The following is a 126,638-nucleotide window of genomic DNA, read 5'->3' on the forward strand; positions in this document are numbered from 1 at the left end:
CTACCAATATGATTTCATCAAATTCACTGTGATTCGAAAGCCATTTTCTGTGGACTCCGTGATTAAATTAGAAGTTACCAAAGAACTTGTATGGTTTCAGCCGCTTCATCAAATGTGTATGTCTTTTTTTTTTTGAAGGGTGGTCCAATATGTCTTTATCACCAATACATTACTCATGGGTTTTCCATATTGGCTAAACTAAGGCTATGTTTGATAAAAATAACGGATAGCTGATAAGCTAGCTGAAAGTTTTTAGCTGATAAGCTAGCTGATAGCTTTTAGCTGATAAGCTAGTTGAAATGTTTGGTAAAATTAGCAGTTTAACTAGCTGATAAATGTAAAATGACATAAAAGGGTATTATTAATTCAAAATATAAAGTTTATATAACTTGATATTTAAATATCCAGGAATTCTTAATTCAATTTTGTTTTTTAAAAAGTAATTGAAATTTATAAATTTAATATATCTTTTATATTGTAAATTAAATTTTATTCACTAAAAAATTTATTTAAGTATAACGAGGTATATATACTTTTTTGTCAACGGAGGTATACATATTTTTTGTTAACAACATAAGGCAAGAGAGATAAATGGAGGTATTTTGTCACAAAAAAGAAGAAGAAGATAAATGGAGGTATATATTGTCAGCAACATAAGGCAAAAGATAAATGGAGGTATATATATTGTCAGCAACATAAGGCAAGTGAGATAAATAATAACGAGGGATGTATTTGTCAAAAAAAAAAAATAACGAGGGATGTATATTTATTAGGGGAAAAAACGAGGGATGTATATTAGGGAATTGTAGGTTTGAATTAAATTATAATAAAAGGGTAAAAATGGATTTTAGATAAAACAATAGGGGTAAAAGTGGAAGAAAATATGAGAAGCTATAAGCTATAAGCTCAAACGCTACTTGGAATAGCTTCTGAAAAATAACTTATAAGCTCGTGAAATAAGCTATAAGCTCATGGTCAAAAAGTGTTACCAAACAGAACTTTTTTTGTCAAATAAGCTTATAAGCTATAAGCTAAGAGCTAAAAGCTCTTTTTTGGTGTTTACCAAACAGACCCTAAGAAAATTTCTTCCCCAACAATGGAATGTCAATGTGCTCCATGCTATCAACGAAGTATCAAAATTCATTTCTCTGTGTTCTCATGTTAAAAATACATGCACATTTTCTTTCTTGTATTGTATCACACCACTCACCGAACAAATTTTATAAATGGGCCGGTTTGTATGCTCAAGGTGGGCTTTGTTTGCATTTTGAACTGTGCTACTATTTACACCCCTGTAGTTAGCACATTCATTCTTCATTTGAGTGGGATTATGGGAATAGATTTGACCATCGAAGACAAACAAACAACAAATTTTGTTTTATAAAAAAAAACATTGTTTAAAAAAAAACAAACTTGGTTAAAAATAACAAACTTTAATTTTCCAAATAGATAGCATTAATTAGTTTTATTAAAAAAATAAAAGAGTACTTGAGAAAGGATATAAGTGAGAAATCATACCCTTGAAATACCAAAACGACAATTAAATAGAAATTTTAAATCCGCGGTCGAACAACACTTTAAAAAAACGGAGGGGGTATTTGTTATATTTTTTTGGAAGATATTATATTTGTTATATTGTTGATACCATTGAAAAAGATAAGTATAATTTGTTACACTATAGAAGTGCAGAATATATATTATCTATACCTATAATTTTAATTAAATTTTTATAAAAAATATTGTTCCTAATTTATACTTTTTTTTTTGGTGATTGGCCGGGATTTGAACCCCGTACCTTGCATATTTTATGCATTGTCCAAACCAACTGAGCTAAGCTCATGAGGACCCTAATTTATACTCTAGCACAATAAAAATAGCATACAGAGCACTCCCCGTGTCTGTCTTTTTTTTTTTTAAAGAAGGCACTCCGTATCCGTATAAACGCTAGTATTGTATAAAGGGAATAAGATATTTTATTGGATTGTATTTTTTATTACTCCAATTATATCATTTAAAAAATTTACCTATAAAAATACTATTTTATTGGTGTTATCGAAATATACTCTCTCCGTCCCATAATAATTGAGCCATTTGCAAAAAAAAAAAAAAATCCTAAAATAACTGAGTCATTTCACTTTTCAATACAATATTAATTACTTTTTTCCCTTTATAACTCTAATTAATACTATTTTCATCACTCCCAATTCAATATATTTCACTTTGCATTGATGATAGTGGAGAATACACCAATACTTAACAAGAGCACTTAAAACCATTTTTTTCTCTCATTTATTTTTATACATTTTTCTTAATACGTGGGAAATGAGCAAATGATTAGTTAATCTGAGACGGAGGGAGTATCAGAAATTTATTATTATTTTTGTTATATTGTTTGTAAAAGATAAACATCATTTTTAAAGGAAAAGATAAACATAGTATTTTTAGAGTAAAAACAACCTAATTTGTTACTATTTTCTAGGAGATAACTATTTAGAGGAAAAACAACCTATTTTTTTTAGAGGAAAAACATACTATTGTTCCCCTCTCTCTATACACTTTTATCATAGCCACGGTTTTTCAGTTTTTCGATCACTTGTTTTCCTTTCACTCGTTCTCTTCTCAGTATTTTTTTTTTTTTTTCAAGCGATTTAACTATGGCTCTAACACCTGTGTTCATCAAGGTGCATGACCTACGCCCTGAGATGGAAGACGTCTACTTGACTGTGAAAGTGATCAATGTCAAGGATGTGTCTCGTAAGGGTAAGATACCAGTGACTGAGTCTCTCGTAGGCGACGAAACTGGCATCATCATATTCAGAGCGATTGGCCGTGATAAAATCAATCGAGTCAAAGAGGGATCAACCATTATAGTGCGCAAGGCAAGGATACTTATGTATAAAGGTTCGATGAGACTCGGTGTTCGCAAAGCGGAAGACATTGAAGAAGCTGCAGAGCCTGCTGCCTTCATAGTCAAAGAAGATTGCAACTGGTCGCTCATCGAATTCGAGCGAGTTCAAGTTCGTTGTTAGTTGTTTTTGCTAATACCGCTCCCTTTTTTCCTTAACTAGGTTTTAAGATGATAGAATGATGTTATAGTAGTTTAATTATGAACTTTTTGTACTTTTCATATAAGCTAGTATTAGTATCATAATTCTTTTTGTGCTTTTGAATTCATTTATTGTTTATGAACTTGGTAATTTTTTTGCTTATATAACGGCTTACTCGTCTTGATTCATTTAGATTATATGTGAAAATTTTGCACCTTTCCTTGTTCAGTCATATTTATGCCAGCTGCCACCAAGTCTGTATCTTTTGTGCACCCTAAATGCAAATTTTGTACTTGATATTCACTTGATGATACTGTTATATATTTGGGTACCTCTAAATAGCAAGTGTTGCATCTTTTGTGCTTAATGAATACTCAATATTTTAGAGTAGACCAGGTAATATTTCTTTCCACTTGGGGTTAGATAAATAAGCTCAAAATTTGTTTGTTTCCACTTATCCATGTTCTGTGTTAGAAATGCTTGGAACATGAACAATTTACAGGAATAGTTGATTGTGGACTGATGAAGTCTACTGTTAAATTGTTGATTTAGTTTGTTAGTTCTGTTATGCTCTCTGGTAGCTTACCAGTGGTAGGTAGTTAAATTGGTTTTTCTGTTTTAGACTTTTTTCCAGCTTTTTATGATGATGTCAAGTCAATTTTCTTTTTACTCAATTACTATAACGAGAAATTCTGATATAGTCACAAGGGATTGCGTTAGCAGGACCCATTGAGACTATTTCTCATCCCATATTTATGATAAGAAGTACTACCTCGTATTCTCAGTAATTTTTTGGTAAAGATCTAAACTGAATCTCAGTAATTTTTTGGTAAAGGTCTAAACTGAATTTTTGAAAATTTTGTTGATATTCTTCGTAACTTGCCTTATGTCCTTAGGTCCACAAATAAGATTTGACTTGGAAGAAAATTATGTAACTATTAGGGGTGGGTCGGCATGGTTTGGTTCAGGATGAAAACTAAATCGAACCAACTTGAACTATTTGCTAAATTTAAAATAATTGAATTGAACTAAACTGTTTATATTTCGAACTGAATCGAACTGTTTCAACCTGAACTGTTATGAACGGAACTGAACTGTTATTGTTAGTACCGTTGAAAAATAAAATAAAAAAACCAAACAAAATCATATTTTAGTTACCGAACTGAACCGAACTGTTTTGAATTGAATTGAACTATTTTGAACTGAACCGAACAGTTTCAGTTCAGTTTCAGACCTAATGGTTCAATTTTTTTTTTTTTTGATTCAGTTCGGTTCAGTTTTTTGGTTTTTTTCCCAACTCCTACTTATACTTATATCATTAGTGCATATCATTGTCACTATGTGCATGTCCACTTCAAATTTGTCAATTTTTCAAAATGATGAAAGACTGTGCAACCCCTAATCCCGATAATATCAACATCGCCACAATAATATTTGAAGTGGATACTACAAACAAGGGATATCTTTAATGGAGATTCTTCACATTGATTTTGAATTTGATTCACAAAGTGTGTTTCTGGAGACAAAAATTTAAAATTTGTTGATGGACACGTGTTCAAGTCTTTCCCTTCCTGTAGATGCATTTTTTTTTTCCTTCTAATACCCATCCAAGACTTAAAACTTTTTTGCTAAAACTTTTGCAGCTTGCTCCACGTAAGGTCTTACAACTCGAAAGTTTATCTATATAAACTCGACTTGTAAACTTACATGAGTTTGTCTAAAATTAAAATTATATAAAAATTATATATATATGACATGTGTAAGCTAACATATATAATATTGAAAATAGGTCAATTTTTTTTTTGAATCAGCAAATATTATTAAACGCCATCCCCGCAAGATGCGAGGTATGGACGAAACAAGATACAAATGGTGCCGCATATAAACGGTACACCTTAACCACCAAACAAAACCCTGAAGATAAACCCACCTAAACACATTACCACCTAAGACGAACACCTTCACAGAAACAAAACACTGTAAACACAGTATCCACAACCACCCATCGTCACTACTCACCCCCAAAGAAACACCCATCAAAATAAAACTACCAAATTTCAACACCCAAGCAGAGCCACGTTCGAAAAGCTCCTAACCGAATGAACATGCAGGTTCCACAACCTCTCAACCTCCGATCCACCGAAAGAGCACAAAACAAAAGTGCAAAAACCAACTTAAGCCAAAGAGCTGACTCCCGATCTCGAATCAAAAGTGATTGGCCCACTAGACTTTAGAACCAAATCAGCAGGTCACCCCTCGCCCCCGGAACACCAGAGAACACCATATCAAGTCAAAACAGGATTGCAGCTAGACACCAACTTCCGATCTAGAAGCAAAAATAACCGGCCCATCGGACACCAGCGCGCAAAATGTAAGACAATAGACATGATATGTGATAGGTGCAAACAACAAGCAAATCAAAAGGAAAAGGCTCATCGCAACAGACATGCACCCTCCAAACACCCTAAACACCTTAACAATCCAAAAATGCAAACAAGAGCTAGCGACGCCGACCATGGACCCGTGTAACAGAGACTGCCTCCAAAAGAAATCACCCCAACAAACACCTGGCTCCTCACCTAAATAACACCAACCACCCCAAAATGTAGCTCCCGTCTGGCAACCGTTCAGATACCAAATTCGAGTCCAACAAACCACGACTGAACCCCCACTCAAATCTACCACCTTCACCTCAACTGAAACACCACCACAACACCAACCCACAACAGAAAACAACATCGAAAAACACTAAAAATAACGGACACACAGTGACCCCGGAGGGGGTCTGCCACCAAATCAAGCAAAATCTGAATCTACACGACCACCAACGCTAACAACCACAATCACCACGATCCTTACGACGACAAACGATCCGGAAGTTCATTGAAGGAGGATTAATCGTGGATGACAGAGATACTGCCACACTTGCTGCCGTTGGAAACGGACCACACAGACCAGTAACACACATCACCCCTCCACACCGCACGTCCGTCACCACCTACATCACCACCGAAGTGCCCTCCACGCATCACCACCACGAAGTCGCAAGCTCGGCCTCTCCCCTAACAGTCACGACACTAGAATCCAAAAATAGCACCATCAAACAACACCAGCAGCTATAGCACTACCGCCTCACAAAGAAACTTCCATTTGATCCGTGACAGATCCACCACGCCTAAGTGTTTTCAAGCAAAACCACATCCCTGTAGAGAGAGCAGTTCACGTGACCACAAACCAGGAAAATACCTTCAGCCAGTTGAAGACAATCACAACACTAGAAACAGATTGCAGTAGCTTAGAAAAACAAGTGGTTAGCCAGCCAGGTTTGAAACACGGTGAACCCAAGCCTCACACCACTTTATCTGCAACCCATCACCTCCAAAACCACCAAAAAAGTGACCTGCTAAACATCTTCGCCTAGATCTGTAACAGATCGCGACTTAAACCGGAAAAAACGAAAAAATTGGACGCGGAACAAACTGGATAGGAACATGGAAAAAACGGACGCGAAACAGGGCAAACAAGGGGATGAGAACGGTGGTGCGGAGACGAGGTCTCGTCGCACCACCACCGCCAGGGATCTACATTGATAACGTCCGGATTTGGATACAAGGGGGAGGAAGTTTGTTTGGTCTAGAGAGAAGTCAGAGAAATTTTAGAGATAGAAAAAAATAATTGAAAATAGGTCAATAACGCAAAATATAACATAATTGTAAAGTCAAAGTATACATAACCACCATAATAAAGAGTTATGTTCAACTGAGCATAAGAATAAAAATTTAACTTGCAAAATCATAAGTTTCATAAGACTCTAAATAATCCAAAAAAGCAAGTTTCACATCTAAAGTTGTTAATAAAACTATCCTAAAACTAAACTAGTTAATTTCTTCAAAAGTTCAACCCTTCTAAAATTTCATAACATCATTATCATCGGTGTCTTCATCTCCAACTTCAGCATTCTTTTCCAGATGATAAAAGGTTTTCAATATTAGAACTACATATATGACTTGAACTCACTTCAACATTAATATAAGCACTTTGAGCTTGAAAAAAGAATTAGGTTTTGAATGTTTTTTAAACGTAAACTCAGTCGAGTTCATATCGAGTTTAACACGTGTTAACTTGATCAAACTCGTCAAACATTTCGATTTTAGCAAAAATCGAGTTTACCTCCGAGTTAACGAGTTTACACTCGATTTGTAGAACACCGCTCCACATTCCAATCTTTACGTTTTAGATTCTATTTTTTTCGAATTTGTTGTATTTTAGATTTTAAAATTTGAGGTTATTTAACGAACTAAACCATTTTTTTTTCTTTTTCAAAAAGTGATTTTTACATGTAGTTGTATTCAAACAAATTAAGGCCCCGTTTGTTATGGATTAAGGGCTCGTTTGTTATAGCTTTTTTAAGGAAAAAATCACTTATTTTACAAAAATAATCACTTTTAAGAGTTTTGCATCCGTTTGTTACAACTTTTTAAAAAAATCAGAATCTAAAAAAAATCTAAAAACAGCTTCAAATGAGAAGCTGTTAAGAGCAGCTTCTCAAAAAATAGATTTTTTTAGAGGAGAGAGAAAATATATTGTTTAAAAGATTGAACTAATTTTGTAACAAAAAATCTCTTTTATATAGTTGTATCCAAACAAACTAGATTACTCCATCCGTTTCAAAATGAGTGTCGCTTTAGCAAAAAAAATTTGTTTCAAAATGAATGTCACTTTCGGTTTTCAATGCAATAATAACTTTTTCTTTTCAATTGCACCCTTCAATTAATACTATGTTACACTACTTCCAAAGTATTATTTTTTCTTTAATGAAAACAAACCAATAGTTGATTAGGATAATTTGGTAAAATTGCTATGTCATTTGACTACTTTATTCAATTCCTAAATCTGTGTGCAATTGGCTAAAGCGACACTCATTTCGAAACGGAGGGAGTATTTATTTAAAAAAAGTAATTTTTATTACGGTAAACAAACGCAAAATAGATTCTGATTTTTCATAAAATCTCTAAAATATAATCTCTAAATTATTTTATGTCAAAATCACTTCTATTTTAATCACTTTTATTTTATGAAAAATCATAATCTATTTTGCGTTTATTTACCGTAATAAAAATCATTTTAAAAAAAATAAAATTTATACCCTGCTTGTTATAGTTTTTTTAAGAAAAAAATCACTTTTTTTTTCTAAAAATAATCTTTTAAGAGTATTGCATCTGTACAATTAAAAAAAAAATTAAAATCTATAATAAATCTAAAACAACTTCAAATTAAAATATGTTAAGATCAGTTTCTTAAAAAGAAAATATAATTCAAAAGATTGAACTAATCTGTAACAAACACTTGTTAAATGTCAAAATCATTTTTTTTTTAATAAGTAACAAACATACCCTTTATTCGGTCAAAAAAAAAAAAACAAACACACCCTTTATAGAAAAGCACACGATATTTTTGAATGTAAAACCAACTGTCCCCAGCATCCCTCTTCCTTAAATTTGAACCCAACTGAAAACCGTTCTGCTTGTTTAGCTGCCTCTAACCTCTTTCAGCAATGGAGCCATGGGAGGATAGAATAAGCAATTTACCAGATGATATCCTGTGCCACATTCTCTCTTTCAACCCTACCAAAAACGCGGTTACCACTTCCATTCTTTCCAAGAGATGGACTCAACTATGGCGCTTTGTTCCTCTCCTCGGCTTCTCCGATATCAAATTGAGAGACCGTGAATCCATTCTCCTCTTCAATCAGTTTGTCGACTATGTTATGCTCTCGTGAGAAGCCAATGGTAATCATTCCATCGACAGTTTTATCTTCGACATTGAATATGCAGCTGACCGTAATCATGTCAAATCTCTTAGCATTCCCAAGCTCACAAAATGGGTTAACCTTGTTGTTCAACGCAAAGTTAAGCATCTTCATCTCCTTCTCAATTTGCTCAATGATCCGATTCCCCCCGGTTTTCTACTCCCCAAATTGCCCGATACTATCTTTAGTTGTAAAACATTAGTAACCCTAAGGCTTAGTTGGTTCGATGTAAATGGTTTTTCGTTTTCTTCAGTTGGATTTGGATTTCCATCGCTAAAAACCCTTCATTTGGACCGTGTTATGTTTGTTGATGAACGAGAGATTTTGTTGCTTCTTGATGGATGTCCCGTTCTTCAGGATTTCAAGGCATGCGATGTATATACGAGCAATGTGGTGACTGAAGAAAGTATCAATCAAGTGTTTCATAACTTAAGCTTAAGCAAGTTGATTAGAGCAGATATTATTGACGTTAATTGTGATATTCCAATGAAAGCACTTTTTAATTCAGAGTTTCTAAGAATACAACTATGGGAGGTTCGTTTGATTGTTAATATGATATATGATTCATTTGTATTTTGTTTTAATGAATTTCCTACTGATTTTTTATTTTGTCTTTCTTCATAATTTAGGCATATACTCCGTATGATTTGCCTACCTTCAATAATTTGACTCACTTGGTGATCAACTATTATTTGGATATGTTTATAGAAGTGCTTCACCACTGCCCTAAACTTCAAATTCTTGAACTTTACCAGGTTTGTTAAGATTAAGAATTGTAACTTATTATAACTTTATGTGTTAGAACTTTTATGTTTAATTTTGTTTTATGAATTATTATTAACAGAAGACACAAGCTGATTGGGATGAGAACAATGAAGGAGGAAAAGAACAAGAAAGTTGGGTGGATCCAAAATCCACTCCACAATTTCTTTCATTATATCTTAGAACTTGCACTATTCGGGACTTCGCTTTTGTAGACCTACAACATGACCTTATGTTAGCAAGATATATTCTAAACAATGCAGGAGTTTTGCAAACTATGACAATATGGAGTGACAAAGAACAACCTCAAATAGAAAAGGAACTATCCTTAACTCCAAGGGCATCCAAAACTTGTCAACTGTCAGTTTATTGATAACATATAAGACCATGTACAATGGTAAAATACATTCAACAACCTTCAACACCCACTTTTTCAATTCTCAACATTCCACATCATTTTCTCTCTCTTAATTCAACACTCATTCAATTTTTACATCTCCAATGGTTTTTTTCATTCAACACTCTACCCCACCACCTTTCATTTCTTATTCTTATTTAATTTTATATTTTTGTTTTTATAATTACATAAAATTACAATTATCAATTATAATTAAATTAAAATAAAGAAACACTTAACAATTTTTTTTTTGTTTTTGTTGGGATCTAAAACTTCAAAAGAAAAGCTAATAATAAGATTAAAAGAGTGAAAAACTTGGTTTTTTTTTTGTGTCCAAATCAAATGATCCAAGTCTCTATTTATAGAGAAAAAAAAAATCATGAATTTTGATAAAAAAAATAAAAAATAAAAAAATTATTTGCAATGAAATAATTGAGTCCAAATTATTAAGAAGATAAAAATCCAAGCAGCCAATCATAACAAGCCATGTGGCGTTTGCGGGCCAGCTTTCAACTTGTTGAATCCTTTCAGCACCCTCTTTCATCCACATCATCTTCAATAGTCTTCCTCCAATGATTCAACAAGTTGAATGGCACATTCAATAGGCCATTGGAGATGGTAAGTGGATCCTTCTTTAGGGGGCCAAAAGTTACACAATGCTAGTTTGGACTCCACTTATCAGCATCCTTCTATCCTCATGCCAGTTTACACCATTAGAGACTGAGAAATTGGCATAATCTCTATCAAAATCAACTAATCAAAAAAGGGCCAGAAGTTAGGGGGTCAAAATATCTATTTTTTTATAAGGGGGCCAAAATCGCAACTTTTTGAAACATAGGGGTGAAAAGTGCATTTAAGCCTTTAATTTATTGTCGAATTCGATGGCTTGAGTTAATCAAATAAGCTTCGTCTTCATATTTTAGAAAGTTTTATTTTTAATAGATAAGGCTTATAAGAATTTTATTTTATATGACAAAGATATCATTGATCAAATTGGTGTGTACTCTTCTTATAAATATATATACCTTATTTGCTAAGGGATTAACTTTGTTTTATTAGTTTTGAGAATGATCCTGTATATTTGTGTATGTAGTATGCATTGTTATTTGACTGAAATGACATGAATATGATCCATCCTTATGTTTCCAAGCATGTTAGTATATCTCTATCTGTAGGTGTGGAACTAGTTAAAGTTAGTTTTTGCATATTAATACTTGTATTATCCCATGTCGTTGCATTCTAGCTATATGCATCTCACTAATTTAACTTTTGTCATTAGAGAGTTAATATATGCATTGTTTAAGTGAATTTAAATTAAGGTATTATAGTTTATACAATTTTTCAAAATGCATTGGCACATGATATTCTTGAGAAATTCTTGAAATATATATGATTGTATTTGAGAGTGAAGTGAAACTCTAATTAAATCATTTTGTGTTTGATTGGACTTTTCTTCATTCTTATATTTCATTTGTGAAGTCTTTAGTTTATTTGACTATCTATTCTGCCAAGACTTTTTTAAAAGGATAAAGTGACATCTAAATTGATGTGAATGTAATAATAGGATCAAATATGGTTCTTATACTTGATAGAAGAAAATTGAAGAGATATTTTATTGATAAATTTATGAAAAATATGTATAGTAGAGTCATGAAATATTTGAGAGATACTATAAAATATTATATAGGTATATTATGGATTATCCATTGCATTAAAATATTAATACAATGATGTTTGATGAAAATTGTTTATGAGAAAATATATATTTATGGGATTTATTTTTCATTGTGAAATTGTTGTCACTTGAAAATTATTCAAGTAGACCTGTAAAATAAATCTATACATAAATTATATTTTCTCAATGTTGAGGTTTGTCGCTTAAAATTTATCTAAGTAGATATGATGACGTATATCAAAAAAGTTTGTTTGACAATGTATGAAATAGAGAAATGCCAGAGACACACTCCTTAACACACTCTTTTGACACACTCCAATCATATTTTGCCACCTCATCCCATTTTTTCTTCTCTATACCTAGTAACCGGTTGTACCTGTTGAAAAAAAAACATATTGTTTTTGTCTTTTTTAAATAAAATAAAAATATTAACTGCAACTCTATTTTATCTCCACAAACTCCATCGTTCCTTCTGGATCTATCCATGGCTTCTTCCAGTTTGGCAAAAGTTTATACATGGTGTTATAAAAAATAATTAATTGCAACACTGTCGTAAGATTTGGCAAAGAAAGCAACAATTTTTTTCCTTCTGACGGTGATTTGGGTGAACATTTTCTTCCATTTCTCTCCATTCTCGTTCTCAATTTCAATTCCCTTCTCCTCCCGTTCTAATTCAATTTCATTTTCAACTTCAATTTCTAACAACCATCCCTCTTCTCAATTGGTGTAATTGCAAAATGAAAGAAAAAGAATAAGAGAATCATGTTGAATCTGGTGATGGTGAGCATGGAATCGTGGGTGCCGAATTGGGGATGATGACATTTTACCATTGGTATTCAATGAAGGTTTCCATGGTTGTCTCTTTCTCTGCATTCTCTGCAAAATAAAAGACACTGGTGGAAGACGGTGGACAAATGTAATGCTTTTTTTTTTTGGTACAAAAAAATAAGGCTTTTTATTTAAATAAACTTGTGGTACCGGTGGCAGGTTAAATTCATAAAAAGAAGTGGTGATTTGGCTAATTTTTATTGGAGTGTTTTAAAGAGTGTGTTAGGGAGTGTGTGTCCCTGCCATTTCTCTATGAAATATTGTTTAGGATTGATGAACCATTGCATCAAAATAATGCAATGATGTTAATTGAAATTAAATTTCAATAAGAATAAATCAAAATGTAGAATTATTTTATGGGATGTTGTTGCTTGAAGTCATTCAATCAACCTGGTCTTCAATATGAACCAAACTTCATTTTATTTGAGTAAAATCTACCTCCAAAGTCATAATGGATTAGGTTATAGTCTCTACACACTTAAATGAAGCTCATATAGATACAGATGTATTCATGAATTAAGTTTAGGGAACCAAATTTAAATTTAAAAGTACTCTCTCTGTTTTACATTAGGCGTCTCATTTGAGTTCTGCTTCCAAATTTAAAAGTACTTCATCCGTCTCACGATTATTATAGAAATGGAAAAATATGTATCATTTACTAAAACATCCTTGTTAATTATAGTTGCTGAAGTAGCTAAATATGATTGAAATGCAATAAATAAGAGTATGTTTGTGAAAAAAAATGTTTTATTGGTATTGTGACACGCCATAAGTGTACATCTATACATTAGTTTTAGTATAAGAGGTTGTCGAATCCACATCGTTTCTTTGTTTATCTAAGACTAGTTTCAAAAGTATTTGTTTCGTGTTTGAAAATAAAATACTGAATTTAATTCAATAATAATGAGAGACCGGAATATACTTCTCGTCGACCGTTGATACTCACAAAACATTACTTTTATAATTAAAACAAGATAATTTTCTTCGTGAAAAATAATTAAATTAAAGATTCCGCTTACTCTAACGTACATGTGCCAGAAGTCAAATCTTGTAATTGTCCGCTTTCGCATGATACGAATTACAACTTGAAAGTCCTGCTTTTGAAAAATAATTAATTCAACTCAATTAAAGGTACAGTTGGTTTTCGCACTCTCCTTGTCGGATTTTTAACTTATAACCAACAGCTTTCACGAGCATGATTATATTTCTAAAATCTCTTTTTCCTTTTTTTAATAAAATTTCCTGAGTTTGACGGTAGATGATAGGAGTGTCTTCGGAGTGCCAACCGAGTTGGGATGTTGAATACCATTCTGCCCATTCTCCTGGCTTAACAAAAAAAAAACTGAATTTTCTAAATTATTTTAAAAAACACTTTCGCTGTGTTTAAAACTTAATTTCTTAATTTTCTAAGTCCAATACCGTTGCCGCTCTTTCGAGCGTAAACAATATATCTATGTTCCTACTTTCGCAGCGAAGCTTTCAGTTTGAATAAAGAGAATTTTCGAACTAAAAATATACTTCTCGTTTCAATTATATAACATACAATTTATTAGAGTACAATTTGGAGTGACGATCCTAACATTCTGAACTCAAAGTAAACTACTGAGACATGATAAAATAATATTCAACTTCAACCCCACCATCACCAAACCCATACCCTTCATATTCAACTTCTTACTACCCAGAAATTTATGGATACATTTTTTTTTTTGAAGGAAGAAATTTATGGATACATAAACACCATTTCACCTATTTCATCACAAAACCCATACCCATACCCATACCCATGCCCATGCAACAACATTCAACAACAACCTCCACCACCAAATCCATACTCTACTAACACAAACACTATTTCAGCTTTACCACCACCAAACCAAAATCCTTCATATTCAACTTCTTTCCACTCACAAATTTATGGATACCCTAACACCATATCAACTCCACCACCACATAACTCATCTTCCTATTCAACTCCCTACAACCTACACATTTATGGCTACCCAACACACAACAAACTCATCACTGTTATTCACATTCTGTTGAATCATTTCCAAAAGAAAAGGTTGTTCATAACTCCATGAATGATCTTTTAGAAGCTTCAGAAAAAGCTACAAATGACTTCAAAGCTATAGATCAAGCTTCAAGTCAATTTCTGAAAGCAATATCTCAAAAGCTCTCTGATTCATTTAAATCATTGAGAGAGAATTTGCAAAAGATATTCATTGATGAAGATTCAAAAGAACCGAAAGATGAAGATGAATCAAATGCAAAAATACTGGAAAATGCTTCCGAAAATGTAGCTGCAGACACAAATCTTCAAACCATGGTGGAAGAAATGAAGCTCGCTGCTCCATGTCTGAGGCCACCAATCCACCATCCACCAACCCATTCCTGCAGCCGCCGGCGAGACCGCCGGATCTTCCCAAAACTGAAGCTTCACAACCAATAACGCAGTCTCCAGGTCCGGCGCTTTCTCCACCGGCAAAACCACCGGACGTAGGCTTACCTCTGTTCACTACATTGTACAACGTTCTAGCTCCACCACCGACATCTCAACCACCGCCTAAGCCGCCGGATCTACAAACACCACCGGAAACAGTCTTTTCTCCACCGTCATTCAACCCTTTTTTGCGGCCGCCGGCGAAACCACCTAATTCCGTCAAAGCTTAGTCTCAATCTCCGGTACCACCTCTCACAAGCTCACCACCGCTACCAGTAATAATATGACCAACCCTGAGCCGTTGGATCACTTGGCTGTTAGTTTGGTGAAATCTGAACCATGTGCAAGAAGCACAATCCGTGTGACACAAATTCCTCCAATAGAAGCTTGCCATGTGGTAGCGGTCATATTATATCTTTGTTTTTTGTGTTTTTTGGAATATTTATTTTTATGGGGAATTAGTCACTTTAGTCCCTGAATCGGAAAGGAATCGTCATTTTAGTCCCTGAATGCAGATAAATTGTAAAATAGTCCCTGAATGTAGACTCTGTTAGTCAATTTAGTCCCTGAATGCAGACTTCGTTAGTCAATTTAGTCCCTGAATGTAGACTCCGTTAGTCACTTTAGTCCCTGAAATTGACTAACAGAGTCTACATACAGGGACTGTTATGCAATTTCTTTGCATTCAGGGACTAAAGTGAAGACTCATTTCCCATTCAAGGACTAAAGTGACTAATTCCCCATTTATTTTAAATTTGTATTTTTATTTGTATTTTTTTCTTTTGGTAATATAAATCGTGCATTTCTTTAGTAACCAATAATATCTTGGGAGTCAAGAAAACAGTGTAAGCAAAAAAAGGACTCTATAGTCAAAGAAAAATAACCGTTTTTGCCTTATGCTCTCATATAACCGTTTCCCAACTGATTTTTTTTATTGCAGAACACTTGTTATAAATACAGCTCGTCCTTCCATATAGTATCTAGTCTTGCAAAACAACTAAAAAATCACAACAACCACAAATATTTTCTCTCATGGCGGAAAGTAACTCCATTGATATGAATGCAACTACCGGTGATGAACGTGATATTGAGATTCATTCAAGTTTCACTAATTTCCTTCAGAATGAAGACCCTTTCTTCTGTTCATGGGGTAGAGATTCAAATGCTAACAAGACCGAGACTGTAGAAAAGGAGGAGGATGGTTCTTTGGAGAAAAGTGAATTGACTCATCATGTTCCTAATCCTCTTACCAGTGATAAGGTAATCTTTACTTTCTGTAATTTTTAAATGTGACTTATGGTTCTTTATTTTTGATATATGAATGCCTTACATTAATTCATTCCCATGCAAAAATGCCTATATATTCAATGAAGTTTCTTGGTAATTTTGGTCTTAGATTATCGGTTTCAAAGCGGAGAAGGACAATTCTCCAGAAACTGTTAAGCAGTGTGGTGGACAATCTACAGGGGATTCAAATGCTTGCAAGAATGTGATTGGTTCTAACAAAGAAAATGAGGATGCTTCTTTGCATAAAACTGAATTGACTCATCATGTTCCTGATCCTATTACCACTGATAAGGTACTTAATCTTACTTTTTGTAATTTTTAAATGCCACTTATGGTTCTTTATTTTTGATATCTGAATGCCCTACATAAATTCATTCCCATGCATGCAAAAATACCCTATATTCAATATACGTGAATTGTTGAAGTTTCTTGGTAATTTTGGTCTTAGATTATTGGTTGCAAAGAGAAGGACAATGCTCCAGAAACTGTTAAGCTGTGTGGAGCATCTACAGGGCCAGGGGATTCAAGTGCTTACAAGAATGTGACTGGTTCTAATAAAGAAAAGGAGGATGCTTCTTTGCAGAAAACTGAATTGACTCATCATGTTCCTAATCCTATTACCACTGATAAGGTAATCTTTACTTTCTGTAATTTTTAAATGTGACATATGGTTTTTTATTTTTGATGTATGAATGCCCTACATTAATTTATTCCCATGCAAAAATTCCTATATTCAATATATGTTAATTGTTGAAGTTTCTTGGTAATTTTGGTCTTAGATTATTGGTTGCAAAGAGAAGGACATTGCTCCAGAAAATGTTAAGCCGTGTGGACAATCTACAATGGATTCAAATGCTTGCAAGAATGTGACTGGTTGTAACAAAGAAAAGGAGGATGCTTCTTTGCAGAAAACTGAATTGACTCATCATGTTCCTAATCCTATTACCACTGATAAGGTAATCTTTACTTTCTGTAATTTTTAAATGTAACTTATGGTTCTTTATTTTTGATATATGAATGCCCTACATTAATTCATTCCCATGCAAAAATGCCCTATATTCAATATATGTTAATTGTTGAAGTTTCTTGGTAATTTTGGTCTTAGATTATTGGTTGCAAAGAGAAGGACATTGCTCCGGAAACTGTTAAGCTGTGTGGACCATCTACAGGGGATTCAAGTGCTTGCAAGAATGTGACTGGTTCTAACGAAGAAAAGGACAAGAATGTGACTGGTTGTAACAAAGACAAGGAGGATGCTTCTTTGCAGAAAACTGAATTGACTCATCATGTTCCTAATCCTATTACCACTGATAAGGTACTTAATCTTACTTTTTGTAATTTTTAAATGCCAATTGCTGTTCCTATCAGTGATAAGGTAATTTTTGTTGTTTAGATGACTTATAGTTTTATATTTGATATACCAATGCCTTGCATTATTCAATATGAATGAACTGTTAATTTTGGTTTTAGAATTTTGATTGCAAAGTGGAGAAGGTCAATGCTCCAGTCAATGCTAAGGAGTGTGGACCATCATTACTTATATGATGTATAATAATATACGTATTCATAAATTAATAAATGTATAATAATGCTAGAGAAATTGCTAATGTTCCCTTCTATACTTTTCAGTTTTCTTATTGAACTTGAAATTTTTTCAAATTAGTATCTTGTTTCTTTCTCTAATTTTTCCTTTTAATTGTTCTTTTTTTTTCCTTGTTTCTTTCTCTTTCTCTTTGCATGTGCATGTAATGGTGAAATTTATTCCTTTTCTCTCTTCTTTTTTTATCTGTTGTTACTTAGGAAACCAAGCTTGATCAAGGACTGATATCATTTATTAAGAAAGTTAATTCAATTTTCACACGTTGGAGTTGGGACCACAATCCTTCCAAGAATGAGCTTGGTTCTACTTCTACCAAAGAAGGAGAGAATCTTTCTTTTCCTTCTCTAATGTCCAGATTTGTGGTTTCCTTGAAAACCCTTGGACTGTGGTTGCTATTCTTGCCCATTCTGCTACCCCTTGGACTGTGGTTACTCTTCTTCTCGCCCTTTCTGGTATACATCTTGTTAAAATATATTCTGGTCATGAGTGTGTTTTGTACAATGCATGCATGTGATCAATTGTAAACAAGATTTTTTAAGTTCTTTGATTGTTTTTTTCAGATTATTGATCGGAACAATGCTCAGGATAAAAGGTGCTGCATGTCTGCAAAGAAACGTCGAAACCGTAAAACTAAGTAAGATTAGATTGAAACTTATTTCTTGTCCTATATAATTAGGCTTTGAATCATATATTTGGTAAAGTTAGAGATTATTTGGATTAGACACAGCATAGCTATAAGAGTTGAATGGCAATTGTATTTCATTCTGTATTGCTGCTACATGTATTTAAGTACAACGATATGCCTTAGCATTAAGAGATAACTACCTAGCTTATTTTATGGTAACAGCTTTATCTACAAACAGCTGTGCAATTAGCTGTGCAATTCAAATTTGAAATAATAACAAGAGATATGTATGACAGATCACTATCCTTAACATTAGGATTATTTTGTTGGTCTAACACGCCCCCGCAAGATTGGTGTTCCGTCAGTAACACCAATCTTGTTTCGTAACTGTTGATGACGAGACTTCGAAAGCGGTTTGGTGAGACAATCGGCAGGCTGATCAACTGTACAAACATGTTGAACTTTCAGTTTTCCTTGTTGTACCAAGTCTCAAACAAAGTGGATATCTATTGAGATGTGCTTCATTCGACTGTGGTAAACTGGATTATGGGTAAGGTAGGTTGCACTGAGGTTATCACAAAGAAGTAAAGGAGATTGTGAAATAGGGACGCCTAACTCAGTCAGTAGAGAATGAATCCAAGTAACTTCTGCTGCAAAATTCGCAAGAGCTCTATATTCAGCTTCATTTGATGATCGAGCAACAGCCCGTTGCTTGGAGGATTTCCATGATATTAAATTAGAACCATAGTATACAAGATGAGCAGAAGTTGAAGTGAAATCATCTTTGTTGCCAGCCCAATCAGCATCGCTATATGCAGTGAGTGAAGAGGACATGGGTTTTTGCAGCAGTAAGCCATGAAATATGGTACCTTTAAGGTATCAAAGAAGTCTTTTCAATGCTGTAAGATGTGTCGCAGTGGGCCTCTGCATGAATTGAGCAAGCTTGTTGACGGTGAAAGCAATGTCAGGCCGAGTTAGAGACAAATATTGAAGGCTGCCTATTGTGCTTCTGTAGAAGGTGGTGTCAGTGCTCGGAGAACCATCATCCTTACACATGGGTGCGCTAGTAGACATTGGAGTGAGGACAGGTTTGGCGTCTTGCATCTTGGTTCTTTCAACACCCAGAAAGTAATGTAAGTTGCCCAAATCTTTAATTGAGAAAGTGTGTGCAAGAGCTGCTATACATTCATTGACTTTGATGGAGGAATTACCCGTGATGATAATATCGTCTACATATACTAGTGTGTATAGAACAATGCCTGCAGTTCTGAAAATAAACAATGAAGAGTCAGATTTGGAATTCACAAAGCCATAGTCACATAGAAATTTTTGTAAGGTTTGAAACCAAGCTCGTGGTGCTTGCTTGAGACCGTAGATTGATTTTCTTAGGCGGCAAACATGATGTGGTTTTTCTGGATGAATGAAGCCAGGAGGTTGTTGCATATAAACCTCTTCACTCAAGGAGCCATGGAGAAATGCATTAACATCTAGTTGACGGAGTGGCCAGTTATATTGCAGTGCTAAAGAAAGAACTAGTCTTATCGTTGTTGGCTTGACAACAAGGCTGAATGTTTGTGTGTAATCTAGTCCCGGTCTTTGATGAAAGCCTTTGGCCACGAGTCTAGCCTTGTACCTGTCAATATCACCATTGGGTTTTCTTTTGATTCTGTAAATCCATTTGCAACCTATAAGATTTGTAGCTTGAGGTTGAGGTACCAACTCCCATGTGCCTTGTTGGATTAAAGCATCAAATTCTTTACTCATAGCATTGCGCCATTCACTGGATTTGAGGGCTTGAGAAACACATGTTGGTTCTATTGAGGAGGCTAATGGGTGCTTTGTAGTGAGGAGATATTTTGGATTAGGCTTGTGTATTTGGTTCATGGACCTTGTAACTATGCAAGTAGATTCCTGCGACGGGTGCGATGTTGATGATGCAGTTCCAGTAAAAGATCTCGTGGAAGAGTTAGTGGGAACTTGAGAAATTTGAGGAGATGAAGTTGGAGTATGTGGAGTGGGGGAGATAAGAGGTGTAAGTGATGAGTTTGAATTTTGAGGAGAAGGTGGAGGAATAATAGGATGGTTAAGGTGTTGAATAATAAGAGGATGATGAGAAGGAAAGTGCTTGTTAGTGTTTGAATTTGAATTCAAAATAGAAGACGTGGATGAGGCATAAAGATTCAATAAATATGGAAAGAGTGACTCATGAAAGGTGACATGTCTTGAGAGATACAACTTTTGAGTGGGTGGGTGATAACATTGGTAGGCATGATGTTGTGTAGAATAGCCAAGGAAAACACATGGCATGCTTCGATTGGATAACTTATTTTGAGAGTATGGTCGAAGCCATGGGTAGCACAAGCATCCAAAGACTCGAAGAGTAAGATAATTAGGAGTGGAACCAAACAGAATTTCATGAGGACATTTGTTTTTAAGATGTGTTGTTGGCATGCGATTTATTAAATACACCGCCGTTTGGAAGGCATAACACCAGAATTTTTGTGGAACATGAGAGAGAGAGACACGAGGGTGAGCGCTGTTTCTACTATATGACGATGTTTGCGTTCTGCAATACCAATATGTTCGGGAGTGTATGGTGGGCTGATATAGTGAGATATACCGTGAGAGTTAAGATATGGCTTGAGTTTTATGTATTCAGTGCCACCATCAGTGTAAAGGGATTTAACTTTGTACGAAAACATAGTTTCAACTTTTGAATGAAAATTTGGAAATATAGTAACAACATCAGTTTTACTTTTTAACGGATAAATCCAAGAATATCGAGTGAAATGATCAACAAACACTAGATAATATTTGTAACCATTAACTGAAGGTGAAGGTCCCCAAACATCAGAAAATAACAGTTCAAGAGGAGCTGCGGTTTTGATAGAAGAAACAGAAAAAGGAAGCTTATGACTTTTATTAATATGACAAGAATTACAATGAAAATTTTTATTTTCTAAATTCCTAAAATTGCCACAACTGGACATCATTTGTGCAAGAACTCTGAAAGAGGGATGACCGAAACGAGCATGCCATAAAGAAGGAGAGGCGGAGCAGGTGGAAGCAAGAGCAGTGGGTTGATATTGAGACATAGGATGAAAGGTGTAGAGATCACCGTTACTTGAACTGCGCATCAACGTCGCCCCCGTGACCTGATCCTTCACACAGAAAAAGGTAGGATGAAATTCAAGATATGTATTGTTAGACTTGCAGAATTTCTTAACAGATATGAGGTTATGTTTAGCATTTGGGACACAAAGCACATTATTTAATTTGAAAGTAGTATTGGGGGTAGGGAGGGTAATAAAGCCAACATGTGAAATTTTCAAACCTGTGCCATCACCAATCTGAACTTCTTCTGGACCATCATATTCGGACTGAAGATGCATATTGTTCAGATATGATGTTATATGATGACTGGCTCCAGTGTCGAACACCCAGTTAGGAGCAGCTGAATGTGAAGCAGAAGCAAAATTTGCCATTGGCTGATTGTTGCATTGCAGCAGCTGAGGACAGTACTTAGCAATATGGCCAGGGAAAGAGCAAAGTTGGCATCTCGGTGGAGGTCTATTTCCACGTGAGTTGAAACCTCGACCTCTGCCACGTTGATTAGAACCACGCGTGTTGAATCCATGATGTTGAGATTGTCTGTAACCATTGTTACCACGTCCGTTTGATGGAGTTGGAAGAAGACCGTCATTTTTAGAGTTGCGTTGATTTGCAAGAGAGGTATGATTAGCAAAATTCGCTGTAGGCACTTGAATGTCAACCTGGGCAGCTTCTCGGTGTAGGTAGTCATCGTGAGCGAGAAGATGGCTATGAAGCTCCTCAAAAGTGAAAGGGTGTTCGCGTGTGCGAATGGAGGCAGCAATGTCATGATATTCAGATCCAAGTCCGTTGAGAACATAGAGAGTAATATCATCATCAGAAAGAGGTTTGTCAATAACTGCTAGTTCATCGGCAAGACTTTTAACCGAGAACAAATAATCAGTTATGGACTTATCACCCTTTGTACAGGGCTGAATTTGATTTTTGACGGACATAACATGAGAACGAGATGTGTTAGCAAACTGTGATTCAATAGCATCCCATAAGGTCCGAGCAGTCTCGTACGATGCAAAGGAGATGCTGTCAGCCTCTGTCATGGATGACAGAAGGAGGTTGATGATCAGCTGGTCGAGTGTAAACCAATTTGTATATTGAGGATTGGGAGCAGAGACACCATTGTTATCAATGGTTGCATTTTGGGTTGGTGTGGTTCCATCGATATGACCAATGACTTGAATACCAGAGAGGAGAGTGGTGACTTGACGTTTCCAAGCACGGAAATTGGGACGAGACAGTTTGAAGGTGATTGAGGCATTTAGAAGAAGGGATGGTTTTGAGTTAGAGGTATTGGTGGCCATATTCTAAGAATTGGATCGATTATTGCTGTTAAGGTTGAGGAAAACCTGATACCATATAAGAGTTGAATGGCAATTGTATTTCATTCTGTATTGCTGCTACATGTACTTAAGTACAACGATATGCCTTAGCATTAAGAGATAACTACCTAGCTTATTTTATGGCAACAGCTTTATCTACAAACAGCTGTGCAATTCAAATTTGAAATAATAACAAGAGATATGTATGACAGATCACTATCCTTAACATTAGGATTATTTTGTTGGTCTAACAATAGCTCTCACAAGGACATGTGCTATGAGGTCTAAAGTATACAAGTCAAACTATAGTGGATATTTTGTGATGTTAGTCTATGGTCTGTTGAACACTAACTAAAAAAATGCTTTCATGAGTTATAATGATCTACTAATTAATGGTTTTCAGTACATTAGCTTGATAGTTGATATCATTTCCTTGTTTTCACATGATTAGGACAATTTAATGGAGTTTGGCATAATCATATTGCATATTTGGATTTGAATGGAGTTTGGCATAATCATATTGTCTGTCACCATACCATGATTTCGTCAAACTTATTGTGATTCCTCTTAGTCTTTGGTCTGTTGAACACTAACTAAACAAATGCTTTGGTTTGTTGCATATTTTTGGAATTGTCTCAGGAGGGATTTGACATCATTGGCACCTGTGTTCACCAAGGTGCAGGATCTACACCCTGAGATGGAAAATATCAACCTAATTCTCAAAGTGGTCAAAGTGAAAATCGTATCTCGTAAGGGTCAGATGCCGGTGACAGAGTCTTTCGTAGGCGATGATTCTGGCATCATCATATTCAGAGCAGTTGGTGCTGATAAAATCAACAAAGTTAAAGCAGGATCAACAATTATTCTACGCAAGGCAAAGATATTCATGTATAGAGGTTCGATGAGACTTGGCGGTTGCAGAGCTGAAGACATCGAAGAAGCCCCGCCTGCTGCCTTCACAGTCAAAGAAGACTGTAACTTGTCTGTTCCATATTAGTTTCTTCAGGATATGCTTTCTTTGTTTCTTTGTGACAGCTTTTTATAGCTTATCTTTAGTTCTTATATGCTGAAGCCGATCTATTGTATGCTATTGTCTAGGCTCAGCTAGCTATAAATAACTGTGTAACAAAATAATCCACTATTTTTACTCTTCATAATAGCTATGTCATACGCTGATTTTTAACCTAACTTGGATAAGGTTTTTTCAGGATAGTTTATGAAAACAGATTATAATTTATATGAAAAACCCAGTTTGACTATATTTTCTTTGAGTATAGAAATAGCGCTTATACATAAGCACTTAATTTTGGTGTTCATCTAAATGGGCCTAATTTGAAGTAGTTGTTCTTGATGTTGTGGAGATTCATGGTTTAATACAATCAATGTTGCCTCAATTGCAATCTGGTTGTGGTTGCAGATAAATAGAAAGCTTAGAAGTCGTGTTTGAACAATTTTTTGAACACTTGGCTATAGTTGCTTGATATGATCAGTGGCATTAATTTCTTATTTTTCATACTGTGCTAATTTGTTCAATTTATGATTTTTGTGGGTTAAAAATGCTTTAGAGATGGGAAGTGTTTGGATTTACTTATGGATAACGGATTCGGGCTTATCTGTTTGCTTAAGCAATTGACACAGTGATCTGTAGAAACTTATGGACACAATACATATGAGAAGTGCTTATAAGAGTGGGAAATGCTAGCTATTTCTGATGCCTTATTCAGACTTTTAATTGTGTTGCTCTAGCATGTGGCGTTTGATACTAGGTTCATAGACCGCCAATCTGCTATAGGTCAGAATCTTGCCGCCATTGAAGCATCTATTTGGCATGTTTTGCATGCGAGTAGTCTTGGAGCCAATCCGGTTCGTGTAGTTTTTTCTTATTCATACTGGTGGTCAATCGAAGCACCATGGCTGTTTAGGAATTCACGAAGTTTTTCCTTATTGTGAAAATTGTTACCATCTTTAATACTCTGTCATGTTATTAACTGACACAGATAGATGACTGACGTGACATAGCAGAAAAACAGCAATGTGCTGTTGCTGCTTCAAATATCATTAGGAACTTCTCTTTCATGCCAGATAATGAAGTTATAATGGCCCAAAATCGTCATTGTATGGAAACAGCCTTCCAATGCATTGAAGATCATATAGTAGGTGAGAACTTTTGTTGGTCAAATCTAACATTTTTTGTTTTAAGTATTGCACAAATGATTGATGGTTATATATTATAATGGTAACAATACCTACATGGTATACACTATAATCTGTTATGCTTTACAGTCTCCAACGAACTCAATTTGGTTTTGGTCCCCTACCATTGAGTATTGTTTTCTGTTTTAGTCCTTACTTTTTTACTTAATTGAGTTTTTGTCCATGTCATTGAGTTAGTACTTTTATTCTTTTGTTATTTGGGAATCTCCATAGTTTTTATTCATCAGAAGTAAGGCTCTTAATTCTTTTGTCATTGAGTAAAATTTTGCATCTTATCTTATAATAATATTGATGATCATATATGTATATATGTAAAGCTCTTAATTTTTCTGATATCTTATAATTTCTGTGTGCATGAATGCAGGGAGAATTTCACATAATTTTTCTGATATTTATATGTATATATCTTAAGTTGTCAACACATCTTTTGATAATGTCTACTATTTGGTCGCAATAGAATGGTATTTATTGTTTTGTTTTCTCTGAAGTTAGCTTTTTTGAGTTTACTTTGTTTGATTACTCCAAACAAGTTATAGGAAATAGTTTTCTAGTGGCTACTTTGATTTATTCATGTTAAGGATATGAGTGAAAGATAAAAGTTTGAGCTAGATAGAAAGGAGGATCCTTTAGATTGGAGGTTTGTGAGTTCCAACCTTGTAAATTTCTATGAATCTCAGTGGCAGGAGATGTGATGGGTTCTATTTCATGCTCTAATTCAATGGTGGATTCATATGGTTTAATGTTGGATCTGTTATGTATTGCCTTCGGTGAATGCTGTGATTAATGGAGATCTGGCAATCTTGCTTTGTCCTTATTTTTCTTTTTTTTCTTTTTATTATGTATTGTCTACAAAAATTATAATATTTAAAGGGATTGTTTACTTTTAAGCCCTCTATAATTCTTTCAAGTGGTCTTAACATGGAAATTATTCTCAGCAATAGGGAATTCTTGTTTTAATAATCTGTAACCTCTTCCATTTAATTTTTATACCTATGATTATTCTTTGCTTGATGACAACTAGTTTTGTTGATAGATAGATAGATAGATGGAACTGAATGGTGCACATCATTGGGGAGTTTACTAATTGATCATTTTACTTTAATGCTTACAGTTGGTATCTTTAGATAGTTGTGGTCACCTTTTTGTTGCTTATTGGCAAGTCCGAGGATACTATACGACACCTGCAATATAATTTAGGTGCAAAGATCCAAGCGGATGAGGGAGGACTATCCCATGCTCAGGCTATCGTGGGATCTGATCAAATTCAGATACACCTTCTAAATTAGAAGGTAATAAACTGATAATATCCGTCTAAGAAATGAAAATGCTATGGTTAGTCATCACACCGTAGTAGTAGCCGATTTTTTTTAACCAATGTTTCATGTTTAATGTGTGCTTTTGGTCGAAAATCATATTCTTCTATTTTTTACCATATTGTTTGTTGGCTAGCTGTTGTTATTGTTCTGTTTCGTGTTGTGGCTCTTTGTTGTTTGGCTTCATAAAAGATTTGGAGAAGTAGCCCAATTTTGGTTTAATTGGGTTTCGTTGCTTCTGGCTTTTGTGGAGGTTTTGGTGATAACCTGCCTTGAGTCTATCCAGTTTATGTTGAGTCTCTTTTATTTTGTTGCATTTTTCTGGTTTCCCTTAATTTTCTGCAATTTTATGGTGCTTTTTGTAATTAGTTTTTTGTTGTTGTATGCTTCTGGTTTGGTCATTTCAAGTCTGTTTTGAGACAATTTTTTCTACTTAGGTTTTGTTTCTGTATTAGTATTCAGCTGTATTTTGTGACCCCGAGGTTTCCTGATTGTTTACTGCAGTTGGTCTGCCCTTCACCGCTTTTGTTTGGTGTCTTGTATCATGTGAGATATGCTTCTGTAACAGCAGATTTTGACTTAGTGTGTATCCTATTTGTGTCCTCTGTTCAAGCTGGTATATATAGGTATGCTTCTTGGTGGCTTCTTTGTGAGGGATGTCATGAACTGATCTTCTGACTATGCAAAGTGTGTTTTCGTATGTAACTTAGTATAAAGTATTGATATTTAGCATTTCATATTATGGTTATAGTGTAAGCTGTTGCGTATTTATTTTAACTGTTGTGTATTTGTCCATATAAGCATATATAGGTGAAGTAGTTACACATATAAAATAAGGGGTGAGGCCGCTACCTCTATCTCTTCTTCAATTATAACTAAACTACTCACATGCTCAGCACATACACAATGTCTGTTGAGAAATTTATGAAAGGGAAGTGACTAAACTAAGTGAAGAACAGTTCGAGGCTAGAGAGATGATACAAATTTGGTACTCAAGAGCAGAACCATGGTGTTGTAGCTGACCTAAAGGAAGCAAAATAACAGGTACAACTATGTTAACTGTGTTGTGTTTAATTTTATCAAAGATTTACCTGAGTTATTAATTCTTTGCTGCTGAGTGTTCCTAGTTAGGAGACGAACATATCTTTATTGCCTTATTCTGTATTAGGTCCCAAATTTTAATTTTCTGGTGTATCTTAAGCTATAGTATAGTATTTTTGAAGGACATGTTAATGAATTAATTACAATTAATGTCTAACAGAGTGTTGACTGTTGAATTGTTGCAGAAACTAAGTGGCACGTTTTTATTCAATGTCCAACTAGTGTCGACTGCTGGATTGTTACAGGGTTATTGTCCCTTTTGCAGAGCTGTTGTGCACATACTTTCTTGTAGTGTCTGCAGTTATTCCAAATGGCGGTTTTGTTACTGGCCAATATCCATCATCTATGTTAATGAACATGAATGGTTTCAATAACCATCCATCTTCATTGATGAACATGCTGGCAAGGCATGCTATGCAGCAACAGTCTCAGATGATGTATTACAGGTCACCTTTTGTTCCTCCTAATACTGGCTATTATTACAATTATAATAACTACATTCCTGCAAATTACTCCTATGCAAATCCCATTTTCTAAGTTAGTATAGTAGTTTGACTGTAATTTGGTGGGACAGGTTTGTGAATTTTATAGAGCTTTTGCTTGCATAAGCTTTAAGGTTTGATATTATGTTTTTGATGTGTTGTGATGTTAATTAGGATTATGGATGCTCCATAGACATTGTGAAATCCCCATTTCTTGTACAAGAATGGAAAGTGTCACGTAACGATGAAGTTCCTCAAAGAGAAACTCTTAAGCTTGATATGATTCAAGCTTCCAAGCATCAGTATTATGATGCTGATATAATCATTTTCAACACAGGACACTGGTGGAATCATGAAAAGACAAAAAATGGGTAAAAAACAATTCTCCTAAGACACTATATTCTTTTATTATTAATAAGTAGTTCAAAGGCTACCTACTATCATTTTTCATTCTTGCAGTGGAAACTACTTTCAGGAAGGTAATCATGTCTATGACAGATTAGAAGTTTCTGAAGCATTACAACAAGCACTGAATACAATCAAGTCCAATACTTTGATTTCCGCCTTTGGCTCAAGTTTAATTTTGATCAAGTTTTATTTGTTTAACAATTAACCCAATACACGTGTTAACAAATTAAATATAAAAATATCATATTGAAGTGGTGTATTCAACATCTTTGAAAGTTTCAAACTATTTTTAAAGTTTAAAAATTGTTTTTTAACACAACTTTTTTTAGATGTTTTTTGTTAATTTCTTAGCAAGTGTTTTTAGAAGATATGTTAACAAGACATAGATATAATAACCTATTTAGGTTGATCTGATCATGTTGATTTGAAATCTTGAAGTATGCTCCTCTTCAAACTCTTAGGTAATGATAATCCCATTATATTTATTTGGCTCTAAAAGAATAAAAGCTCCCAAAATTGAGACTTGATAGTGTTAATTTTCTTTAGACTAGTTTTCAGTCTTGTTTTTAGTCTTACGGTGAACAAAGTTGTAATTGATTGTGCACAAAATAGCGTGATTGTTTTCTTAATTAAACATAAGGTGGGGCTATGGAAGATTCGTTACATACTTTTTTGAAGGGAGATTCGTTACATACTTGTAGTTGCTAAACTTTAAATATTCCAGAAATGTGTAAAAAAGAATTCTAGCATGCAAGCATGGCTTTCACTTTCTAATTGTCAAAAAAGAGAGTATTGAAACTGTAAAAGCCAAAGTTTTGCTGTCACGGCCATGAGTTTTTTAGAAGTATGAAATAATACTAATTTTTTTTTTTTTTTTACTCAAGTAGATTAAATAAAAGGGAAAATATTTTAATTTTTTTATCAAGCTGAGAAAGTGATGAAGTTTCAGCATAAATTTATTTTAAATTAAGATAAAAGATTCAAACATAAAAATTGGTTTAAATGTACTTTTCATCATCATATATTTTTTTTTTATGAACATTGTATATTTATTGTTACAAAGTAAAAATAGTTCAAAATCAAGTTTACCTATAGAAAATTGCTTTTTTGACATTGAATACTTCCTATTGACACTAGTAAATGACTAAATTACCCCCAGCGGTAGTTAATTGCCTCTGGCGTATGCGCCGGCAGTTAACTGCCGCTGGCTCCTCCAGAGGCAGTTAACTGCCTCTGGCTTTGCTGCTTTTTATTGTGATTTTACGCGTTTCGGTCGAAAAATCAAAATAAATCGAAACTTATTCCGAATTCTACGAAACTTTACAGACACCTCTATAAAAATACATATAGATGATGTGAAAAGTTTCATAACATTCCGAATAAGTCTCGATTTTTTTTTATTTTTTCGACCGAACGCGCAAAATTGCAATTGAAAAAATTAAAAAAATCGACACTTATTCGGAATGTTACGAAACTTTGCACATCATCTATATGTATTTTTATAGAGGTGTCTATAAAGTTTCGTAGCATTTCGACTAAGTCTCGATTTATTTTGATTTTTCGACCGAACCATGCAAAATCGCAATTTTTTTCAAGTGCGAGTCCGAAAAAGTGTCCTAGAGGTTGAACTTTTTCACGCTTTTTTTCACTCATGTTTAGAACAAAAAAATAACATCTCCCACAAAAAATTTAAATTTTTCGAGAAGGGACGGATTAAATATGAATTTTTAACGCGTCTAAAATTTAAGACACGAAAACATCAAAATATCAACCTAAAAATTGAATTTTGAGCTGTTTTTTTTGCAGGCACCTCTATAAAAATACATATAGAGGATCTGAAAATTTTCTTAGTATTTCGAGTAATCCTCAATTTATTTTGAATTTTTTACTGAAACACGTAAAATTACAATATTTTTCCAACTGCGCGTCCGAAAAAGTTATATAGAGGTTGAATTTTTTCATTCTTCGTTGTACACATATTAAGAACATAAAAAAAAACATTTCCCGCAAAAAATTAGAATTTTTCGACAACGGATGGATTAAATATGAATTTTTAATGCGCCAATAACTCAAGAAACCAAAACATCAAAACGTCGACCTAGAAATTGAATTTTGATCTGGTTTTTGGCAGACAGCTCTAAAAAAATATATATACACGGTATGCAAAGTTTCGTAGAATTCGAAATAAGTTTCGATTTAATTTGATTTTTCGACCGAAAAGCGTAAAATCACAATAAAAAACAGCAAAGCCAGAGGCAGTTAGCTGCCTTTGGAGGAGCCAGCGGCAGTTAACTGCCGCTGGGGGTAATTTGGTCATTTACTTGTCTCAATAGGAAGTATTCTATGTCAGAAAAGCAATTTTCTTACCTATATACACTAGTCGATACACAGATGCAGGGGCGGCCCAAGGGCTTTAGGCCCTGGAAAAAATATTTTTTTGACTATTACTTTTCCCCTCCTATTCATATTTAGGATTATAAAATCCGAACTCACTTAGGATTTTATAACCCGAAAATCCGATGTCATTTTTGAATATTTTACAGGGTGCGTGAGAATGCCATAGGGTGGGAAAAATAATTTTTTTACTAAGGAAAAAAGGCCTCCAATTAATGATATGTCCAATAGAAAGACACAAAGGCCTCCAAGAAAAGAAAATGGGAAATTGTTCTTCTTCATTTCAAAATTGCTCATTCCCTTAAAAAAGTTCAACGTAAACACGTGAATGAGTAAAAACTAAAGGGGTAAGATCAATTTCCAAGAAAATAAATGTATCTTACACCCCATTGTGTCAAAAAAATTGTGATACTAATTTGTTTTCTTTAAATAAATAAAACTTTTTGTATTCTGCCTTTTTTTTAGACTTTGACTTTCTCTTTGAATCCTACTTAACTCAGCAACATCTCCTTCATCATTCATCCCTTTGTTTACTTCAATATTTTTTTCCTTTAGACTTTTGGTTTTTCCAATTTCACATTTACAATGGCTCTGTTTGGTAAAATTAGCAAATAACTGATAAGCTAGCTGATAGCTTATAGTTATAATTGATAGCTGATAGCTTATAGCTAATAACTTTTAGCTGATGACTGATGGTTGATAAGTTAGTTGAAGTGTTTCGTAAAATTATCGGTTCAATTAGCTGATAAATGTAAAATGACATAAATGTGTATTCTAAATCATAATAAATTCATATCAATTAATATTTAAAATATTTTAAATTTATTAATTTAAATATATTAATTTAATATGTCTTTCATATATTATTTTTAAATTCATAAATTTGCTAATGTTTTATTTAAAATATATTTTATTTCAGTTTTTATACTTAATAAAAATATTAAACAAAACCTTTCAAAAAAAAATTTAAACAATAGTAAATTCTGACCCTAAAAAAAGTTAACTGTGACAACACTTTTTTTTTTTTCAAATTAAATGTAACGTAATGTAATCAAAACCGGACCGGACGTTAAACCGGAGAAGGTATGGGTTCAAGGTTTAAGGGTTCGACCGGGGTTTAACTGGGTTCAACCGGAATTAATTAAATTTAATTTTAAATTATATAGTTTGTAATAAAAAATAAAAATAATATAAGATTAATAAATTTTCAACATTTAGAATTAAATTTCACTTAAGAATTATATAAAAATTAAGTGTTCCACAATTAACCACCTTCATAAGTGGTCTACCATTGACCAATACTTAAAATTATCATAAATTTCAACGACGATCAACAATATTATTAAAAAAAATGACGATCCTTTAAAAAAAAACACACACACACAACCCTTCTAGTCTTTACAGTTAAAATGATGATTTAATTAGAGTCAATTCAATATGAACTATACATTTATTTTTGTTGTTTCAATCAAATTAATATCAATTAAATTAAAATTTCAATCATAATATTTAAAAGAATCATTAACATTTACCACTAAAAAAAATCTATATGTTAGAACTTCTCCTATAAACTAATTAACACATTATACAATATGTAAATGATTTTCCTTTTAAGTTTAAAAGTACATGAGGTTTGCGTACCTCAGTAGCTTTGCCTTTGTGTCAGAAGAAAAAACTTTAAATAAAATAAACTAATAGCTTAATAATAATAATAATAATAATAATAATAATAATAATAATAATAATAATAATAATAATAATAATAATAATAATAATAATAATAATAATAATAATAATAATAATAATAATAATAATAATAATAATAATAATAATAATAATAATAATAATAATAATAATAATAATAATAATAATAATAATAATAATAATAATAATAATAATAATAATAATAATAATAATAATAATAATAATAATAATAATAATAATAATAATAATAATAATAATAATAATAATAATAATAATAATAATAATAATAATAATAATAATAATAATAATAATAATAATAATAATAATAATAATAATAATAATAATAATAATAATAATAATAATAATAATAATAATAATAATAATAATAATAATAATAATAATAATAATAATAATAATAATAATAATAATAATAATAATAATAATAATAATAATAATAATAATAATAATAATAATAATAATAATAATAATAATAATAATAATAATAATAATAATAATAATAATAATAATAATAATAATAATAATAATAATAATAATAATAATAATAATAATAATAATAATAATAATAATAATAATAATAGGCTAAAAAGCAAGAGTTATGTAGTCTAGACTCTATAATATTAACTACGTGTAACTCCATCTTGTTGTTTTTCACTTAGAGATTTGTTCCAAGACCAACAAACGAGGTTATTTTGAAACAGAAACATTTTAGATCTAGCAATAATCTTTCTTCTTCTTCTCCAATTTTTTGCTCTCTCTATTTTATTCTTGATACTTACAAACACCAAAAGTTGCATCAAATGCCATAGATATATCAGTTTACAAAGGAGCAGAAGCGTGTGGTTTTTTTCCAGTGGTTCACTTTGGATTTTCAAAGAATAAAAGACAAATGCGGTCTAACCTCTAAAACCGTCCCAACCGCCGGTTCTTTCCGGTTTGCCCGGTTTTTATCCGGTTTTTCGGTTTTCAATCCGGTTCTAAGGCAAGCCGGTTTTCAGGGTCTACCGAACCGGACAAGGGTCCGGTTCACCGTTAAACCGGTCGAACCGGCCGGTCCGGTTCGGTTTTAATACTATTATTAAATTAAATGTAACGTAATACTATTTTTTTTGAGCAAATTGCACTCACCTCTCCTGAGGTTTTATTAAAATACATTCACACCCCCTCTAGTTTGAAAAAAACATCCACCTCCCCTTAATTAACACTGTTAACCATGACTAACATTTTCAACATTTCACTACTTGTTCCTGATATCAAAATTTATGCCCTAATTTGTTTTTTCTCCAAAAGCGCCTGAGAATATGAAACAATACCACCGAAATCAACTTTACTCTAATCTTTCATCACCTTTCCACCAATTATGTATCTCTTGCATTTTGCTTTATCACAAAACCAACAACCAACCATTTGGGAATCATTCTTTTGCTTTGTTATGCCACGAGAGTCACGATAACAAACCAAATGTGGACATTCCTTTCAATTAGCCAATTTTTTATTCAGGGTAACAAACAAAATTATGCCATGAGTTTCTATCAATTGGCCAATTTTTCAGTCACGATAGCAAATAAAATCAGCAGTGTATTTCTACATAATAAATGAGAACGAACAATTTTTGAAGAACTATTTCTGTTTACTGGTAAAGTTCTTTGAATGAGGAATACGAAGGGAAAGATTTTGGTGTGCACAGTTAAAACTAACAGATGTTAGTGTTCAAAGGGGGAAAGTGCCTCACTCATAAAATAATTAAGGGAGGTGAATGTTTTTCCCAAACTAGAGGGGATGTGAGTGTCTTTTAATAAAACCTTAAGGGAGGTGAGTGCAATTTGCTCATTTTTTTTTAGGTAAAAAGTAGCACTAAGGAAAACGTAACATATTGTTCTTAACATATGTTGTTATGCAAACGTGAGCATATTTATTACAAAGGGTAAAAACGAGTTTTAGTTGAAGTAGCAAGGGTAAAAATAAGACAAAAGATGATAAGCTATAAGCTCAAACGTTAACGGCGTCTGAAAAATAGATTATAAGCTCGTGAAATAAACTATAAGTTTGTGGTGAAAAACCATTACCAAACAGAGTTTTTATGGTCAAACGAGCTTATAAGCTATCTGCTATAAGCTATAAGCTAATTTTTTGACCTTACCAAACAGAGCCAATGTCTTAACAGTTATTAAATGGATTGTCTTTATTTTCGATTGAAAAATAAATATTCAATGAAATTGACTATGATATTTTAATAAATGATTTGGCATCTAAAATATTTTGTAAAATATAATTTTAATAATTTTTTTTAATAAAAATAAAATATTAATATTTTTTAACTAAAAAACCTAAATTGGAAGTTCGCTTTAGGCCTTATCAAGTGTTGGGCCGACCATGCACATATGTTAGCTTCACTAAAAATATGTTGAAAGTACTATAAGACCAGTTCTTTAGGGTCCGTTTGGTTCGAGAGTTTTGGAGGGGAGGGAAGATTTTTAATTTGAAGTGTTTGGTTCAATTTTTAGAAGGGGAGGGGTGGGGAGGGGAGCAAATTTTATTGCACTGCCAAAATTATCCTTATATTAATTTAAAATCTCAATATTATCCTTGTAACAACATTTATTATTATTAGGTTATATTATCTTGAAACAACTTTTACTATTATTAGGTTATAGGTTTTATTGTCTTGTAACAACTTTTATTCCATATTATTAACAATTTTTTCTTGTAACAACTTTTATTCCATATTATTAACAATTTTTCCTTGTAACAACTTTTATTACTACTTGTAATTGTAACAACCCTATTACTAATCCATTATTCGATCGTCTACATCATCGTTATTGTTTCGTTACTTTATTATCATTATTTAATTAAGTTTAAGGGTAAAACAGTAAAATAACTTTAAAATCCCTCCCCTGCCCTTGTGAACCAAACACACTTTTAACACTTTTAATTAAAATATATCCCCTCCCCTCCGTTAAAATTCCTCCCCTCCCTCCCCTCCCCTCCCCTCCTAATTCTCGAACCAAACGGACCCTTAGAGTCCAGAAGGTTGATAATTTCTTTTAAAAGATGTATGTTGGAAGTGTTGATGAAGAGCCGTGGGATCACAGTAATTTGAGAAATAGAATTCCATCTATGATCTCATGCATAAATTGTTGGATCATAAGGAGCCATGGGATCATCCACATTAGAACAAAAACAACTATATAAGTGAGTTGAATACAACATTTTAAGATATTGGATTTAAGGTTCCTCTCATTAGTAAAGTTCATCCATCCACAAACGTCTCTACTTGCAATGACTTTGATAACATAGTTGGTCTTGAGGGAAATTTGAGAGATCATTCACGTACATTGAGACGAGGGCAATCAGTCAAGTAAATTGGACACAATATCTTAACTTAATCTTAAGACATTGAGTTTATATGTTCTCCCACTTATAAAGTGCACAAGAATTATTTTTTTCATCCAATTTGAGACTTTTTTTTTTGTAGTGGTTCAATATGAGACTTTTGACTCACCTCACACTTGCCACAAAATATACATAGTATACAAGAATTCAAGAATATTAGTATACGAGATCCAAACCATTCCTCTTCTTAGAATTCAAATTAAAGAGAGGACTAACTTTGAAAAAAACTAATGGAGAAGACTAACTTGTAAGACAGAAGCAGAGATTAGGGACCAAATTAATATGTTTTATAGTTATAAGACCACTTTAAAATAAAGAATTAAGTTAACATACCAAATGATCAATCAAAGCATAAAATAAAATATTATATACCAAATCCATGAAAGTGAGGAATGCAAGAAGGTATCATCTAACACCACGAAAGACACGTATAGTATATATAGCCATACAAAAAAAAAAAAAAGTTAGGGACTTGAATTTTTGATTTTTTTTTTCTCATAACTTCATCACATTTTAACAAAATGATTTGACTCAAATAGTTTATGAGCTTTAAATAGAAATTATTTGAAAGAACCTAAATTTAAATTCTGACTAGTTATCGATTAAATTTTAATTAACTTTCCTATCGTTTTCTCGACAATCAAAGTCTATTTCTTCATTGAATCGAAATATTAAGATCTAAACAAGACTTTCCACACATTTTATTTTTATCCTCCAAAATATAACTTATTTTTACTCATTTAATATCCTTCTTGATATTTTAAATAATCTAGGTAGTTTTCACATTTAACCCAAACAGTTTTTGAAATCTTTTGGTTAAAATAAATTAAGTAGTCAAAACACTCAAATGTTTGCTTGCATATCAATTAGAAATACGAAGGTGAAGTTTGCAGATCATAGAACCTTAACTGCAGAAGGAATGTGGAAGATTGCTATTGAAGGAAAGAATGGAAAAATGGCAATAATTGAAGAAGTTCTCTATGTCCCTGGAATGCAGTGCAATTTACTTAGTGTTGGTCAATTCATTCAGAAAGGATATTCGGTGATTATGAAGGACAACACTTTGAAGTTGTTTGATTATCATCAAAGGTTAGTATTGAAAACTCCTCTTGCAAAGAATAGAACCTTCAAGACCAACATAAAAGCTGTAGAATTGAATTTTTTATCTGTTATGGTAAAAGATGAAGATAGCTGGTTATAACATTATAGATTTGGTCATCTCAATTTTAGAGGTCTTAATCAATTAGTTGATAAAGATATGATTCTGGGAGTACCTAAAATTTAGATACCTAGCACAGTTTGTGACACTTGCTTGTTGGGAAAGCAACCTAGAAATGCATTCAGTTCAAGTAAGTATATCAAAGGAGCTATTCAATGTTGTGTATTCAGATGTATGTGGTCCTTTAGAGGTTCATTCATTAGGGGGCAACAAATACTTCATCAATTTTGTTGATGAGTTTGACAGAAAACTCTGGATGTATCTGATTAAGGCCAAAAGTATGAGTGAATAGAAATTGAAACATACTGTATAAATTATGATAATTGATTATATTTAAATTTGGTCAGCTTCGAGGTCCAACATGGGATGTGAAACTTGGAAGAAGAGATGCTAGAACAGCTAGTAAATCAGCTGCAAACAATGGCATCCCAGCACCCACTTCAAGCCTCAACCAACTCATCTCAAGGTTTAATGCTCTTGGACTTTCAACCAAGGATTTGGTCGCTTTGTCTGGTATGTTATTAATAAGCATGATATTAATAATAATTGGTCGTATATATTTCATACAAATATATGCCAGAGAGAAATTGATGACGTGGGTGGAAATCATTATTAATAAGCATGATTTTAATAATAATTACTTCATCCGTTTTAAAATAAGCGACGATTCACATCTTATAAAAATTATAAAATGTATTAGTAAAAGTTATAAAAATTTAATATTTTAAAAATATTTTTTGAGATAAATTCAACATCTTGTATAGAGGTGTCAAATGGGCTGGCCCGACCCGGTCCGGTCCGAAAGGCCCGACTATATAAATGAGTCAGTTCGGCCCAATCCATTTATAATTGGGCCGCAAATTATAGTGCCGGTCCGACCCGTGTGGGCCATGGGTCAGCTCGGCCCCGCCTGTTTATTTTTTAAATTTATTCACTCTTTTTTATGTATCTTTTTTTTTAACAAAACTCTTTTTTATGTATTAGTTACTCACCACTATTTTTTTGTTAAAATATGATTGGATGGACATAAAAATGTAAATAATTTTTACATTAACATTGAAGAATAATTAAACTCTAGATTATTCCTTCAATTAAATCAAATTAATAATTTATAAACTTTAAAATTTTAAACTTTAAGGTAAATTCATTCAAATTATATTAAGTTTATTTATTTAAATATTTTTTATTAATAAATTTTAAATTAGTTGATAATTTTTTAAAAAAATATATTGTTTTTTTAACAAAAATCAAATGAAATAGAAAAATGGGTCGGCCCGAAGCCCAATGGGCCAACCCTCCCGACCCCACTTTTGTATGGGCCAAATGCTTGGGAAAAAAAAGTCCGAGTGCATTTTTGGGCTAGCTTTCTAGGCTCGGCCCGACCCAAAATATGGGCTAATGGCAGGCCCATTAGTCCGGCCCATTTTTGACAGCTCTAATCTTATATACTAAAATTTATCTTTAAATAATAAAAGAAAAATATGGTTATGTTATGTGAATAGTGCACACAGTCATATTAGATCACTTATTTTAAGACGGGTAGAGTATTTTTTTGAAGGAACGGGTAGAGTATTTTATAATTGTCTCTAATAAAGGATCTAAACTTCGTGCTCTGAAGTTTTTAAAGAATGTCATACAAATAGGAATTATTTTTTCTACTAACATTTTTTACTTTATTTAATTTTATAAAATTGACCACCATTTAAGCGGAATTTTTTATATTCAAAACTTACTTGTTCATTGATTGATCAAGTATTAATTGTAAACAATAATTTATTTTATTCCACCTTTATGTTTCTTTGCTTGGGGTAAATCTTGATATCTTAAATGATACTTGGACTAGCTGGTCACACAATTGGACAAACAAGGTGCACTGCATTTAGAGCCCACATTTACGACGACTCCAACATAGATACTTCCTTTGCTCGCACAAGGCAATCAGGTTGTCCCAAGACATCAGGTTCCGGGGCCAATAATTTGGCACCTCTTGATCTTGCAACACCAACATCCTTTGACAATCATTACTTCAAGAACCTAGTTGACAGTAAGGGACTACTCCACTCCGACCAACAACTCTTCAATGGTGGATCCACCGATTCCATAGTGCACGAATATAGCTTGTATCCAAGCTCTTTTTCCTCTGATTTCGTCACTGCCATGATCAAGATGGGAGACATCAGTCCCCTCACCGGTTCAAATGGAGAGATAAGAAAGAACTGCAGAAGTGTGAATTAACCGATTTAATTTTTTGTTGGGCCAAATGCACGTATCTTTTTATTTATATTATATATATATATATATATATATATATATATATATATATATATATATATATATATATATATATATATATATATATATATATATATTCAAGTCTGGATGGAGTATATCGTATTTTAATTAAGTTTTTCTTGTACTTTATTTTGTTGGTCTCATGTTTCAAGTATTGTGTTTTGTATCAAAATTATTTTGATTCCAAGTGAATGTTGAAGGATAAAAAAACTTTATATATTAAGGTTTGTTTAAAAGGAAGTATTGAACTTCATATACTATTGATTTAATGTAAAGTTCTTTGATTCCAAAACCATTTTATGTGAACTCCATAATTAAATTAGAAGTTACCAAAGAACTTGTATGGTTCTAATTAGGGAGCTGCCAAATACACTGGCTACATCTAACATGTGAAGTGTGTGCATTATTAGAATGTTATGCAACGCAATGGATTTAATGACAAATGAAGTTGAAAACTTGCAACTGAGATTTTAATTTCTCCGTACTGCTACAACCAAATTTTATTTTAGACAAATACCGTTTCATTCATTCATTAAGAGTCATCATATTTCATTTACTACAAGAAAATGAAACAGTTTTCATAAAGCCAAGAAGCAGTACTATAAGAGAACCTAATCCAGTTTTCATAAATAGAAATTTTAAATTAGACGACACTTAAAAAGGAATGGAGGAGGTATTTGTTATATATATTTTTTAAAGATATTATATTTGTTATATTGATGATACCAGTGAAAAAGATAAATATAATTTTTTTTGTAGTGAAAGATAAATATAGTTTGTTACAATATGAAAGTGCAAAATATATATTATCTATACCTATAATTTTATTTAATAAAAATCAAAATGATTTTAATTAAAATTTCATAAAAGATATGGTTCCTAATTTATACGCAATAACATAATAAGAAAAGCGGACAAATGGGAACTACGTGTCCGTCTAAACGCTAAAAATATATAGAGAATAAGATATTTTTTTGGATTGTATTTTTTATTACTCCATTTATATCTTTTAAAAAATTTATTATTTTTATAGGAAAAGATAAACATAGTGTTTTTGGAGGAAAAACAACCTAGTTTGTTGCTATTTTTTAGGAGATAACTATTATTATTTTTTTGTTTGTTAGTTACTTATTGTTCCCCCTCTCTATATAAACATATATCCATATACGTGTATCGTAGCTACAATTCGTTCCAGTTTCCTTCTATTGTTTGAGTCGAGTTGATTTATCTTTTTCTAAGCTCTTTCAGCACTCTTTCAGCAATGGAGCAATGGGACGATAGGTTAAGCAATTTACCAGATGATATCCTGTGCCACATTCTCTCTTTCAACCCTACCAAAAACGCTGTTACCACTTCCATTCTTTCCAAGAGGTGGACTCAACTATGGCGCTTTGTTCCTCTCCTCGGCTTCTCCGATATCAAATTGAGAGACCGTGAATCCATTCTCCTCTTCAATCAGTTTGTCGACTATGTTATGCTCTCGCGAGAAGCCAATGGTAATCATTCCATCGACAGTTTTATCTTCGACATTGAATATGCAGCTGACCGTAATCATGTCAAATCTCTTAGCATTCCCAAGCTCACAAAATGGGTTAACCTTGTTGTTCAACGCAAAGTTAAGCATCTTCATCTCCTTCTCAATTTGCTCAATGATCCGATTCCCCCCGGTTTTCTACTCCCCAAATTGCCCGATACTATCTTTAGTTGTAAAACATTAGTAACCCTAAGGCTTAGTTGGTTCGATGTAAATGGTTTTTCGTTTTCTTCAGTTGGATTTGGATTTCCATCGCTAAAAACCCTTCATTTGGACCGTGTTATGTTTGTTGATGAACGAGAGATTTTGTTGCTTCTTGATGGATGTCCCGTTCTTCAGGATTTCAAGGCATGCGATGTATATACGAGCAATGTGGTGACTGAAGAAAGTATCAATCAAGTGTTTCATAACTTAAGCTTAAGCAAGTTGATTAGAGCAGATATTATTGACGTTAATTGTGATATTCCAATGAAAGCACTTTTTAATTCAGAGTTTCTAAGAATACAACTATGGGAGGTTCGTTTGATTGTTAATATGATATATGATTCATTTGTATTTTGTTTTAATGAATTTCCTACTGATTTTTTATTTTGTCTTTCTTCATAATTTAGGCATATACTCCGTATGATTTGCCTACCTTCAATAATTTGACTCACTTGGTGATCAACTATTATTTGGATATGTTTATAGAAGTGCTTCACCACTGCCCTAAACTTCAAATTCTTGAACTTTACCAGGTTTGTTAAGATTAAGAATTGTAACTTATTATAACTTTATGTGTTAGAACTTTTATGTTTAATTTTGTTTTATGAATTATTATTAACAGAAGACACAAGCTGATTGGGATGAGAACAATGAAGGAGGAAAAGAACAAGAAAGTTGGGTGGATCCAAAATCCACTCCACAATTTCTTTCATTATATCTTAGAACTTGCACTATTCGGGACTTCGCTTTTGTAGACCTACAACATGACCTTATGTTAGCAAGATATATTCTAAACAATGCAGGAGTTTTGCAAACTATGACAATATGGAGTGACAAAGAACAACCTCAAATAGAAAAGGAACTATCCTTAACTCCAAGGGCATCCAAAACTTGTCAACTGTCAGTTTATTGATAACATATAAGATTCTTTCATGTCCGTTGTTTAATAAGCTTCTGCCATAAAATTGTTGAATTTGATGGTTTGAGCTATGAGTATCATAGGCAATGTAATTAGTACTTATGCACAACTGTCAGACCAGCGATGTTGTATGGTTTGGTTTACTTCAACATAGAGTTAATCAAATAAGAATATGTCGACTTTGAAAATGGAGTTATGTATGGCTGTGTTTACTTGTAATGCCATATGCTCCAACTGTGTTCGGTATGCCATTTGTGAATGATGCTTGGATATATTGTAGTTAGGTTAGGTCGTTTCCCTTTTATTTTCTTGCCAATATTGGACGAGTAATACGTTTAATAGGAAGACTGTAGGACTTGTTATGGGTCTGCTTATGGTTGGGGTATTATTGGATGGTGGGGTGGGGGTAATATTGAACTTGTTAATGAGACTGCAAATGCTGATTTTTAGTGCTTTTATGCCCGAGACTCTTCCTCATCTTTTAGTTAAAGCCTTAGTGAGGGGGAATTTTGGCGCAACAGTAAAGTTGTTGTTACTTGACGGAAAAGTTGTGGGTTCAAGTCTTGGAAACAATCTCATGTAAACAAACAAAGTAAGGGTGCGTACAATAAACGAAATGGTGGGATCCCTTTCCAAACCCTACGTATGCGAGAGCTTTAGTGCACCAGACTGTTTTTATTTATTTATTCTGGTTTTAGTATGATATTTTTTTGTAGCAAAATTAAGTGAAATACATGTGCTTGCTAATAGTTCAGTAAAAGGAGTAGTTGTTCTACCATGGAGGTGAAGGTGAAAGGTCATATCATACCCTAAGTTACACAATTTAAATATTTTGGCTTCATAGTACAAAAAGACGGAGAAATAGAAGCACATGTAAATCGTCGTATTTAAGTTGGGTAGTTAAAATGGAGAAGAGTCTTAGGTGTTTTATGTGATAAGAAAGTGCCGCTTAAGTTGAAATGAATATTCTATCGAACAACTGTCAGACCAACGATGTTGTATGGTACATACTACAGAGTGTTGGAAGGTTAAGAACCGACACGAGGATCAAGTAGGCTTATTGTATACGAGAATGTTGCGTTGGATAAGTGGAAGTTGGAACATGGACAAATAAGAGGAATAGTTGATTGTGGACCGCTGAAGTCTAATTTCTATTGTTAAATTGTTCATTTAGTTTGGTAGTTAGATTGGTTTTTCTATTTTAGACTTTTTGCCAGCTTTTTATGATGATGTGAAGTCAATTATTTTTTACTCGATCACTATAATAAGGGGCAGGGATTATGTTAGCAGGATCCATTGAGACTATCTCTCATCCCATTTATGATAGTACTGCCTCACATTCTCAGTAATTGTTTAGTAAAGCTTTTTTTTTTTAAGCAAGTAATTGTTTAGTAAAGCTGTAAGACTGAATTTGTTAATTTTGAAAATTTTGTTGATATTCTTTGTAACTTGCCTTATGTCCTTAGGTCCACAAATAAGATTTGACTTGGAAGAAAATTATGCAACTATGTTGACCTTATACTTATATCATTAGTGCATATCATTGTCACTACGTGCTTTCCTTTCATTTTGAAATTCATAAATAATGACCCCACGTTTAAACATTCATTTTTATAATGGTTCTTTGTATAAAGTGCAACCCTCTGATCCTGATAATATCAATACCCCACAAGAATATTTGAACCGGATACTATTAACAAGGGCTATCTTTAATGGAGATTCTCCACATTGATTTTGAATTTGATACACAGAGTGTGTTTCTGGAGACAAATTTAAAATTTGTTGATGGACACGTGTTCAAGTATTTCCCTTCCCGTAGATGCAATTTTGAGTGAATAGGTTAGTTACTCTATGAATTTGTATGCACGGATCAATTTCATCCATTTTACAAATGTCGATCAATTGAATCTCTTTATCAAGTTGAGTAGTTAACGCCACGGTGATGACGTGAGACGTTAATAGATGATTTGGCATACCAAGTCAGATGCCACATGTTTAGGGACTAATTTGACCGAAAGAAAAAAAAAGGCAGGGACGAAATTGACCGACCGAAAAAAAAACTTCCTGCTTCATACCTGTTGTACAACGGCTCTTTTTTTCCCCCAATTCTATATATCTGAAACCCTAATATTTCAATCTCCCATTTACAATCTGAAATCCCCAAAATTTCCTCAATAAAATTTGTTCAAATTGAATTCGAAATGATGGGTGGTGGTCGTATGGCCAAAAACAACTCTCAAACTCGAGATTCATCTTCAAACTACATGTTTAATGGTGATGTAGGAATGCTTGAATGTTGGTGTACCAGAATTTGTGTTGTAAGAAAGGCAAATACTCTCAAGAACCCGGTAAGGCCTTTCTACACATGCCTTTCTAGATATATCTGATTAAGGCCAAAAGTGAAGCATTTGACATGTTTCAGAAGTTTAAAATCTTAGTAGAAAATCAAAGTGGAAAATCTATTAAGGTTTTAAGAACTGGTGGTGGCGGTGGTGAGTATACCTCAAAGGTGTTTGAGAAGTTTTGTGAAGATAAATGGTATTGTGCATGAAGTAACTGATCCTTATACTCCATAACACAATGGTTTGGCTGAAAGAAGAAATAGAAGTCTGCTTAACATGACCAGAAATATGCTAAAGATGAAGAAGATGCCTAATACATTTTGGTGAGAAGCAGTAAGAACTGCAGCTTACATCTTGAACAGATGCCCCACTAAGAAACTTGATCAGATTCCTGAAGAAATCTGGTTTGGATGCAAACAGTCAGCTAAACACTTAAGAGTTTTTGGCTCTTTATGTTACAAGCATATCCCTGATGCAAAGAGAAGAAAGTTGGGGGATAAAAGTGAACCTATGATATTGGTAGGATATCATGAAACTGGTGCAAAGAGATGATCAGTAGTTACTGAAGAAGATGAAGCAGTCCATGGCCCTTCCATTGAAATACTATTGTCTTGGTAATGTTTTCTCATTGCTTCCATTTTCTTCTCATCCAATCCTTCACTTGACTCTAAAACCAGCTCCTGAATAGCAATTTTTCATTCTAACATGCTTACCACTAAAGACATTGTTGGCCTAAGTGATGAAGTCACATTAATGCACAAGAGTGCCACATTTACCATTAACATTGCTTCTTCTTTGTTGAAATATGAACCCAATCTTTTATCAACTAGTTCTATTTCATTACATTTCCCTTTCTAGATACGTGTCTGATAAATATATTAATATATAAAGTATTGATTCCAAAATTCGAAGTGCAAACCAATCAATTAATCAAAAGCACTTATTTTTTGTTATAGATTCACAAATGATATGCAGGGCCATTTCTGTGTAATCGGAGGCTCGGTTCTCATGTGAAAATAAGCCCTTAATAAATCAAAGTCCTCTCATACTAAAAATATTAATTAAAGAAGCAAAAAGGAAAAGAAGGAAAAAAGGAAGGAAAAAAAACATAAATTATGGGTGATGAGAAACATAAATTATGGGTGATGAGTGTTGAACCCAAGATTCAAACAATGCAAGCTTGCATTAGTGTACCACTAAGCCACTGCAATAATACTAAAATAAAAATCACGCGCCATATATTTATTACTTGTTTACTGGACAATATTTTTTCTAGAGGCCCATACCTTGGAGAGGCCCAGCTCCATTGAGCTATTTGCACCCCCAAAGGCCGGGACTGATGATATGAACTAAGAATCTATATTAAATTGTTAGCTCATAAAGCAAAATTAGATCGTTAGATCACATAGTACCCCCCTCTATAATGAATTATAAGCAAAAAGATCCAAAAAGTCATGTATTCGGTCTAAAACTTGGATCAAATAAACATAGTTTTAAAAACCGGACCGGTCATTGACTCGGTGAGGTCACTGGGTCACGGAGTCATTGGTCAAACCACTGGGTCACTGGTTGAACCGCATGACTGAATCGGATTAAACCGGATGACTCGGTCGTATAACTCGGTCTTTATAAAAAATTATATGTATATTAAACTATATTAAATTTGACGACTCATTGATAAAAAAAAAATTCTAAAATACTCATGTAATCTATACAAATATAAAAAAATCATTACACAAATTAACATAATTTTACAAACTTATTTTTCATTTATTATAAAATAGAAATAAAAAATAGATAGTTTGTCAAAAAAAATATAGAAAAAAGATTGGAAATATTTACATGGGTTATTGTATATTCGTTTATTATCTTTTTTTTTTTGAAGTATGAAAACATAGGAAATATTTACGTGTGTTATTGTATATTGGTTTATTATCTTCTAACATGTTGCCTTTTACAATATGCTTTTTTGAAAAAAGAAAGAAAGAATTTTAGTCGGTTTTAAATGGACTCTTGAATGCCAATTAAAGCTGGAGACAAAACTCCTCTTTTGCTGTTGCAGTGCCGCTACCTCCCTCCCTTACCCTAATCTCCTATTCTCTCTAAACCAAAACCTGCTTCATCTAACTAGTAGATCTCAACTAAAAATACACATATCTGATTTTCAATCCTTGTTCTTGCCTTCTCACATCTTCTTCCCTTCCATGTGAGATCTTTCCTTTTGTACGATAATCTTTCTCACTTTTATCATTTTCTTGTTTTTTTTTTATCAATTGAAATCACATTGTGTATTGACCCGGTCCGGTTCACCAAACCGGCCGAGTCACCGATTTCTACCGAGTTTTAGCGAGTCGCGCCGGTTCTGACCGGTTCAACTGCATAACCGATCCAAAAAGCAGACCGAACCAGACACACTACCGGTTCACGGTTCGACCGGTCCGAGCCGGTTTTTAAAACTATGCAAATAAATTTAACTTTTTAAATCATTTTTGCTTATATTTTCATTCTAGATGGAGTACTATTTATCATATACATTTTTTTTATTAAGTGGAGCCTCAAGATAGAAACCAAATGGTATGATTTTCAAGTTTAATCAGTGTTTTAAATACTGGATCGGACCGACTAGTCTGATCGGGAACCGGATGGTTGGACAGTTTGGTCAGCTCACAGGCCGGATCTGCAAAGAACTCGGTAAAACCCGACGTGACCCAGACGGGTCAATGGTCACACCGCTAAACCAGAAAAACCAGTGTGACTCGAACCGGTATGGGTTGGAAGAATATTTTAAAAATGTTTGAAATAAACTACTTTGATGGTAATCGAACTTGGGACAACAAACAAGAGGAAATTTTATCCCACACCCCTACATTTGAACTTTTACCCCAACATTTGATTCAAAATATCAAATTTACCTTTTATACAAAAAAAGGCAGCAATCACTCTTTCACTTGTTCATCCTACATTTTCCGAAAAACAAAAAACACATCAATGAAACCCTTCTTTGTCGGAAACATTCCGATTTTATTTTTATTTCAATGAGATCAACTCATGTACGAAATTATTATTGTTACTGGAATTGTTGTGAATTTCTCGTTTCCTATAATTGTATTTGTTCTTGAATCATTAATTGAAGTTTTATGGATTTGACAGGGTTATTTAGTTTTATGGAAATCATTTTTTCAGTGTTGTATTCATGATTTCATGAAATTTTCTTTCAGTGTTGTTCACATGATTTCATGGGATCATTTTGAGGAAATATATAGATAGAACTATGTAATACAATATGAAAACATGATAAAGATAAACAGACACATTTATGTATTTCTTCTCTCTACTGTAAATATAAGCTTTACATAGATATTTTATGAAGAAAATATATGTATGTATTATAATTACATGATATTAACAATATGTAATTCATTCAAATTGCATGATTACAAAAGTAAAATGATTATTTGATTATAAAAAATTGGTGGTAACCTAGGAAATGTATAGCCAATAATATTATATTAGTTGAATGAATTTAATTAAATTAAATGAAAAACATTTTTTTATTTACAAAGAAAAAAGGTATTATTGTACAAATTGTTAGATCATTAGCCTAACAATAATGAATATTAATTTTTTGAACTAAAAAAAAAGTATATTTATATATACATTTTGTAATGAGCAACAATGAATCTTCGTAAAACATAAAGACATAACCCTCAAAGAACACGATGTACATAAAATATTTGTGACACTATGCATTGCAAGACACTAACATAAAAATCAAATGAAAGCTAAAGTTCTTGACATATGAATTAACCGTCAAATAGCCTTGGATATCACATCTAAAGCTAAATCAAAAGATGAAAGTACTTAATCACAATTATACATCCAAAAACTCGACAATCTGAATAATACAATTTTAACATGCAATCCCATGCTTATCATGAATTTCATCTTCCAATTCTCATTTAGCAAATTTTAACTCGACTTTGATACCATGTTAACAGAGTTTATATCTTATTCCATAGGTCAGCTAGAGAGATGAGAGTACTCAAACACATTTATACATCAAATATTCATATCTGAGCAATGTGAGACTCTAATACAACTTGAATACCCTCTACCATAATAATACTTGAGTAATTTATAAAGAACACTTAAGATTAGTACAAACTACTCTCAATTTTCAAAAGAAGTTTTATAACTCTCTAAGAGCAAAAAATAAAAATAAAAAAAATCAGTGATATTACAATCTAGCTTATCTATACTATATATAAAGAAAACTATCTCTTTCAACACTTTTGGGTTGAATTTTTCTTTTCAAAAATACCAATACAAATAACATATGTAACAAATATATAAGAATAAATTTAAATATTAAAATAAAAGCAACAAACATGAACAAAATAGCATGTTAAAGATTCTACTTTTACCCCAAACATTCGATCATCAATCACTCTTTCACTTGTTCATCCTACGTTTTCCGGAAAACAAAAACACATCAACGGAACCCTTCTTTGTCAAAAACGTTCCGATTTTATTTTTATTTCAATGAGATCAACTCATGTACGAAATTATTATTGTTACTGAAATTGTTGTGAATTTCTCGTTTCCGATAATTGTATTTGTTCTTGAATCATTGATTGAAGTTTTATGAGTTTGACAGGGTTATTTAGTTTCATGGAAATCGTTTTTTCAGTGTTGTATTTATGATTTCATGAAATCGTCTTTCAATGTTGTTTTAATGATTTCATGGAATCGTTTTGAGGAAATATATATACTATATATAAAGAAAACTACCTCTTTCAGCACTTTTGAGTTGGATTTTTCTTTCTAAAAATACCCTTAATTTTCAATACAGATAACACATGTAACAAATAGATAAGAATACATTTTAATCTTAAAACAAATGTAACAAACATGATATGAATATATGTATATATGTTTTTTTTCCTTTATAATTTAAAAATTATAACAAACTAGATCAGTATATTAATACTTATTACATTCTTAAATAAATTTTTCTATAATAAAGATTGTTGTTCGTGTCATTAATAAAAAGCAACCAACATTTATATTTTTACTGTTAGTCAAAACAAAAAATTTATAAAAAAAAAAATACTGTTCATAATTTTCAAATGTTAGCATGATAAAAAGAGTTGAAAGACAGTGCCCATTTTTTCACTAGTATAGATAGATAGAACTATGTAATACAATAGGAAAACATGATATAGATAAAAAGACACATTTATGTATTTTTTTTTGTCAAGTAGCCTAGTGGCTAGAGCTCATACAATTTAATTGTGGAGAAGTAGAGTATCCGGGTTTCGAACCCCGGCCCTTGCATATAAAATGCAATATCCCTACCAATTAAGGTAAGCTCACGGGAAATGTATTTCTTCTCTCTAGTGTAAGTATAAGCAATACATAGATATTTTATGAAGAAAATATGTATGTATTATAATTGCATGATAGTAACAATATGTAATTCATTCAAATTGCATGATTACAAAAGTAAAATGATTATTTGACTATAATAAATTGGTGGTAACCTAGGAAATGTATAACCATTAATATTGTATTAGTCGAATGAATTTAATTAAATTAAATGAAAAAAGTTCATTTTTTACAAAGGAAAAATGTATTATTGTACAAATTGTTAGATCATTAACCTAACAACAATGAATATATATTTTTTAAACTAAAAAAAGTATATTTATATATACATTTTATAAGGAGCAACAATGAATCTTCGTAAAACATAGAGACACAACACTCAAAGAACACGATGTACATAAAATATTTGTGACACTAAGCGTTGCAAGAAACTAACATAAAAATCAAATGAAAGCTAAAGTTCTTGACGTATGAATTAACCGTCAAATAGGCTTGAATATAACGTCTAAAGTTAAATCAAGAGATGAAAGTACTTAATCACATTTATACATCCAAAAACTCGACAATCTAAATAATACAACTTTAACATCCACTCTCATGCTTATGATGAATCCCATCGTCCAATTCTCATTTAGCAAGTTTTAACTCGACTTTGATTCAATGTTAACAGAGTTTAGATCTTATTTCATAGGCCAGCTAGAGAGATGAGGGTACTCAAACACGTTTATACATCAAATATTCATATCTGAGCAATGTGAGACTCTAATACAACTTGAATACTCTCTTGCATAATAATACTTGTAATTTATATGGAACACTTAAGATTAGTACAAACTACTCTTAATTTTCAAAAGAAATTTTATAACACTCTAAAAGCAAAAAATAAAAATAAAAAGATTAGTGATATTACAATCAAGTTTATCTATACTATATATAAAGAAAACTATCCCTTTCAGCACTTTTGGGTTGAATTTTATTTTTATTTCAATGAGATCAACATATGTACGGAATTATTATTGTTATTGGAATAGTTGTGAAATTCTCGTTTGCGATAATTGTATTTGTTCTTGAATCATTGATTGAAGTTTTATGGGTTTGACAGGGTTATTTAGTTTTATGGAAATCATCTTTTCAGTGTTGTATTCATGATTTCATGAAATCGTGTTTCAATGTTGTTTTCATGATTTCATGGAATCGTTTTGAGAAAATATATAGATAAATAGAACTATGTAATACAATAGGAAAACATGATAAAGATAAACATACACATTTATGTATTTATTCTCTTTAGTGTAAATATAAGCAATACATAGATATTTTATGAAGAAAATATATGTATGTATTATAATCGCATGATAGTAACAATGTGTAAATATATAGATAGATAAAACTATGTAATACAATAGAAAAATATGATAAAGATAAACATATACATTTATGTATTTCTTCTCTTTAGTGTAAGTATAAGCAATACATAGATATTTTATGAAGAAAATACATGTATGTATTATATTTGCATGATAGTAACAATGTGTAATTCATTCAAATTGCATGATTTCAAAGTTAAATGATTATTTGATTATAATAAATTGGTGGTAACCTAGGAAATGTATAACCATTAATATTGTATTAGTTGAATGAATTTAATTAAATTAAATGAAAAAAGTTTTTTTTTACAAAGAAAAAAGGTTTTATTGTACAAATTGTTAGATCATTAGCCTAACAATAATGAATATACATTTTTTGAACTCCAATATATATATATATATATATTGTGACACTAAGCGTTGCAAGAAACTAACATAAAAATCAAATGAAAGCTAAAGTTCTTGACATATGAATTAACCGTCAAATAGGCTTGGATATCACGTCTAAAGCTAAATCAAGAGATAAAAGTACTTAATCACATTTGTACATCCGAAAACTCGACAATCTGAATAATACAACTTTAACATCCACTCCCATGCTTATCATGAATCCCATCGTTCAATTCTCATTTAGCAAATTTTAACCGAGTTTAGATCTTATTCCATAGGTCAGCTAGAGAGATAACAGTACCCAAACACATTTATACATCAAATATTCATATCTGAGCAATGTGAGACTCTAATACGACGAATTAATCGAAAGCACATTTCTTTTTTACAAATAAAATAAGTGTTAAATCATTAACCTATTTTTTGTTGTAACTTTAGAGTATATTTCAAAAGTTTCAAATATTTTGTGTCCCATAATTTTAATTGACAAATAAAAAAAATTATTTTAATTGAAAATTATTATCATATTATTAATTATAATTTTGACTTAGTCTTACACCCATGTTTTAACTCCAAATTTTTGTAACTGGTTTTTTCTTTGATATCTCTTCAATGTGGCAATAATCATACTTAATCAAACCTTATTTCTCTCAACCTATAACATATGTGTGCTGATATACGTTTTTACTTGTCATGGGAGTAGAAGTTTTTTATAGGTACTGTAGAAAACTCATTTTAGTTGTTAGTGATCAGTACAACATCAAAAATATAATCCCTTTTATGGTTCAAGTCATATTGTTAACCGATTTTTCATGAGTCTATATACAACTCTGGGTTCTCATATTGTTAACCGATTTGTTAGTTTTGTATCCTCGGTTCTTACCGAGAAGGGTTTGTTAAATGTCGGGGATTAGCGTATAATTACGCGGAAAATCTTTAAGGACAGTGCGATCAGCACGTCTCAGACTACTTCATTGTTTGATCGTTCTACAAATGTTGATTTTGTAGCAGGTTTAATTTGGTTGTTAAAGATGCTGATAAAGTTGTGGTCGGTGATATAATTCAACAACAATCTCAAAGAGATAAGTTTATTGATCTCACTTTTGTTTATATTTTATTCATCCTTTTATTTATATATTGATTATTATTTCTAGAGATAATTTATGCCTAATTTTACAACAATCTTAAGGATTTTGTTTTTCACTAAACCAAAATTACGAATTATTTTTTGCTTGTAGCATTCATCTAAACTTAATTGACGAGAATTAACTTTGATGAACCGTACAAATGGGTTTGTGTTGTTAAGTGTCAAGCCATGCGATCTTTTTGCGTTAAAGAAATAGGATAGACTAATTTAGCTACATATGAGAAACCGTATGGTTTGAATGCTAGAAAGCCAACAAAGTGGATGGTTCATAAGAGATAGAAAACAAAAAATTTCAGAATCATTTAAGCAAAGTGGATGGGTTCATAAGAGATAGAGAGCAAATAATTTCAGAATCATCGATCTACTAATTTAGGGTGGCTAAATGAATTAAGTTTGTTGAATTCAACAGTGTGATGAAATTCTTTGTAAGTTTTAAACTCTTCTCCCCTTGAAATCATCCACAAGAGGTCATGTACACATTCTAACTTTTAAACCTCAAAAATCATGATTTTTGTGTGTTGAAACTTTGAAAGTGTATTGAATATATTTTAGAAAATATTGACTATGTTTATTTATTTATTTATTTTGAAACTGGTACGTTTTCATATTTATTTGATGCCACTACATTTGGTATGAACCTTTGATTTGATAATTATTAATTAAAGTGTAAAACTTGAATGGTTTTTGAGACTGCGTGTTATTTTATTTTTAATATGTGAAAATGATACCTACAAAACTTATTAATATTGCTCGCTACTTACTCTTCATTTTTAAGGTACGCATCTTACTTTTATTTTGCCACAAAATGCAAGTGTTGATTGTGTGTTGAAATTGTGATTGCGTATGTATTTGGTTGGGAATATATTGATTATATGGAATTCATTCCACTAAATTTGTTATTAGGTTTTATTTTGACAATTATTGAGAACTTGAATTTTTTTGAAGCTTACAAGATACCTTTTAAACATATTGAAAATCGTTGATTCATTTGTTTTGGAATGATTTTTATTGTCTCTATCATGCTTAATCATTTTGAGACCATGTTGGAAGCTAATATGCTTCTCGAAAAATAGAAAGGTGATAGCTTATGTTGGCATGAATCATAATTGAATTTTTCATAGTAAACTTATTTTGAATCTTATAATATTACTTGTTGTTGGATGCTTACTGAATTGTGTATTTATTTTCTGGTGTCCACTCTATTACATGTGTAGTTGCAATCTCTTTATCATTTGTGCCGTTTATTCTTTATATGACAATTTGTTGGTTTGATTGATATGCAACTTTCTGAATGTGGGGGCTATACATGTGCAAACTCAAATTAAGATACTCATGAAGGTAAATATAGGATATGCAAGAGTGAAATAAGTGCAACAAAGATGGTGTCACTTAAAATTAATTTAAGCTGACCTATATATATTGAGATACACATTAAAATATTGGTGACATATTGTGGATTATCCATTGTATTAAAATAATACGATGATGTTTTAAAGTGAAAATATATATTTGTGTGGATTTATTTTCCCATATGTGGGGGTGTTTTCACTTGAAACATATTTCAAGTAGACATGTGTCATAAATCCACATATAGAGTTATATTTGCCCAATGTAAGGGGTTGTCGCTTAGAATTTATCTAAGTAGACTTGATGACGTATATCAAAGAAGTCAGTTTAACAATATGTGAAACATTATTTAGAGTTGATGAACTATTGCATTAAAATGCAATGATGTTAATTGAAATTAAATTCTAATGAGAATAAATCAAAATGTAGAATTATTTTAAGGGATGTTGTCGCTTGAAGCCATTCAAGCAAACCTGTATAAATATAATTAAAGAGATCAAGTTTATTGTTATAGACTTTGATAAATATATGAGGTTGATTGATTAGAGACGTCTTAGTCAATCATATATGATGAAAGAAAATTGTCTTCATCATTTGTGTATAAAGTAGCTACTAAACAAAGCCCCTGAGATGAAATAAATTTGTGTACATCGAGGGGATTGAGACTTAAGCCACTCAAAATTAATAAGTGACAGGAACCCAACCTTTGTAATTGAAGATCCCATGAATAAGGTTCATATGGGTAAGAACAAGTCACTTATTAGTTCTGCTAGCACAAAAAATTAGTTAATTAATTTTTGTTTTCGTCCCTTTCCTATGGTGTGTATGAGAAGTGCTAGACACTGCATTACTGAGAGGATAAGCCTATAAAGCTTTTAATGAATTTCATATCCCTAATGGGTGGCGTATGATTTGCAGCATACACTTGATGAAATCACCTATGTGAGTGTCAAGTGGGGCCGCTTGTATGGGATCTTGGCGAAATCTCTGGAGCACTCATGAAATAATCCAGGCACGCGCACGGCCTACTAGCGCACCAACAACACCAACGACAAGAATTGTGGGGGTGTGCTGCGAGTGTTATACCGCTAACATACGTCAAGTGATTTTGGTTCATATAGCTTGCTATACCAACTTCACTGTGAAGTATTATCATTCTAGGGCTAGTTCATATAGCTTGCTACACCAGTTTCATGCATCACATCCAGGATGTTAACCCGGAAAGTCTTTTTTATATTTTCTTTTAAACTTTTGAAATATGTGGGGGATTGTTGTAAATTTAGAGTATATTTCAAAAGTTTCAAATATTTTGCTGTGTCCCATAATTTTAATTGAAATTTTTATCACATTATTAATTATAATTTTGACTTAGTCTTACACCCATGTTTTAATTCCAAATTTTTGTAACTGCTTTTTTCTTTGATATCTCTTCGATGTGGCAATAATCATACTTAATCAAACCTTATTTCTCTCAACCTATAACATATGTGTGCTGATACACGTTTTTACTTGTCATGGGAGTAGAAGTTTTTTATACGTACCGTAGAAAACTCATTTTAGTTGTTAGTGATCTGTACAACATCAAAAATATAATCCCCTCTTTTATGCTTCAAGTCATATTGTTAATCGATTTTTCATGAGTTTATATACAACTATGGGTTCTCATCTTCCTGGAAATATTTCTTTCTTGTCAGTTCTGTATCATCGTTTCTTACCGAACAACTCTGGGTTCTCATCTTCCTGGAAATATTTCTTTCTTGTCAGTTATGTATCATCGGTTCTTACCGAGAAGGGTCTGTTAAATCCTAGGGATTAGCGTATAATTACGCGTAAAATCTTTAAGGACAGTGCGATCAACACGTCTCAGACTACTTCACTGCTTGATCGTTCTACAAATGTTGATTCGGTAGCAGGTTTAATTTGGTTGTCAAAGATGCTGATAAAGTTGTGGTCGGTGATATAATTCAACAACAATCTCAAAGAGATAAGTTTATTGATCTCTCTTTTGTTTATATTTTATTCATCCTTTTATTTATATATTGATTATTATTTCTAGAGATAATTTATGCCTAATTTTACAACATTTTTAACATCCACTCCCACACTTATCGTGAATTTCATCGTCAAATTCCCTTTACAAATTTTTAATTCGACTTTAATACCATGTTAAAAGATTTTAGATCTCATTGCAAAGACCAATATGAGAATGAGAATACTCAAACATATTTATACATCAAATATCCATATCTGTGTAATGTGGAACTCCAATACAACTTGAATGCCTATAGTAATACTTGAGTAATTTATATGGAACACTTAAGATTAGTACAAACTACTCTCAATTTTCAAAAGAAATTTTATTACACTCTAGGAGCAAAAAAAAAAAAAAATCAGTGGTATTACAAACAAGTTTATAAGGAATGAAGAAAAAATAATTTCACCAACCAACTCATGGCATAATTAGATAACTGATAAAAACAAAGACAATGTATCTCCATAGTGTTTAATCTCTATTCTTCAAGTAAGAAGAATCTAGGGATACAGGATAAAGATCAGTAGTTACTGAAGAAGATGAACCAGTCCATGGCCCTTCCATTGAAATACTATTGTCTTGGTAATGTTTTCTCATTGCTTCCATTTTCTTTTCATCCAATACCTCACTTGACTCTAAAACCAGTTCCTGAATAGCAATTTTACCTTCTAACATGCTTACCACTGAAGACATTGCTGGCCTAAGTGATGAAGTCACATTAGTGCATAAGAGTGCCACATTTATCATCAACATTGCTTCTTCTTTGTTGAAATTTGAACCCAATCTTTTATCAACTAGCTCTATTTCATTTCCTTTCTCTTTCAAGACATGTGCCTGGTAAATAGAATAATATAACAAAATATTTATTCCAAAATTTGAAGTTCAAAACAACGGATTAATCGAATGAGCACAAGTATGATTTTTAAATCTAATGTTACGAAAATGGACTATATCTTGGTCAATATTCTTGAATACAATTGGCATGAGCACAACACTAGAATACTTACCCAATCAAGAAGATGGAATGCTTCTTCTTTTTGTCTAAGAATTGTATTGTTACTTCCATGTAGGATTTCCAATGCAACAATTCCAAAACTATAGACATCGGCTTTGTCGGTCAAATAACCATGCATGGCATATTCTGGAGCCATATATCCGCTGCATAATTAAAGAAATTGTCAACTACATTTACTTTAGAAAACATCACAGTCCATTTTTTACTGCAAAACTAACAACAATGTTTTGTTTAGTTTATGAATCAGCTTCATGGATTTGAATGCCTTTAGAATTTGAGGAGTTAATATTTTTAGTAAAATCAAATAGAAATATGCACACAATAAATTAAAATGTAGGAACTTACTATGTTCCAGCAATTCGAGTGCTAATGTGAGTGTTCTCCTCTTCATCGAGCTTGGCCAAACCAAAATCAGATATCTTCGGATTGAGATCTTTATCAAGTAACACATTAGTGGCTTTAATGTCTCTGTGAACAACCTTCAATCTTGATTCTTCATGTAGATATGCTAAACCTCTAGCAATACCGATACAAATCTTGTATCTTGTTGGCCAATCCAATCTTATTTGGTGTTCTGCAGGCCCTTTATTTTTTAAGGAAAAAGAGAGCAAAATATGGTATCATTTAGTCATTATGGACCATATGCTAGAAAATGTGAAATATAAATGATAACCAAAGTTCATCATATTGGAAAAATTACCAAATAAAGCACGAGCAAGACTATTGTTTTCTAAATATTCATATATCAACATTAACTGATCTCCCTCCACACAGCATCCATAGAGTTTAACAAGATGAGGGTGTTGCAAAGCCGAAATCATGCCGATTTCATTTAAAAATTCGCGATTTCCTTGCTTTGATTTAGAGGAAAGTAGTTTAACTGCTATCAATGTTCCATCTGATAAACGTCCCTGTATTTTTGAAGAATGTTATATATAGTTATTGAAAATGAATACTCACTAAATAATACTTAACATTATAATAAATATATGAAAGCTAATATAATTTAGTATATTAAACATAATACCTTGTACACTGGACCAAATCCTCCTTCACCAATCTTATTGGAAATATCAAAGTTATTTGTTGCTCCTTTGATTTGTCTCACATTAAATAAACTCATTTGTAGGTTTAAACCCTTTACCTCTGTTAATTGATGCAAAATAAAGATCAGATATATACATTATACTAAAAATAACTTCACATTGTAAGTTAGTTATGTACTAAACAAGCATAATTTTAAAGTCAATAGTTTATTACCATTTTCTAAAGAGCTTTTCTTTCCAAAACAGCCTTTCCACCAAAGAATACCAAATAATAGAATGATAACAATTGCTACTGCAGCCACAATTCCAACCACAGCTCCTGCAGATATGCTGCTTCCATTTTCAGAAGGAGCTGGAAAATCTGCAAGATTATTATACAATAGTTTGATCAGATCACAACATTTAGATGGTTTTAAAATGCGGTTTGCAACAATAATTACGATCGCTGTCGCAATAAAAGATTTTGAGGTATCTACAACAGATTCACAACTGCAATTTCAATTGCATCGGCCACATTTTTTCACATTTTAAAGCAATGCAAAGGTTCACAGCATAACCGCAACTATAATTTAAAACAACGCAGCATGAGATTGTGAATTTACAAAGTATAACTTACCTGATTCAACGGATATAGCTGAAATAAGAGGGCCATATACTGATCTAAACGGTATACCAGTTGTCCCTTTTCCAGCCCAATATAAGCGAATCTCCAAAGTACTGTCGGTCACAACAGCAGTGAATGGTTTAGTCACTGCCTTATCAACACCTCCTGCTTCCTTTGCTATATCAAAGTCCTTTTTTACTAGCTTTCCCTATGACATTTCAACTCAAATGTTAATACTTCACAATGATTACAAACCTAAATATATGAGTCAGGATCTATTGACCTTTATTAGAATAGATAGATAATAAACGACATTAGTATGAATAAGTGTTAGACATGTACCTGAATATAAATATTGAATACACGCCTTCCTAGACTGTTAAATGTTTGATCATTAGTAAACATGATTTCTGCAAACTGTAGATTTACTGTGTAGTTTCCATTTGCCATGCAAAATCCGTAATAAGTCAAAGATGTTGGAGAAACTCGTGCATTCGTGTATAGTTCAGCATTGGCCATAGAAAGCGTAGATCTATTCGACCAGGTATAGTAGTCTCCACCGTCGTTGTCCATGAAGTTACCAGTGGTGCTAAATCCCCAATTTGTTCCACTCTGGTGGAATCTAGCTGGTGCTGCTGTATCTGAATCATCATCATATGTGCTTCCATTTACTGTCACCGACTTTCCACCACAATTTATACGAAGAGCATATGAGGCTGGCATGAGCAACATAAAGTGAGAAATTGTTCAAATACTAAGCAAATTACGAAAATTATATGGTGAAATATCTATTCTATAAAATTTATTTTTCTATTCTGTTGATGTCTAACTATCCTTTTTCTTTGTTATTGGAAACGAAGATGAAAGATGGAAATCATGTTAAGTAATATACAAGTATTAGGCCAGTGTACGACGCTATGACCAAGTAGAGTACGAGGAATTCAGATTCTCTGCTGTCACTGATTGCACGCTGCAGTACATCAGTAATCTAAATCAAAGTCTAAACCTTCTGATCTCGATTCAATGGCACCATTGCGCTGACTGCGTGAATGTGTGCAATCGGTGACAGAGGGATCCAAATTTAGTATTCAATAGAAAATTCACTACAAAGAAACTTACTTTTAGGACAGACAAAGCTTTTCAAACATGAAACCACTCCTCTGAGATAATGACAAAGGACACAATAAGTTAGCATAATCCAAAGTCTCAAACATTAAAAACTCTCAAACATTGTAAAAACAATGTAAAATGTATAACAACAAACTTACGAGTCGTTGTGGGTCAAAGAGCTAGAAAACAAGTTCCTGTGATATATAAAAAATGCTTTGAATCAGATAGGTTCTTAGTTTCCAAACAAATACACATGAAGTCAAGAATTCTTACACATTTCCATCTTGACATGTCTGACTGCCTTGGCTTATAGTGAAGTTATTGTAAGAAATATCTCTATATACAAGTTATAAAATTTAATTCAGAATCATATAATAAAGAGACCAAATCAGACATTTAGAAATTCCAAAGAAACATATCAACAAAGTAACAAATCATTGTATAAGTAGCATTTCATCCAAGAAATCATATAAGTAGCATTTCAAAGAGAACTCACAGGTTGTCTGCTTTTTGTGACCATGCAGGAACAGGTCCAGTGAGAAGGTTTCCAGTTAAGTATCTACATTAAAAAATTACAAACAATTCAATATATAGAATTTAATATTTATTAAGGACTTAATTAGCACTTGTAGGATATGAGCTATTCTTACATGTAATCCACTTTTCTTAGGGCATCATAGTTACTTGGAATTGGTCCACTCAATTTGTTGAAGCTGAGATCTCTGAAAAGGAAAAAAAAAAAAAAACATATCAAGAATGAGTTTAAGAACCACATAAGAAAGTTAAAACTTTTAGGGAGAGTTTGCAGCTCATTTGGGTCCCACAATGCTAGAGGGATTAGTCTCCGCAGTAGCGTGCGGAGGATACCCAGTTTACACCAAATCAAACAAAATGTGGAACATGTGGAATTACAAGTTTTTTAGACTAGTCAGTGTCCCAAGATATTGAGGCAGTGTTCCATTGATGCTGCAATTTCTTAGAATCCTGTGAAAAATAAGATAGATAATAATGCACTATGAGTAATTTTTTTGCTATTATTTTTTTTTCTGTTCTATTTCTAAAAGAATCATTGCAATCAACTCACAAAGTTTTCAATTTCAAAGCTTTAAGTTGTGGAAAAGGTGAAAATTCAGATCCACTTAAATCACTGATTCTCCTGCATATCACATCAAATTCACAACTAATTAGTAAAAGCAATTAAAATCAAAGTTAATTTTGAAACATTGTTTACTATATTAAAAAAAAATATCATACATACAAGTCAGTTAATTTTTCCAAATTTGAAATTCCAGAAGGAATTGGCCCACTTAGTCCACTCCCTTCAATGATTCTGTCAAAGTAAATTCAATCATTAAATTCAATAAAATTAAATTCAAAGCAATAGAAATACTATTGAAATATTTTTTAGCAAAAATAGATAAATAAAATAGAAAATGAAAGTTTGTACAATTTAGTGAGACTTGTCCAGCTTTGAATAAAATCAGGTATCTTCCCAGAGAATTGATTGTCTTGAATTCGACTGTATATAGTAAAATGTATGAAACAAAGAAAAGTTACTATATTTTCAAAACCAATATTCTATAGTTTAGGCATCACTCAAGAATCAATTAAAATATTAATCTTACATATCCTCCAATGTGGTGAGTTTGGCCAATGTAGCAGGTAGTTCTCCAGTGAAATTGTTTGAAGAAATTAGCCTAAATATAATTAACAACAACAAATTGTGAGTCTTAGCCATTGACATCAAACTATGGGTTTTTCACATCCATTGGGATGATATAGACATCATTGAAGAAAATATTATATTAACATATACTATTAGAAAAAATTAACTTAATTATCAAAATTGAAGACCGGAAAAATGAAATTTCTCTATGATTGGGTGCGTTTAATTTGCTATAAGACAACTTCTTTTTGTACCATGTTTGTTAGAAACTGGTCATGGGACTTGACAAAACAGATAGTAACATAGTAATAGACCAGACAAAAACAAGAACTCTTGTCCTTCACTAAACCATGGAAGAACTTTTTGTCGAATACAAACCATCAAAAATACTAAAATACTTTATTTTTTTGGTTTTTCAACATAAAAATATTATCTCTCTATCTTATGCCTTGTCATGTACTAGTGCGTTGCTCTGTCAAATACTTACTGTTTTGCGAATGAAACACACACTTAGTAACATAATTAGTGACAAATTTCATACTTCATAATCATGTCTCTAAATTTTTCTAATTAATTTAATTTTTTTTAGTACTAGTATTTATTGGATGTAAATGGAAAATAAAATAAAGTGCTTACACTCTTTGAATTTGAGTTAGATTCCCAAACTCAGGAGGAAGATTTCCAGAGAATTGATTGGACTCCAACACCCTACAAATTTCATGTTAAATCTCTATAGCACAAACACCATAAAATGACAACATAATTTCGTTACAAACATAAATAGAAAAAATTATTTACTAAGGTAGATAAATGAGAAACTCACAAACTTTGTAGAGTGGATATGTTTGTTATAGCTATTGGTATTTTACCAGTTAATCGATTTCCAATGAGAGAGCTGTAATGATATAGAAACATTTTGTCATTGCATGAAATTACTATAAGAAAAAAATTATAAAATCTCATCTCATAAAGAATGTGAAATAAAATGAAATAACAAAAAGAAAGTATACATGTTAACGAGATTCATGGAGCCCCATTCATTAGGAATTGTACCATTCAAGTAATTGCGGGAAAGGTCACTGTAATAGGAAGAGAGTAAATATACATTAGTACATTAGTATCATACATTTACAAATTAATATACATAGACATATCTAGTAAAAAAAAATACATAAATATTTACAAGTAATTGGATTAATGAAACATACATTTCTTGAAGATAAGGCAACCTGACCAATTCCTTTGGGAGAGTGCCCGGGAGATTTTGTTGTTTCAAAAGTCTACACATCATCAATTCAACAATGAGAATAGTTAAAATAAATAATAGTGTTAAGCTAAATGAAGTATTTCATTGCAATCTATTGGGGAAACATTTTGTTAAATTTATGTCTGGAAAAACATTCTGTTAAACAATCTATTGGTGAAACTATCATCTAATTATGTATCATAATAAGGCTGTAACATTCTTTAAAAAAAAAAAGGCTGAAACACAAATTATAACTTTTTATTTTTATTTTAAAGAAGTCCATGGTTTGAACTTTGATTAATGAAAGTACTTACGGAGCTCATGTAAATAATTTAGTTTTTTTTGTCTTAAGTTTACCTAAGTATGGTATGAAATATTGGACGGTTAAGACATGAGAATCAAGTAAGTGTGACGGAGATGAGGATGTTGCGATAGATGAGCAGTAAGCCTAAACATGATATGATTAGGAATGACCATTAGGGAGAGAGTGAAGGTAGCACCTATGGTAGAAAACTTGGTAGAAAATAGGCTTAGATGATTTGAGCAGGTAGAGAGAAGACTCGTAGATGCCGTTGTAAGAAGAGTAGTTCAGATGAAGGAGAGTTAGGTCAAAAGAGGTAGAGAAAAACCTAGGAAAACTATAAGAGAAATCATTAAAAAGGATTTAGAGGTCAATGAGTTAGATCCAAACATGACTTGTGATAAAACACTATGACGTAATTTGATTCATGTAGCGGACCTCACTTAGTGGGATAAGACTTTGTTGTTGTCGTCGTCGCCGTACTTATCTAAATTTTTAAATTCAATATCAGCCCTATTATTTGCGCCTAGACTGCTAAATACCTTAAAATTTAGGTCCAAACAAAAATTAGGACACTCCGGATGTTTGTCGTCGGGAGACTTCGAATCATTTACGAAAATTTGTTAAAAAAAATTACTTATGAAAATGTAATTTTGAAGTTCTAAGAAGAAGTTGTATATTATAAAAATATTCTACATGCATTTTTCAATAAAATAATACTTTATTAGGCAATATAATACAACTTCAAATTTACACCAATAGAATTTGATAATTATATCCATATGTCAACCACATCAAGAGGCTAAGAACCAAGAAAATTTATGTTCCATTAGTCGAATGGAATCAGTCTTATAACCAGTTCAAATGAAATTGAGTGCCAAAAGTCTTTTAAATTACGTATGAGTTTCAAAATAAAAATCATTAAATATATGCAGGTGTGACAGGTAGGTTGTTACTATTTTTTGGGTGAACAGGTAGGTTATTAACATTATTTCAAAAAAAAAGGTAGGTTATTAACATAGTGTGTGTTTGTGACCACAATCATACATTATGTCTCAATCTATAAAGCCAATTTGAGTAAAAAAAAATTAAAAATAAATTCATAAAGCCAATCTTTACTCGTTGTGACAGATAATTTAAGGATGCCTACCCTGTCTAGTATTATTGTCATCCCACTTGTGTGCTGAATGTTAAACAAGTAAGGTGCATAAAGTCAAAATAAAAAAGATAAAATAAAATAAACAGATATTCTACGTTTTCATAAAACAGTGTTACAGTATGGAACCAGCCGTTTAAAGTTGACAAAACCAACATGTGGACATTTCATTACGTTCATAATTCTTTTAAAATAAATGTAACAATACATCATCCAACATGCTATAAAATACTTTCACAGGTCCTAACTTTCTCTTATAAAAAAGATCGAAGAAAGTCGTTCACATTAGTTTAATTATTATATTTTCAGAAACTAATGTATATTTGGAGCTTCCCTATTTAAAAAGTTAAATTATCAACAAAATTTTAGAGGTAAAAAAACCATAAGTCAATTTTTTTATGTAAACAGGATTGAAACAAAATCTTCGTTAAATTAGAAGAAACTTGTGTCATCTTATTTAAGTGTTTTTGAATATTCAATTTTTTATTTCTTCAATAAGTATTAGACGCACTATAAAAAAAATTCATTATATTTAATTTATCTCTAATTTCTATGGATAATTGAACATTTTTGTTAGTATATACATCTATTAAAACAGAGAAGGGTAAGAGATGTACATGTTAGTCACATGACAAACAGTGGCATTGACAAAGGTACAATTGCATGTGACAGCATTTTCACTCCCTTTCACTTGAACAGAAGATGTCCAATTACGTTCACCACTACATGGATCTACACTGAAATCCCAGTCTTTCTTTCCAAGTGTCTTAGCTATATCTTTAAGAGCTTCCACTATAAAACCAGAAAGAAAAAAAATATTAGTTACAAGTCATATATTTATATAATCATCTACACAATAAATCTATATAATACTAATGTTTTTGTGAGTAAGAAAATTAAGGTAAGCTTTTAACATATATATACCTTCATCTTTGGACAAAGTGGCTCCAAAAACTAAGGTGGAAAAGAAAAAGATTGCAAAGAGCAAAAGGAAGAAGAAATTATGGAAGCTTAGATTCATGCTTGTTGATATGATGATTAAAAACAAAGCTTCAAATAATCAAATTCAGTGGTAGAAAGCAACAGCTAGAGATATATCATATAGATAGATATATGCATATGAAAAGAGAGAAATTGTACATAAGACAACTTGTTTGGTGATGAGAAATGAAACGAAAACTCAAATAAAGATAGAGATTAGTTTTATAGAATAGAATAGAATAGTACACATCAATATATCATCAAAGTCATTGATTAATACAAAGTCAACTATTCAGATGTTGCCCAATTGTGCAATTTATAAGTTAGAAGAATACATAATAATTAGTAGGGTCATGTTATCTTGTGCCCTAAGGGCACATGTTAAGCAACCCAAAAATAGAAATATTCTTTTAAATTTTGTGCATTTAATTAATTAAAAGTTAAAAAGTTGAATTCAATACACAAGTTCCAACTCAAACTTTCTACGTTTGACACATTAACTTGTGTCTCAAGGGCACAAGTTAACATTTTCCTAAAAAGTTGAATTCAATACACAAGTTCCAACTCAAACTTTCTACGTTTGACACATTAACTTGTGCCTCAAGGGCACAAGTTAACATTTTCCTAATTAGTATTAGGGATACTATAATACTAAGCTAGAGGCAAGTTTTTAATGTAGCTAGCTAGTTGAAGAAAAGACAAATATTTTGGAAACATGGGTTATAGGACCATGTTATATCGATGTGTATGTATGTAGATCATGTATACATTATTTCACTAAAACTAGTTGTTGATGACAGTTGTGACTATAAATCCACCAACCACACGGTCCTTATTGATTGCTACAAACTGTATAATAATCTAATATATATGAGAATAAAATATATTAACTTTATGACTATAACCAAACCAATAGGCAATGGTAGTATAGCACCCGCCACCCGGTTCTTGATAAAGCTAGTAATCTAATACTCCGCAGCCTAATAACAATACCTGGAAATTGTCGTATGGAAAATGGAAGAATTAAAGATTTGTTCTAGGAAGTAAATTATCTTATTTAAAATATGGTGCCCCCTAATATGGACCCCCCAAAAAAAGGTCCACCAATGAACCTCCTTGTATAACCTGCTACAACCGGTCATCATATTTAAATAAAAAAAGAATTAATCAATTTTAATTATAAAAAAAACTATACGGGGGCCCATACTTTTCATCTCTCTTCTCAGAAAATTCACTTCCCTTTTCCTCCATTCTTCTCCTCTATTTTTCATCAATTGACAATTTTCTTTCCCGATTTCCATGGCGGAAGTTGAATACCGATGCTTTGTTGGTGGACTTGCCTGGGCCACCGACAACAAGCTCTTGAGAAAGCGTTTTTTTTCTTTGGTGAAATCGTCGAATCGAAGGTCCGTTTGTTGCTGAGATCGGACGATTCGGAATTGGATTTTCGTGATCTCGTTCTGTTCCGTGTTCATACTTTTCATCTCTCTTCTCAGAAAGTTCCTTTCCTTCTTCTGTAATTTCTTTTCCTCCATTCTTTTCCTCATCAATTGTCAATTCTGAATCTTAAACTTCTCAAACAAAAATTCTAAATCTTCAAAACTTAAACCCCAAATCCATAACTGTTAATCGATTGCAGTTTCCTTTCTCGCTTCATAGTTGTTAATCGATTCGAATTTTGCTGTTGTGGATCCCTAGTTGTTTTATTATCAAACTATTCATTCTAATTCCTTGGATTCTTATGATTCTTTCTTCTTTTTAGGTTATTTTCATGTTTACTGGTTGATGTCAGCATTTGGATTTGTTAGTATTCAAATACTTCAAATTAGTGTTAACTGAGGTGTTTATTTGTGTCAGAAGAATAGATGGACTAAACTAAATTGAATTGGGGAAATAGGGTTTAGGAGGGTGACGTGATGATACCATGTGGTGGAGGAAGAAGTTCAACATCATCATGGGCACCCAAAACCTCAGTGTCTGCTTCTGGAAAGAGAAATGATTGAATAAATTGGTTACTTGTATTTGTATAAAATGCTGCTTGTTTTTTCTCCTTCTGAGTAAATAGGTAAATCACTCTTACATTCCCATTATGTAATTCTACAAGTAAGGTCCCTTTATTTTCCAAAAAAAAAGGTGTTTATTTGTGGAATTAGGCGTGTCGTGTTGTTTTAAGTTGTCTAGTCAAAGACTTGAAATATTCAACTGTTCAATGTTTGGTTAATCACACTTCTTGTTAGTTCTTTGAATTTGGTATAATTGCAGAGTCGGTGTTTTATTTTTGTTTCGGGTGTGACTGTTGATGTAATAAGGTTGTTTGTTTGTAAGGAAATTCTTTGAATTGCAAGTAGTTGCATCTATTGTATTCGTAGCATGGTGGCTGTTTATTTGGTAAGCCTTAGTGTATGCTACATTTTTTTTTTCAATTATAGCTGGATTAAATTTTGTTGGCTTGAATCAGATATTTACTATGCATATATCACTTTTTTTTTGTTGTGGCATAACAAATGGCTGTATTGTGTGTGATTACGGCATTTTACAACAATGAGTTATTGGAAAATGGTCATTTAAGAAGAATCTCAACTGGCGTGCTAAAGTGTGTGATCATGATTCATCCCATGTCAAGGTAGAAAATGGTGTCAGGTATCTCCTTTGTAGTGATTGTTGTATTTTGTTTTAGTAGTTTTGCAAACATTGTACACAAATCAGATACTTCAATAAACTGAAAGCTTAATATATGATAGTAGTAGCATTACATATCCAGCAGTAGGATAGTCCATTACATTTCTTAGAATAACAGGGTACTAACTAAACATTAGAACAAAGATGTCAACACTGGACAAATGACAGTTTGTAGAGTAACTAAGTACTCACAAAAGATTAGCTCAAAATAAGTCAACATTGGACAAACGATAACTTAGAAAGTTGTTACATCAAAATAGAGAACTTAAACATTGAAGAGTTGTTTAGCGGAAGTAAAGCCTATCCGCTCAAAATGTAGTGTTCCTTGTTGAAGGTCTATGCATATCTTTTTGTACGCCAAGCCTCAACAGACTTGTTCTTCAACCTTGTTTTGTATGCATTTTGGTCACCTAACAAAAGATCCATTGTCAACCTCATTCTTAGCACATCCTCCTTTGGCTGCAACAATATGAACAAATAAAAAACTGATAAATTTGATGTAGAAAATTGGTCTAGAAACTGAAATAAATAATTAAATTGTTCCTACCCCATCAAGGTTACTAGTTTGGATTGGGAATTCTTTTTGCAACCAATCAAGAACATACAATGATGTGTATTGGCTGTTGTGCAAAATATAGAAAGAAATACATAACATGTTAGATACACATTGATTATCATATTAGGGCCCATGATATCATATTAAATAAATTTAAGAATTTGTATTCTCCATACCAAAATTCAGTTTTTCCAATGCCAATTGGATCGGATACAGTCCAGTTTTTTTCATTGAGGGTGTCAGCTATAAAGGGAGCTGGAAAGAGGGGACACTTTGACATTTGACAGATGACTTCCCACTGTAGATTTTCATTAAAAAATACAATTAAGTGTAAATTAAGGAAAGTAAGCACATGATGTATCAAATTGTCTAAATTACTACCAGATTGCTAATCACATCTTGTCTAGGGTTGATATTCTGTTCTTCAAAGAATGGATCAATGTAGTACAATATCTTCTCATCAATGGAAGCTACCATAAGGTACCAAAAGCCACAATTATCTTCAATAGGAACATATATCTACAATTGTATGATGTTGGAATAATTCATTAGCTGATTAATTTATGGGAAATTAGACTACAAAAATTGTGTTAATTTTGATGATAAAGGATCATACATGGCTCAGGTTTTCAAAAGGCTGCATCCAATACATAGCATACTCTAAAATGAGTTCCTCTACTGTGTCTCCCTTGTTTATAGAGTGCTGGTAAACATGCAAATATTTTATTACTATGAATATTGTTAGAAGAAATAGATAATCAAAAAATTCTTGAACCCAAATGATGTACCACAAATGCAGGAGGCAGTGTCCACTTTGTTGGATTTAGCATTTGCTTTTGAGACCAATCAGCCTTTAGTGCCATCATGTGCACAACCTACCAACAAGATATAAAAGTCTCTTTCAATAGACATAAATAATAGCTAGTTATATCAGCTGAAATTTATGGTATAGTATATACAACCTCTGTTTCAACTATTCTTGCAGGACACAAGGTCATGAAATCTTTACGACTGCCTTCAAAGTCATCAAGCTTGAATAATATCTCACTACATGCACGAAGTAAATTATCTTAATATCTTTATTATATAGTACCAAATCACACAATGGTATGACTAATGTCCGGTAATTACCTTGGGTCATTGAAAGGGTGAAAAACATATGCAGAAATTTGAACTTCCTCTTCTGATAGATTCATTTCTGGGGTAAGACTGAAGTTGGTCTTGATAAACTATAAACAATGTGTGATTAGTTATACATTGGCCTTAGAAAATTATTAAAAGTAACTTTTTAGTTGTATTCATTCACCTTAGACAGCATGTGTCCAGTAGTTTGAACTGGAGTACTCTTCATTTCAGAGATAACATCAAGTTGTTCTTTCTTAGGAATCTGCATGTTCCTAAATGTTGGCGATTGCACAAAAGACAGCCTTCTCCCCACCATGGATGCATTGTCAGCAGTTGAGAGCAGATGTGTCATCTACAATTAAGAAAATAGTGGCTGGTTATTAAAATGAAACATGTAGCATTTGATTAATGTAACACATAAAATTAGATGTATTTTTACATTATATACCTTGGCTGAAGAGCCAAAACGTGTTGTTGGCTTTTTGTGAGCATGCTCCTTTGAAATGACAGATTTTACATTGAGCTTCCTGTATGGGGGACTTGTTTTTTTCTTTTTGCTTGCTGACCCTTTCAGATGGGAAGTTTGCCTAGGTAATACTTTTTGGTCATCGTCATCGGAAGAAATATTAAGGATAATGTTTGATATGTCATTTCCTGATGGATACTTTGTACCCATTGGCAGCTGAATGTTAGCAGTTTTGTTGTTGGTAGCAGGGTGATATTTTAGCGTTGGGGAGATGGTGTTTTGTGGTAATAAAGCTTTTGCAGAAGATGGTGGTGTAGGCTTATACATAAAGTTTTCTAAGTTGTCTAGTTTTACCAACATTAAACTACAAACAGTGTGTAAACCATCTATGCGAGAATCCATGTGAGACTCATTAGCCTGACAATGTAAATGGATAAAGTAGTATCAATAGTAATGTAAATGGATAAAGTAATATCAATGGTTAAATCATAAATATCATTAGTTTTGAAACTACAAAAAAAAAATGATGTTTCAGTACCCTAATGAGGTCCATGGCTTGTTGCATGGTCGATGCCATGATTTTCATACTTGACAACACTTCACTGAGCAGTTCATGTTTTTTCTACACATAACGTAAAAAATAGCATAAGTTAAAAAAAATTAGTGTAGACGTTGTTTTTTTTTTTTTCATTTCAGAAATTTACCTCATGGGACATATCCGTGTTACTATCCAGAATAAATTTTCCTTCAATAACTTTGGTGGTCATGTCATCACTGCATAATAAAAGAATGAAGTATAATCCATTAATAGTTTATAAAGGCACACTTGGTAGATTTTTTTTTCTTCAGATTTATGACTATTTACTCGTACTTACCAACTTAAATCAAGGTTACTAGAAGCCTTGACATTGGAATGTTCTCCTTCACCTCCCATGTTGTAGATTCACTTGCGTATCAATATTCAAATATTTGTTGATAGAATATGTATAGTTGACTTGAAGTGGTTGTTATATATAATGGAATGAGTATTCGATAGTTCTATGGTACAAAGACACAAACGTGTTTCCATCGTATTATTTTTTATATTTTTAAATTTAATTTGTACGATATACTTTTGAGAAATATAAAATGGGAAGTTAACAAAAGCAAGCAACATAGGCTAGGACACTTGTCTAAATATTGGCTAAAACACTTGAAAAAGAAACAAGAAAAAATATAAAATGGGAAGTTAACAAAAGCAAGCAACATAGGCTAGGACACTTGTCTAAATATTGGCTAAAACACTTGAAAAAGAAACAAGAAATCAGCATAAAGTGTAGTTGTGATGTGAATAGTCCATAGTATAAGTACAACCCGTACAAAGTATGCTAACGCCCATGTCTCGATAAAAAATGGAGGAACGAAATATTTTTTTACCCTGCAAAGTTTGATTATAGATGATATAACCACATCATGACAATTCAAGCCAAACTTTCTGTTTAAAATTATACAATCTAGTTGGGGATTATCGTTGGATATGAGTTTTAGACACTACGTTGGGTTTGAGAAAATGATTAATTAAATGTTGAATAAGCTATCAATTTATTTCATAAATTTAATTATAGTGAACATTATAGTCCTCATGTGGAGTTGCATTAAGATTCAAAATACGTTATTTATTTTTTTAAATGCATTCAAAACACATTAACAAACTTCTAGTATGACTTTCTTCAAAAAATAAAAAATATTTGGGTCTGATTTGGGTGAGTTTATTTCTTCAAAAAATAAAAATATTTGGGTCTGATTTGGGTGAAATTAAAATGATTTAGAAACTCCAAAACAGAGTAAATAAGTAATTTAGTTTAGTTAAAATTGATTCAGAGCCTTAAATAAGACTGAAAAGGTAATTTAGTTTAATTAAAAATGACTAAGATACCCTTAGTGATACTAAATAAGGAATTTAAAATGGGACTAAATTATTGTTCAAAAAAAAAAGTGGGACTAAATAAGTAATTTAAGTCATTAAAATGATTTAGAAACCCTGAGTGGGACCTCACAGGTAATTTGGATTAGCTAAAATTGATTAAGAACCTTAAGTAAAACTGAAAGAGTAATTTAGTTCAGTAAAAAACCTAAAGTTGGACTAATTAAGTAATTTAGTTTAATTGACAAACAAGTATCCTTTCATGTTGACTAAGTTTCTGAAAGATAGTTTGTCGGATTGACATATCCCGAAGATTCTGAACTTCCAAATTCGAGTTCCCGATTCATTCTTAGTTCAATTAAGTCGTATACAACAGTCGGATTGATTTTTATTTGATACCGTTAGTAGGTTGGGTCCGTTTCAATCGACAAACAAGTATCTTTTCATGTTGACTAGGTTTGTGAAGGGATAGTTTATCGGATTGAGATATCCCGAAGATTCTGAACTTCAAAATTCGAGTTCCTAGTTCATTCTTATTTCAATTAAGTCATATACAACAGGCGGATTGATTTTTATTTGATACCGTTAGTAGGTTGGGTCCGTTTCAATTGGCAAGCAAGTATCCTTCCATGTTGAATAGGTTTCTGAAGGGATAGTTTTTCGGATTGACATATCCTGAAGATTCTGAACTTCAAAATTCGAGTTCATGGTTCATTCTTAGTTCAATTAAGTCATATACAACAGTCAGATTGATTTTTATTTGATACCGTTAGTAGGTTGGGTCCGTTTCAATCGGCAAACAAGTATCCTTCCATGTTGAATAGGTTTCTGAAGGGATAGTTTATCGGATTGAGATATCCCGAAGATTCTGAACTTCAAAATTCGAGTTCCTAGTTCATTCATATTTCAATTAAGTCATATACAACAGTCAGATTGATTTTTATTTGATACCGTTAGTAGGTTGGGTCCGTTTCAATCGGCAAACAAGTATCCTTCCATGTTTAATAGGTTTCTGAAGGGATAGTTTATCGGATTGAGATATCCCGAAGATTCTGAACTTCAAAATTCGAGTTCCTAGTTCATTCTTATTTCAATTAAGTCATATACAACAGTCAGATTGATTTTTATTTGATACCGTTAGTAGGTTGGGTCCGTTTCAATCGGCAAACAAGTATCCTTCCATGTTTAATAGGTTTCTGAAGGGATAGTTTATCGGATTGAGATATCCCGAAGATTCTGAACTTCAAAATTCGAGTTCCTAGTTCATTCTTATTTCAATTAAGTCATATACAACAGGCGGATTGATTTTTATTTGATACCGTTAGTAGGTTGGGTCCGTTTCAATCGGCAAACAATTATCCTTCCATGTTTAATAGGTTTCTGAAGGGATAGTTTTTCGGATTGACATATCCCGAAGATTCTGAACTTCAAAATTCGAGTTCATGGTTCATTCTTAGTTCAATTAAGTCATATACAACAGTCAGATTGATTTTTATTTGATACCGTTAGTAGGTTGGGTCCGTTTCAATCGGCAAACAAGTATCCTTCCATGTTGAATAGGTTTCTGAAGGGATAGTTTATCGGATTGAGATATCCCGAAGATTCTGAACTTCAAAATTCGAGTTCCTAGTTCATTCTTATTTCAATTAAGTCATATACAACAGTCAGATTGATTTTTATTTGATACCGTTAGTAGGTTGGGTCCGTTTCAATCGGCAAACAAGTATCCTTCCATGTTTAATAGGTTTCTGAAGGGATAGTTTATCGGATTGAGATATCCCGAAGATTCTGAACTTCAAAATTCGAGTTCCTAGTTCATTCTTATTTCAATTAAGTCATATACAACAGGCGGATTGATTTTTATTTGATACCGTTAGTAGGTTGGGTCCGTTTCAATCGGCAAACAAGTATCCTTCCATGTTGAATAGGTTTCTGAAGGGATAGTTTTTCGGATTGACATATCCCGAAGATTCTGAACTTCAAAATTCGAGTTCCTAGTTCATTCTTAGTTCAATTAAGTCATATACAACAGTCAGATTGATTTTTATTTGATACCGTTAGTAGGTTGGGTCCGTTTCAATCGGCAAACAAGTATCCTTCCATGTTTAATAGGTTTCTGAAGGGATAGTTTATCGGATTGAGATATCCCGAAGATTCTGAACTTCAAAATTCGAGTTCCTAGTTCATTCTTATTTCAATTAAGTCATATACAACAGTCAGATTGATTTTTATTTGATACCGTTAGTAGGTTGGGTCCGTTTCAATTGGCAAGCAAGTATCCTTCCATGTTGAATAGGTTTCTGAAGGGATAGTTTTTCGGATTGACATATCCTGAAGATTCTGAACTTCAAAATTCGAGTTCCTAGTTCATTCTTAGTTCAATTAAGTCATATACAACAGTCAGATTGATTTTTATTTGATACCGTTAGTAGGTTGAGTCTGTTTCAATCGGCAAACAAGTATCTTTTCATGTTGAATAGGTTTCTGAAGGGATAGTTTGTCGGATTGACAAATCCCGAAGATTCTAAACTTCAAAATTCGAGTTCCTAGTTCATTCTTTGTTCAATTAAGTCATATACAACAGTCAGATTGATTTTTATTTGATACCGTTAGTAGGTTGGGTCCGTTTCAATCGGCAAACAATTATCCTTCCATGTTTACTAAGTTTCTTATTGTATCAAATTATTTGTTTTTTTTTGGTCAATATTATTTGTTTTTTATTTTATTTGTGTAAACAGTTAAAATGCCACAATCAAATAGGAAAAGAGGGAGTATAAATCTATTTAGCGACACTGGCTTATCATTTTTAACTCTTAGAATGAAACTTACAGTTGGTTTATCCAACTTGACATTTCCGTACTAACACATTAAAAAAACCAGAAGTACATCAAAGTACACAGTTGGTCTATGAAAGGTACATCAAAGTCTCTTTTTATATTTTTCATTGCAGCGTTAGAATTAAATGTGACATTGACTTACCATTTTTCCTCCTATATTTTATTCAAAAAAGTGCATTTTTTATTTAAAAGGTGAACCTACTTGCTGTCAAATATGTCTAATTGTTGTAAAATACCTAGTATAATGAAAGCTACACTTGCTTGTAAAACTACATTTACACTCGATATATCACAAAGTTAGCCAATTACAGTCATGATATTTAACTTGTTGAAGCGTTTTATACAAGGATAATAGTCATTTTGGTTTCTAAATGTGTAACGAGTAGCTAAAATAGTTTCTCAATGTATCAAAATTTTGATATAATGAGAGACTATTATAACTACTTGTTACACATTTAGGTTTCTTCGTCAATTTATTTGGTTTCTAAAATTTCCACGTATACCAGTTTTCCTAGTTTTTTTTTTTTTAATGAAAAGAAGCATGAGAAATTACCACATATGCCAAAACTGAATATATGGTGCTACATATCGTATTTAAAAATATGGCGCTACATATCTTAAAAGCATATTGATTCATTTAGTTTGCTATGCTTAGTGATTACATTCCAACACTTCCATTTTTAATGATGTTGATCAGCGATTACCATACTAGCTTTTTCTTAGTAAATAAATGGACAGGAAAAATGCCTTTGAAATGTGAAGTTAGAAATAACGAGTATACTGAACAGCCAATAACTTTATTAGAAAAATACCACACCAGACAAAAAGTATGGTACAGCTTACAAAAGAACATGTAACACAGGCAGCACCCAAACAACCCAAATATCCATAGATACACAAAAGGGCGCCCCAGGATAACAGAAGCAGAACAAACACCTGCTAAAAACAGAACTAGGCAACCAGCACCCACAAAAAAGACTTATCTACTAATGCAATCTTTTGGATTTCCAACATCACTCATAGAAATTCATTCACCCTTCATATATGTCTCTGCTCATAATCAGTCATCAATTACAAAAGTTGCTAAAATTGTAAAAATCGGTGTTACCCACACATACAAGTTAATCCGAACATCGGAAAGGCTAAACAAACAACAACAACAACAAAACAAAAAAAAAGCCTAGCAACATCTTGAACTAGCAGGACAACCTAAACAAACATAATAAAAAGCCACCAAACCAGCAGCCAGAGGTACTAGAAACAGATTGCAGGTGCAGCGAAACAGCCAACGCCAAAACACTAGAGTGGAAGCACCAGACTTGAACAACTGTCAGACCAGAAACCTGAACAAGCAACCACAACAAAAACCAAAACATAACAGATCACTTGCAGCAGACAAGAGCAACATCGCACAGAACTTCGCCGAAAAATGCACACTTCCAGACCATTAACGCGTAAAACAGTCGTCCGGACACCAGTATCACTCATCACCATTTCGACCCACAATGCCTAAACTGAAAAGAAAAAAAAAAGTAAATTCTTTAGAAAGTAACAAAATGCGTTAAATCAATAATACATCAAATACTAGTATAGTAATCATTACCTTTATTCATCATCTTCAGAGTACCAATCTTCATCAGATACATGACTAGTTGTTTCATATTCATCATCAACTTCTCCATTTACTTTTTTCAACGCTGTGCAAGTTTGTCTATTATGTCCAACAATTCCACATTTACCACAATGTCCACGGCGCCTCTTATTTTTCCGTCTAGAAGTTCCTGCACCACCACGCCCCTTAGTTTTAGCACGTTTTGGATCTTGAATAAATTGTTCAGTTCTGTTTGCAACATTGGATACATCCTCAGATTGTATGCCATGCTTCTTTTTAAGACTCTCATAATGGTCATTCAACAGATTCATCAGTTCCAGATAATCTTCCGCAGACTTGCATGCCAAACCATTCACATCCCTTGATCTTTGATTTAAAGCTTTATATCGACACAGTGTCATTGAATCCCAACCAGTGCACTGTGATACTTTTGAACCACTTATCGAGTCCTTGGCATTTTTTGACCATCTATCAAGAACCAAACACGATGGTATTTCAACCATGTTCAAATGTACCATAACAGAAACTATATGTACACAAGGAATACCCATTGATTCCATTCGAAGGCAGGAACATTTGATTTCCATACTCGATGGCCAGTAAGAAACATTCCATTCACTTCCTTGTCTACAATATTTAGTCACAGAATATTCGAAACAATTAGTTGTTTGCTTGTTGACCTTCACTGTGACAGCAGAAGCTTTTTGAAGAACAGTACGGAATAATAAAAATATTGCCTTGGTATACACCTTTGAGGCATATCTCTCCAAATAATGAAATTGGGTTTGTAAAACTCTATCACCATGTAGGGACGCAAAATCAGCCTCATGCTCCTTAAATCGTAAATGTTCTATGCATTGATTGTAATGTTGCAAAAATTCAAACAAATTATTTTGATAGTTTACATACCTTCCAATTTGTGAATTCAAACCCTCACAACGAGAAGTAGTCCTAAAACCACCGAAAAACTTACCTCGTATGTGTGCCGTAGCCCACATATCCTTCTTCTCATACAGTTCTGAAACCCAAACATTATCTTCGACACCACACTCTTTCACCATTTCATTCCATCTTCTTTCAAATTGATCGATTTCATAATCACACAACATACATTTTTGAAATAAAGTTTTGAACCTGGTGTTCTTGACATTGGACGTTGCGTTCCGTGTAAGGTGCCAAGCACATAACCTATGGTGGGCACCAGGAAAAATTCTTCCAATTGCTTTCCTCATTGCTAAGTCTCCATCGGTTATCACAGATTTTGGCATTTTACCTTTCATTACCTCCACAAATTGATCAAGCAACCATACATACGTATCTTCAACTTCATTGGCAACAATAGCTGTAGCAAATACCACTGTTTGATTATGATGATTAACCCCTGAAAATACAACAAGTGGGCTCAAATACTTGTTTTTCTTATATGTTGCATCAAAAGCCAAAACATCACCAAATAATGAATAATCCAATTGGCTCCTACCATCACTCCAGAACAAATGTTCAAGCCTTCCTTCTTCATCAACTGTATTCCTCAAAAACATTGCTGGATCATCAATCTTCAGAGAGCGTAAAAATGCCAAAGCAGCTCTAGAATCACTACCTTTACTTCGTCTATCCTTATCAACTTCATTGTACATGTCTTGTATCAAAAATGTCACATTTTTGTATCCCCCATAGTGATTAGCAAAAGTGCCATAAGCTTGTGAAGTTCTAATACCAGACTTTCTAAGATTTTTCATTTGGAGAATGTCATCATCATCCATCCCCCTGTGACCCGGAAGAAATCCAATAAAATCATCATCGACAAGGCTATGATTGTGGTCATTGTTAAAATCCCATACATACCAACGTTGACTACCAGAATCAATGTGCACACTACATTTGGCATCACATCCGCACCTAGTGTTAGCTCTTGCCTCGCGCTTACGGATTTTATTGTTCTCAAGCTTTTTTTCTCTGAAACCTTGTCTGTAGCAAACAAATATTTGTTGTATAATCTCATTGTTTTTGTTTCTCCTTACTTTGCTTCTACGAGCAGAAAAACCATTCATTCGAGCATACCAATTGTAAAATGTATAAGCCACTGCAATACTTGGAAAATGAAACTTCATAACATCACTTGCATTTAATTTTTTAAAATCAATTTTCCCTATATCTTCCATTCCTTCAATAGCAAATCCAAATCCAACTTTCATATCACTTTCTATATCTCCAAACTCCATAAACTGATGCAAACAAAATATATACAGACACTATATTACAAAGGGCTCTACAAATTCTAAATCCCATAAATTAGCCAAAAATAGAATATAAAATTACAAAGAAAGGCATGATACCTGTGAGGTATTTTCACTGCTACTCAGAATCTGTTCATCGTCACTGTTAGCCATCACAACAAATTAAAAGTCTGCATTCAGAAATTTTCACCACATCTTATCAGAACAAAGTTACAAAAATGGAAGATATTATACATTCAAATGAAATAGGCAGACACTTACATATATAAAACTCCAATTTTGATAAAACCCCTTTGTGGATTTGCGTTTACTCCCTGCCACAGATCTGTTGAGTTCAGATTATCCCTCACCAAGACAAGCCAATCACGATCTTGATATGAAACGATCTTGATATGAAAAGGAAAAAGGAATAAGCAATTTGATTAAAAGAAGGAAGAAGTTTCACTTGAAACCAAGGAGGGAGATGGTGAGAATGCTTCAACGTGATGTAGAGAGAAAATTGGAAAAAAGGTTTCCTGTATTCTCTTAAAAAAATAACAACACATTGATGGGCAAAACTGTAAATTACTTAATTAATAATATTGTTTTTATATAAACTTAAGGAAATACAAGTGACCTTCAACAGCAGGTAATTTTAGAGGGTCCATGATTGGTCCATCAAAAAAAAGGTCCATATTAGAGGCCACCTTAAAATATTAGTTTTACTTTATTTGATCCTATTAGCTTTATTATGTCATTTTATCCTGTTGCAATGCAATCAACATTAATTACTCCATTATATAATATTCTATTCTAAATCATTAGAATATCTTGAGATTTAGATTTTATCCGTTCGTCCCTAGAATCCTATTTTCTCGTCTCATGTTCCTACGATTGATGTAATATAGGATTAGTCGCAGTTGAAACTTGCTATAAAAAGCAAGGATTCCCTCTTCATTTCATAAAAGAAAATGTTAAATTTTTGTGATGGAGGAAGATGAATTTAACGATGATAAAAATACTCCCGTGTCACACCATTACTTGACATCACTGCTAAATAGATGAAATATTCACCATTTTAAGTGCTTAAATAAATATAGAAGATCCACAGTTGGATTTTAGTTTTTGCTTTCTTCTTCAATAATATATCGGAAAGGAGAAAAAACCACAATTTTTAAGTTTTTTTTCCCTCAGAAGTATAGTATCAGGCTCTAGCTTAATCTATGTGCAAGGCCCAATGTTCACTTTCTTTACTACATGATAACAAAGTTGTCAATCCTATTCTTCTTGGCGGTGGGATTGACTAGGGTGGTCAATTCAACTAGTTCCCAATCTCAATCGACTTTTGTAAAGGGGCGAAATTTAGTTGATGGGGCAGTTGTGAAATTTAGTTGATGGGGCAGTTGTGGTAAATGAAATGGTCGATATGGTGAGTAAGTTGAAGCAATGTTGAGAGGTTTTGAGTTGGCATCCGGGTTGAAAGTGAATTTCTTTAAAAGTTGTTTGATAGATGTTAATGTGGGAAGGGTGTTTATTTAAAGAGCTTGTGATTTTTCAAATTATAGCGAGGGAAAAATACCTTTTATTTATGTGGGGCTACTGGTGGGGGAAAATCCGAGGAAGCAATCAACTTAAGAGCCTTTGTTGGAGTTTGAGTTGCAAATTAAATTCTTGGACTAACAAATATATACATGATCCTTGCCGATCGAATTGTCCTTCTAAATTCAGTCTTAAATTCAATTACAATTTTTTATTTATCCTACTTAAAGATGCCGGTGAAGGTTTGGAAGAGGATAATCCAAATCCAAAGAGAATTTATTTGGGGTGGAGGAAATGGGGGCGAAAAACTAGTTGGATCAAACGGGGGTTGGTGTGCCAACCACGCAATAAAGGTGGTTTAGGAATTGGAGATGTTAAGGAGGTGAATGCAAGCCTTTTGACAAAATAGAGATGGAGGTTGATACAAAGTGGAAAGAAGTTCTTCTTGCCAAGTATAGTCATCGGGTGGGTGGATTATTTGATGGGAGTGTGGAAGAGTGGACTTGGTTTGCATCGAGGTGGTGCAAGGACATAGTGGCGATGAAGAATCGGTGGGTTATAGTTGGTTTAATAACCTGGTGGTGAGAAAGGTGGAGAATGGGAGGAATATGAGTTTTTGGAAGGATCCTTGGGCGGGGAATGCACCTTAAGTAATGATTTCTTTCGTCTTTTTTTGATTTCTACACATAAGGAAGGGAGGGTGGGGGATTTATGGGAGGAGAATGACGGGGTGTGTGTATGGTTTTTTTCGTGGCGTAGATCACTTTTTGAGTGGGAAATGAACTTGCTTAATAATTTGAAGGTCATTTGGTTTTGGAGAGGCTCGGAATTTGAAGATGGGTGGAGGGGAGGGTGGAAGAAAGTGGGATTTTTACGGTGAAGTCGACATATAGGGTGCTTGAAGAGTCTTTGAGTGTAGATGGTCATTTAAGCCGATCAAAGGAGATTGTGTTTGGTTCATTTTGAAAGAGTCTAGCGCCGTCAAAGGTAGTAGCTTTTTCTTGGAAGCTACTTCATAATCGTATCCCAACGAAAGATATCCTTATGAGGTGTAATTGTGTTCCTTTGGAGGAAAATTTAAATTGTGTTTTTTGTTGTGGTGGTCCGGAAACGTCGAACCATTTATTTTTGTATTGTCAAGTGGTGTTTGAGTTGTGGTCCAAGATTATGGTTCGGCTCAAATATGGTTACCCCACATAATTTGTTTGTGCATTTTCAATGTTGGACTGGGGAGGTGAGGAATAAGATTAGAAAAGGTTGGAGTTGATTTGGCATGCAACAATTTGGGTCATTCAAAAATCTAGAAATTATATCTTTTTGAATAATAGAACAAAGGAGATCGATGAAATGGTTGAGGAGATTAAAGTGTTGTCTTGGCAATGAAGTTTGAGTAGGTTAAAGATTTCATCTTGCTTATTTTACGAATGGTGTTGGAACGCAAAGGATTGTTTATCACGGTAGCTCGGTCTTTTGGAGGTGGGTGTGTTGTTGGTGCTCAATTACAATGATTTTTCATCCTTTTGGGGTTTTATTATTTTTCGTTTCCTTTAGGATGAGGTTGTCCCATATTTACGATGCCTTTTGTAATGGTTTTTTCCGTCCGCTTGCAAGGCCTGTGCGAGTGAGGTTTAAATATATGTTGTCTAAAAAAAAGTTGTCCTCCACATTGCTACTTGTCCGGAACAAGTCTTTCATGAAAGGAAAAATACGTGAAGACCAAAAAAAAAAAAATAGATTGTCATTTAGTAAAGGATAATGATCAAGATGGCAATCTCCATTTAGTACGTTGGATAAATTTCTATGGAGTGAGAATAATGCAGCAAATAGAATAGAGATTTTAAACTTCAAAAACTGCTTTCTTACACCTCAAAATTAACTTAATACCCTCAACTGCAGTTAAATACAGTTCGTTACCAAACTGCAGTTGATTCATGTCTCAACTACACTTAACTACCGTTGGAGCCTGATTTAAACAACCACTCATCCATCCACGTAGACATTTCAACTGTTATCACATTTTTATTAGTTGATTAATCTCACACTTTTCGGATAACAACAAGCAGCCCAATAATGCAGTGGCTGCTGTTGACTTGTAGTCCAAGTCTTGATGGAGACCATGGAGTTTGTTTATTTCTGTTATGCATGCATGCATGTTCCTCGTAATTTCAATATTATTGCTCACCAAATATCTCTTTATCTCTTTTTCCTTTAGTCAATATTAATGTTCACCAAAACATGAATTCATCATTATATTATTTTCTCATCTATACAGTTATATACTAGAAGCCTAGAAACAAAAGTTTAAATAGTATTGAAATTGAAAGTTGTTCGCGCAGCAGAGATTACTTCATTCACAAACAATCAAGATTGGGAGAGAATTAGGAGAAATTAAGAGAGAAGAAAGAGAGATCAATGTGATTGTAAACTATGTTCTCATTAGTAATGAAAATCTGAGATTACAAGCTTAATTATATACAACAACTTATGTGGCTTACTTGCAATACAAGTAATCAATCAAAACTAACCAACTCCATCAAAATAGCTAACAAAAAACTAACTATTTTTAACTACTGTTTTTTTGCAACTAACTTGAATTAAAATACAACAAAAGTAAGAATTATATCATATTTATCAGTTCCTTTCAACTTATCTTTGATTTATTTAAACAACTCAAGCACTTCTGGTTTCTGCACATTGAACAAAACAATTATTCAGTTTGCAATAGAAGAAACATCAACTTCCACAATCACAATCAAATAAGTACTAAAGAGTCACCTGAGTAACTTTGGAGACTGAAATGGCAATTGCGGCCTTTGCATCGTCATCCTCCTCGAGACATTTGAGAGCTCTGTCGAACACAAGTGTATTGTCCTCATTTTAAACTACCAGGAAGCAAAAGACAAATAGAACATCACAACAGAAGAAGGAAAAGATAACTTATGTTGTTTTTCTTATTTCAGAACTAAACTTTTTATGCGTCATAAACAAGAAAATTGAAGTGTCGAAATCATCAAATTTCTTAGACATTATTAACCATCCAACACATTAACATTCTTGGCTACACAGAATTGAAAGAATTGAAATGATCATTGATCTAAGAAAGAATTAAAACCTACAACAGTAACTCCTTTAAACATGCAATATTAATTTCTTCAAATACTAAAAATGAAAATAGCAAACCAAAAAATAGATTGCTTAACATGCTTAACATGCTTATGCCAATCAAATGTTTGCGGCCAAAATAGCTTTCATCATTTCTACTAAAGATCCGTAAGAATAAATGAGCATTGTCAAGAATTCATATACTCCCTCCGTTCCTTTTTAAGTGTCTCTTTTGGAGAAATTTTTTGTTCCTATTTAACTGTCACTTTCAAAGTTCAATGCAACATTAAATGTTGTTTTACCAATATTATCCTTGGTTATTTATTGCGGAGAGAGAAATATATGAAATGAGATGTTAAATGAATAAGGTCATTATAGTAAAAGTATAACTTATTGCATCAAAAGTAGTAACAATTATTGATTGTCTTGGTTTGTGTAAAATGTCAAAAAGTGACAATTAAAAAGGAACGGAGGTAGTAATAAAAATCCATAATATATAAGAATCCATAAGAATTATCAAGAGCATTATCAAGAATCGATACAAGAAAAATCCATAAGAATTACTAAGGGCGTCTAAACCAAAATTCATAAAATTAAATAAAAACAAAATCCTGGAGGTTATCTCTAAAGTAAAGTTCTCACTTTCCTACAACCATAACTAAATCTTCAAAAAATCATATTTTCAATCCCTAAAAAAAAAAAAAAAAAAAAAATCATATTTTCAACACAAGGGACAACTTGAGAGCGTCCAGTTTCATCTGCAATCACTCGTTCTTCCTTAGCTTTCTTTCAACATCAATTTTAGAACAAGAAGGGTTACTATGTTTAACCTATAATAAAAAACAGTCGTGTTATTTCAACATTAAAATACAAACACCGTATATGACACAATATTTGTTTATCTCTATCTCTTTACATTTATCTTCTACAACTTACACAAATTTAAAACACACAAATTAAAACCAAAATAAACTAACTGTATTTTATATCAAAATTTTGATGTCCAAAATTTATTTTTCAATAAAAAGTTGATGTGAGGATATCATATGATTGGACCATTGAGATAAACAATAACAAGTACGTACCTTCTCTTGCTTTTGCATCAATAGGCATGGAAGGTGGTAGAAGGCTTCCAACATAAATCATAGCATCATTGAAAGTAGGATTTACTGGAACACAGGTAACTTCATAACTTTTGAGATAATACCAAAACAGGTTCTTCTTAGAATCACCCCAAAATTCTACTTCCAACAGAACTTTACTTCTATCACTGGAGTAACATAAAGGCTTCAAAAATATTAATCTTAAAAGGGTAATCGAAATACCATTCCCACAAAGTAAACAATTTACACCAACTATCTCTATATCCATATTCTTTCATCACCCAAACATCAAATTTATTAGTTCCATAACAACTCACAGTAACACTCACAGTCATACAAAGACACTTTCCCAAAAGCGAAACATATTTAATCTCGCTTGTAACTACTTCAGGATCAGGAAGAGGAACCTCATTGAAAATCTCTTGTGTTATGTTAAACGCGAGGATTAAACGCGTACCAAGATTTCCAGTCACTACCCAATGAAAAGAATTCTCAACGCAAACCGCCATGGTTTCAGGTGACGAAATATCGTACTGTATATCCGGAAGTACTTTCCATGAATTAGTTTTGGAGCTGAAGAGTGTCACAGTGTGGTGCTGTGGAGAGATTCTGAGAAGTTTGTAATCGTCAGCGAATTGATAGAAAGTGAAGCTGCCAGCGGCATCACAGTTGATGTGAGGGATGGAGTGATGATTATGGGTGTTAGGGTTCCAGAAAGCAATATCGATACCTGTTGGAGATGCATAGGAGGCCGTTGCATGAACCAAGGATAGAGATGTAACCCGTCAAAGGATACTTGATTCGAATTGCAGTGGTTAGGTTAGGGAAATCAAATTGGTAGAGTTTGGTTTTGTGGCGAAGGACGATCGAGGTTGAAGTTGAAGGAGTTTTTGAGGTGAAGGTTAGTGAAGTTGTGCGAATCGATTAACGATTTAAGTGATTTTGAAGTTGATCGGAATCGGAGGAGGGATTGCACGGGTAAGCAGGAGAGGATTTCGGTGAACAAATCCGATGGAACATCAGACATCGTTGATTGGAAGGTTACAGGGTTTAAGGTTTTTCGTTTACTCGTTCCTTCTTTACTAACTATCCAAGGAATCTATACTATTTTTTTTTTTTTTTTTGTAAGGGAACAAAAGTTTAAATAGTCCTGAAATTGAAGTTGTTAGCGCAGAAAAGATTACTTCACTCACAAGCACTCAAGATTGGGAGAGAATTAGGAGAAATTAAGAGAGAAGAAAGAGAGATCAATGTGATTGTAAACTGTTCTCATTAGTAATGAAAATCTGAGATTACAAGCTTAATTATATACAACAACTTATGTGGCTTACTTGCAATACAAGTAATCAATCAAAACTAACCAACTCCATCAAAATAGCTAACAAAAAACTAACTATTTTTAACTACTTTTTTTTTGCAACTAACTTGAATTTAAATACACAAAAGTAAGAATTATATCATATTTATCAGTTCCTTTCAACTTATCTTTGATTTATTTAGACAACTCAAGCACTTCTGGTTTCTGCACATTGAACAAAACAATTATTCAGTTTGCAATAGAAGAAACATCAACTTCCACAATCACAATCAAATAAGTACTAAAGAGTCACCTGAGTAACTTTGGAGACTGAAATGGCAATTGCGGCCTTTGCATCGTCATGCTCCTCGAGACATTTGAGAGCTCTGTCGAACACAAGTTTATTGTCCTCATTATAAACTACCAGGAAGCAAAAGACAAATAAAACATCACAACAGAAGAAGGAAAAGACAACATGTTGTTTTTATTATTTCAGAACTAAACTTTTTATGCTTCATAGATAAGAAAATTAAAGTGCTGAAATCATCAAATATCTTAGACATTATTAACCAACCAATACATTAACATTCTTGGCTACACACATAGTTAGATGAACATCATTCACATGAATACAAGCATTGTTATCAAAAACCCGACTTAAGTCTCAAAATCCTGGTTTTTGCGACTTTGCGTAGCTTCAACGACTCAAATCCATAGCAAAGTCCCAAAAACAGGCAAAATCCTATCAAAATCGCACAAAATCGCACAAAATCGTGAAATCCATTCAAAATCGCAGGATTTTGATGGATTTTGAAGGATTTTGTTCATTTTTTTTTATAAGGGTCAATTTTTGACCTGGTTCGTAAATTGACCTGATCTGAATCCATGACCCGTTCTATAAATACCCGAAAGGCCAAAAAATTTCATTCCTTCACTTCTCCCACATTTATGTATATGTATTTTGTGGACTTTGAACTTTAGACATTTATGACCATATGCAATTTATAACATAAATTTAACATTATTTTTGTTTTGGTAGAATCCTCGATTTTGATTGCGATTTTACGAGTCCCGACTTTGCTATCCTACATCGATTCTACAAAAGTCCTTGAGTAAAATCCTTCGATTTTGATTGCGATTTTACGAGTCCCGATTTTGCTACTCCCTTTCGACTTGAAGTAAAGTCCCGATTTTGATAACCTTGAATACAAGCATCATCATTTTAGAAGTTCATGATAATCATTTAATTTTTTTAAATATGCAAAATTTGACAAGAACAAAAAACACTCTAATCTTAACTATTACAAGCGCTTATGTATAAGCTTGCATAAAATATTTTTACTGCAAAAGATAAAATAACGTTAAATTGATTTTGTATATGCTATAAGTTGTTTTTATTAACTATATCGGAGAACATATGAAAATAAGTTAAAAAAAACTTATGAAAATTGTCATAAGCTGTTTTCTGAAGTTCTACCAAACTGGCTCACGAAACTTACATAAACAACATCTTAAACAACATAGAAAACTTAATTCCTTCACGCTATCTGAAATTAAATTCATTAAAACAGAGAATTACAACCAAAGATTCATCAGTGAGGGACAACATTCACTTTTTCCATCATTGAAAGTGTTCAATTTGTTCCATCTTAGAAGGTTTTAGTCTTGGAACACTAGTGCTATTGTAAGGGAAGGACCTTGATAATCTGGAGTTCGGTCGAGAAATAAGTAAAGACCGATTTAAAATTGTTTCACTTAGAATATGAACTTATTTTGTCCCGAAGGATTCATCTTTAATCGCACATCATTAACCACATAGTTCAATCACTTGGTTACAAGTTGAAGTGTTTAACTAGTAAGGAATTAAGCTCGGTAAAACAATTTGGGACAGCGTGAATGCATTCATTGCAGTTGATCTTGGTCCGTTTTTAAAACGACGCTTATTTACTTTTTAAAACAATTTGGGACCTCAAATTTACAAAATAACAAAATCCTCCCTCAGATTAAATCACATCAATCAAAATGTTATCTTCGTCATTTTAAGGTGTCGGGCGTTGCTATGTCACCCAAAATGACATTGTGACATGTTCACGTTTGTGACACGTCATATGGAGTATTTTAACAACTTATTCATCGCAATAAAAAAAAAAAAGACTATATATGCATCCTTTAACTCTTTCTATTCTAATGCATAAATTGTCAAAATACTTTGTATAACAAGTCATCAATGTGAACATATCACAATATCATTTGACACCTTAAAATTCCTAATAGAGTCATTTGATTGAGAGGTATTTTGATTGACGTGATTTTGTTTGAAGGAGAAATTTACTATTTCGTAAATTTGTGAACTCAAACTATTCTGAATTGGATGTTGGTTGCTTAAGTAGCTTGGGTATGGCCAGCACAGGAGTTTGAGGATTTGAATTCTCTACAATTACATAAGGGTCTTTTTGTTATTGATTATAGAAAAAGTGATTTTATTATACAGGTACTGTATATACAGTATTTGTTTATTTTTGTCTATGCTTAAGATATTTATTGTCATGATAATGATTTACAAATGTTTTCTCAATTTCAGTAATCATTTTCAATTGTTGGCATCTTGTCCAATACCTAATGAAGTTATATATGATTGTGTTCACTTTTGTACTTGCCACATGCAGGCATCATTGAAAAAATTGCTTTCTAAGCTTAATTAATTATTTTCAATTAACTTTGTAGTAAATTGATGAAAATGTATAGCTAATCAATGTACATATTGGCCTTTATATATCAGGTTGGCAATTGCAAATAAGAGTTAATTGAGTGAGATCCAAGTATGCATGCATGCTTTAAGAATTGCTTTAATATTGGATTAATCCCCTCTAGACTCTCCCACATCCACTGATTATAAATTCTAGAACTCAAAAATATCTAAATCTAAATTATATATATATAGTGAAAAGTCTTGCTCAACTTTATTATCAAAAGACAAAGAATGATGGTTAGGTTATGTTGACACTAATAAACCTATCTTTCTAAGCAATCATGAAAAGAGTGGTTCCTTTTTTTTTTCCTTCTTTAGTAAATCATCATATGATAAAGCCAATATCAAGGAGCAATTTCCAATATGAGCAAAAGTGGCATTTCAATGATTTCATTTCATCATAACAATAACATTCCAATCATATATCTTCAGGAAAATTTTGAGCATCAATAGTACAAAAATAAACAAAAATGAAGTATACATGCCATGACTAATATTTAGTCTTTTTTTTCTCAAATCATTAACAAAAAAAAAATTATTATCGTTATTTTTCTTGCAAATTTAATCAAAATAGGAAATATGATCACTTGAAATTGAGCTATAACTGGTAGGATTTGTTTGTTGTGTGTAAATAGAAGAAGGAAGCCTTGGTAGTGATGTTGAAGGTGGTAGAGTAGCAATTGATACATCATCTGAAGAAGGAAGCATGTTAGCTTCCATGAGTTTGTATTTATGAATTTCTTCTCTTATAGCATTGAGTTCACCTAGTAATGATTGAACTTGTTGTTGCAAAGATGAAATTGCACCCATGCATCCATAAACTGGATCTCTTAGCCTTACATTTGCTTCATAAACTAAACTATTTGCTGCATCTGCTCTTTGATTCTCTGGTACCTCCTAATTAAACACATAACCATACCACAAATGTTACTTTTTTTTCATTCATATAAAATTTAATCACCATTGCTTTGTATTCAAGTAGAATGCACATAAGGTTTAGATATATATAAATAATTTGTTATTTAGAGGGGATCTATTCTCTAATATAGTCCTGATCTAATTGTGGACCTCATGAACTGATCAATATATGGTATTAAGTTTTATATAAAAAAATATAAAAAAAAATTGAGAGGAAGTAAAAAAAATATTAACTTGATATATACCAAGTTAACCTCAAAGGTCCACTAATTAGAATATTTTTTAAAAGGTTCATATTAATTGAAAACCCACATTGTTTAGTAATCCATTTAGCAACTATGATTCTCCTTAGACCCTATGTATGTGGGAATTTTAGTGCATTAGACAACATTTTTTTAATCGGTTTAGAGATCAATTTGTAAAAGTCCTAAATTATTGGTTGGCAAATCGATCTCTAAATCAACCCTAAATTTTTTGTTATCAATTTGTAAAAGTCACCAAACCTCTTATATAATGTATATCCATCGACTTAAAATAAAATCAACAGCTAAATCAGTTATCACTAAATTATACTAAAATATTTGTAATAATGAACTAAGGTTTTATATGTGTATACCAATAGCAACTTTGAGACGTTGCTGGCACCAAAGACTTTGTGGACAGAAGCAAACTTCTGAGGCTCATGAGGAGAGAAATATGGAGAAAAAGGACATTCCTGAGCACACCTTCGTCTCAAAAGCTTGCATGCAGCACAAGGAGTAGTGGTATTTAGTGTTCCTGAAGGACCTAACATTCTTCCCTTTTGAAAAGAATCATCACCCTCTCTCTTCTTTCCTATCTCATCAAAAAATCTCCCCCTATATATTAAAGCATATATGAAATTTAGTAATTAACAAATTTATGCAAAATTCTTTTTTAGAGTAAAAAAAGTATGCTTGAAAAGTTTGGTTACCATCTATTAATTAGTAGAAATACTAAAATTACAAATTTTGTCATAGGGAATATATACTTTGAAAGAGTTTTCTTACCTTTCTCTGGACATTCAAGCATGCTATCTGAAACATGTATAAGAGTTATTTATGGAAAGAATAGATAGAGAAGTGAAGGAGAGTCCAAAAGGGAATTGAAGATAGAAAATATGGTTTGGTGTACTTAAAAGGCAAGGTTGTAAAGGACAAATCAACACTCCAGCTATATTTTGATTTGAAAGTAATATATAGAAAATAATGTCACATTGTATAAAAGAAGGAAGAAATATGTTCAATGCTAGTGGTTGAATTGAACCTCTCTTGTTTTCGAGGATTTCAAGAAGAAATGGTTATATATTTATGTTGTACGAAAAACTTAGGTCTACTTGCTCACGTGTGATTTCTTAAATGTGTTCGACTTTTTAAATCAACTTTGTGATTCCATTGGCGTATGCATGTGGTTCTTGCTTCTTATTGAGGACATGTAAATAAAATTGGAAGTCTTATTTTAAACTTTATATTTTTAATTTTATTTAGTTTGATAGAGGTTAAATTAGTTAGTTAGTTACAACTCTATTAGTTAGTTTCAGAATTGGTTGAATAAGCTTTGTATGAATAGAGCATTTGTATATCATTTTGACCAGTGGTGTATCCAGGATCCAGGGTCAAGGGATGCGAACAATTTAACTTCATTTAATATTTATTTTATATATTTAACTACATAAGTTATAAAATCATAAATTTTAATAAATACAATCAAATTTATTACATACATATATATCTTATAGATATTTCTATGGTGGACTGAGTATATGGAGCGATGTAAAACACAATAAGGTTGAACAAATTAGAGGTTTTTAGATAGATTTCAAAACGATGTAGAAAATGACCATTGTTGTGGTAGTGAATATGTTATCAAAAGAGATAAATAGAGAGAGAAGCATGTATAAATTTTTGTATGACTAACTCATGAATTATTATGAAACTCAAACCAGTCAACTAGTCAATAACAGGTAACTAGCGAAATCCATATGTTAAATTAAATTTGAAAAGGAATTATTATGAAATCTTTTTCCCTTGAGAATTATTTTCCCTCCTAGCTCTTTTTTTTTCTTATCTCTATCTCAAAGGAAATATATCATAGTGATATACTCAGAGGCGGATGTATTCATAGGCTATGTGGGGCTAAAGCCCCACATGCCATTTCCCTAATTTTATATATATATATATATATATATATATATATATATATATATATATATATTATAAAAAAGTAATAGTTATTTTGATCACTGAATGTGTAATAAATAATTATAATAGTCTTTCAATGTATTTGAATTCTAAAATAGTCCCTGATTTTTTACTTTGTTAGTCATAATAGTCCCTGAAATGACAATAAGTAAGTATATTGAAGGACTAATATAAAAATATTAATGAAGTATTTTAATGTTAGGAACTATTTTGACTAACGAAGTATACACTCAGAGACAATTTAAAACTTTGATACATTGAAGGACTATTTTAGCCCCACATATATCAAATGTCTAGATCCGCCCTTGGATATACTATGCATGTAGTAATAACATCAATGTAGGCCTATGACGCAGTAATATGCTCTCTTTTCTTTATAAGCAAGATTTTATTAAACCGAGTACAAGGGGTACTCGAAACCCATTACAATAAGTTAAGAAATTACATGTTTTGAAGACATACAATGGGGTTCAACCATCAATCCGAGAAAACAAATTTTTTATTATGCCCCTTCTCACATATGAACCAAGACCACGATAGACGCTTTATGTGATCGACCACGTCCAAAGCATTTGTAGCTTTGCCTTTTAAGAGTACATCATTATGCTCCATCCAAATACACCTCACCGTTGTTAATGAAGCAGTAATATTTAGACACCGATAATACTTCAAGAAAATTAAAAATCCAGGCGCAACATGTTCATTCATAAACATGAAATTGCTTAGAAAGTAATTCAAGCAAGCTGAAAAGGACTCATCTTAGTATTATATACCGATCAGTGCAATGGGGGTTGGACACCTTTCAAGATAAGATGCTAATCTTTAGCAGAAAATGACTTTTGTTATGTGACGGATATATATATAGAATTGAGAGAGAGAGAGAGAGAGAGAGAGAGAGAGAGAGAGAGAGAGAGAGAGAGAGAGAGAGAGAGAGAGAGAGAGAGAGAGAGAGAGAGAGAGATGCCGATTTGAGACATCTCACCCAAGCTTGGATGTTAGAAAATCATTTGACATATAACAATATGTCATGGTTACTTGATTTCATTAACACTAGTTAATTTGGCATCATAATTTGTGGTCATTGGAACGGAAAATCTAGGTATAAAGAAAATAGATAAATAACTCACAAAAGTAAGAAATAATGATCAAGGAGTTTGATCAATTATGTCTACATCTTCAAAATTGTGCTATCGTTTTTTTTTTTTATCATGCAATTTGTAAGAGTATCGTTAAATATTACAATTTAGTTTACACATACACCCATGCATCGTATTGCAAGGGACAAACTCGTTCTTCTAGAAAGTACATTACTGTGTTTAAATTTTCTCTCCACTATGTTACGTTCATAACAGTGGACCACTTATCGATGAATATGAGTCATACTAAACACAGTTAAAGGTCTAAAGTACAATTAACTTTTTAACTATTGTTATCCTTCACACTAGTGCCAAAAAATTTCTTTGCAGCACACACTTCAACATAGTATGAAAGCTCTCCCTTCAATTGCATACCAATTTATTGAAAATACAAAATCTAGAACCATTCTAGCTTGAAATCATGTGAGACCGACACAGTAGTAATTTAATATTCTATTTCGTCACAGGAATTGAATTAAAGGAAAAGAATATAGGGTCAAAGTGGTGGTGAAAGAGGAAAAAAAAAAAAAGGTGACAGAGAGAAAGAGTGTATATGCAGGAGTACTTGCTATTGAACTCTGTGAAAGGTATGAATGCTTAAACTCCAAGAAATTGAATGGCACCATCTGTTACTATTTGACTTGACCCGTATCTTGAGCCTTATGACTCGCTTCATTGAATTTGAACCTATAATGTAAGATACATTATACTTAGGTTTAACAAATCACTAACTATATCTAACTACAAAGCTCACTTACCCTTCTTCTGTATGAGTACACCAAATGTCACAACCCCAACACTAGACTTCAACTGCTACATTGGCAGAATATCTTTGTTACTAATTTATAGCATAGTCACATAATTCTTTTCACATGTTGTGGATTGTGAATTGGTATGTACGTACCGGTTCATGGTATTTTTATAAATTGGTTCGCATAAATTTCCATGTAATTTATGGAAGCAAACAAAATGGACGAACTGAAACAAGTTAATGAAGATCAAGGAATGATGAAGAAAAGGTCGAGTAGGAGATAAAAACAAAAAAACAAAAAACCTTCGGTGGAGCAAAAAAAAAAATTGTAGGAAAACCTTTTAAAACTTGAAGAAAGTCTTTGCAAAATAATACCGATAAAAATGAAAAAATTGAAGGAAAAAAAAATGGAAAGTGGGTTTCAGTTGTTGTTACCTAGTACAATCCTTCCACTTTTTTGCAATTTTAAGACATATATCTTACTATACTTAATTAGGTAGTACCAGTGCTACGAACCAACGTATACCGAAGCTCTGTACTACTAAACGTATCGAATTCTTATCATGCCGCGTACCACGAATTCGTATCTATATCGCGTACCAACACGAATTGCGAAATATGTGACGATAGAAAATTTATTCAAGTAATATAATGACTAGAAATTCTCCCTTTAAAATGAATAAATAGAAAATCCAAAATTCGAACTCTAACCCTTAAATACTACAGTATTCCTACCAACTATGTTATGCTATTGAATTTGGTATGTGAAATTGTAGATTATATTACTTTAGCACCACACATTGTCAATATTCTGAAACAATCTATTGTATTGTATTAAAAAAAATGATCTATTAAATTGTAAAATGTTAATACGTTCGTTTTTTATTGAATTGCAAAATGCTAATCAAATTTATTATTTTGTCAAATACAACATTGACACTATTCATCTAATTTGAAATGCAATATTAAAATTACCATCATCATTTAGTTGGTGGTGTTTGATTCAGACCTTCGACTTCGAATACTCTCCTCAAGATTTCAAGTTCTATAGACAAATGTCAATGACTAATTTATTAGGAGGAAGAGGTGATTTGTTAACCACATGAAAAAAAATGCGATTCTCCATACTAATTCATCAATGTCGTAAGTAATGCCATTGGATTACACCTTTGACACGTATTTATTAATTTATCCGATGAACATCATTGTTTTTTTTATCTTCGTATCAACAAAGAACCGCCAACATGAACTATTTTTTTATCAAGAAACATGAAATGAAAATCTTTGAAAAAGGGCTCATTTGTACCCCAAAAAAACTGAGATGTTGTGTATTGCCATTTGCGACAATTAAGAGTATTACTTTTCCCATCCTATGGCTTTCCTCGCGCGCCCTATTTTTTTTCAATTTTACCCCTAGTCCGGATTTCGTAATCCGGAATGTATTGTTAGTAATTTTCAGATGTCTCCGGATTATAAAATCCGGATATGTATTTTAGCAGAACTTTTGCAATTTTAAGCTCTACAATTCGTAAAATAAAATACGAATAAAATAAAAAACATAAATAAAAAGACACAAACATAAAAACAACTCATTTTATTAATATATGAACAATACATTACAATAATTTTCAAGCTTTTTAAGCTTATTACATAACATCCTAAATCTATTTCTAATCTCCTAAGAGCCTAATTCTAATCTCCTAAGAGCCTAACCACTGCTATGTGATAGGACATAGCAGTAGCTTGGCTATTGGACGAAAACCGAAGGAGGAGGGAAGAGGAGGGCGGGAAGAAGAAACAAATGCCCCTGAGGGAGGTGGGGGGTGCTCAGACTTACGCCCCGACAGGCGAAGCTAATAACCACACTGACCCACATGACCCTCAGATGAACCGCCCTTCGTTGCAGCGCGGTTCCATCCTCATTGACCGTTCATACAAACCCTGAAAGTTTTCAACGAGGCCCTTATCTATGAAAGGCCAACGATGGAAAACCATGGTTGTAGAAGGAAGAAGAGGAGGAGAGGGATGGTGTGAGAAATGGTGGGGTTTGGAAGGGTATTTATAGGGAGGGGTGGGTGAAATATGGTTGGGAAACCATTAATGCAGTCAAAAAACGTGGTAAAACACGTTTTTTTGACTTGACCACCGACAAATGCGTGTGGTGCAGACCACCGGCCATGACACTGAGGCGTTCCGGAATATACAATCCGGAATGCACCTTTGAATTCCGGAATATATTTTCCGGATTAGTGCGATTATGGTGCTCTTATGGTGAACGAGGGGAACGTTTGCACTTCTTTGTATGGCTAAAGACATTCCGGAATGTATAATCCGGAATGCTTCAGCATTGGCTTCTTTTGAAAGATTGCTTGGCTTCTTTTGAAAGAGTGCCATCAATTAGTGGTTGGACGTTTACAACTACTAACACGTTTTCATTGACTGTATTAATGACCTAGGACTTGTTTAAGGCTATAAATAGACTTCCATCTTCAACAAATACATTCATTCTTCACTTCACCTCTTTCCTTCCATTTTCTTCAAATTTTTTAAGTATTGTAGGAGTGCCGGTGGTGTCATGGTCATTGTTGACCGTTCCTATGAACCCTGCAATAGCATTTCAGCTTGTGTGGGGTTCATATAACGGTCAACAGAGACCCTTGACATCAAAGAAAGACACAAAATATTCATTTCGTCTTTGTTCGGATTATAATTTCCGGAACTCTCTTCACCTCTTTTCTGCCATTCTCTTCAAATTTTTTAAGTTTTGTAGGAGTTTTTGTGGTGTCATGGTCATTGTTGACCGTTCCTATGAACCCTGCAATAGCATTTCAGCTTGTGTGGGGTTCATATAACGGTCAACAGAGACCCTTGACATCAAAGAAAGACACAAAATATTCATATCGTCTTTGTTCGGATTTTATAATCCGGAAACACTAACAATCTGGTCCGGAAAACATAATCCGGACCAGGGGTATTTTTGGAATTTTTGCAGGGCGCGCGAGAAGGCCATAGGGTGGGAAAAGTAACACTCAACAGTTAATCAGTTATGGCAGGGTTCCTATAGCCGATACCCAATAATTGTGGATGTTACATGAATAATGCTAACACTTTATTTGACATAGTTTTGAACACTCTCTTTTAATGGTATGAGTCTCACCAAATTTATAAGTGACGGGTGTAATTTTTCGGAACTCATATGAATTTTAACCGATAATTGAAGCTATATTCGTCCATAGCATGAGCTACTTCATCTACCCCTTGACGATTGCTCTTTAGGCATTTAGTGATCGCTCTCAGACATTCATTGAACGGCAATTAACTATCGTTTAACACTTTTGAGATCATGTAAGAGACATTTTAAATCAATTCATCTGATTTACAAAGTGTGTTGATTATCGTTCGGCTTTCCCTAAAAAGAGCAAGAAAATTGCTTTTTTGACATAGAATACTTCCTATTGACACAAGTAAATGACCAAATTACCCCCAGCGGTAGTTAACTACCGTTGGTTAAAGCGCCGGTAGTTAACAGCCGCTGGACTCATCGGTAGTTAACTACCGCTGGAAAATTGCTTTTGTTTACTGTTCCCCTGTTCTCTCTCTCCCGCTGCAGCCATTTCTTCCTCTCTTCTGTTTGGCCTTTTCCACATTCTATCTCATTCATTCTGTTCATTTTTACTCATGGATCCAAACCAAAATCGTTTCTTCAATTTTATGCAAAATTATCAGCTTCCAAATCCCACTAATCCAAATTCACAAAATCCTCAAATGTTCTCAAACCCACAAAATAATCCCAACTTAACCAAAATCGTTTCTTCAATATTATCCAAAATTATCAGCTTCCAAATCCCACTAATCCAAATTCAAAAAATCCTCAAATGATCTCAAACCCACAAAATAATCCCAACTTTTCGTTTTCTTCTTCCCCATTTCCATATCAATATCCCATGTTTCAATATCCCATGTTTCAATCACCACCAACATAAATGTCATGAAAATTTGTGTAACAAGATTAGAGAAAAAAATATGGAATTTAGCTATGTTTCTTTAGGTACAACTTAACTGCGTTGGTTTAGGTGAGTGTAATTTAGCTATGTTGGTTTAGGTGTGAAGAAAATTCAGCTATGTTTGTTTAGAATGTGTTGGCAGAAACTGGGGAACAGTAAACAAAAGAAATTTTTCAGCGGTAGTTAACTACCGCCCGCTGAGTCCAGCTGCACTTAACTACCGGCGCTTCAATCAACGGTAGTTAATTACCGCTGGGGGTAATTTGTTCATTTACTTGTGTCAATAGGAAGTATTCTATGTCAGAAAAGCAATTTTCAAAGAGCAATTGTATTACCCCTTCTACCAACATGAGATTGAAATGGGCTTTTCATCATACTGTCTTCTAAGATAAGGCCCACCACAATATTACATGACTTGTGTTTTTGGGAAGAGTGTTACTTTTCCCACCCTATGCCTTTCCTCACGCGCCCAATTTTTTTTCCAATTTTACCCCTTGTCCGGATTTTGTTTTCCGGATTTCATTGTTAGAAATTTGCAGATATATCCGGATTATATTACCTGGAATAGTGTTTTATCAGAACTTTTGCAATTGTAAGGTCTACAATTCGTAAAAGAAAATGCAAATAAACTAAAAAACATAAATAAAAAGACACAAACATAAAAACAATTCATTTTATTAATATATGAACAATACATTACAATAATTTTCAAGCTTTCAAGCTTTTTAAGCTTATTACATAATATCCTAAATCTATTTCTAATCCTATCCTATTACATAAGCTATACCAGTGGCTCCAGCTCTAACTCCAGCCACTGATGAAGAGGAAAGAGGGTGGGAGGAAAGAAGATGGCGGGGAAGAAGAAAATCTGTTGGTGGGGACAAGAGACCATGATGGTCAACATGACACCCAGACAAACCCACCTCAGATTCAGACTGACCTCTACCCTATTGACCGATCATATGACCCTGATGGATTTCCAAAGAGGTCTCTTTCTATGAAAGGCCAACGATGGAAACACATCGTTGTAGAAGAGGAGAAGAGAAGAAAGAAGAAGGTGTGAAATTTTTTGAGAAAATGAACCATATTTATAGGGGAAGGGGGTTAAAAAACGTGTGGGAGGTCATCAATGTCGGTCAAAAAACGTGTTTTTACACTTGACCACCGCCCAAAACGTTTGAAAAACATTTTCTTTGTGGTGCAGACCACCGGCCAAAACTTCTGGTGAAGTCCGGAAGATATAATCCGGATTACGCATGCACTCCGGATTACGTATTCCGGAAAGAGACGATAATGGGGTGTCCCAAAGTGAAACTTGGGACGTTGTGTACGGTGAGGGTTGGTTCGGATTGTATAATCCGGATTGATTCAGCATTGGATTCTTCTGTGTGGCCTGCATTGTACCGACAATTTTTGTGGTCCACAACGCCCAAATACCTCTATAAATAGGGGTCCCTATTTTCATTACAAGTAAACTACACCAGAAAAAAAAAATCATGGAATTCTCTGGCTTTGATCCGAACACTAAGCTAGCGGCAGTCTACTACAACGGTGGAACACCACCCCATCTGTTTAGGATTCGCGCCGATGTCACCCTATCCGGGCTGAAAGATGAGCTGGATCAAATCAACCGTCAACTCAACCGCAGAGACACTAGGAGGGTGGTCGGTGTTGAATATCGATGTCCATTGTCCGACTCAGCCGGATCTCTACGCTTCAGCTGGATGAAACTCACAAACGATGACGACGTGAGAACCATGTTCTCTGTCTTTGGTCAGCACAGCGCTAGAGGACCGATCGAGTTGGACGCTTCGTTGGTTAGATTTGCTGAACAAATCCTGAAAAGTTTGCACCGGCCCAGGAACTACGAAGAGATCAGGGCTCTGCTGGAGGGACCAGAGAAGGAAGAAGTTAGTTTAGATGATCCGTGATAATGTGTTATGTTTTAATTAACCATGTGTTTTATGTTGTTTTAATTGTGTGTTAGTTATGTGTTGTTGAATTAAGTCGTTGCTTTATGTTTTAGTTACGTGTTTTATGTTGTTTTAATTGCGTGTTAGTGTTATACCCTAATTTTGGACCTAAAAATACTTGTTTAATTCTTCTTTTCTTGCATTATAAGTCATTTGATATGTCTCTGATTAATTGCATCTTTCTCTGCATTTTATTTCAATATTATTTGCAAAATTCATGTAAAAGGGTATTTTAGTCATTTCCTGCATTCAACTCATTTTAATCTTTGAAAATTGTTTGAGTCTTTCCTTGTTTCAATCTCATGTCAAAATTCATTTCAGAAAGTATCAGTTGAGTCATTTTTTAGTCAGTTTAGCCCCTAGGGGCATTTTAGTCATTTCCTATGTCAAAAGTTCTTTCAGTCTTTTAAAGATTTGTTTGAGTCCTTTCAAGTAGTTTGAATAAGTCTCTGTTTCATTCTATGTCAAAACCCATTTTAAAAATTGCATTTAAAGTCATTTTGAGTCAGTTTTGCCCCTAGGGGCATTTTAGTCTTTTCATGTGTTAAAACCCTGTTTAAATTCTAAAAATTGTCTCTGAGTATTTTAATTCGCTTGTATAAACTCTTGCTTTAATCCCTTGTTAAAAAATCATTTTAAAATTGCATTTGAGTCGTTTTAGTCCCTAGGGGGCGTTTTGGTCATTTCACATAAAAACTCTTGTCTGCTTCGTTGTTTTTAATCGTCTCGCTTTACGTTAATTTTCAATTTACTTTTTTCAATTCAATTTTAGTTTAATTTTCATTTTAGTCCTCGTACTTTTGTTATTTACATTTTAATCCCTTTTAAGTTTGTTAGAGTCCAAGTGCCATGTGTCCAAATGTTATTGGCCTTTAAAAGTTTGTTACAAGTCAAGTGCCACGTGGCAGTCCATCATTGGTCCAAGCATTTCCACATCACCTATAAATAGGTCAAAGTTGGTCAAGGTTCATGGAACCAATCATTTTTCACAAAATTCCAAAAAATCACAAAAATTCATAATTTATTTTCTCTCAATTTTCCCTCTCTTCTAACAACTCTTCACCACCCTAACCAACTTTCTCATCCTCCATAACCACCACTTTTCTCACCTCTAACTAACTCCACCACCATAACCAACCTAAACCACCACCTTTAACCACCCTAACCATCAAAAACCACCCAATCTTCATCATTCAAATTCCAAAAACCACCACAAACCTTCATCATCCAAGTCCCACAACCACCACAACAACCTTCAATTACACAAGTTCACCGATTAATCTCTCCCATTCTCATTCAATTTTACAAATCCGTCATTACGCTTTCTCGCAGATTCGAAGCTAACAGATTTCAATCTGTAGCAACGGTCCAATTTTGAGGACGAATTCGTCGTCGTTCTTCAACAACGGCCACAAATCCAGACTCACAAATCTCAAGGTCGCAGAACCTAATCAAGCAGAGCAGGGCGATTAATTCATCATCAATTACTTCTCGAATCCGTCGAAAACAACGGCGGCACAAGGCATACGACCAGAATCCGAAACGAAGCAAGTGAAACCGATCGTGAGGAGAAGAGCATCGGAGTTGTGGGGACAAAACGCGAAGAACAGCAGCATGAAACGGTGAAAGGGAGCCAGACGGATTCGCCCTGCAAGAACTCGGATCCACAACAAAATCAGCAAAAGAAAACGTTTCCAGAAGAGAGAAAAAAGAAGTTTAGGCGGCGGCGCCGCCACCCCTGGCCGGCCAACCGCCGCCGGAAACTTGTTGGGGGCGATGAAGCTTGGAGCTAGTGAGGGAGGGGTAGAACACGTTTGGTGAGAAGAAGAAGAAGGGAATGGCGCTGCACATTTTCTATTAGAGGAAGAAGAGAGTTCACGTGAGCAACTTTCTTTCATTCTAAACCGGTTCAATCAACCCACGACCCATGACCCGTTGGGTTAACCCAGCCTTTTCCTTAAGCCCAACTGGTATTTGTTTCTATTTGTTCCTCTTTACAGTTTTACTGTTTTAAACCCCTGCAGTACTTTTCACACCCCTGTCTCTTCAAGAACTCTTGAAAAATTCCCCAAAAAATTATAATATGTTCTTGATACTTTTTGTGAATCTTGATGACTTTTACCTGTTAGATTTTGATCAAAATGTATAAAAAATTCTCTTGTGCTTTATTAAATCAATCCTTGTTAACGTTGGTGCCTTTTTTGTTTTGTTTAAAGGAAGAACTTCTAAGTTTTTGTGGATTTTTCATTGTGATAATTTTGATGCTCGATACTTGACTTTTGAAAAATAATTGCATGTTAAAATTTACTTCAAAAAAGTATGTGTGTTTGTTTTTCGTTATCTTGCTACTTTGTCGTTAAAATCTCGCAAAACTTTGATGCATCTTGAACTTGATGATGCGGCCTATGATTGTGATAGTGTGCATGTAATTTTTGTGATGATTTGCCTCATAAAATTGGGTGTTTACTTGCTGTTTTAAGAATGATTTTTGTGGACTTTGTGTTTTGTGTATAATGTGGATTTCTCTTGCATGAATAAAAATATAAGAAGACTTGGAATCATTAGAATTGTTGGCATGTTAATTTCCCATGATTCTCATGTTTGTGATTGGATTAAACTCTTTGAAGCCTTCCAAAAATATGAGAATCTAGGTATTAAATCTTGCCTAGCATTATGTTGAATTCAAGCCTTTTACCTTTCTTTCCTCGGTTAAATTCTTGGCTATCTCCTTATTAAATTCTAGTTATTTTACTATGTTCTTTTGCTTGTTTCCATGTCATTTCACATCTTATTCTACTAACCATTTGTTCATTGTTTCATATATCATGAGCATTCCATACTTCATCACCTCATTCACTTTAATTTCTTGCACTTTAAGTTTCAATTTCATGCAAAAATTAGAATGTAAAGACTTAGGAAATTCTTGTAATATTTTACTTTCATGCAATTTTAATTTCTTGGCAAAGAGGCCATAGAATGTATCTAGGATGTGATGTAAAGGACAATGGACTCTAATGATGTACACCGACACAAGCACCGACACATGCACACACATCACTATATAGTTAGGAGATGCATGTTTAGATGTATGTTTAGGATTGTATGTTTAGATGAATGTTTAGGCTTTATACTTAGAAAAATCAATTTCCAAAAAAATGTGAACAAACATCATTCAAACCATTTTCAAAATAAACCTTGGGGTCCAAAACCCCATTGAATTTTCCTTTTATTTTCTTAATCAAAAATTCAATGAAAATTAATCATACTTTGACCATATTTTGCAATTCACTAATCCAACCTCACAATTTCATAAATCTCATGCCCTTGAGGCCTCTTTCTATTCTTCAAAATTCCAATTTTTCAAACTTAAAATCAACCAACAAAAACAAAAACATTTTTTGAGAGAGAACTACGGTGGATTTGATCCCTTAAACGGGTACGTAGGCAAGGAACAAAATTCCTTCAATTCAACTAAAATAAAAATCCAAAAACATTCTTCTCCCTCCAATTCTTCACTTAGTAACTTTTAGGTGTAAATAACATTTTCAAATAGCATTTAAAAATAAAGCGCGCGCGTAGAAATTAAAGACGGTTCCTATAGGTTACTATAGTCGTTATGGGTGCCTAACACCTTCCCATAGCGAAAACAACTCCCGGACCTCGATTCTCAAGGGTTTTGCTTACTTTTTCCCTTCCCAAGAAAAAATAAGATATCACCGGTTTAAAAGGTTCAAACGTAATCAATGTTTGACACCCGAAAACCAAGATAAAACAGCTGGCGACTTCACTGGGGAGATTCGAGAGTTACGCCTAGTCTTTATTTCCACGCTTGCGCTTGTATTTTTACTTGTTCTTTTACTTGCTTTCCTATTTGAATAAATGTTTAATTTCTTGCAAACGTGTGGGGTGAGAATATCAAAAGTCCTGCACCCGGGCTGAGTGAACTTAGGATTTAGGAGGGATATAATCGACAATTCATTCCGGGGGTTGCCTCGTGTTTTGGATTATGCGATCAATCCCACATAGCTGAGGCATTTTGGGGGGTGATGTTGTCGGCGCGAGTTGTCGCGTTTAGGCACTTTGCTTCTAATTGTTCTATGACGCTATGAACCGTAGATAACCAAACCCATCCATGGCCATTTTCTAGGATGTAGTGCGGAGGCTAAACCGGGTGTTGTCTCGAGTTTTAGTCGTCACGCGATACTACACTCAAGTTAGACCTTCCACGTATAATCATGGAGCGAGTGTTGTCTCGTGACACCGTGATATACGTCGGAGAGGTTGCAACTTGGGAACCTTTTTTAGAACCCGGTTACTATTATCCTAAAGCCCTAGTTTCACCGGACACCGTGTCCACCCATGACTCCTCGACTTTGAACTTCAACCCACCATGTTTTCTCCGAACTTGAACATAATCATGCATTCATGCATACATGCATACATGCATAAACTTTTTTCCATGCATTTATCGGAGGACTTAGACAAGTCATCTTTTGAACATCACGGATGTGAACACCAAGTGATACCATCTCGACTAAACTTCTAATTTTGCTCAAGATCTTCAAATAAAACCGTGTTTCTCCGTGATGTTCACAACCACTTTGACAAGTCTTCTGACAAAAAAAAAAAAAAAAGAGTCTTTTTGCATTTGCATATCATGCATCATATGCATCATTCATCGGTCACAAATGGCTTCCCGTGCTCATTATCTCCTGGTTTTTCCGCCGCAGTCTGAAAGGTGGCTCGTGCTCGTAAGGTTTACCAACCGGCTAGAATTCATCAAACAAGATTGTACAAGAGAAGAAACATGGCTAACCTTGAGGAAGAGAATGCCAGCCCCACGGGCCAGCCCATTAAAGAGTCTAATCTGGACAAGGTTTTGAGGCTCATCAAAAAGAGTGACTATAAGATTGTTGACCAGCTGCTGCAAACTCCGTCAAAGATATCCATCTTGTCTCTACTCATGAGCTCAGAGGCTCACAGGAAAGTGTTGATGAAAGTACTTGAGCAAGCTTATGTTGATCATGAAGTCTCTGTGGATCAGTTCGATGGAATAGTGGGTAGCATCACCGCTTGCAATAGCCTGGGATTCGGTGACGATGAACTCCCCGAAGCAGGGAAGCACCACAACTTGGCTCTACATATCTCGGTGCACTGTGGATCTGATATGATATCCAACGTGTTGGTGGACACTGGATCATCGTTGAATGTAATGCCTGAGTCCACACTAAGGCAATTAAGTCATCACGGAATTTCCCTGAGGGGTAGCAGCTATCTGGTTAAAGCTTTTGATGGATCCCGCAAGGATGTTCTCGGAGAGGTAGACTTGCCAATTACCATTGGTCCAGAGACGTTCCAAATCACTTTCCAAGTCATGGACATCAACGCTTCTTACAGTTGTCTCCTCGGAAGGCCGTGGATCCACGACGCTGGAGCGGTAACTTCTACATTGCATCAGAAGCTCAAGTTCATGAGGAATGGTAAGATTGTCACTGTGCATGGTGAAGAGGCATTTCTAGTTAGCCAAGTATCATCCTTCTCTTGTGTTGAAGCCGGGTCCGCTGAAGGGACGTCGTTTCAAGGCTTGACCGTGGAGGGTGCAGAACCCCGAAGGGCTGGTACTGCTATGGCTTCACTGAAAGATGCCCAGAGGGCTGTTCAACAAGGGCAAGCTGCTGGCTGGGGCAAAGTGATTCAGATTCTGGAAAACAAGCGTAAAGAGGGCCTTGGATTCTCCTCGACACCTGCTATTTCAAAGGGAACTTTCTACAGTGCTGGGTTCATCAACGCTATTACTGAAGATGCTGCTGAAGGAAGTCACGCGCCTACATTTGTTATACCAGGAGGCACTGTGAGAAATTGGGAGGCCATCGATGTTCCTTTAGTCATGCATGCTTCCATGTAATGTGTCATGTTGCTCGTGTTTTTTGTTTTCAAAATAATAATCCTTTCGCTCTGCCCAAGGCGAAAGTGATATCATTGTAAGGGCGTGTTTGTTTCGGCATTGCCGTTATCAATAAAAGTTGTCGTTTTTCTCACGACTCTTTGTTTTTTTTACTTTTTAGTGCCTTTTTCTTGGAAATAATGGTAATGCCAGAAAAAACCAAAACATCTGTATTTTTCTTATTAATTTCAAAAATCTGCATGAAAAACTTTTTCTAAAAATCATCCCAATCATATTATGCAGATTGAACCATAATAAACCCGTTGAACACAGTGACCCTATGGTTCCTCCAAATTTTGAATTCCCTGTATATGAAGCTGAAGATGAGGATGATGATTATGAAGAGGTACCGAATGAGATCACTCGACTGCTTGAGCAAGAAAGAAGAGCCATTCAGCCTCACCAGGAAGAGATTGAGCTTATCAACCTGGGTACTGAAGAGAACAAGCGAGAGATCAAGATTGGTGCTGCACTTGAGCCAGAGGTGAAAAAGAAGATCATTCAGCTTCTCCATGATTATCCAGATGTCTTTGCATGGTCCTATGAAGATATGCCGGGTCTAGATCCCAAGATTGTGGAACACCGGATTCCGACAAGACCTGAATGTCCTCCTGTCAAACAGAAATTGAGAAGGTCTCGTCCAGACATGGCTCTAAAGATCAAGGCTGAAGTACAAAAGCAAATTGATGCGGGTTTCCTCATGACAGCTGAATACCCTGAGTGGATTGCCAACATCGTACCAGTACCAAAGAAAGATGGGAAAGTTCGAATGTGTGTTGATTACAGAGATTTGAACAAAGCCAGCCCAAAAGATAACTTCCCATTGCCTCATATTGACGTGCTTGTGGACAGTGCTGCTCAATCCAAAGTGTTCTCCTTTATGGATGGTTTCTCTGGTTATAATCAGATACGAATGTCTCCTGAAGATAGAGAAAAGACGTCCTTCATCACTCCGTGGGGAACGTTCTGTTATAAAGTGATGCCGTTTGGCTTGATAAATGCTGGTGCTACCTATCAAAGGGGTATGACCACTCTGTTTCATGATATGATTCACAAAGAGATTGAAGTATATGTTGATGATATGATTGTGAAGTCAAGTGATGAAGAGCAGCATGCTGTGTATTTGGAAAAGATGTTTGAAAGATTGAGAAAATACAAGTTGCGGTTGAATCCTAACAAGTGCACATTCGGGGTAAGATCTGGAAAGTTGCTAGGCTTCATTGTCAGCCAAAGAGGCATTGAAGTTGACCCTGACAAAGTCCGAGCCATCAGAGAGATGCCAGCTCCTCAAACTGAGAAGCAAGTCAGAGGTTTCCTCGGACGTCTGAATTACATTTCAAGATTTATATCTCACATGACTACTACCTGCGGACCAATTTTCAAATTGCTCAGGAAAAATCAACCTGTCGTATGGAATGATGAATGTCAAGAAGCTTTTGATAGCATTAAAGAATACCTGTTAGAGCCACCTATCCTTGTCCCGCCAGTGGAAGGAAGGCCTTTGATCATGTATCTGTCAGTGTTAGATGATTCAGTTGGTTGTATTCTCGGTCAACAAGATGAGACTGGCAAGAAAGAGCATGCTATCTACTATCTGAGCAAGAAATTCACCGACTGTGAGACTCGGTATACGATGCTTGAAAAGACATGTTGTGCTTTAGCCTGGGCTGCCAAACGCCTGCGTCATTATATGGTGAATCATACAACTTGGTTGATATCTCGAATGGATCCAATCAAGTACATCTTTGAAAAGCCCGCTGTTACTGGAAAGATCGCACGTTGGCAAATGTTGTTGTCTGAATATGATATTGTGTACAAAGCTCAGAAAGCAATCAAAGGAAGTATCCTTGTTGAGCATCTTGCTTGTCAGCCTCTTGATGATTATCAGCCGATTAAGTTTGATTTCCCTGATGAAGAGGTCATGTATCTGAAAGCAAAAGACTGTGAAGAACCACTGATCAATGAAGGGCCAGATCCCAATAGTAAATGGGGCTTAGTGTTTGATGGTGCTGTTAATGTTTATGGTAAAGGGATTGGGGCCATCATTGTAACCCCACAGGGGCACCACATTCCTTTCACCGCTCGAATAACTTTTGAATGCACGAACAACATAGCTGAGTATGAAGCATGCATCTTGGGCATTGAAGCAGCCCTTGATCTGAGAATTAAGCATCTTGACATCTATGGAGATTCTGCACTTGTTATTAACCAGATAAAAGGTGAATGGGAGACTCATCATGAGAAGCTGATCCCGTACCGTGATTATGCAAGACGTCTGTTGACATACTTTACCAAGGTCGAGCTGCACCACATCCCTCGGGATGAAAACCAGATGGCTGATGCTCTCGCTACTTTGTCTTCCATGTTTCGTGTGAATCACTGGAATGATGTGCCTGTGATCAAGGTGCAGCGTCTTGATAGACCCGCTCATGTGTTTACTATTGAAAATATGCCAGGTCAAGCTGATAGAGATGTGAATGACAAAAAGCCTTGGTATTACAACATCAAACAATTCTTGCAGAATCGTGAATATCCACCTGGTGCTTCCAACAGAGATAAAAAGACCTTGAGACGATGGGCTAGCAGGTTCCTTCTGGACGGAGAAATCCTATACAAAAGGAACTATGACATGGTCTTGTTGAGATGTGTTGACAAACAAGAAGCTGAGAAGTTAATGCATGATGTACATGATGGTACTTTTGGGACCCATGCTTCGGGTCACACCATGTCAAGAAAGCTGTTAAGAGCCGGCTATTACTGGATAACTATGGAGCGTGACTGCCACAAACATGCTAAGAGATGCCACAAGTGTCAAATTTATGCTGACAAGATTCATGTGCCTCCACGCGCTCTCAATATTATATCTTCCCCATGGCCTTTCTCCATGTGGGGCATTGACATGATCGGAAGAATTGAACCGAAGGCTTCCAATGGACATCGTTTCATTCTAGTGGCAATTGATTATTTCACCAAGTGGGTTGAAGCTGCCTCCTATGCAAATGTGACCAAGCAAGTGGTTGTCAAGTTTATCAAGAATAACATCATCTGTCGATATGGTGTTCCCAACAAGATCATCACTGACAATGGTTCCAATCTGAACAATAGCATGATGCAAGCTATATGTGAAGAATTCAAGATTGAACATCACAATTCTTCTCCTTATAGACCTCAGATGAATGGTGCAGTTGAGGCCGCTAACAAGAACATCAAGAAGATTGTTCAGAAGATGGTCACTACTTACAAAGACTGGCATGAGATGCTACCTTTTGCCTTACATGGTTACCGTACTACAGTGCGCAGTGCAACCGGGGCAACCCCTTTCTCTCTGGTATATGGTATGGAAGCAGTTCTCCCTCTGGAAGTGGAGATTCCATCTCTTCGAGTGATCATGGAAGCAAAGTTAACTGAGGCTGAATGGTGTCAAAGTCGGTATGATCAATTGAATCTGATTGAAGAGAAGCGTATGGATGCCATGACTCATGGACAGTTGTATCAAATGCGAATGAAGAATGCTTTCGACAAGAAAGTCCGACCTCGAGAATTCAAGGAAGGCGAACTTGTATTGAAAAGAAGGATAAGTCAGCAACCCGACCCAAGGGGCAAGTGGACACCTAACTATGAAGGTCCTTATGTTGTCAAGAAGGCTTTCTCTGGTGGTGCTTTGATTCTTACACACATGGATGGTGTTGAACTCCCAAATCCTGTTAATGCCGATATAGTCAAGAAATACTTTGTCTAAAAAGAAAAGAACAGCGTGGTAGGTCGAAAACCCGAAAGGGCGGCCTAGGCAAAAATGCGCTTCCTGGTGGATCGAAAACCCGAAAGGGCGATCCAGGCAAAAGTTAGGGACAAAAAAAAATGAATATAAAAAGCTCGCTGAGATTGTACGCAACTCAGGCAAGAATGAGCGCCTCGATGAGCCGAAAACCCGAAAGGGCGGTTCATGCAAAAATGAGGTTGACAATAAAGACAAGTAACTATGTCTGGCAAATCACCATCACCCCTTGGGGCATCTGCAACTGTCAATGATCTTCTTCATCAGAGGCTTCTGTACTTGTGAATTCAAAATTTCTATGAAATGTAGCGGTCATCGTGTTCAATGTATCACCAACCAATAAAAATTACCATTTTCCAAGCTTTGTAAATCCGTGGAGTCGTGCCCTTGGCTGACTTTCACTCTTCTACATCAATTTGAGCCTTTCTGTTGTTTGAAACTCTATTTTTCTTTCTACCTTCAATACTATATACAAAACATTTTCTTTCTATTTGATAATGTTAATGTCTGAAACAAACATTTTTGAAAATTGAAAACTTTTTTCCTGTCTATTTTGAAAGCAAACCTGAGCAATAGGGTACATTTCAATGAAACATGCATGAATAAATGAATATCAATGTCTATTTCAATACATGTTACAAGCAGGTTACTCCCCAGGATGATCTGTGGTCAATGGCAAGAATGAAAAAACAGAATGAAAATGAAAAATGATAAATGAAAATGAAAAGCTCGCTAAGCTGAAAACCCGAAAGGGCGGTTTAGGCAAAAATGAGCACCCCGCTGATCGACAACCTGTGAAGGCAAATCAGGCAAAAATGGGGCAATGAAAAGAATCTATTCCCCGGTGAATCGAAAACCCGAAAGGGCGGTTTAGGCAAAAGTGGGGTTTGAAAATGAAAGAATGAAATATTGAAAAGCATTGACCACAGATGCGAACATCCAATGTTTACCCAGCACTGACACGCCTAGCAACGGCGACCTGTATCCAAGGACTTTCCAAGGGTCCTCCTTTACAAGTTTTATTGCCCTCAGCCATGGTCTCGATACGTCTCCCAACGACGGTCTCTCCAAAAGAGGTTTTTCCCCTGTGAATATGTTGCAGCACGAGCCACTACGTGCCCAATCTTCCAATGTTTCGTCTGCCTTTGTGAAACTTCCCTGTCAAACTGCCAATCAATCATGCATTTCAAGCATTCATACATGCATAATCATGCATTTTATATGCTCATACATCCAAGAATCTTGCTACACTATACATACATGTTGCATATCCAACTCTCAATCGTCAAATTCAAGTCCCAATTCCAACTGTCAAACTGTCAAATTCAACTCAATTTCAACTGTCAAATTTGAAGCAATCTCAACTTCAATAACCATGTCAATGTCAACATCCAAAGGCAATGTCAATGTCAACATCCAATGGCAATGTCAATGTTGACATCCAATGACAATGTCAATGTCAATCTCCAATTCCAATGTTGACATCCAATGACAATGTCAATGTCAACCTCCAATTCCAATTCCAATGCCAATCTCCAATTCCAATTCCAATGCTAATCTCTAATTCCAATTCCAATGCCAATTTCAATTCCAATTTCAATGTCAATGTCAAATGTCAAATGTCAATATCCAATGTCAATGTCAAATGTCAAATGTCAAATGTCAATGTCAAATGTCAATGTCAAATATCCAATGTCAAATGTCAATGTCAAGTATCCAATGTCAAATGTCAATGTCAAATGTCAATGTCAAATATCCAATGTCAAATGTCAATGTCAAATGTCAAATGTCAATGTTAAATGTCAATGTCAAATGTCAATGTTAAATGTCAAATGTCAATGTCAAATGTCAATATCCAACTGTCAACTGTCAAACTCAATGTCAATGTCAATGTTAATGTCAAATGCCAATGTCAATGTCAATGTTAATGTCAAATGCCAATGTCAATGTCAATGTTAATGTCAAATGCCAATGTCAATGTCAATGTCAATGTCAATGCCAATGTCAAATGTCAATGTCAATGCCAATGTCAAATGTCAAATGTCAATGTCAATGTCAAATGCCAATGTCAATGTCAATGTCAATGTCAATGCCAATGTCAAATGTCAAATGTCAATGTTAATGTCAAATGCCAATGCCAATGTCAATGTCAATGTCAATTTCAATTGCCAAGCCAATGTCAATGTCAATGTCAATGTCAATTTCAACTTTCAATTCAATTCAAATCAATGTCAATTTACTCTTGGGCCAACAAAAATGGTCATGTCTATTTTCAAACCAGGTCAATGACAATGTACCCTCAATTGGTATCTTGTTAAACCAGACTCTCAATTTGTATCTTGTTACTGGTCAAGTGCCAGGTTCAATCCAAAAAAGAACCACTTGTACCTGCTTATATACCTATGCTTCCGGACAAACGGCAAGTTCGATAGAACAGTTTGTACCCAGCTTATGTTCTGTTATCGGTCAAACGGCAAGTTCGATAGAACAGTTTGTACCCAGCTCATGCTTTGTTATCAGTCAGACGGCAAGTTCAATCTGAAGAACAGTTTGTACCCAGCTTATGCTTTGTTATCGGTCAAACGACAAGTTCGATCTAAGAGAACAGTCTGCACTCTCCCACATGATGTGGTGATAATCCAACAAGCAAGTTCGATCCAAAGAAACAGCTTGTATCAACCCTTTTGTCTATGTCTCCAGCCAAACGGCCAGTTCGATCCGAAGAACAGTTTGTGTCTGTCTATCTGTTTGTATTTTCAATCAAGTGTCAAGTTCGATCCAAAGAACAGCTTGTATCTGCCTATATGTCTATGTTTCCGATCAAGTGTCAAGTTCGATCCAAAGAACAGCTTGTATCTGCCTATATGTCTATGTTTCCGGTCAAGTGCCAAGTTCGATCCAAAGAACAGCTTGTACCTGTCTATTTGTTGCCCGTTCTTTCTACCTTGATGTCTATAAATCCCTTGGTGGTGTGACACAACCCGTAGATTCCGGTTCGATTGTCTTGCATTCATAAATGAAATGTTGCATAACATTCATGTTTTTGAAAATCTGAAAGCGTATTTTTATGTCCAAAAGCAGTGCAAATGTTAATGTTTAAGTATCTTCGTCCCGTCAATTCTAAGACTTCGTCTCTTGACTCTCCGGACAAAGAAACTTAAATAGGGGCAGCTGTTATACCCTAATTTTGGACCTAAAAATACTTGTTTAATTCTTCTTTTCTTGCATTATAAGTCATTTGATATGTCTCTGATTAATTGCATCTTTCTCTGCATTTTATTTCAATATTATTTGCAAAATTCATGTAAAAGGGTATTTTAGTCATTTCCTGCATTCAACTCATTTTAATCTTTGAAAATTGTTTGAGTCTTTCCTTGTTTCAATCTCATGTCAAAATTCATTTCAGAAAGTATCAGTTGAGTCATTTTTTAGTCAGTTTAGCCCCTAGGGGCATTTTAGTCATTTCCTATGTCAAAAGTTCTTTCAGTCTTTTAAAGATTTGTTTGAGTCCTTTCAAGTAGTTTGAATAAGTCTCTGTTTCATTCTATGTCAAAACCCATTTTAAAAATTGCATTTAAAGTCATTTTGAGTCAGTTTTGCCCCTAGGGGCATTTTAGTCTTTTCATGTGTTAAAACCCTGTTTAAATTCTAAAAATTGTCTCTGAGTATTTTAATTCGCTTGTATAAACTCTTGCTTTAATCCCTTGTTAAAAAATCATTTTAAAATTGCATTTAAGTCGTTTTAGTCCCTAGGGGGCGTTTTGGTCATTTCACATAAAAACTCTTGTCTGCTTCGTTGTTTTTAATCGTCTCGCTTTACGTTAATTTTCAATTTACTTTTTTCAATTCAATTTTAGTTTAATTTTCATTTTAGTCCTCGTACTTTTGTTATTTACATTTTAATCCCTTTTAAGTTTGTTAGAGTCCAAGTGCCATGTGTCCAAATGTTATTGGCCTTTAAAAGTTTGTTACAAGTCAAGTGCCACGTGGCAGTCCATCATTGGTCCAAGCATTTCCACATCACCTATAAATAGGTCAAAGTTGGTCAAGGTTCATGGAACCAATCATTTTTCACAAAATTCCAAAAAATCACAAAAATTCATAATTTATTTTCTCTCAATTTTCCCTCTCTTCTAACAACTCTTCACCACCCTAACCAACTTTCTCATCCTCCATAACCACCACTTTTCTCACCTCTAACTAACTCCACCACCATAACCAACCTAAACCACCACCTTTAACCACCCTAACCATCAAAAACCACCCAATCTTCATCATTCAAATTCCAAAAACCACCACAAACCTTCATCATCCAAGTCCCACAACCACCACAACAACCTTCAATTACACAAGTTCACCGATTAATCTCTCCCATTCTCATTCAATTTTACAAATCCGTCATTACGCTTTCTCGCAGATTCGAAGCTAACAGATTTCAATCTGTAGCAACGGTCCAATTTTGAGGACGAATTCGTCGTCGTTCTTCAACAACGGCCACAAATCCAGACTCACAAATCTCAAGGTCGCAGAACCTAATCAAGCAGAGCAGGGCGATTAATTCATCATCAATTACTTCTCGAATCCGTCGAAAACAACGGCGGCACAAGGCATACGACCAGAATCCGAAACGAAGCAAGTGAAACCGATCGTGAGGAGAAGAGCATCGGAGTTGTGGGGACAAAACGCGAAGAACAGCAGCATGAAACGGTGAAAGGGAGCCAGACGGATTCGCCCTGCAAGAACTCGGATCCACAACAAAATCAGCAAAAGAAAACGTTTCCAGAAGAGAGAAAAAAGAAGTTTAGGCGGCGGCGCCGCCACCCCTGGCCGGCCAACCGCCGCCGGAAACTTGTTGGGGGCGATGAAGCTTGGAGCTAGTGAGGGAGGGGTAGAACACGTTTGGTGAGAAGAAGAAGAAGGGAATGGCGCTGCACATTTTCTATTAGAGGAAGAAGAGAGTTCACGTGAGCAACTTTCTTTCATTCTAAACCGGTTCAATCAACCCACGACCCATGACCCGTTGGGTTAACCCAGCCTTTTCCTTAAGCCCAACTGGTATTTGTTTCTATTTGTTCCTCTTTACAGTTTTACTGTTTTAAACCCCTGCAGTACTTTTCACACCCCTGTCTCTTCAAGAACTCTTGAAAAATTCCCCAAAAAATTATAATATGTTCTTGATACTTTTTGTGAATCTTGATGACTTTTACCTGTTAGATTTTGATCAAAATGTATAAAAAATTCTCTTGTGCTTTATTAAATCAATCCTTGTTAACGTTGGTGCCTTTTTTGTTTTGTTTAAAGGAAGAACTTCTAAGTTTTTGTGGATTTTTCATTGTGATAATTTTGATGCTCGATACTTGACTTTTGAAAAATAATTGCATGTTAAAATTTACTTCAAAAAAGTATGTGTGTTTGTTTTTCGTTATCTTGCTACTTTGTCGTTAAAATCTCGCAAAACTTTGATGCATCTTGAACTTGATGATGCGGCCTATGATTGTGATAGTGTGCATGTAATTTTTGTGATGATTTGCCTCATAAAATTGGGTGTTTACTTGCTGTTTTAAGAATGATTTTTGTGGACTTTGTGTTTTGTGTATAATGTGGATTTCTCTTGCATGAATAAAAATATAAGAAGACTTGGAATCATTAGAATTGTTGGCATGTTAATTTCCCATGATTCTCATGTTTGTGATTGGATTAAACTCTTTGAAGCCTTCCAAAAATATGAGAATCTAGGTATTAAATCTTGCCTAGCATTATGTTGAATTCAAGCCTTTTACCTTTCTTTCCTCGGTTAAATTCTTGGCTATCTCCTTATTAAATTCTAGTTATTTTACTATGTTCTTTTGCTTGTTTCCATGTCATTTCACATCTTATTCTACTAACCATTTGTTCATTGTTTCATATATCATGAGCATTCCATACTTCATCACCTCATTCACTTTAATTTCTTGCACTTTAAGTTTCAATTTCATGCAAAAATTAGAATGTAAAGACTTAGGAAATTCTTGTAATATTTTACTTTCATGCAATTTTAATTTCTTGGCAAAGAGGCCATAGAATGTATCTAGGATGTGATGTAAAGGACAATGGACTCTAATGATGTACACCGACACAAGCACCGACACATGCACACACATCACTATATAGTTAGGAGATGCATGTTTAGATGTATGTTTAGGATTGTATGTTTAGATGAATGTTTAGGCTTTATACTTAGAAAAATCAATTTCCAAAAAAATGTGAACAAACATCATTCAAACCATTTTCAAAATAAACCTTGGGGTCCAAAACCCCATTGAATTTTCCTTTTATTTTCTTAATCAAAAATTCAATGAAAATTAATCATACTTTGACCATATTTTGCAATTCACTAATCCAACCTCACAATTTCATAAATCTCATGCCCTTGAGGCCTCTTTCTATTCTTCAAAATTCCAATTTTTCAAACTTAAAATCAACCAACAAAAACAAAAACATTTTTTGAGAGAGAACTACGGTGGATTTGATCCCTTAAACGGGTACGTAGGCAAGGAACAAAATTCCTTCAATTCAACTAAAATAAAAATCCAAAAACATTCTTCTCCCTCCAATTCTTCACTTAGTAACTTTTAGGTGTAAATAACATTTTCAAATAGCATTTAAAAATAAAGCGCGCGCGTAGAAATTAAAGACGGTTCCTATAGGTTACTATAGTCGTTATGGGTGCCTAACACCTTCCCATAGCGAAAACAACTCCCGGACCTCGATTCTCAAGGGTTTTGCTTACTTTTTCCCTTCCCAAGAAAAAATAAGATATCACCGGTTTAAAAGGTTCAAACGTAATCAATGTTTGACACCCGAAAACCAAGATAAAACAGTTAGCATATAACCCAATATATGCTTTTCGGATTACAAAATCCGGAAATATATAGGGCGTCAGTGTATTCCGGAGAACGTAATCCAAAATGCTTCAGCATAGGATTCTTTTGTATGGACCACATTGTACTAAGATTTTATGTGGTCCAAAACATCCAAGGACCTCTATAAATACACCATCTCCGGTTTTGATCTTCAATACGAGCAAAACACACAAACACACCAAAGCAAACCATGCAAAAGATTCATCATTTATGTTATTATGGTTTTTTTTAACTGTTTATTTGTCTTATGTTGCTTTTATTTATGTTATGTATCTTTGATCTATTTTTTTCCAACGCATTCGCAACGAAATAAAGGGCCTGGTACAGTTCGGACTTTACACTCCGGACAAACTGCATACGTTCCGGATTGTATAATCCGGAAACACTCAGTAACATTTAGGTAGGTGACGTTTCTCCAAAGGTTAGGCCGGTTAGTGGAGTTTGAATGCATTTTTTTTACTGTTTTGAATGTGGAACACGTTTTATTTGACTGTAATTAAGACCTATGACTTATATAAGGCTATAAAAAGGCTTGGATCTTCAACATTTTCCTTCATTCTTCTTCACCTCCTTTCTTACATTTTCTTCAAAAATTTTAAGTTTTTTAGGTAGCTTTTAGGAGTGTTTGTGGTGTCATGGTCATTGTTGACAGCTCATACGACCCCTGCAATTGCATTGCAGCTTATGCGGGGGTCGTATAACGGTCAACAGAGACCCTTGACATCGAAGAAAGACACAAAATATGCATATCGTATATGACCGGATTTTATATTCCTGAAGTTACCAACAATCTTGTCCGGAAAACATAATCCGGACCAGGGGTATTTTTGGAATTTTTGCAGGGCGCGCGAGAAGGTCATAGGGTGGGAAAAGTAACACTCTTTTGGGAAAAACTTTTCAACCCTAACATGAGTTCAAATTTAAAAAATTAAAGAAAACGCACAAATTTTGTATCAGAATAGTACACTTCCAGACAAATTATGTTGTCTAGATGCTATAAAATTAGACAGTTCCAATTGGTTCTTGCTACATGATGCCAATATTTAAATAGTGAGCAGGGATTCGCATGAATATTGAACATGAAAATTGGATGCAAGGTAATAAAATGTATGTTTTGTACTTCCTTTTTTTTTTGACAGAAGTACTTCCTATTTTTTGACAAGCATGTGTTAGACTTCCTGGATGGGGCTATGAGACATTTATAAACAACTAAAATCTAGATTTTGTTTATCACGTTGAAGAGGTCCTTCCAAGTCTTTTACATATTTAGGCTAAAATACATGTTTAGTCCTTAATTTATTTTGTGGTTTCACTTTGATTTCATAACTGTATTTTTCTATTTTGGTCCCTAACAAGTATGTTTCTGCATGTTGATATGGCATATCAACTGTGTGCATTATCAATTTTACTTCTACTTTCATTTGAAGTGAACACTTAGTCAACAGTCATCAAATCTCCATGAAAAAAAAAAACAGGGTAGGGAGATCACAACAGCTTCATCAAAGTTAGCAGAGTGTAAATAAATGAGAAGAAGAAAATGGAGAATTAAGAGGAGGAAGAAGAAGATAAACATTAGAGTAGAACTCTAATTTGAAAAAGAAAAGGATAAATTAGATTTGCATTAATCATAGTCAGCCACAATTAATGCTACATAGGCAAAGTTGACGTAAATTTGCAAAAATTTGAAAAAAGAGAGTCAACTAAGGGAAATAAAGTTAGGAGACCAAAACAGATAGAAATAGTTACAGAGTAAAGGATCATACGTGTAAATTAAGGATCATACGTGTAATTTAGTCTAGAAAAATGCTACTCCCTCCGTTCCATATTAGATGACCTAGTTGACTCCGACACATATACCAATGCATATGTTTTATCTTTGATATCTTCAATTCTCTACTAAAAATAATTATGAAAATTTAATATTTTAAAAATATTCATCGAGACGAATCCAACAACATCTTACATGATATTATTTATCTTTGCGAATTTGTAGAAAAATATGGTCAAAGTATGTTAAGTCAATATTGTTTTTTGTCAAATAGGTCATCTATTAAGGGACGGAGGGAGTAACACATATTTTAACACACATTTTTCAACATATTCTCTTTAATTGGTTAAATTCACATGGAATCCACCAAATTTATATGGGACCCACATGATTTGGTGAGATCCATGTGAATTTTAACCAATCAAATAGAGTATGTGTTAAAACGTGTGTTCCTAGCATCTCACTTTAGCTTATTACTCCCTCCCTTTCAAAATGAGTGTCACTTTAGCCAAAAAAATTTGTTTCAAAATGAATATCGCTTTACATTTCCAATACAACTTTAATTTTTTTCTTCCAACTTTACCCTCAATAAATACTCCAACTTTTCTCTCACACAATTTTCAATGCAACTTTAATTTTGTCTTTCTCTTATAAAGTAAGGGCAGTTTAGTAAAAACGTTATATCCAATGATTATTTCATTCCATTTCTTAATCTGTGTGTCAACGCCTAAAGCGACACTCATTTTGAAACGGATGGAGTATTTATCACTATGTTTTGAGCCAGAACCAAGAACTTGTGTACTCATATGTACGGTGTACCACTCCTTCACCTGCTAAGGTTTTGTTTGAGAGTTTGGAGAGGATATGAATGGAATGCTTTAGAGGGTTGGAAATATAAGAGAAAATGGTAAAATCTTTTACATTTTTTAAAAGAGTACTTTTTTAGAAAATGATAAATTAATTTTTATGATTAATATATTTTTTATTTTTAGAATATTATACCTACATAGATTAGATTTGAAGAATTTATGTAAACCCTCAAAAACCTTCATCCAATACAATTTTTGACTTCCCTAAATGAGGAGGATTTTGTATTATGAAGAAAAATTAGCCCCCAAAGTCCTCCCTTCTCAATGTGATTTATTTCTTCTACTTACTCTTTTATTTATTTCTGAAACCCTTCCCTCCCTTCCCTTCCAAACTCGCAAACAAAGTCTAAGGCGTTAAGGTGCTGATTGTTTGTCTTATGGTTCCATTGGAAGGTTACGGCTCCTCTAAAGTGAATATGTCACTAAAAAATCAAAGATATATATTATAGATACATCATAATAAATTATAAGTTTGTTAAAATAACAGCCTTTAATTTTCTCACTTTTCACTTTAGTCATTTTAGAGGATTCAAATCCCTAATTCCTTCAAAAACAAAATTCCCTAATAAAAATATGCATAGCTTTTTCTGCTAACATTCCTTTCATTTTCAATAGGTCCTGCCGGGGGTTGTGATTTGTCACTTACTAAAATAAATTTCCTTCTAGGTCTATTCCAAGATGTGATGTGAGATTTGTTATTGTGATTTGTTGCATTAACATGTCAATGTAGATTTTCCTGGTTGTATGCTTCCCTTTAACCTAAGCAAGAAGGGATTTGGATTCCTTGCTCTAAGAAAATCGCACATATACACGGTAAACAATCTTAGCTGTTAATTTATGGTCAGATAATTCAAATTACTTAATAACAAAGTGAGTGTTAAACGATTTTGTTTCTTTTATTTAAATTAGACGACCAAAATTGAAAAATATGTCGCACAAATTATCCATCAATCTGTTTCCAATAAGAGGATCTTACAATACTATTAATTCATTGTTTTATATACCCTAAATATAATTATGTCTTGCTCAAGCTCTATGATTATATTCATAAACTATTTTTTGTTATTTCAATAAACTCTAAGATATTTATGAAACTATTTACAACATATAGAACTATAATTATATATCAAACAAAGAAATAACAATAATAAACATTTATTTACGTAGTTTACCCAAACTAACACAATATTAAAGAAGGTACATGATAAGAATATAGGGGGGGAGGATTCTAATTTAAATCATCAATCTTTTATTCTTAAAGCTTATTAGGTTAAGCAACCACTAAACCCTAATAATTTCCCTCTAATCCTGCTGCATTTAATTCTTAAGTGGTTAACCCTAATATAATTCCCTCTCAACATTTTGCCAATTTGAATTTCAAATATTTTTTTTAATCATACCATATTAATTTGGTGGCGGTAACTAAGCTATGTGGTTAAATAATAACATTAGCCTTTTTGAATTACATTAGCTTGGAATACTGACCGCATTTAATTATGTCTATTGGAGATGACTAATAGTAGTATTACCAATGCTTCACTTCTGATGCAAAATTCCAACGACCCATTTACAATCAATATTACTTGCTTTGAAAATATAACAACAATTAAAGAAAGTTTGCATTGCATGCATCTAGCCATCTACACACGGCTGAAAGCAATTCCCTCTATTGATATTATCTGCATGTAATTCTCATACAAAGCAAAAATAAATACTCATGTGGCATTTGGTCTAAAACTTTTAAAAAGTAGTACACCACATGCATAGAAAACTAATTTTGGAATGCTTAATGGTAGCTTCATGTCTAATTATTATCTGCCACACTCTATTGATATTTGTTAGAGAAAAATTCATCAATTTTTCACATACCTCTTTACTTCAGTCGCCACACCTTTTCTCATTTTCTTCTTCAATTCATCTTTCAAATTGTCCCATCTATATCTTCTTAATTTTTTTCCTTATTTTCTGAAAGGAGATTACTACAAAATAGAGAGTAGAAGATCTCTTAACACATGTTTTTTGTTTGTGGTGGTGGTTGTTTGCTGAAGGCTATGGACGATGTTTATGCAATGGTATAGCCTTATAAGATGTCATACATTCTTTCTTAAAAAAGTAATAGATGTCATACATTCTTATATTTACAAGTTTCTTTAACTAATCAAGATAATTGTTCATATAATTAATCGTTGGGATTTGGTTTGTTTGTACCGCAAGTCCCTTTGTTTCTCCCTCTCCCACAAACAGCATATTTCCTAAATGTACTTTTGATTGTAATTTATATTTTGCTTGCAGAGATTATTTTTCTTTTCCATGGTTGGTTGAATGAAGTCGCAACACTACTTCGAGAGCTATCATTAAAGTTTCGTCACACTATGTGAGCTTTGGGTGGACTATGTAATTATTCAAAACCAATGGCTGTATGTTAAATGAATGAAATCAATAAGTATTTCAATATTGAACATTGATTACATCAAAAACAATTCGAATGTGAAGGATTTTGGCTCAAGGTTCAACATCAATTTTATAACTTTTTAACTGTCTAAAGAATTCATACTAAGAACCATTTGTTTAAAAATTGGAGTATTATATTTGTGAAATTTAACTTCCATATTACTTTGTTATAAGTTTGGTTGAGTGTTTTCCCAAAAGCAAAATGTTTGGTTGAGTGTTTATGTTCCATTGGACGCGCCGAAAAATTTATTTAGTTGTTACTCCCTCCGTTTTAAAATGAGTGTAGATTTAGCCAAAAAAATTTGTTTCAAAATGAATGTCACTTCAGTTTCCAATGCAATAATAATTTTTTCTTTTCAATTGTACCCTTCAAATAATACTATATGTTACACTACTTCCAAAGTATTATTTTTTCTTTAATGAAAAACAAACCAATAGTTGATTAGGATAATTTGGTAAAATTGTTATGACATTTGACTGCTTTATTTCATTCCTTAATCTATGTGCAATTGGCTAAAGCGACACTCATTTTAAAACGAATGGAGTAATTATTTTTTTAGAGATTGGTTGAGTTAACTTTTTTTTTTAGGGAAGGTTGAGTTAACTTATCACGTAATTTATTTAAGTAATTTTTTAGAAATGCTAATTATATAAAAATGTGATCTTCCTTCAATATATATATATATATATATATATATATATATATATATATATATATATATATATATATATATCATCTTTATTTTTTATTTTCTTAATAGACCCGTGCATCGCACGGGTAAAAGTCTAGTATGAAATAATTATGTAAACAAAATGACCAAAGTTACTAGCACCATGTAGAAAACAATTTATTTATTTTTTGTTGAAGAGGCAAAGAAAATCATCATATTCATATCATATATCATCTCATCATATCATTCATATATAAAGTAATCTTATTTGACATAAGGTAAGCACAAATAAGCCTAAACAAAATACAAAGTCTGAGAAAAGATCCAAACCTCCCCCAAAAGATTACGAAGATTAATAATGATAATGCAATTACATACTCCAAAACATTGTACTTTTCCACCATAGAGATAAGTAGTAATCGAATCCTTTCACTTTAAATTTAAGCCGCCACCACGATAGAACTTTATCTTGATCCAAAATAGAAGATAAATTAAATTCCTTTTGAGCAAAAACAACATTATTAAGAGCTTTTTAAATTGACCACCAAATAATTTGAAAAGAAATTTTAATTTACACTTGAAAAACTTGTAATCCTCTCTATTGGATGACATGACTTGATACATCATCAACAAAAGCACAAGACAAGACTAACCAATTGTTGATTGATCTCCAAACTTGACGGAAGAACACGCAATCCAAGCAAAGATCATTGAGACTTTCCCTAGTACCACATCCACTTAGGCAAGAAGAATCATTTAGAATGATTATCCATCGTCTTACCAAATTATCCTTAGTAGGAAGACGATTATTCAATAATCTCTAAGCTAATAAAGACACCTTCCGTAAAAAAACTAATTTATAATGAAGGAATTACCATCTTAAATTAGCCTTCTCCACAACTTACTATTTCTTTCTTCTTTGTTTTCCCAATAGGATAACACCCTCTAACTCTATTTGAACCTTTATGTTTCAAAATAGAACCAACAATTGTTGATGAGCACGAGGAAGAGAAGCTTCCATGATTGTTGTCTCTCGTGGAATATGAGTACGACAATGTCGATGATGATGAAGACGAGGATGACGACCTAGACGATGCCGATGATGCATGAGTAGTCTTCCTTGAACCTACCAACCTTGGCAAAATGCATGAAAAAATATTGATCTTTGAATTTCTTTTTTTGTTAGTATTGGATTTTTTGGAATAATATGAAGGTGGGGGTGTAAGTGGAGGTAAAGAGGTTTCAGATAAAGGGTGCTTAGGAGTACCAGGTTGTGCCTCCCATACAAAGGGAATTGCAATTGATGTTTCTCCATAATACATGACCCTTGATGAAGTGTTGCCACTAGAAGAAGCTTCCTTTGATTTTAGCCTTAAGAAGAATTTATCATCTTGCTTTATTCTGAAAGACTTGTCAATTGAGAGATGATTGATACCATCATTGATCATTTTTTGGGTTTAGAAATACTGTATCTTGTTTTGAACTATGATACTATAAAATAAGCCTCAAAGGAAAATGGAACCATAGACATTGAGTTGAGTAATGAGTATGCCCTCTTCTGTCTGCTTATGGTCCTCACTCCTGAGAAAGTTAATAAATAAAAATATTAACGGTCTTTTAGAAATATATTAACATTGGTATTTTTTTTTTTTTGACAAAATTAACATTTGCATTTATATATTAGTTCAAAAATATGGTCAAAGAAAGTTATAAAAATGGTGCACATAGTCAAATTACAACATGTATTTAAGAACGGATGTAGTACAATATATGGTGAGTAACAATTGCTCGCAATAAAAGTTCTTTAAAAAAAGTTGATAGAAATAAAAGTTTATGTATTTAATCTAAATTTTAAACAAAATACATCAATTTTTATTGACTGAAATGTCTCTTATAAACATGATGAGATGAAGTATTAATATGACCAAGTTTATTAATTAACATGTTTAATAAAAAAATGCTAAGCTGATTAAGGATAGACATACTAGTTGGCTATATGGGAATTAATTATAAAGTATAGACTAAATCAAGAAACAGGTTATTTGATGTAGTGGGGGATTATTTTCTAGCGCACCAATTTCATAGTAGCAAAATTTAATGCTTGGTGATCAAACTAGTATAAAACTGACGGGTCTAATGGGTAGTTGTTCAATTATTTTTGGAATAATCTGACCGTTGATTAAGGGACTGGGGTACTAGTTTGGTTCGTTTTGTTACAAAGGGAAAATGTACTAGCACTAGTTTGGCTCTGGTTCATCTATACTAATAAATCATTGGTGACCAAAAACAGTTGAGGAAAAAGGAATTTGGTTCTGGACCAACATTGTATAATAAATGAAACAGCTTTGTGGTCCATGATTCCATAAATTAGAATGAGAAATTTGTAGACATACATAATTGATTTATCATGAAAAACTCTGCTAGTCTGTTTACATACTTATGACAACATAAATATTTTTAAAAGAATCTTACCATAATAATGAGTTTTTTTTTTTGGAATAAATCATAATAAGGAGTTCATTGAATTGAAACTAGCTTATATATTTGAATTTTTCATAAAACAATCACGTCTTTTAAAATATTTAGGATAGTATATGCACCATGAGTCTTAAGTTATATTTTACACTCACAATCGATCATATACACATTTGTCGCATCATGCATGATAGGATGGATATGCTTGTGTTGGTAAGTTTGATTGATTATCGGTGCATAATAATTTTATACTCACAATTAATATTATTTAATCTCCTAGTGTAAATGTCTATAAGTTTGCAAGATATATTTTATCAAACAATTCTATAACTTAATCGAGTGTGGTTGAACTCAGTTAAGAGTGAATAATTCATGAGTTTGAGTACAAATCTATTTGGTGATGAGAGGAGATTAAAACAATGACAAATTATCATATTAGATTAAGAACAACAATATAAGTGGTTTGGACACGATATCACTCCTTCATAGAAAGAGAGGAAAAAAAAATACACATTAGGCATATGAATCATGTGAATTATAATATGTGTAACTTCTACTTTTCATTCAATATGAAACAATCTTAAATGAATTAGGATGTTGATAATTTTGTATAAAATGCAATAAATACTTAAAAGTGACAAGCTCAAAGAGAAACATAGATTTTAACTAAGATATAAATTGTTGTAGTATTATTGAAATCAAACTAGTCGTTGTTCAAACTATGGTTGTTATTAGTTATATATTTATATATTATATCGTTTTTAATTATATAATGTCATGTATTTATCATTGATTTTCAATTATTATCATAAAAATGTATATTCAAATTTATTTTGATTTTGTGCATGTTAATATTAGTTTTATTTTTGTGTTACATAGGAGCAGGGGCGGAGCCAGCTTGTATCCAGGGGATGCAGCTGAATCCCCTCAACCCATTGATTTACACCTATTATTTTGTGTTTCTTTCATCTTGAACCCCCTTAAATATAAGGCTTGCATCAGCTCTCTCTCATCCGTAACCGTTAAGTTGCACTCATTGAACATTGCTGTCCAATAACATGGCGTAATGTACATATCTTTTGACTCTTTCAAATTATTTAAGGCTGACATTAATCTTTTCTATTGAGCTCAAAGCTTTTTCTTACACCTACCTAGCTTTTTGCTTGCTTAAATAACGTGTTGTTAGTATTATTACTTTTACAAGTCCTAAAACTTAGTACTCCATCCATCATAAATTATATAAATCATATTGACAAATGACAATTCTACACAAATTAAAAATATAATTTTTTTTATATGTATAATAGAAAAAGTAACATTCAATATGTCATTGGTATTATAAAACGACTTACTCCATCCGTCCTAAAATATAAGTAAAAATGAGTCATATGAGGGATGAATAAATAAAAGATTGTCTCATGACTTATATTGATAGAAATGTGTTCGAAAACATAAATAAACAATTGATTATTTAACACATTCATAACATAAAACTGCTTAGATGACAATTGTAGAATATATTTGCAAAAAATCTATGACAATTGTAGAATATATTTGCAAAAAATCTAGTACAATGTAATTTTTTGAATATATTATTTTTGTATATATCATTATAATTATTAATTAAAGTATAAAGGTTTGAACCCCCCGACCCAGGGTCCTGGCAACGCCACTGCATAGGAGTATTAATATTAGTTGAAAATGCCTAATTAATATTTAAATTGAAAATAGTTAGCACCGACAGTGTTATTGTTAGTTAATGTGAAGAAGATCTTCGGGTCTATTTTCACCTTAGTACTACTATTTAGTTGTGTCTATTATTCATTAATGATGATGTTATTCACTTCCTTAATCACGTATTTAGTTGTGTCTATTATAATAGCCACTGTCGGTGCTAATATTATGACCCGAAGATCTCCTCCCAACGTCCTAAGCTTCGATAACAGTATTTGGATTTTGATGCCTAACAATTTATATCCTCTTTCTTTTTACTGAAGAATATTTTATCCTCATTAAATAGCAAGAATAAATAAAATGAACATATTCACCTACTTAGGTATCACTGATAGAGACATTTCACATAGTACATAACATAGTGAAAGCTGAAGGGTATTGGACTATTTATTACTATCAATTTGAAATGTCATATTTATAGCTGAAAGTTTTTTCATTTGAGTATTGCTGCTGCTATACCATTGAATAGCATTGGCTGATTTTGATCTTTACGTATCGCACAGTCTTTAATCTGTGGACTTTATTATTGGTTAAATTACACTTTTGAGTTTCAACTTTCACAAAGTGACGATTTTGACGGCTCAACTTTTAAAATAACATATTTGGCACTAACTTCAATCCCTTTTGC

General features: G+C 33.4%; 9 protein-coding genes, 3 long non-coding RNA genes and 3 pseudogenes across 16 annotated transcripts; 9 read left to right on the plus strand and 6 right to left on the minus strand.

Moving 5' to 3' along the window:
* Positions 1–2,654: 2,654 nt before the first annotated feature.
* LOC146924265 (uncharacterized protein At4g28440 pseudogene) lies at positions 2,655–3,029 on the plus strand (annotated as a pseudogene).
* Positions 3,030–8,601: 5,572 nt separating this feature from the next.
* On the plus strand, positions 8,602–9,991 carry LOC146924266 (F-box/FBD/LRR-repeat protein At5g56420-like; annotated as a pseudogene).
* Positions 9,992–15,690: 5,699 nt separating this feature from the next.
* Positions 15,691–24,088, plus strand: LOC146924267 (uncharacterized). Of its 2 annotated transcripts, XM_085709258.1 has the most exons (8): positions 15,691–16,221; positions 16,358–16,540; positions 16,697–16,879; positions 17,028–17,204; positions 17,354–17,563; positions 18,049–18,300; positions 18,409–18,482; positions 23,540–24,088. In XM_085709258.1, the coding sequence occupies exons 1-8, from the start codon at positions 15,994–15,996 to the stop codon at positions 23,895–23,897; spliced, it is 1,665 nt and encodes a 554-aa protein (XP_085565384.1). In that variant the 5' UTR covers positions 15,691–15,993; the 3' UTR covers positions 23,898–24,088. The 2 variants fall into 2 exon arrangements, with proteins under 2 accessions (XP_085565384.1, XP_085565385.1); XM_085709259.1 differs by lacking the exon at positions 16,697–16,879 and having other exon boundaries at positions 15,869–16,221.
* A 2,869-nt stretch (positions 24,089–26,957) lies between these two features.
* Positions 26,958–28,548, plus strand: LOC146924268 (uncharacterized). The gene is made up of 3 exons (XR_015010965.1): positions 26,958–27,471; positions 27,714–28,381; positions 28,470–28,548. It is a non-coding gene; the product is annotated as an uncharacterized LOC146924268 (long non-coding RNA).
* An 8,229-nt stretch (positions 28,549–36,777) lies between these two features.
* On the plus strand, positions 36,778–39,428 carry LOC146924269 (peroxidase-like). Its single transcript, XM_085711837.1, has 4 exons — positions 36,778–37,019; positions 37,216–37,279; positions 37,497–37,662; positions 38,993–39,428. The coding sequence occupies exons 1-4, from the start codon at positions 36,778–36,780 to the stop codon at positions 39,382–39,384; spliced, it is 864 nt and encodes a 287-aa protein (XP_085567963.1). The 3' UTR covers positions 39,385–39,428.
* Positions 39,429–40,702: 1,274 nt separating this feature from the next.
* Positions 40,703–42,092, plus strand: LOC146924270 (F-box/FBD/LRR-repeat protein At1g78750-like). Its single transcript, XM_085710933.1, has 3 exons — positions 40,703–41,491; positions 41,587–41,712; positions 41,805–42,092. Exons 1-3 carry the CDS (start codon positions 40,703–40,705, stop codon positions 42,090–42,092), a joined length of 1,203 nt encoding a protein of 400 aa, XP_085567059.1.
* A 14,289-nt stretch (positions 42,093–56,381) lies between these two features.
* On the minus strand, positions 56,382–65,429 carry LOC146924271 (putative leucine-rich repeat receptor-like serine/threonine-protein kinase At3g14840). Its single transcript, XM_085709266.1, has 24 exons — positions 65,180–65,429; positions 64,873–65,047; positions 62,761–62,832; positions 62,563–62,631; positions 62,376–62,447; positions 62,189–62,260; positions 61,512–61,583; positions 61,334–61,405; positions 61,145–61,216; positions 60,971–61,042; positions 60,799–60,870; positions 60,537–60,608; positions 60,383–60,445; positions 60,160–60,222; positions 60,045–60,080; positions 59,896–59,936; positions 59,119–59,492; positions 58,789–58,984; positions 58,387–58,533; positions 58,154–58,272; positions 57,827–58,037; positions 57,472–57,709; positions 57,119–57,269; positions 56,382–56,945 (listed from the first exon to the last, which is right to left on the minus strand). Exons 1-24 carry the CDS (start codon positions 65,274–65,276, stop codon positions 56,583–56,585), a joined length of 2,991 nt encoding a protein of 996 aa, XP_085565392.1. The 5' UTR covers positions 65,277–65,429; the 3' UTR covers positions 56,382–56,582.
* Positions 65,430–66,448: 1,019 nt separating this feature from the next.
* On the plus strand, positions 66,449–69,966 carry LOC146924272 (uncharacterized). Its single transcript, XR_015010080.1, has 6 exons — positions 66,449–66,752; positions 67,097–67,301; positions 67,562–67,859; positions 69,457–69,531; positions 69,619–69,674; positions 69,828–69,966. It is a non-coding gene; the product is annotated as an uncharacterized LOC146924272 (long non-coding RNA).
* LOC146924273 (uncharacterized) lies at positions 67,951–69,948 on the minus strand. The gene is made up of 9 exons (XM_085709271.1): positions 69,778–69,948; positions 69,603–69,700; positions 69,434–69,518; positions 69,260–69,346; positions 69,088–69,174; positions 68,853–68,990; positions 68,648–68,769; positions 68,463–68,535; positions 67,951–68,374 (listed from the first exon to the last, which is right to left on the minus strand). The coding sequence occupies exons 1-9, from the start codon at positions 69,946–69,948 to the stop codon at positions 68,252–68,254; spliced, it is 984 nt and encodes a 327-aa protein (XP_085565397.1). The 3' UTR covers positions 67,951–68,251.
* LOC146924274 (uncharacterized) lies at positions 68,822–69,406 on the plus strand. The gene is made up of 3 exons (XR_015010081.1): positions 68,822–68,951; positions 69,097–69,185; positions 69,271–69,406. It is a non-coding gene; the product is annotated as an uncharacterized LOC146924274 (long non-coding RNA).
* Positions 69,967–75,799: 5,833 nt separating the features above from the next.
* On the minus strand, positions 75,800–79,344 carry LOC146924275 (protein FAR1-RELATED SEQUENCE 5-like). Of its 4 annotated transcripts, XM_085709269.1 has the most exons (5): positions 78,913–79,150; positions 78,751–78,821; positions 77,895–78,639; positions 76,406–77,795; positions 75,800–76,316 (listed from the first exon to the last, which is right to left on the minus strand). In XM_085709269.1, exons 2-4 carry the CDS (start codon positions 78,802–78,804, stop codon positions 76,408–76,410), a joined length of 2,187 nt encoding a protein of 728 aa, XP_085565395.1. In that variant the 5' UTR covers positions 78,805–78,821; positions 78,913–79,150; the 3' UTR covers positions 75,800–76,316; positions 76,406–76,407. The 4 variants fall into 4 exon arrangements, with proteins under 4 accessions (XP_085565395.1, XP_085565393.1, XP_085565396.1 ...); XM_085709267.1 differs by having other exon boundaries at positions 76,406–78,639; positions 78,913–79,344; XM_085709270.1 differs by having other exon boundaries at positions 75,800–76,311; positions 76,406–78,497; positions 78,913–79,156.
* Positions 79,345–84,035: 4,691 nt separating this feature from the next.
* On the minus strand, positions 84,036–85,430 carry LOC146924276 (F-box protein CPR1-like; annotated as a pseudogene).
* A 3,345-nt stretch (positions 85,431–88,775) lies between these two features.
* On the minus strand, positions 88,776–90,638 carry LOC146924277 (LOB domain-containing protein 15-like). The gene is made up of 3 exons (XM_085709260.1): positions 90,367–90,638; positions 89,955–90,195; positions 88,776–89,317 (listed from the first exon to the last, which is right to left on the minus strand). Exons 1-3 carry the CDS (start codon positions 90,378–90,380, stop codon positions 88,982–88,984), a joined length of 591 nt encoding a protein of 196 aa, XP_085565386.1. The 5' UTR covers positions 90,381–90,638; the 3' UTR covers positions 88,776–88,981.
* An 8,306-nt stretch (positions 90,639–98,944) lies between these two features.
* Positions 98,945–99,379, plus strand: LOC146924278 (uncharacterized). Its single transcript, XM_085711839.1, has one exon. It carries the CDS (start codon positions 98,945–98,947, stop codon positions 99,377–99,379), a length of 435 nt encoding a protein of 144 aa, XP_085567965.1.
* A 22,668-nt stretch (positions 99,380–122,047) lies between these two features.
* On the minus strand, positions 122,048–123,374 carry LOC146924279 (uncharacterized). Its single transcript, XM_085709261.1, has one exon. The coding sequence runs from the start codon at positions 123,247–123,249 to the stop codon at positions 122,686–122,688; it is 564 nt and encodes a 187-aa protein (XP_085565387.1). The 5' UTR covers positions 123,250–123,374; the 3' UTR covers positions 122,048–122,685.
* Positions 123,375–126,638: the final 3,264 nt, after the last annotated feature.

Source organism: Medicago sativa, chromosome 5, assembly GCF_051527215.1.
Source record: "Medicago sativa cultivar Bolivia chromosome 5, Bolivia_mono, whole genome shotgun sequence".
NCBI lineage: Eukaryota > Viridiplantae > Streptophyta > Magnoliopsida > Fabales > Fabaceae > Medicago > Medicago sativa.

Excerpts from the sequence above, each read along its gene's own strand:
- LOC146924273 (XM_085709271.1), bottom strand. The coding sequence starts at position 69,948 with ATGACACATCTGCTCTCAACTGCTGACAATGCATCCATGGTGGGGAGA. Across the intron at positions 69,701-69,777 it reads CTGGACACATGCTGTCTAAG|TTTATCAAGACCAACTTCAG; the intron begins GTGAATGAATAC and ends CATTGTTTATAG. Across the intron at positions 68,991-69,087 it reads CTTTTGAAAACCTGAGCCAT|ATATATGTTCCTATTGAAGA; the intron begins GTATGATCCTTT and ends ATACAATTGTAG.
- LOC146924278 (XM_085711839.1), top strand. The coding sequence starts at position 98,945 with ATGGAATTCTCTGGCTTTGATCCGAACACTAAGCTAGCGGCAGTCTAC.
- LOC146924271 (XM_085709266.1), bottom strand. The coding sequence starts at position 65,276 with ATGAATCTAAGCTTCCATAATTTCTTCTTCCTTTTGCTCTTTGCAATC. Across the intron at positions 62,833-64,872 it reads GTTTGTCATGTGACTAACAT|ACTTTTGAAACAACAAAATC; the intron begins GTACATCTCTTA and ends GATGATGTGTAG. Across the intron at positions 60,081-60,159 it reads ACATGTCAAGATGGAAATGT|GAACTTGTTTTCTAGCTCTT; the intron begins GTAAGAATTCTT and ends TATATATCACAG.
- LOC146924270 (XM_085710933.1), top strand. The coding sequence starts at position 40,703 with ATGGAGCAATGGGACGATAGGTTAAGCAATTTACCAGATGATATCCTG. Across the intron at positions 41,492-41,586 it reads TAAGAATACAACTATGGGAG|GCATATACTCCGTATGATTT; the intron begins GTTCGTTTGATT and ends TTCATAATTTAG. Across the intron at positions 41,713-41,804 it reads AAATTCTTGAACTTTACCAG|ACACAAGCTGATTGGGATGA; the intron begins GTTTGTTAAGAT and ends TATTAACAGAAG.
- LOC146924277 (XM_085709260.1), bottom strand. Across the intron at positions 89,318-89,954 it reads ACGTCTCAAAGTTGCTATTG|GAGGTACCAGAGAATCAAAG; the intron begins GTATACACATAT and ends GTGTTTAATTAG.
- LOC146924275 (XM_085709267.1), bottom strand. The coding sequence starts at position 78,804 with ATGGCTAACAGTGACGATGAACAGATTCTGAGTAGCAGTGAAAATACC. Across the intron at positions 78,640-78,750 it reads GCAGTGAAAATACCTCACAG|TTTATGGAGTTTGGAGATAT; the intron begins GTATCATGCCTT and ends TGTTTGCATCAG.
- LOC146924267 (XM_085709258.1), top strand. The coding sequence starts at position 15,994 with ATGGCGGAAAGTAACTCCATTGATATGAATGCAACTACCGGTGATGAA. Across the intron at positions 16,222-16,357 it reads ATCCTCTTACCAGTGATAAG|ATTATCGGTTTCAAAGCGGA; the intron begins GTAATCTTTACT and ends TTTTGGTCTTAG. Across the intron at positions 16,541-16,696 it reads ATCCTATTACCACTGATAAG|ATTATTGGTTGCAAAGAGAA; the intron begins GTACTTAATCTT and ends TTTTGGTCTTAG.
- LOC146924269 (XM_085711837.1), top strand. The coding sequence starts at position 36,778 with ATGTTTGCTTGCATATCAATTAGAAATACGAAGGTGAAGTTTGCAGAT. Across the intron at positions 37,280-37,496 it reads TAGAAATGCATTCAGTTCAA|CTTCGAGGTCCAACATGGGA; the intron begins GTAAGTATATCA and ends AAATTTGGTCAG. Across the intron at positions 37,663-38,992 it reads GGATTTGGTCGCTTTGTCTG|CTGGTCACACAATTGGACAA; the intron begins GTATGTTATTAA and ends TACTTGGACTAG.
- LOC146924279 (XM_085709261.1), bottom strand. The coding sequence starts at position 123,249 with ATGATCAATGATGGTATCAATCATCTCTCAATTGACAAGTCTTTCAGA.